Consider the following 118138-nt stretch of genomic DNA (forward strand, 5'->3'; position numbering starts at 1 on the left):
AGCATAGTTCCTCTTTAATTATAGATCTAGATCATTAAAGTAGAATCAGCAGATGGGTCAAGTATTGTTTGGGTGAAACTCACTCTTGTTTTAAGGTTCACTGTAATATTTTCTTCGTTTGTACTTCTGTCATATGTGCAAGCTGTACACAAATAGCATTGGGCCGGGAAGACTTCAGTGCATGTGCCATAACGAAAGCTGTTCGCACTACTAGTCAAACGACTATGTACGTATAATCACTGTTACATCGAGTAGCGGAAGACGTAGTATTTGTAATGACAATAGTAGTAGTAGTAGTAGCAGTAGCAGCGCAGTAGTAGTAGTAGTAGTAGTAGTATCAGTTGTAGTAGTCGTAGTAGTCGTAGTAGTAGTAGTAGTAGCAGCAGCAGTAGTAGAAGTAGCAGTAGTAGTATCAGTTGTAGGAGTAGTCGTAGTAGTAGTAGTAGCAGTAGTAGTAGTATCAGTTATAGTAGTAGTAGTCGTAGTAGTAGTAGCAGTAGTAGTAGTAGTTGAAGTAGCAGTTGTAGTAGTAGTAGCAGTAGTAGTAGTAGCAGTTGAAGTAGTAGTCGTAGTAGTGGTAGTAGTATCAGTTGTAGTAGTCGTAGTAGTAGTAGTAGTAGAAGTAGTAGTAGATGCAGTTGTAGTAGTAGTCGTAGTAGTAGTCGTCGTAGTAGTAGTAGCAGTAGAAGTAGTAGTAGAAGCAGTTGTAGTAGTAGTCGTAGTAGTAGTAGTAGTAGTAGTAGCAGCAGTAGTAGAAGTAGCAGTAGTAGTATTAGTTGTAGTAGTAGTCGTAGTAGTAGCAGTAGCAGTAGTAGTAGTAGCAGCTGTAGTAGTAGTAGTAGTAGTAGTAGTCGTAGTAGTAGCAGTAGAAGTAGTAGTAGTAGCAGTTGTAGTCGTAGTAGTAGTAGTAGCAGCAGCAGTAGTAGTAGCAGTAGTAGTATTAGTATCAGTTGTAGTAGTAGTAGTAGCAGTAGCAGTGATGTTGGTAGTAGTAGTAGTAGTAGTAGTAGCAGTAGTGGTAGTAGTAGTACTAGTAGTAGTAGTAGTAGTAGTAGTGGTGGTGGTAGTAGTAGTAGTAGTAGTAGTAGTAGTAGTAGTAGTGGATTATTTACTTCCTTTCATTCTGTCTTCCAACCCTGTTCAAGGCAAAGTAAGGTGACACTGGGCGAAACAACTCTTGCCTTTATTAGCAGCATTAGAGGCTTTTTGTTTATCCGTAAAACATGTGAATCACATGTATTCTATTTATTAGGAGGTTGAATGGTGAACCTTAAAGCTATAGTTACGGTGAAATCGGTTATTTTCCTCTAAGATAGCATTATCCTATTTCATGAATGGTACCTATATATACCTATATACCATAATTTGTTATCAGGTGTGACTTGTTTCTGGTATGTTTATCCAGTAAAAGAAAATAATAAAATAATAAATCATAGTAATAAATTGCATTTTTTGAGTGTTACAATTTCCGAAAATTCTGATTTGTCACGACGGAAGCTTTCTGATTCATGAATTACTGTTTTGATGATCAAAATATAGGGTGAGTGAATGTTGTTTTACACCGATACCAGCATTATATAATGGCGCATGTAGAGCCTGGGTGACACACACCAGCACGAGAACACATTATGATAATTATAGGCCATTTATATTGCGCATATTTCACACCACACAGGTAATATGCTCCAAGCGCTATTATTACCCCGGTCAATGGATCAGTGTGTACTCAACAATCATTCTCAGCTCCCTTGGGAGTATACAACCCTATCTTCCCGTGAGGCGCTAGAAGGTTAATTACCGGGTACCCATTCACCACTGACTGAACAGAGTCACATTTAAAAGAAAAATAACTTGCCCGAGGAGAGTGAGTGAGTTAACGCCGCTTTCTCGGACGTGAGTTGGGTTTAACGCCGCTTTCTCGGACGTTTACCACTTCGGTGAAACCTACGAGCACGGGTATGGTGCTGGCAAACCTAGAAACATAATCGGGGAGAACCGGAATTCGAACTCTCAATCATAGGTTTCTGGCGTGCATAAAAGGGACGCAACTCTGCACAGCGAATCGCGGCGCCTTAGACGACTGAGCCATCCGTGCCCCCTGTCCAACGCCGCACTCAGCAATATTCCAGATATATGACGGCGTTCTGTAAATAATCGAATCTAGACCTGACAATCCAGTGATTGATATTATGAGCATCGATCGACGAAATTGGGATACGATGACATGCATCAACAAAGTCAGCGAGCCTGACAACCCGATCCCGTTAGTCGCTTTTTAGGACAAGCATAGTCGCCTTTTACGGCAAGCATGGGTTGCTGAAGACGTATTCTACCCCGGATCTTCACGGGTCAGGTTGATGTGGAGTGGGGCATGTTATTTAAACTGGGCGGCAAAAGAAAGTATAGGTCGAGTTCCATGATCGATAAAAAAAATAACAAGGAGAGGTTTTGTTGTGAATTATAATATATTCTAGGGAGGGGTAACAAATGATTGACCAACCACAGTTTGAATGAAATTGTGCAATCACAGGTTATGTAAGCTCAAGGTAAACAATGGTAGAGTAAGAAATTTCATTTTCAAAAGTTGTCTAAAATGTCACCAAAAAAATGTCAGACACACTACAAGTTCATTGTCGACACAGTTGCCTCAATAGCGTGTATGACCTCCAGCTGCCTCAATGCATGCTGTGATACGCCGCCTCATCGATGACGTCAGTCTTCTGATGACGTGGACTGGAATCCGTTGCCACTCGTCTCTCAGGGCCTGCTGCAATTCTTGTCTGTTGACGGGGGGCTGATGGCGTGCTCTAATCTGTCTGTCAAGATGGTCCAACAGATGCTCAATAGGATTCATATCGGGTGAGTGGGCAGGCCAGGGCAAAACGTCAACGTTCTGCTGGTTTAGAAAGTTCCGAGTCAGTCTTGCAGTATTGGGCCTGGCATTGTCGTGTTGAAACAATGTCCCCTGCTGTTGGTTTTGTAAGAACGGAAGCACAACTGCCTGCAACACTTGGTCTCTGTACTGCACAACGTTCAGGTTTCCCTGTATAATCACCAAATCAGTTTTCTGATCTCCACAAAAACCGCCCAACACCATGACACCTCCCCCGCCGAATGGATGGACCTCTCGAATACACGCCGGAGCTAAACGTTCCCCTCTGCGTCGATAAACTCGTTCTCTGCCGTCATTTCGAAACAACATTAAACCGATTTCATCAGTAAACAGCACTCGACGCCAATTTCTCACTTGCCAGCGTCGAACCTGCCTCAACCATCGCAGTCTCAGGCGTCGATGTTGAGCAATCAGTACCATTCCTCGGAAAGGACGATACGCTCGGATTCCAGCAGCACGAAGTCGTCGTAGTATTGTACGTTGGCTAATGGGATGTCCCAACGCTGTTGCTGCCGTCGCCGTCGCCGTTACGAATCTGTTTCACAGGTGAATGAGCCGTATCTCATGAGCCGTCTTCCAGTGGTGTTGTCACTCGGGGTCGTCCGGTTCTAGACCTGTCCTGTGTCCTACCTGTCTGCCTGTACCGTTGAATCAGCCTGGCTACTGTCAATGGTGTACAACCAAACCTTCTGGCAATTTGGACTTGTGTTGCCCCCATTTCGGCCATACCGATGGCTCTCTCTCTCTCTCTCTCTGCTCCTGTGACAGTCGTAGCATTTCTTTTGTGTGCTTTCATCACATGCGGTTATACCCTGCAGACGAACGCATTTATACAGCTAACATGCACGTGCACTTTATGCCCGCACGTACGCACACGCACGCACTCGTACGCACACATACACACACGCATATAAGCCCAAAGACTGAATACCATATGAAACCAAAAGAATCCTCTTATAATTGGAATATTCGTGTATAATGTCATTCCCCCGTCAACATTTAAATTCCAACGTGAAGCATAATAAATAACACAATGTAATCAAACAATTTTAATTAACTGTCGTTTTACCTACCAAAGACTTTTTCTTCCAAAGAGAAAAAAATGCATGGACATGGAACACTGAAAAAAAATTAAGAATGTTGAAATTTAACAGTTGGATGTGACCAAACAATTACACACGTCATCAAAACGTTACAAGACTGAAAACAGTCGCTGAAAACACTGCCAACGTAAGTTCCAAAATGCAACTATGATACCCGTATCAAATACATCACCATGGGAGAACCATTTCTTGTTTGTTTCATGTTTAGAAACTTCAAACATATGGGTGTTTACTTTTTTTTAGCCCGGCAGTTAAGTCATGATCGATATTAGAAATTCATGATAAACTAACTGTCAATTTATATCACGCGAGTGGCTGCACGATTGCCGACAAACAATATTCTTTCATTCTCTCAACTTTCGACTCGTTCCATGTATGGCTACATCACTAATTGTTTCAATATTAATCCTGCTTTTTTTAAATCTGAAATAAAAAAGGTTGAAAAGAAAGGAGTGCTCAGGACTACAAGCCAGATGAAGTATTTGGTGTTTCAAAACTGTTTTAACATGCCACAGAGGTATTGCATTCTTAGCTTCTGTTAAAAACGACACCATGTTGAACGTTTAGTTTTCTATGGCAAACATTTAAGTCGTTATCCATCAGCTGTGTTGCCATGTCAGCTAATTCATCACAAGCCTCAACAGAGGGGTTTGATTGTCAACACAATTTCTTTGACTTCGGAACACTCCGAGTCATCACCTTTACCGCAGCAGATTTCAGAGGCAATTTCCAAACATTCTATTGCCATGGATACCTCCCCCTGTTCATGTGTATCCATCACCTTCAAAAACATTTTCAGAAACCCGGCAAAGGGTAGAGTAATGCACGTGCAGATCGTTTCATGTCAGCTGCGCAGTAACGAACATAAACAACCAGCACGTGGTTTAGGTTGCCACGGAGCAACACCCTTCTCCGTATCTGTCCGGATCATATCATTGTAATAAGACAACATAAACAAACAAAAGATGGCGTTTCCTAGGAAGAGAGCAAGCCCTTATGGCGGCCGCGGACAGGGAGATATTTCGAATTGGGCTGTTTGCATAACCCGTTAAATATGTTGGCAAGTGCCATCGGTGTTACAAGACGGTTACTTGGCAAGGGGTGGAACGCATACAAGCTTATTTGAATAAACCGATGGAATCGAAGATAACAGATCCCACAACATGCGCCACAGGGCTTCTATGTAAACCACTTTACCAGTTATCGTCTGCAAACAGTTGCAATATGATGATCAGTCCAATATGGCGGCCGTTGAGCAGACGACTCTTTGAGTCGTCGTACCCGGATGTTGGGGCAAGATGGCGGCGATAAGACCTTGTTTTGCTTGCTTCGGAAAACATTGTGATTGCGAGAAAAGATCTTGATTAATGTTATGCATCCTTTGAAAACACGGAATAAGTATGTGATCTCCCTTTTGTCTGAGTTATGTGATGCCGATCTACTGGAGAGGAGTGATTCTCGTCATCTCTCGAGCTTTGTGGGACATCTATCTGAGTTTCACTTCTTTGGGAGGCGTACAGCCCTATCGGGTGAAAATCTAAGAAAACAACATCTCCTCGGAAACAACAATGATGTTGTTCCCCAAGAAAACATTTACGGACCGCGTATCTTCTCTCTGGAAGCACAAATGGATTCCGTCTCCCGGAGTTCTTTCACACAGGCTGTCATTCTGCTGAAGGGTGAACGCCTAGTCCCGCATGTGAGTTGGAGCTCATTGGAAGCAGAAACAATATTTTATAAACATTACCATTGCAGTCAATGTTGCAATAATCGTTATCAGATATTCTGAAAAAACACCGACTTAGAAGATCAGTTCATGTATTAGACGGGGATGGTAAATATAACATGCAGCTTTTTTCAGGAGGACAATAGCGTAACTCATATCAGCGGGTTTTTTTAATTTCAGACAACGATATTTGAACTGAATTTCAAAGGAGCATTCAGCCAATCTTTGTCAGAACATACATGGTGCCGATCCTGGAAATAAAATAAAAACAAATTTCGTAAGTTGGTTTTTCATTTGAATGAAATATAAACCGTCAACGCCAGAGAATAACCTGTCTCGGTTATCTGCACAATCAGATATACAGATATAAATGGGTCACTTATCAGTGAGTGAGTGAGTGAGTGAGTGAGTGAGTTGGCTTTAACGCCGCTTTGAACAGTATTCAAGTCATATCACGTCGTGTCAGCTTAATGTAGGTATAGGAGGAAAGCCCGAAGTGATGCAGGTCTCAGACGTTTACCACTTTGGTGTAACCCACGAGCACGGGTATGGTGCTGACAAACCTAGAAACATACTGGGGGCGAACCGGGATTCGAATCCACGATAATAAGTTTCTGGCGTGCCAAAGGGATGCAACTCTGTACAGCGAATCGAGGCGCCTTAGACGACTGAGCCATCCGTGCCCCCTTACCACCAGTGATGTGTCTGGGGACACTAGGCGTCCGCGAAAAGGGTCAGCTTGTACCGGTAGCACAAGCACTCGCATTGTTGCATAAAAAGAAAGATAAGTCAATCATCCACGAGAATGGTTATGGTGCTGGTAGACAAAGCACCAAACGATAGTCTTCGATGCTAGATGCGGTTATAAAACGATACATATAACAAAAAATAAATAAATAAAAAATAATAATATTCTATATGGAATGCGATTGAACTGGGAAAACTGCTGCCTAGTGGTCTCATGGACCCTAAACCCCTAATAAGTGTTGCTTCCCTCAGCTGGTCTGATCCGCTTCGTTACTTTCTTGTGACCGATTATGTAGCGTAGAAATATGCACAATGGGTCTGGGCGTTGATGGCGACAACTCCAACTCCAACGTGGCCGGGTAATGACACGAACAAATCTGGCATTGCTGAGTTCTACATCCAGACATTAAATCGATAACTTTCTTTTAAATGAAAGGAGACCGATTGACTTAATTCAAAGCGATTATACAGCTTCATCTAACAGAATGTGCCCTGTGGTAGATACAGACTGATTTATAAAAAACTGCATTTATTCCCGTTTTCATAACAACTGAAACTGTATACAGTGAAACTTGGTAAGTCGTGATTCGTTAATCCGGATTAACGAGGTTTCACTGTATTTGAATATGAACACATTAATCGTATACTAATACTAAGCTTGACATAAGTACAATTCCATGTACATAATTATCATAATAATTGTCTTAATTCGCATTTTAGAAAAAGGGATTTGGCCAAATAAGAGAATTTTTTAAAAATCAGTCAAAATATATAATGTACTGTAACATGTTAAAAATATGGTTCACCACAAATGTCATATTTCTGGATTTTCTTCTCAGTCACGCAGCTCATGTCTACAAGCTAACCAAAATAAGAGGTCCCCAAAACACATCTATCTTACGTCAGCAAAGTGGCTCTAGATCATACAATTACTCTTTGTTTTCACAACCCTGTCAGCGCATGCTGTAGAAATATGTCTTAAAAGCCAACAGCCGAAGACATCTGCAAGATACAGCGGCCATTTTGTATTCGGAACACCTGCCACGTTCATTTGTAAACATTGCGGGAAATGTGAAAACGTTTAACAACCAAATATGATTATTAACATACATATCTTCCTGTTTCGCTGTCCATACTTTAAACACACCCCATGTGGTCCGTTCACTAAAAATCATATTTGCAAATATCCGTTCCGTTTCCATTGATCCGTGTTCACCAACATCTGAGATTCCACGGCTTAGTCAAAGAGAGGCATATGAAAAAAACTCGTTATTGTTTATGAAACGCCCCCAAAAATTGTACCGGAAGCGGAAGGTCGAGGCAGGTGAGGCAAATGGGCTTCCACGTGCATCACACGTGCACAAGTCGAGGCGAGGCCAAGATTTTCGGCGAGTGTGTTTTACATTATAGTAATTTCCTAGAAGCGTGTATCAAAAGAAAAGAGGATCATTTTCGGCCTCTTACAATACATCGGCCACATCCTTGCTTTGACTACAATGCTAAACGCTTTGGGGTGTTTGTTCCAAATGGCCGAACCAGATTCCGGTGAAGGCTGCCCTGCCCATCTTTGTCCATTGCCTCGAGGGAACTAGTATCCCCTTCTCTTTGATTTCGACACCATAAGAGGGTTGGTAAATTGAAAATTGAGGTCGGAATTCAAACGATGAAAAGATAAAATATGACCTGATCAACTATGAATAGTTGAACGTCTTAAATCAATATGTTGTGTATCTAAATATTAAGTCAACTATACATATTTAAATTGTACTTGGAAAGACGAGGCTGTGATTTATTACTGGTTTTACGTTGAAACTTAAAATGTATAAACTATATAAGACCTTTCCTCGACAAATGAACTAAAATACAGAATGTCCTAATAGAAAGAAAATAGCATGAAAATGTATAATCGCGTCCTCTAAATATTGATTAATATAAATAAGAAGTTAAGAAATAACGAGGTACATATTTAAAAACAAACCGGGAAAGAGACATCAATCATTATGAAATATTGTATGAAAGAACTGGACACGGTCAAACGTTATCCTTTTTTTGTTGAAAAATTGATTGTTGAATATACATGTTTCTAAAGTAGCGGTGGATAGCGTCAATATCGGTACACGCAATGTCAGTACTGAACACCTTCACTAAAACCACCAACCATGGACCTTACCTCGACTTAGCCGAAGTTCGAGACAATACTGTCGATTTTTCACCATAGCGCCGATAGTGTTACAGAGCTGAGTAGTTCGACTTAACGAAGTTAGACTTTAAAGTGAAATATATATATACAGATTTACCCTATTCAGGGACCAACCATTTAATATCATTGATGGGGAGATATGGAAAAAAATTAAGAAAAAGCTGGAAAAAAATAATTATGCTTGAGACTGTTGAAAGAAAACAAACTTTCAGGCAAATGTTGTTGTTATAAATAAGAAGCAATTAGACTCATAGTTTGTTTTTGTATTTTTGTGGTTTTTTAAAATTTTATTTTGCAGCTTCAGGTGAAAAGTATATCTAATCTCCATACAAAACCCCCCTACACACAACCTTTCCCCCCACCCCACCCATCCCCAGAAACTGAGGAAATGGTCGGTCTCTAATATGAAAGAATCGAATGTTTTAACTTCTTTTGAACGTGCACCATATAAAACCTCCACGAAAGTAATATCCCTTCTCTCGAAGCCAAACGGAAATAATGTTGAGTTTGTATCCGTCTAGTAATATACTGTAATGGTGTATTACCAGAACTTTGAAGTCGAAATAGTTCCATCGGTTTGGTCTCCAACTGTAGAAATATCCTTCATTCAAAGGAAGATATTAGTACCGAGAATTCAATTGTTTAAATACTTCATATTCGAGGGTTTCGTCTCTGTTTGTAGACGGTTGTGGTTAGGGTGGCCCACAATGAAGTCATTAGATTAAACGCTTAGCTCCTTACAGAACACATCAAACGTAGGCAACGCTCATGGTGTGTGGAGTTCCTTTGTACTCAGCGTCTAGATTAGAAACTCATTTCTTTCGCGTTATTCTAATTTATTTCATTTCCTCCTGACGAGAGCCGTATATGAGGTGGGGAGAAAACAACACTACTGTTGTGTTAAAAAACGTAAACTGTCGTGGGTTTAACCATAACTCTAAGTGCAAATCGTGCTCTTGAATCCAGGAGCTCTATTAGCTATCGCGCATGCTCGAAATCCGATAAACTATATGCCTGACAAAAGCTTTCATGTGAGGTTTCGTAAATATTCTGATCAGTACTTATGATGTATATATATATTCCTTGGTATATATGTGAAATCCTAATTATATAAAAATATATTGTTGATTTGCAAGCTCGTATAGTGATTAAGTTACACGCCACCAATATCGTCATCGTCAGTACCAACTGTTGTCAGTGAAAGCAAGCAGCAGTAGATGTAGTAGTCTTTATGACAATAGTAGTCGATAAGAAGTAGAAGTAGAAGCAGAACCGCGACAGAGGTGACAGTCGCAGTAGCAGTAGTGGCGAAAGTGCAAGTAGTAGCTGTGATAGTAGACGAACATTTAGTTCTTGAAAACATTTGTCTACTCGTAAATTTAATTTACTTTATTACAGCAGTGTAGTTTTCACCACAGTAGCAGAAGAAGTAGTCATGGCGACAGTAGCAGAAGAAGTAGTCATGAAGACAGTAGAGCAGTAGTAGTAGTCATGGCAACAGTAGAGCAATAGTAGTCATAACAATAGGAGCAGTAGTATTAGTCATGGCAACAGTGGAGCAGTTCAAGTCATGACGATAGTAGCAGCAGCAGTAGTCATGACGACAGTGTCAGAAGTAGTCATGACGACAGTAGAGCAGTAGTAGTAGTCATGGCAACAGTAGAGCAATAGTAGTCATAACAACAGGAGCAGCAGTAGTAGTCATGAAGACAGTAGCAGAAGTAGTAGTCATGACGACAGTAGAGCAGTAGTAGTAGTCATGACGACAGTAGCAGTTGTAGGGATCTTGGCGATAGAAGCAGAAGCAGAATTAGTAGTAGTCTTGACAGTAGCAGACTTAGCAGTCATGATGACAGTAGCAGAGGTTGTACTCACAGCGACAGTAGTAATAGTAGTTGTCACGGCGACAGCGGCAGAAGTAGTTGACATGACAACAGTATCAGAAGTAGGAGTCTTGACTACAGTAGCAGAAGCAGTAGTCATGACGAGAACAGTAGAACAAGTTGTCATGACGACACAAGCAGCAGTAGGAGTCTTGACTACAGTAGCAGAAGAAGTAGTCATGACGACAGAAGCAGAAATAGTAGTCATGATTACATAAGCAGCAGTAGTCATGACGTCATGACGACTGTAGCGGAAGTCGTGACAACAATAGTTGTAATCGTGACAATACTTGTAGTCGTGACAACAGTATCTGTAGTCCTGACAACAATAGTTGTAGTCATGACAACAGTAGTTGCAGTCGTGACAATAGTAGCTGTAGTCATGTCACCAGTAGACTTAGTCGTGACAACAATAGTTGTAGTCGTGACAACAGTAGTTGTAGTCGTGACAACAGTAGTTGTAGTCATGACAACAGCAGTTGTAACCGTGACACCAGTTGTAGTCGTGACAGCAGTAGCTGTAGTCGTGACAATAGTAGCTGCAGTCGTGACAATAGTAGCTGCAGTGACAACAGTAGCATTGGTCAAGACAACAGTAGCTGTAGTTGTGATAACATTAGTAGTAGTCGTGACAGTAGCTGTAGTAGTGACAATAGTAGCCGTAGTCGTGACAACAGTAGTGGTAGTCATGACAACAGAAGCTGTAGTCGTGACAAAGGTAGCAGCAGTAATAGGGAAAATGTCGTGATGTGCACGTGGTAGGAGAAGTGAAAGTTTGAGTTGCCTTGTCAGTAGTAGCAATGCAGTTGTAGTGACTTTATCTATGCTAATAATAATACACAGATAATACAAATCTTGCAATACCGGTGATAGTGGGAGTTTTATGTCATTATATTTGTGACAGTAGTACAGTTGTATTTTAGATTATAGGAGTGTTCCCCAAGCTTCTATAAATCAGCTTGCATCAGTATGAAACAAAACCCTTTCCCATCGTCCCAGAACCAGTCTGCCCTCGAAGATACATATCTTAAACAGTTCTACTGCTTTATAAACAATACTTAATGGGCGTTTAGAGAGTCGAAAAGTTCATACAAATAATGAAGCAGTAAGTCAAATCAAAGAAAACAGGCGCCGTTTTTGAGTCGCTTTTGAGAGCATTTTCACAGTCTCGAAAAATAACGTTGTCAACGAGATCATAACGCAACTGACGGATAGACGTGCTATGGCAGAAGGGCCAAAAGTGAATCGAGAAAAATCGGAGAGAAAGTACACCCATCGCTACGTGTGCACACGTGTTTTGTCAATTTCAGAAGGCGATTTACACAATTACCTATCAGGCCTCGTTTATAACTGTCAATATTTTTCAGATGCTACGCGGGAAATGATGTTTCGCTAATTGCTACTGCAAACATCGCTGGGTTGCTGACGACAGATAGGTCGCGCAGTGTAAACAGAGCCGTTTCCCGTTCCAAGATGTTTTACCGTAATGGTTCCCGACTTCGCTTTCAAACATTTGTGCTTGTTTCAGACATTTCTACACCCATTTCTCTTTCCTCTCCGGTTTTATCTAAATTCCAAAATTGTATCTAAAAAAGTATGACTCGTGCGAAAACGTAAAATGGCTACAGATTTCATGATGTCTACATTGTGTTAACGTTTAGGAAACAACTTTTCGAAAGCTTTTTTGGTGCAAGTTGTATATGTTATAGTTTCAAGGGGTAAAACTAACAGTTCATTTTCTAAAAGAATAGTTTGGTATATATTCCACATAAAAAACATGACAAGGAAAACCTAATAAATACGTTCCTCTGGGAGATACGTTTAGATTCAGTTACATGTATATGTACGTGTAGCCATTTTTTCTTAAATATAATTCTATTATAAAGTAAAATTAAAATGAAGAGTGTCTACAATACTACTACAGTCACGAACGTATGTTTTCAGTCATTGTAAACTATGAAGTTTCAATTAAAGTGATTATATTGTGGAAACGTTGAAAGAAATAGGTAAACTTGACATCTAGACCCGTGTTTGAACCGGCACTCATACAACGGTAAACAACATTCACTCCCGACGTGAACTAGTGACAGAACAGACCCCCGTCCCCCCCATGTTGTGAATTCAGACAGAATATAGATAGATAGATAGATAGAAAGATACATCTATGTGGAGTTTCCAGGGACATGAAATACGTCCTCCGTGGAAACCCTTTCTAATTTTGATCAGGATCCCGCTCCACGAAGTGAGCCTAGCGCTACGATTGTCATCTTTGTGATGCCGACCATGCTGTGACATGGGCTTCCGACTGTAAGATCGCTTTGTGCAACACGACCCTGGCTTACGAACTGACGTGTCCAAGGTTTGTGCAACACGACCCTTGATAATGTGTTATGGTGTCCAGGGTTTGTGCAACACGACCCTGGCTGACGTACTGACGTGTCCAGGGTTTGTGCAACACGACCCTGGCTGATGTACTGACGTGTCCAGGGTTTGTGCAACACGACCCTGGCTGATGTACTGACGTGTCCAGGGTTTGTGCAACACGACCCTGGTAGACGTACTGACGTGTGCAGGGTTTGTGCAACACGACCCTGGTAGACGTACTGACGTGTAAAACGTTTGTGCAACACGACCCTGGCTGATGTACTGACGTGTCCAGGGTTTGTGCAACACGACCCTGGTAGACGTACTGACGTGTCCAGGGTTTGTGCAACACGACCCTGGCTGATGTACTGACGTGTCCAGGGTTTGTGCAACACGACCCTGGTAGACGTACTGACGTGTCCAGGGTTTGTGCAACACGACCCTGGCTGATGTACTGACGTGTCCAGGGTTTGTGCAACACGACCCTGGCTGGTGTACTGACGTGTCCAGGGTTTGTGCAACACCACCCTGGTAGACGTACTGACGTGTCCAGGGTTTGTGCAACACGACCCTGGCTGATGTACTGACGTGTCCAGGGTTTGTGCAACACGACCCTGGCTGATGTACTGACGTGTCCAGGGTTTGTGCAACACGACCCTGGTAGACGTACTGACGTGTCCAGGGTTTGTGCAACACGACCCTGGCTGATGTACTGACGTGTCCAGGGTTTGTGCAATACGACCCTGGTAGACGTACTGACGTGTCCAGGGTTTGTGCAACACGACCCTGGCTGATGTACTGACGTGTCCAGGGTTTGTGCAACACGACCCTGGTAGACGTACTGACGTGTTAAACGTTTGTGCAACACGACCCTGGCTGATGTGTTATCATGTCCAAGGTTTGTGAACTGATTGCCACTGAACAACTTATTTGTCTACAAATTCCGTAAACATTTTTGCTTGAAATCACCATCCGAGCTAACAAAGGCTTACAACCCGTTCAGACACTTTACCCTTCCATCGCCACCAAAAAATTAAATTCGGTCTCGAAGGGAGATAACTGATGTACGCATTCAACTTGTCCTTGAAAAAGCGTGTAATTTGCACCAGCGAGGCGGGTAATTAGAGATGAAATTACCCCTGCGTGGGTCTCAGGTCCAACCATTCTACAGTTGAGAAACATTTTGACGAGTTACGCTAATGTTGTCGATTACATATGTGTCTAATTGGTAACGGCATCTCCAGGGACGGACGCCTCCCGCTACAGACCCTGGGGGACAGCTCCGCGTCAATCAGCTGTCGTTGTATATTGCAAGGAAGTAAGTTTCTTCACCCAACGCTAATTAACGTTAATCGTGCTATTGCATTTCCCCGTCAACATTGTGTAACAAAATTGGAATGATGTCTATTTCCTAGCAACGCGTTTGTAGTTGGCCGTTGCTTAATTATCTATGTAAATGCTATTTGCAGATGGTTAAGGTTAGAGTAAATTAACGGTTTCTCAACATGACATCCGTAGCGAAATAACAGTAACTCTCAAGTGGGGACATAGGATGTGATGTTAAGTTAGGAGTTGCCTTTGTTTACATCTCTTTGAGAAAACGATCAAATATGGTGATGTCTGATTTAATTTAACGCTTTGTTACGTATCAGTTATATGTCAACATCAGAGTGATGTAACAATAATAGTTCAAACGTATAATTGTAGCCATTATGTATGGATGCATGCGCACGCACGCACGCACGCACGCACGCACGCACGCACGCACGCACGCACGCACGCACATACATACATACACACACACACACACATACATACATACATACACACACACACACATACATACATACACACATACATACATACACACACATACATACATACATACATACATACATACATACATACACACACACACACACACACACACACACACATACATTACATGCATTACATTGGGTCGAGGTGAATAAGAAGCATGCATTAATGTATGCATGACTACTTCTGACGAAATCTATGCATTGTCATCAACTGAATGCATGCATCATGCATGCACATGTAGAAATACACATTTATGTTGCGACATGCATTTGATGCAACTCAATAAACGGCAAGTACAAGACCATGCATTTTGGTCAGTTTGTCACGTGCATGCATCTGTGTCAAGATAAACATGATGTTTGTCGCTAGAGGCCACTAACGGGCCAATGATCGGGTGGACATTGTTCGTGACTTGGTTGATTCATGTCATCGTATCCCAATTTCGTAGACCGGTGCTCTTGGTGTCAGTCACTAGGTTGTCCAGACGCGATTATTTACAGACCGCCGTCATATAGCTGGAATACTTCTGAGTGCGGCGTTAAACAACAAACAAACAAGATTAATATGATATGTGAATTTCACCCAAAACATATTATGCATGTACATATATATGTAAGTACAATACGACTATTTGGGACATATATGCATGCAAGCATTTTTCAAACTGAATATGACACATGTATTTAAGTATACTGTCTGTATAAGAATGCATCACAAGGTGACTATTATGCATACATGTAGCTATGGTAACAATGATGACTGTTCAACTATGAATGCATTGTTAATATCACAAAGTACAGGATTCAACTGCATGTATATCCCTGTATGGCGTGTTAACTCTGGCTTCAGGTATGGTTTGAAGGCTGTAAAGAACATACAATGGAACCCCATTAATCCACACAGTAGTGTTTCATGTAAACTCGTCCGGGTTAACGAATGTCCAGATTAAGGAGTCATGGAAACAAAGGAATGTATCTTTGTTCATGTGTAACGGCTCCCACAAGTCATCGCCCGGAAGTAGGGGGTTCCAGATTAACAGATTCCGGACTAATGAGGTTTCACGCATAAGCACACTCATCAGATATTCAAGGGAAGATGTACATATCACAGGTCAGCCGAAATTGCTAAGGTAGAAGGCGACCTCTTAAACACTTAAAGCAACAACAACAACAACAACGTACATATCATTGAGACTCGTGAAGATCCGGGGTAGAATAGGTCTTCAGCAACCCATGCTTGCCGTAAAAGGCGACTATGCTTGTCGTTAGAGGCGTCTAACGGGATCGGGTGGTCAGGCTCGCTGACTTGGTTGTTGATGTCATCGTATCCTAGTTGCGTGGTCTGATGCTCTTGGTGTCAATCACTAATTTGTCTGGGCCAGACTCGATTATTTACAGACCGCCGTCATATCCCTGGAATTATGCTGAGTGCGGCGTTAAACAACAAGCAAAAGAAAAAGAAAAACCATCATTGAAAACGTATATGAGGTGAGGTGAGGTGAAATGGCGTTCAACTTCGCGTGCAGGATTGTTGCACTAATATAGCACGTGTGTGTGTGTGTGTGTGTGTGTGTGTGTGTGTGTGTGTGTGGCTGTGGCTGTGGCTGTGGCTGTGGCTGCTTGTACTAGTACTGTACTGATGCCGATTTATAGTGCTAGCCCACTGAGATACCATATAATTGTTTTGTTTTTATAAATAAAGTTGATTTATTAAATATTCAGTTTTATTAAGTTGTTTTAATAAGTGTACACAATACGTTAAAAAATGTCTAAGTGGTACCATGATACCTACGTGAAAACGTAACCAATACAAATTGCAATGAGGTACATTGTACATGATAGTACGTATCGCATCAATGCCTTTTATTATGAAAACAGCGCCCCTAAATTCATAATTGGTATACGCAAAATAAAAGAATAAGTTTATCAGTGAAATGAGCTGCTAAAAAATGTGTGTATAAATCCATCACAATCATGCCATTATATGAGTCTGAAATCTACATAATCCCTTTACTCAGATAATTCATAAAGATAACATGAATTATTTTAGCATATACAATAAAACACTAAGTCACTTTCATATTTCAAGTCATATTTCCCCATTGCCGCCTCTCTATGCCACAGTGAGCTGCTCTTTGCCGCTCCCTGCCCGTCTCACCGGCACGTGCCCGACGTAAAGGCCGCAATTACTCCTAGAAACATATTTCCCTCAATAATCCATCGAGTTTACATTCCACCTGTTTACTGATTTTAAAGCTCCAAAATTCAGTTTAAACCTTATAAAAAGGGTTAAACGGAAGTTGACCTCGCATAATTAAATAATTTTCTTAGTTGAAGTTAATAACTGTCGAATTCCGCCAAAGCAAAGGATTAAGACAGATTCTTACAAGTTTTAGCGGTTCCTCGTTTTTCATAAAGCGGCCATGGCTGATTGTTAACTAGCTTGATTTAGACCCTCCGGGGCGTGTGGCGGGACCTCCCTGGTCAATTAAAACGGGAATGGATCAACCAATAAAACATTGACATCTCCATCAGTCACGAGTAGTCGCCATATTTGCATTAAGGGGCGTGTTTCGACCTGATGTAAATGCTGGAGTAACGTTGATGTACCCGGGGAAGTAAATTTAAGGAAAAAACACGATTTCGACACTGCATGATAATGTTCGATGCTAATGGGTAAGATGCTCTTGTCCGACACAACTCTGAACACAAACCTTACACATCTCATAAACAATTAAAGAAAGAAATATTTCTCAAAGATCACGTGTAAAAGCAATACAATGAGATCTGTTGAAATGCCGGTTGGTAATGGTAGGCTTATACATATCATAATTATTATTTCATTTGCGGATCGTAGAATCTTGAGCGCTTCTACAAAGGTTTAAAACACAACATAATTCAAGACGGTATACGTGATTGCTATAGAAGTACTCGGCTTCATGTGGCTTACAGTATGGACGGTGTGTATGGTTATTTATTTAGAAATAGCTATGTTGAGGCTTGTTTATAACTGTGTTCAAGAAATAGTCTAAAGTTTCTATCGTGTGACGTATACACAAGGTGAGACTTAAATAAACAACCTGCAGGCCACTCTGCTTGCTCTCAATACCCCTGTGTGCAGCTGAGGCTAAATCTGTAGACAGAGTGTATTCGAATGATTTTATCACCAATTCACTTGATCTTCACAAAAGTAAAAAACTCCTTTTTATCTGGAACCATTGTCGAGACAGAAAATATTTTCTTTTCATACTGAAATCAGTTTGTAAGGATTCTTTAAATACAGATGTCAGCGCTATTATTTTTACTTGATTGTGCTTTTAGCGTATTGCTTTTTCCATTTCAAAAACAACTTATTTGAAGTATATACATTAAGCTGTCGTCTTTGTTTGATGTAAGTCAATCATGAAAGATGTAAGTTTCGGAATACGCATAATTTGTTTGGAAAATAATTGTGATGAAATATGCCATCTATCATATTATTCATAATCTGATTGAAGTAGATTCGTAAAGAACTTGATTAGAACTTGAAAATCTTGGATAATGCTGAGAATTCAACCAGCTTTGGATATTTATATATCACGTGTGAAATGATTTTTGAAGAAGATACCTTGGCGTATGTCCGAAATAGCTGCAAGATATATTGACATTTTTCGTTTTAGAGCTTCAAAGTCTTCGTCAGTTGCCATGGAAACGAAACTGATTTGTGTCTTTTTCTCGCTGTATTGCATCTTTGTCCACACACCCTTTCAAACACAGCACTTGGATATCAAAATTAATGTGTGTTCCATTAATTTGTTTACTTTCTACTTTGCACTTTCTTGGTGAGAGCTAATAGAATACACACATAAAATGTTGTCGATTTTATATTCATTAGATTTAACACAATTGCAAGTCAAATAATTTGTATGGGTTTGCTTCAAAAACTAACATTAACACCATGTTGTTACATTAAAGGTTAAAAGATTTTTCCATGTATTGTTAAATTAAAGAAAATGATTGCTACAAAAAAGGCTCGTTTTCATAGAAAGCCGGCCCCTCGTTCGTATAACTGACAAATGTAATCCGTTTCCTAAACTTTTTATCGAACGTTGTCAATTTCGTCATTGATTTCATAGTCAATTACATTCCTGTGATGGGCAGATGTAACAACGTATTTCCGTGCAGAGTAAACACATTCTAGTCGGCAACCTAGGACGAGTTAACGGTCCTAGTTCATGGCCCTACTTGCTTGACAAGGAGGCATCGTTCATCGGGCTTATGTCGTCGGCTTCACTTAGGTAAACAGCTTCACCCTGGCTTGTCAAATCTTTAGGAAAATTAAAAATAATCTAATTAATTCCTATGTCGATATTTTCTCATGGGAAGCTCTCTGTCCCCCTCTTAAAATCACTCATCTTTCGCCGAAGTTAAAACCTTGAGAGCATCTTCAGAATATTGATATTGATCAGGGGACGTAACCCTGCGCAGCTGTCGAAGATCGATACCGCTAAAGAACACATTTGTCCAATGAGCTGATACACATTTCGGATAGCAATCCTCACCAGCAGTTATCCCCCTTTGACCAAACATTCACATCTATAATAAACCATTTCCTGGCTTTTTTCTTCGGGTTGTGTCTCTGATTTTGGTCAATAGGGGTTGAAAAATCTTCACCCCTATGTTCAAAGGCGATAAACTCTAGTTTGTCAACATCTGCATCCTTATAGAGACTGTTTTGCGGAGACCAAGGGGTTCGATGCCAATATTTTGAGAATTTAAAGCTTAGAACTGTCAATAATCGTAAAGATTTGCAGACAGGTGTAACTGCGAGGAGTACAAGAGCGATGAGAATACCCTCGCTTCCTTTTGATGTTGCGTATCAAATTTCACAGAGTTTTTGTGAAATAATTTGTTAATGTGCTTGAGTATTCTTAGAGGTTATATCGAGGCAAGAGACAGTAACGATCGCACATAGATGAAACTATTCTCATAACACTTGGCTGGGCTTTAATCTCTGCTAAGATCTCAAAGTTGGGTTTGTAAACATTGGTGGAGACTTGTAAATTGTAGAAATGTTTGAAATGGGCTATTTAGTCGATGGCATTGATTACTGTGGCACAGATCTCGCTGGTCCCCTGTTGTCAATTTCACCCGGATATTTGACAGCAAACATTGGTATTACACATCAACTGACCTGTCAAAACAATTTCAAAATCACTTCCAATATTTAACATTTTACTACATCATCGCTTAATATCGTAATGGTTTACATTTATAACACTTCCTCGTAAAATAAATTTTGTTTCGTTTTATTCATCATTACTTTAAAAAAATTTCCGATTCATAATTGAATAAAAAGTATTCATTTTTTAGAATTCAAAACAAAAGAATTGAAATGTCATATTTTCGGTTCAACTTTATTATAAAAAAAACAAATGTTATATTTTCGCTTCAACTTCCTATATAATGTGGGTTTTGTAAAATATAATTATTGCATTAAGGGATTTTTATATCAATATTAAGTAGTGATTATTCTTTCCAAGCGCTGCTAAGTAATGCTCGTCATACTAGCATTTTCAATACTTTACAAGCGAATAACTCAAAACTGTTTTCATGTTGTTGAGTAATATTTTTAAAATCCTCTCTCGCTCACTCACTCACACAGCCTGAGATCATTCTAATTTCAAAGGAAATACCTGTAACGTGATCATTTCCAAAAAATATTCAAAACAGTCAACAAACCTCCAGATGTTTGATCCTATATGTGGTTCTCTACAAATGTGATTATTTAGCCAGTATCATCGAGTTGTGGGCGGTCTGCGGAGTAAGGGTTTGTTAGGAGTAAAACTAACAAACAAGGGCTAGAATTTCTGTCAACTGGAGTGTCTACTTGTGGCTAATAAAACCTAAGTAGCTCGCATCTTTAAACCGTGTTTATTTGACCCTGAAGCAATGTCAGTATCAGACTTGGATGTTACAATACAGAAGCGAGCGATGCGCCAACAATTCCCAGACTGTGTAGATTTCGGGTTTCGCCTCAGGGGAGGCAACTCTTGCGAGCTCGCGAACACGTGCAACCGTATTTGCGTATTTTCTCAGGGGTTGATACACTGAGAAATTAGGTTTACTGTATGCCTCCCGCTTAAGAGAATACAGGAAGCAGAGTCTGAAATAATAAACTTGAAGGGTATTGTTTTATCTGTTGTCGCTGTTCCTTAGGATCGCTAAAATGACAAAAGCTGATTCATTTCATGTTGATTTCTTTAGATGTCAATTTCACTTGTAGATTTCACGTGTTGTTTGCTGGTTTGGGCGTGTAGATTTGACGTTGACAAAATATCGCACAAGAGGAGAATTTCCTGTTGATGGCACCCACAAGTGTTAAATTTACAAAATATCTTTGACTTAGCATATTTTAGGCAATTGTTCACGCCGCATTTTGGTTGCATAGAGTGCGATTTGTGTATTCCATTAATGCAACCATCACTTTCGACAAGGCCCGTATATTATTTACAAAGCGCACGTGATGCATGCTGCACGTGCAAACCGAAGCATGCGACTCAAAGAAAAGCTCGTGTGATTTTTACACACGAGGGGTATGGGAGAAACAGATTTCCAGATGATATCCGGCAAGACTGGAATATATGTCTAACAGTTAATTGGACTCAACTAGGTACTTGTCCTTTAAGACAACACTCTTCTCTGGGGACATTTATACTTTTGATCGTTTGTCCCGGGCAAAAGTTCTCCGTATACAGGTTTATAAGGAAATGTCTCGTATATGCAAGAGAGGGGTTTTGCCTTGCGCATTAAAGTAAACATCTCCGAAGATTGAGCGTATATCAATAAATAATGCCAATGGCAGATTTATTTATGTATATACATAAAATCAGGCATAGACTTTTCTTTATTTTCATTGTTTTTAATTAAGGGTAAATATTTTCTCATAATTGAACATGTCTCTCCATATTTTTGGTAACTAATACGAAATTCGTGCAACGTTTCAAACCCACTTGCCATTTATACGATCACTGTCTGTTTTATTTGACCTAATTGCATAACATTCTTTTATATTGCTCTCCCGACTAGGGGATTTTATTGTAATTCTATCATATTCATATAGTATCTTAATATTCAATCGAAACTTCTTTATGATAAAGTTCGTGATTCGTTTCAGAAAAAAAGTAAAATCAATTTTGAAATACCTGTATCACGATTTGGATAAGTCGAAAAAACATGATTAAACAGACAGATATACAGATACACCAGTGTTTTTGAATGATAAAGAAAGATTATGCCAATTGAAAAGTGAGCTTAATTGGTCATTGAAGCAGAATTATTTGTTTTTCAGATACATGATCTGTCAAAATGAAAGCACCCGCCTGTCAATTTAACTGAAAGCGATGATTGACACCAGCTTCGTGCTAATCACACGCACGCGCAGGCCCAAAAGGGTGACTATGGCTGTATAGCCCGCTTGTCATCAAACTGTTCAGCAGAACTCGGAATCGGATAACAAAAGCCAGTGTTGAGAAAGCCAAGGACTTGACAAGGCAGCTGGAATAAAAGGTATTTGGTCTCTACTTTGGATTCTAAGAACTTTTTCAACACACGGGACTGGCGATTTGATAACATTGAAACATCTTTAGCCCGAACACCTCACCTCCGGAACGGAAACAATATATAACATTGTACACATTCCTCGGTATTCCGGACGATTTCACTGAAATCGGTACGGTACGGATCAACGATGCGGCAACAATTAAAACTTATGCGTATGAATCCTGTACATGCATACATCAACTTCATTAACAATTCATGTCATCATTAGTCCACCTACATATACATCGTGTGCTGTTTACTTTATTAAATATGTTCAAACGTTCCCCTTTACATGACGTCAGGCCTCAGAAGCATCTTCGACATTCATCAAATTGTAACGATGTCATTCCACATATTTCCAAAAGGTACATGGTACTTAAGAATACATGTACATGCAAATATAGAACTTGTGCTTAACCTATAAATTGTATACATAACAAGCTTCATCAATCGTGGAAATTTCATATTTCAGATTGAATAACACTTCTGGCATACGCAGGAAAATACACACACGTAAACAAAACGTGAAAACGACCTGCGCCGCCCTTATATTAACTTTAACTTTGAAAAAAGGTGTCCTCAATACATCGTACTGGTGTTTCCAAAAAAAATGGTCAAAAGCACGTCAGCCGCCCGGGAATCAAACCCGGGTCGCAAGAATGGGAATCTTGCATGATACCACTACACCAGCGGCGCTCCCTGATATCATCCTCTCACTCTATTCTTCTTGCTGTCCACATATCAACGAAAATAAACACTGTCGACCACTCACTTTTCTCCCGTGGTAGTCAGTTTAATTCTATATGCAACTCGAAATGCTCCTTAAATGAATTTGTTGCAGACCATATATAGACGTAAATTTTACTTCAACTAACACCTTTCCTCAAGACATGGCACTGATGTCTCAAACACTCCTAAATATATTTGTCACTCCCATCTTCATTTAAAGACAAGTCCGTATGCATGCACATTTTCCACATGCAAAATGAAACAAACGTCAATTGAACTAGTTTCAGTTCAGTAGAGTGGCCTAAATCACTTCAGTTTTCAGTCCGCACCCCACTCGATTTGAAACTACGTACAATGAACTAGAAATCGTCAAAAGGACGTACGCCGCCCGGGAATCGAACCCGGGTCGCAAGAATGGGAATCTTGCATGATACCACTACACCAGCGGCGCTCCCTGATATCCTCCCCTCACTCTATTCTTCTTGCTGTCCACAGATCAACGAAAATAAACACTCTCGACCACTCACTTTTCTCCCGTGGTAGTCAGTTTAATTCTATATGCAACTCGAAATGCTCCTTAAATGAATTTGTTGCAGACCATATATATACCTAAACTTTACTTCAGCCAACACCTTTCCTCAATACATTGCACTGATGTTTTAAAGACTCATTAATATATTTGTCACTCCGATCTTCATTTAAAGACATGTCCTTATGCATGCACATTTTCCACATGCAAAATGAAACAAACGTCAATTCAACTAGATTCAGTTCAGTAGAGTGGCCTAAATCACTTCAGTTTTCAGTCTGCACCCCACTCGATTTGCAACTACATACAATGAACTAGAAATCGTCAAAAGGACGTGCGCCGCCCGGGAATCGAACCCGGGTCGCAAGAATGGGAATCTTGCATGATACCACTACACCAGCGGCGCTCCCTCCTATCGTCCTCTCACTCTATTCTTCTTGCTGTCCACAGATCAACGAATATAAACACTCTCGGCCACTCACTTTTCTCCCGTGGTAGTCAGTTTAATTCTATATGCAACTCGAAATGCTCCTTAAATGAATTCGTTGCAGACCATTATATATACGTAAACTTTACTTCAGCTAACACCTTTCCTCAATACATGGCACTGATGTTTCAAACACTCCTAAATATATTTGTCACTCCCATCTTCATTTAAAGACATGTCCGTATGCATGTACATTTTCCACATGCAAAATAACACAAACGTCAATTGAATAAAGTTTCAGTTCAGTAGAGTGGCCTAAATCACTTCAGTTTTCAGTCTGCTCCCCACTCGATTGTTACTACATACAATGAACTAGAAATCGTCAAAAGGACGTGCGCCGCCCGGGAATCAAACCCGGGTCGCAAGAATGGGAATCTTGCATGATACCACTACACCAGCGGCGCTCCCTGATATCATCCTCTCACTCTATTCTTCTTGCTGTCCACAGATCAACGAAAATAAACACTCTCGACCACTCACTTTTCTCCCGTGGTAGTCAGTTTAATTCTATATGCAACTCGAAATGCTACTAAAATGAATTTTTCAGTCTGCACCCCGCTCGATTGCAACTACATACAATGAACTAGAAATCGTCAAAAGGACGTGCGCCGCCCGGGAATCGAACCCGGGTCGCAAGAATGGGAATCTTGCATGATACCACTACACCAGCGGCGCTCCCTGATATAATCCCCTCACTCTATCTTTCTTGCTGTCCACAGATCAACGAAAATAAACACTCTCGACCACTCACTTTTTTCTCCCGTGGTAGTCAGTTTAATTCTATATGCAACTCGAAATGCTCCTTAAATGAATTCGTTGTAGACCATATATAGACGTAAATTTTACTTCAGCTAACACCTTTCCTCAAGACATGGCACTGATGTTTCAAACACTCCTAAATATATTTGTCACTCCCAACTTCAGTTAAAGACAAGTCCGTATGCATGCACATTTTCCAAATGCAAAATGAAACAAACGTCAATTCAACTAGTTTCAGTTCAGTAGAGTGGCCCAAATCACTTCAGTTTTCAGTCTGCACCCCACTCGATTTGCAACTACATACAATGACCCCGATTATGTTTCTAGGTTTGTCAGCACCATACCCGTGCTCGTGGGTTTCACCAAAGTGGTAAACGTCTGAGACCTGCATCACTTCGGTCTTTCCTCCCACATTAAGCTGACACGCCGCGATATGACTGGAATACTGTTAAAAGCGGCCTTAAACCCAACTCACACACATACAATGAACTAGAAATCGTCAAAAGGACGTGCGCCGCCCGGGAATCGAACCCGGGTCGCAAGAATTGGAATCTTGCATGATACCACTACACCAGCGGCGCTCCCTGATATCATCCTCTCACTCTATTCTTCTTGCTGTCCACAGATCAACGAAAATAAACACTCTCGACCACTCACTTTTTTCTCCCGTGGTAGTCAGTTTAATTCTATATGCAACTCGAAATGCTCCTTTAATGAATTTGTTGCAGACCATTATATCTTTTATATATACGTAAACTTTACTTCAGCTAACACCTTTCCTCAAGACATGGCACTGATGTTTCAAACACTCCTAAATATATTTGTCACTCCCATCTTCATTTAAAGACATGTCCGTATGCATGCACATTTTCCACATGCAAAATAACACAAACGTCAATTGAATAAAGTTTCAGTTCAGTAGAGTGGCCTAAATCACTTCAGTTTTCAGTCTGCACCCCACTCGATTGCAACTACATACAATGAACTAGAAATCGTCAAAAGGACGTGCGCCGCCCGGGAATCGAACCCGGGTCGCAAGAATGGGAATCTTGCATGATACCACTACACCAGCGGCGCTCCCTGATATCATCCTCTCACTCTATCTTTCTTGCTGTCCACAGATCAACGAAAATAAACACTGTCGACCACTCACTTTTCTCCCGTGGTAGTCAGTTTAATTCTATATGCAACTCGAAATGCTCCTTAAATGAATTCGTTGCAGACCATATATAGACGTAAATTTGACTTCAGCTAACGCCTTTCCTCAAGACATGGCACTGATGTTTCAAACACTCCTAAATATATTTGTCACTCCCATCTTCATTTAAAGACAAGTCCGTATGCATGCACATTTTCCACATGCAAAATGAAACAAACGTCAATTGAATAAAGTTTCAGTTCAGTAGAGTGGCCTAAATCACTTCAGTTTTCAGTCTGCACCCCACTCGATTTGCAACTACATACAATGACCCCGATTATGTTTCTAGGTTTGTCAGCACCATACCCGTGCTCGTGGGTTTCACCAAAGTGGTAAACGTCTGAGACCTGCATCACTTCGGTCTTTCCTCCCACATTAAGCTGACACGCCGCGATATGACTGGAATACTGTTAAAAGCGGCCTTAAACCCAACTCACACACATACAATGAACTAGAAATCGTCAAAAGGACGTGCGCCGCCCGGGAATCGAACCCGGGTCGCAAGAATGGGAATCTTGCATGATACCACTACACCAGCGGCGCTCCCTGATATCATCCTCTCACTCTATTCTTCTTGCTGTCCACAGATCAACGAAAATAAACACTCTCGACCACTCACTTTTTTCTCCCGTGGTAGTCAGTTTAATTCTATATGCAACTCGAAATGCTCCTTAAATGAATTTGTTGCAGACCATTATATCCATTATATATACGTAAACTTTACTTCAGCTAACACCTTTCCTCAAGACATGGCACTGATGTTTCAAACACTCCTAAATATATTTGTCACTCCCATCTTCATTTAAAGACATGTCCGTATGCATGCACATTTTCCACATGCAAAATAACACAAACGTCAATTGAATAAAGTTTCAGTTCAGTAGAGTGGCCTAAATCACTTCAGTTTTCAGTCTGCACCCCACTCGATTGCAACTACATACAATGAACTAGAAATCGTCAAAAGGACGTGCGCCGCCCGGGAATCGAACCCGGGTCGCAAGAATGGGAATCTTGCATGATACCACTACACCAGCGGCGCTCCCTGATATCATCCTCTCACTCTATTCTTCTTGCTGTCCACAGATCAACGAAAATAAACACTCTCGACCACTCACTTTTCTCCCGTGGTAGTCAGTTTAATTCTATATGCAACTCGAAATGCTCCTTAAATGAATTTGTTGCAGACCATATATATACCTTAACTTTACTTCAGCCAACACCTTTCCTCAATACATTGCACTGATGTTTCAAACACTCCTAAATATATTTGTCACTTCCCATCTTCATTTAAAGACAAGTCCGTATGCATGCACATTTTCCACATGCAAAATGAAACAAACGTCAATTCAACTAGTTTCAGTTCAGTAGAGTGGCCCAAATCACTTCAGTTTTCAGTCTGCACCCCACTCGATTGCAACTACATACAATGAACTAGAAATCGTCAAAAGGACGTGCGCCGCCCGGGAATCGAACCCGGGTCGCAAGAATGGGAATCTTGCATGATACCACTACACCAGCGGCGCTCCCTGATATCACCCTCTCACTCTATTCTTCTTGCTGTCCACAGATCAACGAAAATAAACACTCTCGACCACTTACTTTTCTCCCGTGGTAGTCAGTTTAATTCTATATGCAACTCGAAATGCTCCTTAAATGAATTTGTTGCAGACCATATATAGACGTAAATTTTACTTCAGCTAACACCTTTCCTCAAGACATGGCACTGATGTTTCAAACACTCCTAAATATATTTGTCACTCCCAACTTCAGTTAAAGACAAGTCCGTATGCATGCACATTTTCCAAATGCAAAATGAAACAAACGTCAATTGAATAAAGTTTCAGTTCAGTAGAGTGGCCTAAATCACTTCAGTTTTCAGTCTGCACCCCACTCGATTTGCAACTACATACAATGACCCCGATTATGTTTCTAGGTTTGTCAGCACCATACCCGTGCTCGTGGGTTTCACCAAAGTGGTAAACGTCTGAGACCTGCATCACTTCGGTCTTTCCTCCCACATTAAGCTGACACGCCGCGATATGACTGGAATACTGTTAAAAGCGGCCTTAAACCCAACTCACACACATACAATGAACTAGAAATCGTCAAAAGGACGTGCGCCGCCCGGGAATCGAACCCGGGTCGCAAGAATGGGAATCTTGCATGATACCACTACACCAGCGGCGCTCCCTGATATCATCCTCTCACTCTATTCTTCTTGCTGTCCACAGATCAACGAAAATAAACACTCTCGACCACTCACTTTTTTCTCCCGTGGTAGTCAGTTTAATTCTATATGCAACTCGAAATGCTCCTTAAATGAATTTGTTGCAGACCATTATATCCATTATATATACGTAAACTTTACTTCAGCTAACACCTTTCCTCAAGACATGGCACTGATGTTTCAAACACTCCTAAATATATTTGTCACTCCCATCTTCATTTAAAGACATGTCCGTATGCATGCACATTTTCCACATGCAAAATAACACAAACGTCAATTGAATAAAGTTTCAGTTCAGTAGAGTGGCCTAAATCACTTCAGTTTTCAGTCTGCACCCCGCTCGATTGCAACTACATACAATGAACTAGAAATCGTCAAAAGGACGTGCGCCGCCCGGGAATCGAACCCGGGTCGCAAGAATGGGAATATTGCATGATACCACTACACCAGCGGCGCTCCCTGATATCATCCTCTCACTCTATTCTTCTTGCTGTCCACAGATCAACGAAAATAAACACTCTCGACCACTCACTTTTCTCCCGTGGTAGTCAGTTTAATTCTATATGCAACTCGAAATGCTCCTTAAATGAATTTGTTGCAGACCATATATATACCTTAACTTTACTTCAGCCAACACCTTTCCTCAATACATTGCACTGATGTTTCAAACACTCCTAAATATATTTGTCACTTCCCATCTTCATTTAAAGACAAGTCCGTATGCATGCACATTTTCCACATGCAAAATGAAACAAACGTCAATTCAACTAGTTTCAGTTCAGTAGAGTGGCCCAAATCACTTCAGTTTTCAGTCTGCACCCCACTCGATTGCAACTACATACAATGAACTAGAAATCGTCAAAAGGACGTGCGCCGCCCGGGAATCGAACCCGGGTCGCAAGAATGGGAATCTTGCATGATACCACTACACCAGCGGCGCTCCCTGATATCATCCTCTCACTCTATTCTTCTTGCTGTCCACAGATCAACGAAAATAAACACTGTCGACCACTTACTTTTCTCCCGTGGTAGTCAGTTTAATTCTATATGCAACTCGAAATGCTCCTTAAATGAATTTGTTGCAGACCATATATAGACGTAAATTTTACTTCAGCTAACACCTTTCCTCAAGACATGGCACTGATGTTTCAAACACTTCTAAATATATTTGTCACTCCCATCTTCATTTAAAGACATGTCCGTATGCATGCACATTTTCCACATGCAAAATGAAACAAACGTCAATTGAATAAAGTTTCAGTTCAGTAGAGTGGCCTAAATCACTTCAGTTTTCAGTCTGCACCCCGCTCGATTGCAACTACATACAATGAACTAGAAATCGTCAAAAGGACGTGCGCCGCCCGGGAATCGAACCCGGGTCGCAAGAATGGGAATCTTGCATGATACCACTACACCAGCGGCGCTCCCTGATATCATCCTCTCACTCTATTCTTCTTGCTGTCCACAGATAAACGAAAATAAACACTCTCGACCACTCACTTTTCTCCCGTGGTAGTCAGTTTAATTCTATATGCAACTCGAAATGCTCCTAAAATGAATTCGTTGCAGACCCCATATAGACGTAAATTTTACTTCAGCTAACGCCTTTCCTCAAGACATGGCACTGATGTTTCAAACACTCCTAAATATATTTGTCACTCCCATCTTCATTTAAAGACATGTCCGTATGCATGCACATTTTCCACATGCAAAATGAAACAAACGTCAATTGAATAAAGTTTCAGTTCAGTAGAGTGGCCTTAATCACTTCAGTTTTCAGTCTGCACCCCACTCGATTTGCAACTACATACAATGACCCTGATTATGTTTCTAGGTTTGTCAGCACCATACCCGTGCTCGTGGGTTTCACCAAAGTGGTAAACGTCTGAGACCTGCATCACTTCGGTCTTTCCTCCCACATTAAGCTGACACGCCGCGATATGACTGGAATACTGTTAAAAGCGGCCTTAAACCCAACTCACACACATACAATGAACTAGAAATCGTCAAAAGGACGTGCGCCGCCCGGGAATCGAACCCGGGTCGCAAGAATGGGAATCTTGCATGATACCACTACACCAGCGGCGCTCCCTGATATCATCCTCTCACTCTATTCTTCTTGCTGTCCACAGATCAACGAAAATAAACACTCTCGACCACTCACTTTTCTCCCGTGGTAGTCAGTTTAATTCTATATGCAACTCGAAATGCTCCTTGAATGAATTCGTTGCAGACCATTATATAGACGTAAATGTTACTTCAGCCAACACCTTTCCTCAATACATTGCACTGATGTTTCAAACACTCCTAAATATATTTGTCACTCCCATCTTCATTTAAAGACAAGTCCGTATGCATGCACATTTTCCACATGCAAAATGAAACAAACGTCAATTGAATAAAGTTTCAGTTCAGTAGAGTGGCCTAAATCACTTCAGTTTTCAGTCTGCACCCCACTCGATTGCAACTACATACAATGAACTAGAAATCGTCAAAAGGACGTGCGCCGCCCGGGAATCGAACCCGGGTCGCAAGAATGGGAATCTTGCATGATACCACTACACCAGCGGCGCTCCCTGATATCATCCTCTCACTCTATTCTTCTTGCTGTCCACAGATCAACGAAAATAAACACTCTCGACCACTCACTTTTCTCCCGTGGTAGTCAGTTTAATTCTATATGCAACTCGAAATGCTCCTTGAATGAATTCGTTGCAGACCATTATATAGACGTAAATGTTACTTCAGCCAACACCTTTCCTCAATACATTGCACTGATGTTTCAAACACTCCTAAATATATTTGTCACTCCCATCTTCATTTAAAGACAAGTCCGTATGCATGCACATTTTCCACATGCAAAATGAAACAAACGTCAATTGAATAAAGTTTCAGTTCAGTAGAGTGGCCTAAATCACTTCAGTTTTCAGTCTGCACCCCACTCGATTGCAACTACATACAATGAACTAGAAATCGTCAAAAGGACGTGCGCCGCCCGGGAATCGAACCCGGGTCGCAAGAATGGGAATATTGCATGATACCACTACACCAGCGGCGCTCCCTGATATCATCCTCTCACTCTATTCTTCTTGCTGTCCACAGATCAACGAAAATAAACACTCTCGACCACTCACTTTTCTCCCGTGGTAGTCAGTTTAATTCTATATGCAACTCGAAATGCTCCTTAAATGAATTCGTTGCAGACCATTATATAGACGTAAATGTTACTTCAGCCAACACCTTTCCTCAATACATTGCACTGATGTTTCAAACACTCCTAAATATATTTGTCACTCCCATCTTCATTTAAAGACAAGTCCGTATGCATGCACATTTTCCACATGCAAAATGAAACAAACGTCAATTGAATAAAGTTTCAGTTCAGTAGAGTGGCCTAAATCACTTCAGTTTTCAGTCTGCACCCCACTCGATTGCAACTACATACAATGAACTAGAAATCGTCAAAAGGACGTGCGCCGCCCGGGAATCGAACCCGGGTCGCAAGAATGGGAATCTTGCATGATACCACTACACCAGCGGCGCTCCCTGATATCATCCTCTCACTCTATTCTTCTTGCTGTCCACAGATCAACGAAAATAAACACTCTCGACCACTCACTTTTCTCCCGTGGTAGTCAGTTTAATTCTATATGCAACTCGAAATGCTCCTTAAATGAATTCGTTGCAGACCATTATATAGACGTAAATGTTACTTCAGCCAACACCTTTCCTCAATACATTGCACTGATGTTTCAAACACTCCTAAATATATTTGTCACTCCCATCTTCATTTAAAGACAAGTCCGTATGCATGCACATTTTCCACATGCAAAATGAAACAAACGTCAATTGAATAAAGTTTCAGTTCAGTAGAGTGGCCTAAATCACTTCAGTTTTCAGTCTGCACCCCGCTTGATTGCAACTACATACAATGAACTAGAAATCGTCAAAAGGACGTGCGCCGCCCGGGAATCGAACCCGGGTCGCAAGAATGGGAATCTTGCATGATACCACTACACCAGCGGCGCTCCCTGATATCATCCTCTCACTCTATTCTTCTTGCTGTCCACAGATCAACGAAAATAAACACTCTCGACCACTCACTTTTCTCCCGTGGTAGTCAGTTTAATTCTATATGCAACTCGAAATGCTCCTTGAATGAATTCGTTGCAGACCATTATATAGACGTAAATGTTACTTCAGCCAACACCTTTCCTCAATACATTGCACTGATGTTTCAAACACTCCTAAATATATTTGTCACTCCCATCTTCATTTAAAGACAAGTCCGTATGCATGCACATTTTCCACATGCAAAATGAAACAAACGTCAATTGAATAAAGTTTCAGTTCAGTAGAGTGGCCTAAATCACTTCAGTTTTCAGTCTGCACCCCACTCGATTGCAACTACATACAATGAACTAGAAATCGTCAAAAGGACGTGCGCCGCCCGGGAATCGAACCCGGGTCGCAAGAATGGGAATCTTGCATGATACCACTACACCAGCGGCGCTCCCTGATATCATCCTCTCACTCTATTCTTCTTGCTGTCCACAGATCAACGAAAATAAACACTCTCGACCACTCACTTTTCTCCCGTGGTAGTCAGTTTAATTCTATATGCAACTCGAAATGCTCCTTAAATGAATTCGTTGCAGACCATTATATAGACGTAAATGTTACTTCAGCCAACACCTTTCCTCAATACATTGCACTGATGTTTCAAACACTCCTAAATATATTTGTCACTCCCATCTTCATTTAAAGACAAGTCCGTATGCATGCACATTTTCCACATGCAAAATGAAACAAACGTCAATTGAATAAAGTTTCAGTTCAGTAGAGTGGCCTAAATCACTTCAGTTTTCAGTCTGCACCCCACTCGATTGCAACTACATACAATGAACTAGAAATCGTCAAAAGGACGTGCGCCGCCCGGGAATCGAACCCGGGTCGCAAGAATGGGAATCTTGCATGATACCACTACACCAGCGGCGCTCCCTGATATCATCCTCTCACTCTATTCTTCTTGCTGTCCACAGATCAACGAAAATAAACACTCTCGACCACTCACTTTTCTCCCGTGGTAGTCAGTTTAATTCTATATGCAACTCGAAATGCTCCTTGAATGAATTCGTTGCAGACCATTATATAGACGTAAATGTTACTTCAGCCAACACCTTTCCTCAATACATTGCACTGATGTTTCAAACACTCCTAAATATATTTGTCACTCCCATCTTCATTTAAAGACAAGTCCGTATGCATGCACATTTTCCACATGCAAAATGAAACAAACGTCAATTGAATAAAGTTTCAGTTCAGTAGAGTGGCCTAAATCACTTCAGTTTTCAGTCTGCACCCCACTCGATTGCAACTACATACAATGAACTAGAAATCGTCAAAAGGACGTGCGCCGCCCGGGAATCGAACCCGGGTCGCAAGAATGGGAATCTTGCATGATACCACTACACCAGCGGCGCTCCCTGATATCATCCTCTCACTCTATTCTTCTTGCTGTCCACAGATCAACGAAAATAAACACTCTCGACCACTCACTTTTCTCCCGTGGTAGTCAGTTTAATTCTATATGCAACTCGAAATGCTCCTTAAATGAATTCGTTGCAGACCATTATATAGACGTAAATGTTACTTCAGCCAACACCTTTCCTCAATACATTGCACTGATGTTTCAAACACTCCTAAATATATTTGTCACTCCCATCTTCATTTAAAGACAAGTCCGTATGCATGCACATTTTCCACATGCAAAATGAAACAAACGTCAATTGAATAAAGTTTCAGTTCAGTAGAGTGGCCTAAATCACTTCAGTTTTCAGTCTGCACCCCACTCGATTGCAACTACATACAATGAACTAGAAATCGTCAAAAGGACGTGCGCCGCCCGGGAATCGAACCCGGGTCGCAAGAATGGGAATCTTGCATGATACCACTACACCAGCGGCGCTCCCTGATATCATCCTCTCACTCTATTCTTCTTGCTGTCCACAGATCAACGAAAATAAACACTGTCGACCACTCACTTTTCTCCCGTGGTAGTCAGTTTAATTCTATATGCAACTCGAAATGCTCCTTAAATGAATTTGTTGCAGACCATTATATCTTTTATATATACGTAAACTTTACTTCAGCTAACACCTTTCCTCAAGACATGGCACTGATGTTTCAAACACTCCTAAATATATTTGTCACTCCCATCTTCATTTAAAGACAAGTCCGTATGCATGCACATTTTCCACATGCAAAATGAAACAAACGTCAATTGAATAAAGTTTCAGTTCAGTAGAGTGGCCTAAATCACTTCAGTTTTCAGTCTGCACCCCGCTCGATTTGCAACTACATACAATGAACTAGAAATCGTCAAAAGGACGTGCGCCGCCCGGGAATCGAACCCGGGTCGCAAGAATGGGAATCTTGCATGATACCACTACACCAGCGGCGCTCCCTGATATCATCCTCCCCTCACTCTATTCTTCTTGCTGTCCACAGATCAACGAAAATAAACACTCTCGACCACTCACTTTTCTCCCGTGGTAGTCAGTTTAATTCTATATGCAACTCGAAATGCTCCTTAAATGAATTCGTTGCAGACCATATATAGACGTAAATTTTACTTCAGCTAACGCCTTTCCTCAAGACATGGCACTGATGTTTCAAATACTCCTAAATATATTTGTCACTCCCATCTTCATTTAAAGACAAGTCCGTATGCATGCACATTTTCCACATGCAAAATGAAACAAACGTCAATTGAATAAAGTTTCAGTTCAGTAGAGTGGCCTAAATCACTTCAGTTTTCAGTCTGCACCCCGCTTGATTGCAACTACATACAATGAACTAGAAATCGTCAAAAGGACGTGCGCCGCCCGGGAATCGAACCCGGGTCGCAAGAATGGGAATCTTGCATGATACCACTACACCAGCGGCGCTCCCTGATATCATCCTCTCACTCTATTCTTCTTGCTGTCCACAGATCAACGAAAATAAACACTCTCGACCACTCACTTTTCTCCCGTGGTAGTCAGTTTAATTCTATATGCAACTCGAAATGCTCCTTGAATGAATTCGTTGCAGACCATTATATAGACGTAAATGTTACTTCAGCCAACACCTTTCCTCAATACATTGCACTGATGTTTCAAACACTCCTAAATATATTTGTCACTCCCATCTTCATTTAAAGACAAGTCCGTATGCATGCACATTTTCCACATGCAAAATGAAACAAACGTCAATTGAATAAAGTTTCAGTTCAGTAGAGTGGCCTAAATCACTTCAGTTTTCAGTCTGCACCCCACTCGATTGCAACTACATACAATGAACTAGAAATCGTCAAAAGGACATGCGCCGCCCGGGAATCGAACCCGGGTCGCAAGAATGGGAATCTTGCATGATACCACTACACCAGCGGCGCTCCCTGATATCATCCTCTCACTCTATTCTTCTTGCTGTCCACAGATCAACGAAAATAAACACTCTCGACCACTCACTTTTCTCCCGTGGTAGTCAGTTTAATTCTATATGCAACTCGAAATGCTCCTTAAATGAATTCGTTGCAGACCATTATATAGACGTAAATGTTACTTCAGCCAACACCTTTCCTCAATACATTGCACTGATGTTTCAAACACTCCTAAATATATTTGTCACTCCCATCTTCATTTAAAGACAAGTCCGTATGCATGCACATTTTCCACATGCAAAATGAAACAAACGTCAATTGAATAAAGTTTCAGTTCAGTAGAGTGGCCTAAATCACTTCAGTTTTCAGTCTGCACCCCACTCGATTGCAACTACATACAATGAACTAGAAATCGTCAAAAGGACATGCGCCGCCCGGGAATCGAACCCGGGTCGCAAGAATGGGAATCTTGCATGATACCACTACACCAGCGGCGCTCCCTGATATCATCCTCTCACTCTATTCTTCTTGCTGTCCACAGATCAACGAAAATAAACACTCTCGACCACTCACTTTTCTCCCGTGGTAGTCAGTTTAATTCTATATGCAACTCGAAATGCTCCTTAAATGAATTCGTTGCAGACCATTATATAGACGTAAATGTTACTTCAGCCAACACCTTTCCTCAATACATTGCACTGATGTTTCAAACACTCCTAAATATATTTGTCACTCCCATCTTCATTTAAAGACAAGTCCGTATGCATGCACATTTTCCACATGCAAAATGAAACAAACGTCAATTGAATAAAGTTTCAGTTCAGTAGAGTGGCCTAAATCACTTCAGTTTTCAGTCTGCACCCCGCTCGATTTGCAACTACATACAATGAACTAGAAATCGTCAAAAGGACGTGCGCCGCCCGGGAATCGAACCCGGGTCGCAAGAATGGGAATCTTGCATGATACCACTACACCAGCGGCGCTCCCTGATATCATCCTCCCCTCACTCTATTCTTCTTGCTGTCCACAGATCAACGAAAATAAACACTCTCGACCACTCACTTTTCTCCCGTGGTAGTCAGTTTAATTCTATATGCAACTCGAAATGCTCCTTAAATGAATTCGTTGCAGACCATATATAGACGTAAATTTTACTTCAGCTAACGCCTTTCCTCAAGACATGGCACTGATGTTTCAAACACTCCTAAATATATTTGTCACTCCCATCTTCATTTAAAGACAAGTCCGTATGCATGCACATTTTCCACATGCAAAATGAAACAAACGTCAATTGAATAAAGTTTCAGTTCAGTAGAGTGGCCTAAATCACTTCAGTTTTCAGTCTGCACCCCGCTTGATTGCAACTACATACAATGAACTAGAAATCGTCAAAAGGACATGCGCCGCCCGGGAATCGAACCCGGGTCGCAAGAATGGGAATCTTGCATGATACCACTACACCAGCGGCGCTCCCTGATATCATCCTCTCACTCTATTCTTCTTGCTGTCCACAGATCAACGAAAATAAACACTCTCGACCACTCACTTTTCTCCCGTGGTAGTCAGTTTAATTCTATATGCAACTCGAAATGCTCCTTAAATGAATTCGTTGCAGACCATTATATAGACGTAAATGTTACTTCAGCCAACACCTTTCCTCAATACATTGCACTGATGTTTCAAACACTCCTAAATATATTTGTCACTCCCATCTTCATTTAAAGACAAGTCCGTATGCATGCACATTTTCCACATGCAAAATGAAACAAACGTCAATTGAATAAAGTTTCAGTTCAGTAGAGTGGCCTAAATCACTTCAGTTTTCAGTCTGCACCCCACTCGATTGCAACTACATACAATGAACTAGAAATCGTCAAAAGGACGTGCGCCGCCCGGGAATCGAACCCGGGTCGCAAGAATGGGAATCTTGCATGATACCACTACACCAGCGGCGCTCCCTGATATCATCCTCTCACTCTATTCTTCTTGCTGTCCACAGATCAACGAAAATAAACACTCTCGACCACTCACTTTTCTCCCGTGGTAGTCAGTTTAATTCTATATGCAACTCGAAATGCTCCTTAAATGAATTCGTTGCAGACCATTATATAGACGTAAATGTTACTTCAGCCAACACCTTTCCTCAATACATTGCACTGATGTTTCAAACACTCCTAAATATATTTGTCACTCCCATCTTCATTTAAAGACAAGTCCGTATGCATGCACATTTTCCACATGCAAAATGAAACAAACGTCAATTGAATAAAGTTTCAGTTCAGTAGAGTGGCCTAAATCACTTCAGTTTTCAGTCTGCACCCCACTCGATTGCAACTACATACAATGAACTAGAAATCGTCAAAAGGACGTGCGCCGCCCGGGAATCGAACCCGGGTCGCAAGAATGGGAATCTTGCATGATACCACTACACCAGCGGCGCTCCCTGATATCATCCTCTCACTCTATTCTTCTTGCTGTCCACATATCAACGAAAATAAACACTGTCGACCACTCACTTTTCTCCCGTTGTAGTCAGTTTTATTCTATATGCAACTCGAAATGCTCCTTAAATGAATTCGTTGCAGACCATATATATACGTAAACTTTGCTTCAGCCAACACCTTTCCTCAATACATTGCACTGATGTTTCAAACACTCCTAAATATATTTGTCACTCCCATCTTCATTTAAAGACAAGTCCGTATGCATGCACATTTTCCACATGCAAAATGAAACAAACGTCAATTCAACTAGTTTCAGTTCAGTAGAGTGGCCTAAATCACTTCAGTTTTCAGTCTGCACCCCACTCGATTTGCAACTACATACAATGAACTAGAAATCGTCAAAAGGACGTGCGCCGCCCGGGAATCGAACCCGGGTCGCAAGAATGGGAATCTTGCATGATACCACTACACCAGCGGCGCTCCCTGATATCATCCTCTCACTCTATTCTTCTTGCTGTCCACAGATCAACGAAAATAAACACTGTCGACCACTCACTTTTCTCCCGTGATAGTCAGTTTAATTCTATATGCAACTCGAAATGCTCCTTAAATGAATTCGTTGCAGACCATTATATATACGTAAACTTTACTTCAGCCAACACCTTTCCTCAATTAATGTCACTGATGTTTCAAACACTCCTAAATATATTTGTCACTCCCATCTTCATTTAAAGACAAGTCCGTATGCATGCACATTTTCCACATGCAAAATAACACAAACGTCAATTGAATAAAGTTTCAGTTCAGTAGAGTGGCCTAAATCACTTCAGTTTTCAGTCTGCACCCCGCTCGATTGCAACTACATACAATGAACTAGAAATCGTCAAAAGGACATGCGCCGCCCGGGAATCGAACCCGGGTCGCAAGAATGGGAATCTTGCATGATACCACTACACCAGCGGCGCTCCCTGATATCATCCTCTCACTCTATTCTTCTTGCTGTCCACATATCAACGAAAATAAACACTCTCGACCACTCACTTTTCTCCCGTGGTAGTCAGTTTAATTCTATATGCAACTCGAAATGCTCCTTAAATGAATTCGTTGCAGACCATTATATAGACGTAAATTTTACTTCAGCCAACACCTTTCCTCAATACATTGCACTGATGTTTCAAACACTCCTAAATATATTTGTCACTCCCATCTTCATTTAAAGACAAGTCCGTATGCATGCACATTTTCCACATGCAAAATGAAACAAACGTCAATTGAATAAAGTTTCAGTTCAGTAGAGTGGCCTAAATCACTTCAGTTTTCAGTCTGCACCTCGCTCGATTGCAACTACATACAATGAACTAGAAATCGTCAAAAGGACGTGCGCCGCCCGGGAATCGAACCCGGGTCGCAAGAATGGGAATCTTGCATGATACCACTACGCCAGCGGCGCTCCCTGATATCCTCCCCTCACTCTATTCTTCTTGCTGTCCACAGATCAACGAAAATAAACACTCTCGACCACTCACTTTTCTCCCGTGGTAGTCAGTTTAATTCTATATGCAACTCGAAATGCTCCTTAAATGAATTTGTTGCAGACCATATATATACCTAAACTTTACTTCAGCCAACACCTTTCCTCAATACATTGCACTGATGTTTCAAACACTCCTAAATATATTTGTCACTCCCATCTTCATTTAAAGACAAGTCCGTATGCATGCACATTTTCCACATGCAAAATGAAACAAACGTCAATTCAACTAGTTTCAGTTCAGTAGAGTGGCCTAAATCACTTCAGTTTTCAGTCTGCACCCCACTCGATTTGCAACTACATACAATGAACTAGAAATCGTCAAAAGGACGTGCGCCGCCCGGGAATCGAACCCGGGTCGCAAGAATGGGAATCTTGCATGATACCACTACACCAGCGGCGCTCCCTGATATCATCCTCTCACTCTATTCTTCTTGCTGTCCACAGATCAACGAAAATAAACACTGTCGACCACTCACTTTTCTCCCGTGGTAGTCAGTTTAATTCTATATGCAACTCGAAATGCTCCTTAAATGAATTCGTTGCAGACCATTATATAGACGTAAATTTTACTTCAGCCAACACCTTTCCTCAATACATTGCACTGATGTTTCAAACACTCCTAAATATATTTGTCACTCCCATCTTCATTTAAAGACAAGTCCGTATGCATGCACATTTTCCACATGCAAAATGAAACAAACGTCAATTCAACAAGTTTCAGTTCAGTAGAGTGGCCTAAATCACTTCAGTTTTCAGTCTGCACCTCGCTCGATTGCAACTACATACAATGAACTAGAAATCGTCAAAAGGACGTGCGCCGCCCGGGAATCGAACCCGGGTCGCAAGAATGGGAATCTTGCATGATACCACTACACCAGCGGCGCTCCCTGATATCCCCCCCTCACTCTATTCTTCTTGGTGTCCACAGATCAACGAAAATAAACACTCTCGACCACTCACTTTTCTCCCGTTGTAGTCAGTTTTATTCTATATGCAACTCGAAATTCTCCTTAAATGAATTCGTTGCAGACCATATATAGACGTAAATTTTACTTCAGCTAACGCCTTTCCTCAAGACATGGCACTGATGTTTCAAACACTCCTAAATATATTTGTCACTCCCATCTTCATTTAAAGACAAGTCCGTATGCATGCACATTTTCCACATGCAAAATAACATAAACGTCAATTGAACTAAGTTTCAGTTCAGTAGAGTGGCCTAAATCACTTCAGTTTTCAGTCTGCAGATTTGCAACTACATACAATGAACTAGAAATCGTCAAAAGGACGTGCGCCGCCCGGGAATCGAACCCGGGTCGCAAGAATGGGAATCTTGCATGATACCACTACACCAGCGGCGCTCCCTGATATCATCCTCTCACTCTATTCTTCTTGCTGTCCACAGATCAACGAAAATAAACACTGTCGACCACTCACTTTTCTCCCGTGGTAGTCAGTTTAATTCTATATGCAACTCGAAATGCTCCTTAAATGAATTTGTTGCAGACCATATATATACCTAAACTTTACTTCAGCTAACACCTTTCCTCAATTAATGTCACTGATGTTTCAAACACTCCTAAATATATTTGTCACTCCCATCTTCATTTAAAGACAAGTCCGTATGCATGCACATTTTCCACATGCAAAATGAAACAAACGTCAATTGAATAAAGTTTCAGTTCAGTAGAGTGGCCTAAATCACTTCAGTTTTCAGTCTGCACCCTGCTCTAAACTAGGTCAAAAGGACGTGCGCCGCCCGGGAATCGAACCCGGGTCGCAAGAATGGGAATCTTGCATGATACCACTACACCAGCGGCGCTCCCTGATATCATCCTCTCACTCTATTCTTCTTGCTGTCCACAGATCAACGAAAATAAACACTGTCGACCACTCACTTTTCTCCCGTTGTAGTCAGTTTTATTCTATATGCAACTCGAAATGCTCCTTAAATGAATTCGTTGCAGACCATATATATACGTAAACTTTGCTTCAGCCAACACCTTTCCTCAATACATTGCACTGATGTTTCAAACACTCCTAAATATATTTGTCACTCCCATCTTCATTTAAAGACAAGTCCGTATGCATGCACATTTTCCACATGCAAAATGAAACAAACGTCAATTCAACTAGTTTCAGTTCAGTAGAGTGGCCTAAATCACTTCAGTTTTCAGTCTGCACCCCACTCGATTGCAACTACATACAATGAACTAGAAATCGTCAAAAGGACGTGCGCCGCCCGGGAATCGAACCCGGGTCGCAAGAATGGGAATCTTGCATGATATCACTACACCAGCGGCGCTCCCTGATATCATCCTCTCACTCTATTCTTCTTGCTGTCCACAGATCAACGAAAATAAACACTCTCGACCACTCACTTTTCTCCCGTGGTAGTCAGTTTTATTCTATATGCAACTCGAAATTCTCCTTAAATGAATTCGTTGCAGACCATATATATACCTAAATTTTACTTCAGCTAACGCCTTTCCTCAAGACATGGCACTGATGTTTCAAACACTCCTAAATATATTTGTCACTCCCATCTTCATTTAAAGACAAGTCCGTATGCATGCACATTTTCCACATGCAAAATAACATAAACGTCAATTGAACTAAGTTTCAGTTCAGTAGAGTGGCCTAAATCACTTCAGTTTTCAGTCTGCACCCCACTCGATTGCAACTATATATACAATGAACTAGAAATCGTCAAAAGGACGTGCGCCGCCCGGGAATCGAACCCGGGTCGCAAGAATGGGAATCTTGCATGATACCACTACACCAGCGGCGATCCCTGATATCATCCTCTCACTCTATTCTTCTTGCTGTCCACAGATCAACGAAAATAAACACTGTCGACCACTCACTTTTCTCCCGTGGTAGTCAGTTTAATTCTATATGCAACTCGAAATGCTCCTTAAATGAATTCGTTGCAGACCATATATATACCTAAACTTTACTTCAGCTAACACCTTTCCTCAATTAATGTCACTGATGTTTCAAACACTCCTAAATATATTTGTCACTCCCATCTTCATTTAAAGACAAGTCCGTATGCATGCACATTTTCCACATGCAAAATAACACAAACGTCAATTGAATAAAGTTTCAGTTCAGTAGAGTGGCCTAAATCACTTCAGTTTTCAGTCTGCACCCCGCTCGATTGCAACTACATACAATGAACTAGAAATCGTCAAAAGGACGTGCGCCGCCCGGGAATCGAACCCGGGTCGCAAGAATGGGAATCTTGCATGATATCACTACACCAGCGGCGCTCCCTGATATCATCCTCTCACTCTATTCTTCTTGCTGTCCACAGATCAACGAAAATAAACACTCTCGACCACTCACTTTTCTCCCGTGGTAGTCAGTTTTATTCTATATGCAACTCGAAATTCTCCTTAAATGAATTCGTTGCAGACCATATATATACCTAAATTTTACTTCAGCTAACGCCTTTCCTCAAGACATGGCACTGATGTTTCAAACACTCCTAAATATATTTGTCACTCCCATCTTCATTTAAAGACAAGTCCGTATGCATGCACATTTTCCACATGCAAAATAACATAAACGTCAATTGAACTAAGTTTCAGTTCAGTAGAGTGGCCTAAATCACTTCAGTTTTCAGTCTGCACCCCACTCGATTGCAACTATATATACAATGAACTAGAAATCGTCAAAAGGACGTGCGCCGCCCGGGAATCGAACCCGGGTCGCAAGAATGGGAATCTTGCATGATACCACTACACCAGCGGCGATCCCTGATATCATCCTCTCACTCTATTCTTCTTGCTGTCCACAGATCAACGAAAATAAACACTGTCGACCACTCACTTTTCTCCCGTGGTAGTCAGTTTAATTCTATATGCAACTCGAAATGCTCCTTAAATGAATTCGTTGCAGACCATATATATACCTAAACTTTACTTCAGCTAACACCTTTCCTCAATTAATGTCACTGATGTTTCAAACACTCCTAAATATATTTGTCACTCCCATCTTCATTTAAAGACAAGTCCGTATGCATGCACATTTTCCACATGCAAAATAACACAAACGTCAATTGAATAAAGTTTCAGTTCAGTAGAGTGGCCTAAATCACTTCAGTTTTCAGTCTGCACCCCGCTCGATTGCAACTACATACAATGAACTAGAAATCGTCAAAAGGACGTGCGCCGCCCGGGAATCGAACCCGGGTCGCAAGAATGGGAATCTTGCATGATACCACTACACCAGCGGCGCTCCCTGATATCATCCTCTCACTCTATTCTTCTTGCTGTCCACATATCAACGAAAATAAACACTCTCGACCACTCACTTTTCTCCCGTGGTAGTCAGTTTAATTCTATATGCAACTCGAAATGCTCCTTAAATGAATTCGTTGCAGACCATTATATAGACGTAAATTTTACTTCAGCCAACACCTTTCCTCAATACATTGCACTGATGTTTCAAACACTTCTAAATATATTTGTCACTCCCATCTTCATTTAAAGACAAGTCCGTATGCATGCACATTTTCCACATGCAAAATGAAACAAACGTCAATTGAATAAAGTTTCAGTTCAGTAGAGTGGCCTAAATCACTTCAGTTTTCAGTCTGCACCTCGCTCGATTGCAACTACATACAATGAACTAGAAATCGTCAAAAGGACGTGCGCCGCCCGGGAATCGAACCCGGGTCGCAAGAATGGGAATCTTGCATGATACCACTACGCCAGCGGCGCTCCCTGATATCCTCCCCTCACTCTATTCTTCTTGCTGTCCACAGATCAACGAAAATAAACACTCTCGACCACTCACTTTTCTCCCGTGGTAGTCAGTTTAATTCTATATGCAACTCGAAATGCTCCTTAAATGAATTTGTTGCAGACCATATATATACCTAAACTTTACTTCAGCCAACACCTTTCCTCAATACATTGCACTGATGTTTCAAACACTCCTAAATATATTTGTCACTCCCATCTTCATTTAAAGACAAGTCCGTATGCATGCACATTTTCCACATGCAAAATGAAACAAACGTCAATTCAACTAGTTTCAGTTCAGTAGAGTGGCCTAAATCACTTCAGTTTTCAGTCTGCACCCCACTCGATTTGCAACTACATACAATGAACTAGAAATCGTCAAAAGGACGTGCGCCGCCCGGGAATCGAACCCGGGTCGCAAGAATGGGAATCTTGCATGATACCACTACACCAGCGGCGCTCCCTGATATCATCCTCTCACTCTATTCTTCTTGCTGTCCACAGATCAACGAAAATAAACACTGTCGACCACTCACTTTTCTCCCGTGGTAGTCAGTTTAATTCTATATGCAACTCGAAATGCTCCTTAAATGAATTCGTTGCAGACCATTATATAGACGTAAATTTTACTTCAGCCAACACCTTTCCTCAATACATTGCACTGATGTTTCAAACACTCCTAAATATATTTGTCACTCCCATCTTCATTTAAAGACAAGTCCGTATGCATGCACATTTTCCACATGCAAAATGAAACAAACGTCAATTCAACAAGTTTCAGTTCAGTAGAGTGGCCTAAATCACTTCAGTTTTCAGTCTGCACCTCGCTCGATTGCAACTACATACAATGAACTAGAAATCGTCAAAAGGACGTGCGCCGCCCGGGAATCGAACCCGGGTCGCAAGAATGGGAATCTTGCATGATACCACTACACCAGCGGCGCTCCCTGATATCCTCCCCTCACTCTATTCTTCTTGCTGTCCACAGATCAACGAAAATAAACACTCTCGACCACTCACTTTTCTCCCGTTGTAGTCAGTTTTATTCTATATGCAACTCGAAATTCTCCTTAAATGAATTCGTTGCAGACCATATATAGACGTAAATTTTACTTCAGCTAACGCCTTTCCTCAAGACATGGCACTGATGTTTCAAACACTCCTAAATATATTTGTCACTCCCATCTTCATTTAAAGACAAGTCCGTATGCATGCACATTTTCCACATGCAAAATAACATAAACGTCAATTGAATAAAGTTTCAGTTCAGTAGAGTGGCCTAAATCACTTCAGTTTTCAGTCTGCACCCTGCTCTAAACTAGGTCAAAAGGACGTGCGCCGCCCGGGAATCGAACCCGGGTCGCAAGAATGGGAATCTTGCATGATACCACTACACCAGCGGCGCTCCCTGATATCATCCTCTCACTCTATTCTTCTTGCTGTCCACAGATCAACGAAAATAAACACTGTCGACCACTCACTTTTCTCCCGTGGTAGTCAGTTTTATTCTATATGCAACTCGAAATGCTCCTTAAATGAATTCGTTGCAGACCATATATATACGTAAACTTTGCTTCAGCCAACACCTTTCCTCAATACATTGCACTGATGTTTCAAACACTCCTAAATATATTTGTCACTCCCATCTTCATTTAAAGACAAGTCCGTATGCATGCACATTTTCCACATGCAAAATGAAACAAACGTCAATTCAACTAGTTTCAGTTCAGTAGAGTGGCCTAAATCACTTCAGTTTTCAGTCTGCACCCCACTCGATTGCAACTACATACAATGAACTAGAAATCGTCAAAAGGACGTGCGCCGCCCGGGAATCGAACCCGGGTCGCAAGAATGGGAATCTTGCATGATATCACTACACCAGCGGCGCTCCCTGATATCATCCTCTCACTCTATTCTTCTTGCTGTCCACAGATCAACGAAAATAAACACTCTCGACCACTCACTTTTCTCCCGTGGTAGTCAGTTTTATTCTATATGCAACTCGAAATTCTCCTTAAATGAATTCGTTGCAGACCATATATATACCTAAATTTTACTTCAGCTAACGCCTTTCCTCAAGACATGGCACTGATGTTTCAAACACTCCTAAATATATTTGTCACTCCCATCTTCATTTAAAGACAAGTCCGTATGCATGCACATTTTCCACATGCAAAATAACATAAACGTCAATTGAACTAAGTTTCAGTTCAGTAGAGTGGCCTAAATCACTTCAGTTTTCAGTCTGCACCCCACTCGATTGCAACTATATATACAATGAACTAGAAATCGTCAAAAGGACGTGCGCCGCCCGGGAATCGAACCCGGGTCGCAAGAATGGGAATCTTGCATGATACCACTACACCAGCGGCGATCCCTGATATCATCCTCTCACTCTATTCTTCTTGCTGTCCACAGATCAACGAAAATAAACACTGTCGACCACTCACTTTTCTCCCGTGGTAGTCAGTTTAATTCTATATGCAACTCGAAATGCTCCTTAAATGAATTCGTTGCAGACCATATATATACCTAAACTTTACTTCAGCTAACACCTTTCCTCAATTAATGTCACTGATGTTTCAAACACTCCTAAATATATTTGTCACTCCCATCTTCATTTAAAGACAAGTCCGTATGCATGCACATTTTCCACATGCAAAATGAAACAAACGTCAATTGAATAAAGTTTCAGTTCAGTAGAGTGGCCTAAATCACTTCAGTTTTCAGTGTGCTCCCTGCTCTAAACTAGGTCAAAAGGACGTGCGCCGCCCGGGAATCGAACCCGGGTCGCAAGAATGGGAATCTTGCATGATACCACTACACCAGCGGCGCTTAATGTTATCGATGCCCTTCTCTTTACTGCTCCCATTTAGTTGTGAATAAAGTTTGAAATTTATCTGGTACATTCTTTGTCGTGTGATAATTTGTTTTCAATATAACAGGCTAGGTCTGTAATTGCAATGGTAGAAATCTACCCGACAAGTTCGTCATATCCTCAGTATACACAGCAGATCTGGGTCACAGTAAGTCCAATGTCCAATGTTCTTGTGTCGTTATATTATCGGGTTAAAATGAGTAAATCCGCACATGCCGCGGTAGACTAACATCTAGTCTCTGAAGTGAACATATCGTACAGAAAAAACAGTTGTTCAGTTATCTCAATACAAATATAATAAAAGGGAGCCCAGTGACTCTCTTCATTTCCTGATACTGCAGTATTCTAGACTTGCCAAACATTATAGACTTGCATGGGTTGTATTTGATATGTATTTGTATCAGGGTCTGTAAGACAGACTAATGCCGCGGCTACTCAGTCTGGGCTAATGATGGACACGGTCCCCATGAACAGTTAGATATGTCGTGTTGGCACCGCGGTTCTCAGGCACACTGAGACAGGACCTGGGGAGGACACACATGTTTGCTCCGATTAGGAACCTTGGTCTGACGTGACCCTACACGTGCTCTTCACTTTCAATAAGGGTGTAACGCAACGACCTGAGTCATCTCTTGCCGGATTTGCTGACTCGCCGTTATATTACTGAAATAATCTTCACAGCGGCGTTAAAGGGGCACTTATCTCTGGCTTCTTCCCGGCTGTCTGACTCGGCCGCTATCTGCCGTGAGGTGATTGAATGGCTCACGCAACTGAGCGTGACAAGAGACAGGACTACCGTCTGTAAAAGCAGCTTAAATGAAGCAATATCTGTGCGCATTTCTGAACACTGGTAACCCGTGATCTATGAAGATTTCAAAATTACAAAGGGCACATTTTAATTAATTTCTTTAGCCTAAACAAACAGACAAAAAGAACGGTGAAAGCTTATCGTATGTCGTTATTTAGAAATATCCCTGATGGTTATAGTTAAAAAAAAATTAAATGTATCCCCGCAGTGAAACTATTTTCGGATTGCGTGGATAATACGATGACTGAGGTTGATTTGGATTAACCCATTGTCCATTTCCCGGTACACGTTTTCGGTTTGGGATGAAGCCATCACCCGAGGTTGATGTTGGTGCGGGGTCCAATATTTCCATATTGATTCCACGTGCGCCCTTGGAACCTGGCGTCATGGTCAACCCTGACGTCATGTAGTCATTGAAGAATCTGATCTAGGGGTCAGGGCCTCCCTCCATCACCGCGATCCAGGCGTCTTGAACTTGGCAAAAATGGCAGTAGGGCAACAGTGCAAAGACAACTGGGTACATCTTAGCATTCAGCATACAGTGAACTGCATAAAACTGGGACACTCACAGAACCTGCCATCCATGCACCACGTCTCAGTCTCCTGGAGCATCTTCAGCATATCATCAGTGGCAAACACAAGCAGCTTGTCATCGTCACCATCATTCACACACACAATCGCTGAATATTTGCCATGATGTGATACCGTGACTTGCCAACATCTAGTTTTATACTTTTCAATGTGATGGGATTAAAATAAAGGAAGTGTATACATTAGACTGAGTGAAATGTGTCAATACGGTAATAAGCATATACTCAGTCTAATGTTAACTGCATTGATCTCTAAAAGAAAATATTGTTTATACAGTCATAATATGTATTAACATCTCTGCTCAGCTTAAGAACTGTTGGAACAGAAATGAGTAATTGATTCCTCTACTCAGTTTTTTCAGTTACTAACATTTTACACAGGAAGCTGCAACAGTACAAGCCTGGCCTGATTGGGTAACAGATATTAAAAAAAAAATAAGTCAAACAATAGTGGTTCATTATTTAAATGAATAGGGATGCAACTGAGTTCCTATGGTGCCTACATTATTTTCTGTAGGCAAATTGGGATGCAGAATCGGATGTAGGCACACTGGGAACCTGTTAAACTGCCGGTCAAAAGTGAGTATACACCCATGTTTGATGGTGCTAAAATGAATAACAAGAGATCTTATTCCATGGTGATGTATTTGATAAGGGTATCATAGTTGTGTTTTGCAGCTTGCAGTTTTTCGGCTAGTCTGTCTTACAGACCCTGATACAAATATATATCAAAAATAGCCCATGCAAGTCTATAATGTTTGGCAAGTCTAGATCACTGCAGCATCTGAAAATGAAGAGAGTCACTGGGCTCCTTTTTATTATATTTTTATTAAGATAACTGAACAACTGTTTTTTTATGTACGATATGTTCATTTCAGAGACTAAATGTTAGTCTATTTTTCGGCGATTTTCATCTTTTCGCGGATATACTTTCTTTTGTCCGGCAGATTCGTTCCATCTGTATCATCATTACTTAATAATTAATAATTATTTAATAATCCGTCTATTTATTTAATAATGCTCCCGACAGAGGCACAACAGAAATGCAGCCCATCCACATGTTCCCTAGTTTGGCAATACATTTTGCGTCACTATTTTTCACAGTGCGCGAGACATACACTAAAGTACATGACAAGAGTACCCCTCCCCAGCAGTACAACTAGAATTGTTTAGTAGTGCGTTGGTCTCTGATGGCGTACGTTTCTGTAGAACATGTGCCGACAGCTTAAATAATACAATAAGTTGTAGCGGATCGTTTTATGAAACTTAGCATATAACCACATATACACCGAGGGATTCTGCTGCAAGGAATTTATCTTGCCGATATGTTTCAACCTGCCATTGTAAACGAATTAAATCAAATTGAAAAGTGAAAGAAAATATCTGTTGAGCTGAGGTTAACTTTTGCTGTGTCACGTGACTTTCATTGACTCGTAAGCAACGTGCAGCTTTTTTCTTCGTGGCGGGGTGTAAAGGATTTATTCTTCCCACTCAGAAATGTATGCCCCTCCCAAGCTCGATACATAGTATTTTATCAAGATCACGTGAATCAATGAGATCTCAATATTCTGACATGGGGGTAAGATAAAATTATTATTAACCTACATACATGTATATGTTTTTCACGAAACCATGTCCCTATTGAGTTTTTAAAGTTCCCTAGCATACATGGAAAACGTTTTACAAATAGTTTACAAATATTGTCATTTCCCAAAACCACAAATGAAACACGTCCCATACTTGTGCACATATATTCAACAAGAGATGACTGAAAAGTTCTGAACCTAACTATGAAGGACCGCGTTGTAGGACGTGGTTGCAACACAATGGCGATGGATGCTCTCCACGGTCCACACACTTCGGTCAACAACGCTGGAGTGCCTGGATCACGCTGGTGTAGTAGGCCCCCTTCCGGTGCTGTAGAAAGTCTTCCATTTTTTAAATGACGTCATCAACATTTGCATAATGCTTGTCAGACAGTTCTTTGTTCACGTTTTGGAAGAGTTGTAAATCTCATGGTGTCAAGGCTTGTGCATACAGAGGATGTTCAATGAGTTCAAAGCCACGTTTATACATTGCAGCCATGGGTACAAACAGACTTGTTTACAGATGCATGGTCCTGATGGGACAACACACCTTTAGTAAGTGTTCTACGATGTTTAGTCTTGATATTCTAAGCAGATTAGCATAATACTGTCCAGTCAGTGTCTGACCTTTCCAGAGGTAGTCCAGAAAAACGAAGCCATCACCTTGCCAGCCGATGGAACAGATTTTGCCTCCTTCTTCTGAGGAGACGTTAGAAGTCTCAACTGCCTCGACTCTGGCTGATGGCGGTGAACCCAAGACCCAAGACTCAACTATTGTTACACATTCGCTCGAGTCAAAACGTCGTAAAACAAATTTCACGAGAGATGATGGCCCAAGAGCGTTTCTGATCAGTCAGAAGCCTTGTAAGCCACACTGCTGAAACCTTAGTCATGCCAAGTTCATCTCTCAGGATGCCCTCATCTCTCATGAGAGATGCCTGCTGTATCAGCTGTGTGGCGTGTGTTGTCGATCATCCATAATCATAATCATGTCTTGTATCAACATTGTCTTTGGTGGTGGCAGTTGAGATCCCCCTGATCTTGGATCATCTACGAGGCTCCCTCGTGGCAGTAAGGAGCATCCTCCCCTATAGCCGACAAGATGTCCGCACTGGCTGTTGGGGATACTTGATGAAAACGCGGTAGCCAATTTTGTCCTTTTTCATTACCACAGAATATCTATTGAAATATCCTGCCTGGTTGTGTACAGTCAAGTCCAGTTAATCCGACTTGGTTGGTTACATATGATTATGTCGAATTAACGAGTATGTATTTGGTTCAAATGAAGCCTGTAATTATGGAACGCTATACGCAATGTTCATAATACATGCAAACTGGTATGGCTGTACTGTATTGGTGGTGGTGGGGGGGGGGGGGGGGGGGGGGGGGGGGGGGGGGTTGTATCTACAGAAGCCCATTACGGCCATAATCAAGACAACATGAAAATTCAAGATACTGTGTTGAAACTGCAAGATATTAAATTGAAAGTTCAGGATAAAGCATTCATTAATAATCTTATAATTTCAAGTTTCAAGAAATAAATACAAATGATATGGCCCTCATTGGCTTCCGTTCCCTGATGTGTTTACCATGATGTTCCATTCCTATTGAGACAGATTGGTAGTTTTCCCTCAAGAAACAAAGCTATCCAAACGTTGTACTTGATAGAAGAGAAGTCAAATGCAATCTGCTGAACTCCCTACAGCGCTGATTAGTAACAACAATGGGTAGAGTGTATCGAGTATTCGCCGCTCGTTAACAACCGTCAAATATTTCGCTAATGTCACCTTATGGGGCCCATCAGCGTTCAGATCTTATGAAACTTTCATGGATGTTTTAATCAACACCAAATTAATCTAAACATCGACACGGGCTCTCAAAATCTGTATTGTAAATGTTTCCACTGATGTGGCTTGTAGTAAAGTGGCTCCGCAGGAGGTCGTCCACGTGACCATCTCGCACAAATCTCGCGAGATCCTAGTCCGAGCGTGTGAACAGATGCGCAGGAGCGTGCGCCGCTGATGTCATCGTCTGTCTAAGATTTGATGATTGTCTACTGTAACCCTGCTTCCCACATGGCTTGTTATTTCAAAATAGCTCATTTTCTGTTTTCGTAATTGCATTTTGAAGAATTTGAAAAGCGAAATGCATGATTCAAGCAGTATAACATTTTCATTTGTAATTTACATACGTCAATGACTTTTCGTCTTAATGTGGTGCACGATAGAAGCAACGCGGTCGCTGTTATTCCTGCTGAATATCCATATATCTGATGAATGTTATTGCTTAAAGTGTTGGAGAGGTCGCCTTCTGCCTTAGCAATTTCATCTGACCCGTCCCTCTTTGGGACATGTGTGTGTGAGTAGGGTACACATATCTATTGTGAGTTTCAGTATTGATACAATTCATATACGTTCAATAGAGTTCATTTGGCCTTCGCTATTGCATCTCTTGGCTTAAGGAGATCTACGACAGATATCGTATCAAGTTGCAATTCTTGTTTTAACTGAGACGCGCTGGGGCGTGGTCTTGCCTTTTCAGTAACAAGTGAGCAATGGATTCAGGCTGATTGCATGATGGATGTTGATAATGATGGGCTGTATAGGTAGTTATCGTAAATCCATTTATTGAACGGCGTGGATGCAAGGCTTCTGTGAAAACACACAGGTTACTATACAAATTTACTGAATGATTTCTTCGTTTTTCGAGATATGTTTTTATCAAGATGTTTACAGAAACTGCGTTCACAAATGGACTACTGTTGTGGCGTATCAGTATATGTCGATGACTATCTTGGGTAACTATTTCCCTGTCAACTGTCTTACAAAAGTGGGGGTACGGGTGGACCTGTCGTCTAAGGCGCCGCGATTCGCTTTGCACAGTTGCGTCCCTTGGGCACGCAAGAAACTTATGATTGTGGGTTCGAATCCTGGTTCGCCACGATTATGTTTCTAGGTTTGTCAGCACCATACCCGCACTCATGGGTTTCACCAAAGTGGTACACATCTAAGACCTGCATCACTTCGGGCTTCTCTCCCACATTAAGCTGACACGCCGTGATATAACTTGAATGCTGTCAAAAGCGGGGTTAAACCCGACTCACTCACCAAGTGATATATCGTGGGTCTGTTTACCGTAGGAGATTAAACTCAACTGCTAATAGTCCTGCTATTACAACTACCACTGCTACTGTCATTTAAATTATGACTATTATCGCCACCATCATAATCATAAGTATTGAGGTGGTATTTTGGGTAGCACAGAACAATAGAGGTGAGGTGAGGTGAAATGGGGTTTAACGTCGCGTCCAAGATTATTGCACTTATATAGCGACGTGCATGTACGTGTGTGTGTTTGTGTGGCTGCTTGTACTAGTCCGGACTGATGCCGATTTATAGTGCTAGCTCACTGAGATACAATGCCGCAGTTTAACATGAATACCCCACACAGACACAGTATACTGACTCCGAGCCGACCAGTCCTTGTTTTAGCCCCCTAATGCCGAGCGCCAGACAGGGTAACAACAAGTACCATCTTTTAACCAAATAATCAGCGTCATTGTCAATCAATCGCTGCTGTAACTAAAACTGTAGATACAGATTGTAAGGCTTAAGGGAGTCGATAAACCTGCAGCTTGGCTTCAGAATATCCTCATTGAATTTTATGAAGGAACAGTTTGGATAATATCAATCGGCAAAAAAAATCCACAATCACCATTAGAATAAACTGAAATAGATATTTATTCTGCAATAAACGATTTCATAGACTTTATGTTAGTCAATGGAGTCGACAGACATAGATGTTGCTGAAACAGTCTCTTGAACTATCCTTTATCAGCGCCAGTCCGAGGATGGTGTGCCGTGTGGTCGTGTCAGACAGACAGCGTTTGACCACAAGTCGCCACAATAGGAGAACGTCCATCAATCAGATCCGAGTTTTACACGGACAAAACGCGGTACTCGAGTCTACGTGGGCCACGTGCACCTCAGATGGCTATGCTTTGACAGTGATATTGACAAATTAGTTTGGCGGGTGACATGTCACTGGCTCTGATATTTGCCGTAGGTTCAGTGCCATATCGGAGAGGCGGCAGATTGGGGCCTTACTGACAGGTTGGAGGAGATGGTCGGCTTGTGAGTTACTACACAATGCCGTGTCATTTCTTTTCTTTTTTTACCATAAAATACCCATCTAGTTTCTTTGTTGGTTAATTGGAAAAGTAGTACTCTCATATTGACTTGTCGGATTTGGAGACAAAAAATCCTGTGAAATATGTACGGATGCCTAAGTGTCTGCTGTTCGTAAGGATGTGTTGATGTTTAAGAGTATTCCGATGCGTACGTGTTTGTCGGTGTAACTCTAAATGTTTGTGAATGTTTAAATATGTGTGGATGTGTAAGTGTGTCATACTTATCACACTTATCAATCTGTATTAAGGAGTGGCATCCTACAGTTACATCATTACTTGAAAGAATAACATCATATATACATTGGTAATTTGATATACATTGTTCACATAAACGATTGTCTTAGTTGCATTGATTTATATACACACGTTGCAAGATGTTTCTCAGTTTCTGATTTTTTTAAGACATTAGTAAGTACAAGTTATGTAATGGTGGATATAAGTAGTATTTTGGGGGTATATGCACACTCCTGAGATTGCCATAAGCATAACACACAAGTACAAGATGGTATTCATCCTCTATGTATCTTAGTTTGCATACATGACATATTCTATCTGATTTTACTTCTTTAACATATCCACCAGTTTCAGTTTGGAGCTGGTGAGAAGAACATCTAAGCTTAACTAATGCAGCAGTTTTCTATCCGAGTGTGTATATAGACTGAAATCATCCTATGAACAAGATTGGCATGGATAATTTTTTCTAGTTCTCAGTTGGTAACCTTAGCCTCCTTCTAAATGTCCATTGGCCTCGAATTTTATATTAAAGAAATGTCAATGTGTCGTTCAACGTGTCGAACACGCAACTGTGTGCAGTGGTTTTATGTTTATGACGTAAAGTCTATGTTTGTTGTTATTTTGAAGTGTGCAAAAATATTAACGAAAACGGATAATAAAAAATGCATCTGTAATAAGTCTTTATTCATCGGTTAGTCAGACCCAAACGATATATAGTTTGCCAATAAGAAAATGCTTACATAATATATTTCAGACAAATGGAAATAATATTATTAACTGAAATTTATCTGTTCAAATATATACATTATCCATCCGGTTGATTAATGAATTTAGAACACTCTAACACTGAACTATATGAAAGTACATTTTTATTTTTTTTATTTCTTTTAAAAAGCGAACACGCAACCACAGATAGAATATCTCAATTTCCGTCTTTTTCCATGTAAATGATCATTCCACTTGGCCAAAATATCGGCTATCACTTTTCATTGGGTCTGTCAAACAACTATTAAAATTCCATGTGAAAAACGTGACAGGAGACAGATAACATTGAACGAGTCCCGGGTTTTAATTAAAACACATCAAGTGTTGGACTCTACAAGTTGAAGATGCTGCGATATAATATAAATGTCATTTTACCCAATAGTTGTCAATAGGCCGCCATTTGATCTCACTACTTGGGGCCCCTCCTGAAATTTACCCCGGTTTTCGGATTACTTGACAAAAATGGCAGATTGCTCCTTATAGCTCGGAGATCATGTATTGTGAGTGACAGTACATTTTCATACTATTGTTGCCTTGAGTAATTTCTGTGACAATTCTGCATCTTTTGTTTAGAAAACATTTGACCTCGCGAGCAGTCGATCAATGAAGAGACCGCTTTATTGGCTCAGACAACCAATATCGCTAAAGGCGTCTCGGCCGAGTCTTGAAATTCTTTGACAAAATATTACAGTTTCTGGAGCGCTCTTTTTAGAGGCAATCTCATTCGGTGAGTTAAGAAGGTCCAGCCACGTCGCCCCTAGCTTTCACGTGACGTCAAAAAACTCGTATCGACGTTGGATAACATTTTCAAAATGGCGTCGTGTCTTGAATTGGTTCTTCAATAACTGCCCGTATGTCCCTATACATAACAACTCCCCAAGGCCAAGGATGCTCAGACTTTTAAAATTATCAGTAAATATTTGACATTGGGTACAAGGGCACCCCACTGCGAGGCGTGTAATGGGGACTTGGGGTCGATAACGTTGCAACGAGATTTCGCGAGATCAAGGTGCCATCTTCTTGTTCTTTGACAACCAGATTTGGGCCCCCTGATTACATGCTGTGGACAGAGCTTTCGGATAATCACCGAGAGTCGGAGGTGAATGTAATACATTTTTATTGTGTATAAAAATATCATGTTTGATCACAAAAAGTTCTGTAACATTTCCACATTCTTTTAAAAAATCCAAAGAAATATATCGACGTTTGCTACTTAGATAACAGTTAAATAAAGTAAAAAAGTATCGTTTTCTTAAATAAGTGGTATTTGTAATTGACAGCGAATTTGAAAATATACATTATCCCTATAAAATAGATTTGGTGGTGAAAAATAAAACGGAAAAGAGCAAGAAAGATTACTTTTTGATGATGAACGTTAAAACTAAGTTGAATTATTTGAGTTTTTCTGTAAATGTGTATGATTTACCAAGAACACAAAATACATGGTACATTATCGAAAGGATAGTGTTTTATCATTATCATTATTATCAATATAATTATGAGCATGTCAGTATCCAGTGAAACATATGATACATTTTATATGTACCACATCAGCTTATTTGATCCCAGTTAATTGACACTTTGATCCTTATCACAACAATGTCAAGTGTATACATATCTTATCCTCCTTGATCGATTTGGCTCTTAATATTCATTATCGTCAGGAGAGTGCACATGCATTTAATATGCATAGTGCTAAATAGAAGACCCCGTTATGCATATATACATTTCTATAAAACCATGTTTCGAAAGATTGTATTAAAAGAGTGATCTATTTTTTATGTTCAATATTGCAGCTATGGAAATATTTACTAAGTCCAGCTTTAAAATTAGACGTGTACACCTTCTTGTAATATAATGCGTTGACTGCGTCTCCTGTTGTTGACGCGCTGTCCAATTTCCACCAGTCCCCTGTGAATGAAATAAACATGAAATGAACAAAGTCATCAATTTCACACACGTCGCTCTTAATCATCCCTCCGAATCCGTAAAATCTCGAGCCACGCGCACACCCTCTGTTTTCACGAGCACCGGCAATGCTTCAAATATTAGGATATGTACAACGGTCCGCGCGCGACTAGTGCACGTGCCGTGAGCACGCGAGCTGAAATGAACAAGCTATTCGTCAGCAGTTGTATATTGCAACGCATGGCATCAATAAACATGATCATCTGCCGGGGATCAAACAATTTAACAGATGCAAAAACGCCATCGCGTGTCTATTGTGACACGAAACATTGTATTCATTAGTTTTTTACAAGAGTTAACTTGAGATTTATACTTTATTCGCGGAAGAACGGGGCACCACATTTCCAGGGAAATGTGAACCTCGGTTTAATTTGATTGAGCTTAAATTAAGCGACAAGTTGGGTGGTTGGAAATGAGAAATCAATTTTGACTAATTTTTCATGGTCTTTTTACGACGTTATGAAACAATATTTTTTTAGTTAAAGTTCATTTTTTTTATATCGCAAATTTAATATTTGAAATTAACTGTTTAATTTTGTAATTTTATCGAAGTAATGAAGCATCATTTCCGTTTAAATTTATGTACATTTTGAATTATTTCATAATGACGGTGTGTATGTAGCATGTGGCTCACATTGTGAAGTGTTTGAATAAAATATATTAAAAAATGCCACTAAACCTCGAATTTCAATGAAACAAATTATCCATGAAAGTACTTGATTGAAGAGGATAGCTGATTTGTTAAGAATCTCACAAGACTTCGGCCTCTTACCATTCGAGTGGGTGGATGGTAGTTTAGTTTAATCGCAATTAATAGAAATGCGGCAATATAACGGTCGGGGTACCGAACAATAGGCTTATACGAAACAACCACCCTCCCTCTTGCCTTAGACGTGCGTGATATCAAAACTGATGGGCAGGTTCAGTTTATAAGATTTCAGTATTAAAGTACGCCATAAATTTGATTAGAAAATATATTTAGAAAGCATATTAAGAGGAAGTAAACACCGAAATATTAAGTAAGGTTGGAACAAAAAACCCAAACATTCAAGTTAATTATTCCCATGGTACACTTTGGAGACTGAATTGAGTTTATGGGTGGTGAAACTGATGGGTGTAAATGCTATAACTCAAAAGCCGCACAGCAGTGGTGCGATTCGTAGACGTTGGTCTAATGATGATTGTGATGATGATGATCATCATCATCAAAAGCCTCATAGCAGTGGTGTGATTCGTAGACGTTGGTCTAATGATGATTGTGATGATGATGATGATGATGATGATGATCAAAAGCTTCATAGCAGTGGTGTGATTCGTAGTCGTTGGTCTAATGATGATGATGATGATGATGATGATGATGATGATGATACGTCACACACATTTAATAAAAATGTTTAGGAAAAGCAAAAGTACAACCGCCTGGCTGTTGAATGGTTTAAGTAGGGTTAAGGCGGATCAAGGATTTTCCTAGACGGCTGGGCGCTTTTGAAATGTTTAACTTCAGTGGGGATCGTATGTGGGGATTATGTTCAGTGGGTTCACTTGTCAATATACATGTGTATTTCAATAAACTGAAGGTATATTGGTGGGCCATGGGGTTTTCTTTATTTGGGCCCAGAAATATATTGTTATTTGCTTGTCGTAAGAATCGGCTAAAGAGCATCGGGTGGTCAGTCTCGGTAACTTGGTAAATTCTGTGTCACCGTACCCCGACGGCGTGGAATTTTGATCATAATATCAAGCACTGGTTTGTCTGGTCCAGAATCCAGTATTACAGGCCGGCGTGACCCAGCTGCACTATTGCGGACTGCCGGATGAGACAATAAACGACGAAACAAATCTCCGTCTTCTACATTTCAGATCATAGTATCCTACACTTGTGTGTTGGGTTCAACGCCGCAGTGTAGTTGAAGCACAGTACGTCAGTTTAATGAAGAATGAAAGCCCGAAGTGACACGTTTAGCACTTGAACCCACAGCGTTGATAGAGCAAGGGCGATAATCTGGGATTCAAACCCACAATAAACAGAACTTTGGCACGGCCATTGCAATGACACAGACCACTGGGTTGCCGGCCCAGACTCCCCGTCAGAGGAGAGCCAACTCCTGAACACTTGCTGTATCCGTCGCGACTGACATCTGTCTGCCTTTCGACGACAGTGTTTAATCTGCTGCGTCACATTAGCAATAGTGTAATTGTATTAATAACGTTAACGTTTCATGTCACAAACCACTCTAAGTTGTATCACATTTGTTTCAATCATTCAATGACCCGTGAAGATCCGGGGTAGGATAGGTCTTCAGCAACCCCTTCTTGCCGTAACAGGCGACTATGCTTGTCGTAAGAGGCGATCGTAACGGGATCGGGTGGTCAGGCTCGCTGACTTGATTGATGCATGTCATCGAGCCCAATTGCGTGGATCGATGCTCAATCACTGGATTGTCTGGTCCAGACTGGATTATTTACCGACCGCCGTCATATAGCTGGAAATATTGATGAGTGCGGCGTTCAACAAGAAACCATCCAACCAATCAATACTTTAAGATTAAAACGGTCTTTATCTAGAATTCGTTTATTTGTTGTCATTTCAAATACTGTTCTTTTCTTAAAGCAAGATAACAATACTTTGAAAATAATTCAAGATTATTTCGCACATGAATGCTCAAACAATCTTTTAACATAATTACTCTGTTGTAATATATCTTTATTTTTCTTTGGTACTCCAAATATAGGGTACTCAGGCGTTTTTTCGCCTTTGTATAACGAACTTTCAAGATGGATGGATTTCCTGATGAGCGTCCAAAGATTCACCAGCACCGCCTGAGCGAGAACAGCAATGTATTCTCCACTTCTGCTTCGAAGCACCATATTGATTGTGAGTGACGCTACGGCCTAAGGGAGATCACTCATGATCACTAACATTTCCAATGTCGGGTGGCGGTTCGAGTTGGCTCGCCTCTCAGCATAGTTCGAGCCTCCATCTGTGATGGGGCTCATATTTTGCCAAAAGCAACATAATACTCCATTCATTCACTCATTCATTTCAAATCCCTTTTGAACCATTTGTAATACAAATCTGTAGTATAAGATTTACGTTTTTATACACGAAGTTTAAGCTTGTTTTATCTCTTTACACTTTCCTTTGACAGCAAACTATAGGTGGGAGACAGTTTGGTTTAACCCTCCTTTAAACAATATTTCCGTTATATCACGTCTCAGCTTGATGCGGGAGGAAAACTTGAACTGATGCAGGCCTTAAGCCCCCGTTACACTATCAAAAACTTTGTTCAAAAACTTGGTCAAAGAAATTATGTTAAAAAACAAGTTTTCTTGGTCCAAGTTGGACTGTTTACACTCATCAAAGTTTTTGGCAGGCCGTCAAAGTGTTGGTGGGAATTATCTTGCCAAGGTGGATGCTACTGACGAAGAATTGTTTGCTGTTGTCATATGTATTTTGTGTATTGCCATGTTGAAAAGGCGGCGGCGGGGTAGGCAAAGGCATATTTGGTCCCGTGAATGGCCGCTCGTTGTTGAAACAAATCAATTAATTCTTCCAACATCTCGTCAGTCCAAAATAGTTGACTCATTTTGACTTGACTCTATGCACTTCCGGTTTAAAAGGGGTAAATGTTCCTTGCAGTCACTAAGCATGGCTATGGTGCAGACAAACCTGGAAACATAATCAGGACGAACTGGGATTCGAACCCCCGATCAAAGGTCTCTGACATGCCCAAAAGACGCAACTCTCCAGAGTATTGTGGCACCTAAGATGACTTGGCCACCCATGCCTACTACAGCAGTGAGGCAAACGCCATCACAAAATTGTTTGTTCACCAAAGGGGAATAACTTACAATAATTAATACAGACAGACAAATATATCCCTAAGGCTGATTTGTGTTTAACTTCGATAAATAATTTAAGTATCATAATGTCATGAATCTTCTCTCCCTCTGGGGGGCACGGGTGCCCCTGTCGTCTAAGAGTTGCGTCCCTTTGGCACGCCAGAAACCTATGAATGTGGGTTCGAATCCTGTTTCGCCCTGATTATGTTTCTAGGTTTGTCAGCACCATACCCGTGCTCATGGGTTTCACCGAAGTGGTAAACATCCGAGACCTGCATCACTTTGGGCTTTCCTCCCACATTAAGCTGACACATCGTGTTATAACCGGAATACTGTTAAAAGCAGCGTTAAACCCAACTCACTCACTCAATCACTCATTCTCTCTTCTTCAATTTCATCTAACAATATTGACTGTATGTGACATTCCTTTACAGATGAATAAAACTCCTATAAATATTTCATCACCAATTTTTAACAGATTACATCAGTCAACAAATATTATGACCATATCACGTCAGACAAACCAGTGGTTGATAGCATGAATATAATTCACACATTGTAACCTGGATCTTCACTGTATTTGCTCAAGGCCAAGCATCGTGCAGCAGGATCTTTGCCTTCACTGACATCCCCTTGTCTCCGGCTCTAGTGTCACATTTGTCCATAGCCTTGTCACTGATACATGTAGCACTGGGATCGTCAGAGATTTCAGTGATAGTAACAGTTGACTTGCTTGCTTGTTGCTTGACTGTTTCAGCTGCCTGTCTGCGCTGTCGCACCAGGGAGTCGGCCCACATCAGATCCTCCTCCCACAATTCCCGGTCAGCCGGGTTGAGGTGAACTGCCATGGAGAAGCTGTGCAGAGCCTGAAGGAGGAAACACAAACTGCGGATGGGGAATTTGTTGATGAGGAAGTTGTTGTTTGGGAATTTGTTGATGCGAAAATTTGTGGATGAGGAATTTGTTAATGAGGAAATTGGGGGGAGGATTTGTTTATGGGGAATTTGTTGATGAGGAATTTGTTGACAGGGAAAGTGTTTATGAGGAATTTGATCAGTAATCCATTGAGGAAGAATTTGATGTTGAAGAATTTGTTGATGATAAATTTGTCGAGAATTTTGTTAGGAGGATTTGTTGATAGGGAATTTGATGATGAGAAATTTGATGTGGAATTACAGATTAATTATCCCTACCTTACAAGACAAATGAGATTGTATAAAATATATGAAGCACATTGAATAAAGATTTCATGACATAAATTATAAAGACATAGTTAAATTCATGTTTGTATCAAGGGGATCCAGGGTGTTTGTAGGTGTTTGTGTGTGAGTACAAATTAGTACGAAGGTATCATGTTTTTTCTTACTATAGGGATCCATATGTGAACCCCGTTTTTTAAAGAAATGACATGCTTCATGCTGAAGCCATAATTAATTTTTGCACATCACAAAGTAACTGTGAAATACATGTGTAAGTCAATACATCACATCAACACTATTTCAGATGTATGGATACAAAAACTACATGTGATAGTGGCAGAGTGAAAAGTCTAATAGAACCCTCTTGAAAGATTATTTCAAGTTCAGTTACATTCCATTTTCATGTTGAAGAATCAGTTTATGAAAAATTACACTAACCCAGTTTCTCAATTTAGCCACTTATAGATCAGGGTCCACTTGCACAAAGCGATCTTAGCTCTAAGACTATTATAAGCCTATGTTAAAGTATGGGAGTTACGATCATCTTAGCGCTAAGATCGCTTTGTGCAATTGGGCCCTGGTTGATGCTGTAAACAACTTAAAGGGGCACTGATCTAACGCAATTCCCCGGGACTGGTTGTTGCCTTTGTTATTGTTTTTTCCCATTGAGTACCCGGATGTATAACAGAAATCTAGACTAGTTCGCGACCTCTGCTGCGCCATTCGTAAGCGCATTAGTCACTTTTATGGGTAGTAATAAGGGCGTATGGTCACATTGATCAACAAAATGAAATACAGTTTTCGAGATAATAAGGAAATGTAGGTATCTCTGTGAGTAGCATCGGTAATGGTGACGAAGTTTTGATAAGTCACTTGCTTGGTAATTTTCGTTTACACTATTTTGACTTGCAACACAAAGTAAATATTTCACCTGAGCATATGCTTTTTTTATAGTGTGTATATCTTTTTACTGTCAAATGTGTAACGAATTTATTAAACGTCTAAATATTCAGTTATTTTACAAAGTGACTGAAAAACATTTCCATCTGTATTATTATGACAACGAATTCCAAACATTTTGATGTTTAATGTCATCACCAAGAGACTGAAAATGTTGCGTTGAAAAGTACATTTCTAAGTTGTTTGGCTTTTAATCCTACATAATAATCTGTTGTGATGTTTGTAGGCCCTTTTGATCGTCTTGATCAATCTGGACAGATTTTTTAGTCAAAATGACTGAAATATTTACACATTTTATAAATTGCCTGAGAGAATCACATTTTACAAATTGACGGTAATATATACACGCTTACAAAGGAAAAGACCTGTGACAACGACGTCTATCGCGCATTGAAGAATTTCCCAACCAAGACTTAGAGAAACAAGAACGAATCGGTTCAAATGGAGGAAAACAAAAAATGCAAATATCATAATTACAACCTACCAAATTTATGTGTATAAGTTTTAGGCAGCTTCCTTGTTCGAGGAATGTATCCGTGAATATCCACACAAAGGAACAATATCCCACTCGTGTGCAGCTGTACAAAGAAACTTATTCGATGTCACGTGTCTCAGTAACAATCAAATATTTTAAAAGATATATATCGTTTCGGGATATTATAACCCGTGTTCGTTTCTCAACTGATCGCTTGGATTGTTTCAGGTGTTTTACATAGGTGTCAAGTCTCAATGGTCAGCTGAGAAAGCCCACGTGACAACTATTTTCTTAACGTCCACGGTTTCTAAACATTCCATTGAGTGATAGATAACAATGATCAATCAATCAACGTATTATCAGTTAACCCTTTGAACAAAGTATGTTGTTTTTACATCGGCACTTCGCGCCATGATATGAGTGTATTCCCTTTGTTTTAGTAAACCTAGACATGTAGACACTCACTCTTGACATATCCACTGTGCAAGATAACAGTGATTAATCAATCAACGTATTTTCTGTTAATCCTTTGATGACTAGGAACGATCCGTTGATTTACAAAAAAAAGTAAATCAACTGATCATTCATCTCTTGCTGGGCTGCCACGTGCATATTACATAACACACATTTCACCTCACTTCAAACCTGGATTTAGATTGAATAATTACCCCAGACACAATAAATGCCAAATGGGAACCTTTGTCAGGTAATCTAAGTGGTGCTACCACTAATTGTACCTGTAATAAATTCATTAACTGAGCATCAAGTGAATGATGTCAAATACACAAGTGTAGGGTTATAAGAGAAAACGTGGATGAAAACAAGGGAGTAGTAATCGTATTATCGACGCAAGCCGAAATCCAAAAAATGCTTTCACTGCATGGATACTTTTTTTAGTATTAAACTATAACCATCTGGGGTATTTCCAAATGACCACATCCGATGAGCTCCCTTGTTCTTTATGTCTGTTTGTTTAGGCTGAAGAAATTAATTAACAAGCGCCCTTTGTCGAAATCTTTATAGATCACAGTTAACCAATCAGTGTTCAAAAATGCGTAAAACAAATATTGCCTCCAGCCTCCAAGTTTATTTAGCTGTCCTTGCAGACGGTACCCTAGTCTCTGGTCACGCTCAGTTGCGTTGCGTATCATCCGGGTACTCACGGGGGAAAAACAATAACAAAGGCAACAACCAGTCCGTTAGATCAGTGCCCCTTTAAAGACTATGGTCAAGGGGAGGTAATCCACGAACGAGTTATCTCCCCTTCATTAGGGGCAAATGAAGGCAATTTGACTCTGGTATGCCATAAAAGCATCGAACTACAGCCAGACAGTTAATTATACATTATATATTCATAAAACACAGGTGCATGGTAAGACATATTTCCTATGGCAGATAGTATGGTATAATGAGCTGACCCCTTGAGGATGTCGCACATGGTGCCTACAAGAGCTCACCAGTCTCACTTCTCCCAGGTTGAGTTGTGCTCGCCCCAGGGTCTGGTGACCCACCCACCAGGTGGGACAGACTTCAACAGCCTTCCGCGCCGCCGACACCGCCGGGTACAACTCATTCAGCGCCATCAGCGCCTAGACAAACAAAATTAATAACTGTAATAAAATAGGAGTATGGGATACAATTTTGTATTTTGCTCAAGTGGTTTTCTAGAGGAATTTAACTTTGGTGTGAACTCCTATGGAGGTATCCTCAGGTCTTCATGCAGAAAGTATTGTCTCAGAGTAGATCTTAAAGATTTTTAGGAGATTGTCCAGTGGCTAACATTAAAAACCTTGACCAGGCGGGGTGAGGTAAGGTGAGGTGAGGTGAGGTGGGGTTTAAGATTATAGCTGTGCGTGCGTCCCTCCGTGCTCTTGTACTAGTCCGGGCTAATGCTGAGTTTATAGTGCTAGCCCACTGAGATACCATACTGCAGTTTAACATGCATACCACCCAAACACACACAGTATACTGACTCGGAGCCGACCAGTCCTTGTTTTAGCCCCTTAATGCCGAGCCCCAGACAGGGTAACAACAAGTACCATCTTTTAACATCTTTTGGTATGATGCTGCGAGGGATTGAACCCCAGACCTTCCGCTCCCCAGGTGGACGCTCTACCACTAGACCACGGAGGCGGTCTTTCAACAGGTCGAAGGAAAGAAGACAAAAACTAGTTCAGATGCTTTTTCATAAACACTTTGCCCAGACACTTAAGGGAAGAAAGATCATGCAATGATCTGCCAGCAGACCCTAATATAATAGGTTGATGGCTACCTTAAAGATGGATAAGATTGAGTGAATGTTGTTTTACACCACAGTCAGCAATGTTCCAGCCATAGTATCTGTGCATAATTCTAGAACTGAGTCTGGGTAGGTGACCCAGGTGTTGAGAGCATGAACAAGAAACATCACTTAAACTGTAACCACCAGATCCTCCCCACTCAGCTGCCTGTGACAAGAACTGGGAACCTGCCCACGAGTCCCTCGAGGGACGCGTGTAACAATGTGCATGAAGGAAGTTGGGTGAGAAGGGTGTGCTTCCTGTGTCGCTAGAAGCACCACTCACCTGGGCCTTCATCTCATAGACCTTACAATTGAGTGGGTTAAAGTGGAGAGCTTCATCCCATTTCTTGATGGCCTCCCAGTATCTGCAGCACGTTACAAGTGGGTAAACAAAAACAAGAAATTGAGTAATGTGGTATACTGTACCCTGGCCTACACTTTGTTGGGTGAAGAAATCATTGACATGAAATTTCAATGACACTGACACATTTGATGCCAATATATGAACATATGAAAATTTAACCTTTTTTTCAAGTTTTTAATGAAATTTCTTGTCACTGTGTACTCTTTCTCAAATGTTGTTGTTTGTTTGTTTTTTTGTTGTTTAACGCCACACTCAGCAATATTCCAGCTATATGACGGCCATCTGTAAATAATCGAGTCTGGACCAGACAATCCAGTGATTAATATCATGAGCATCGATCCACGCAATTGGGATCGATGACATGCATCAACCAAGTCAGCTAGCCTGACCACCAGATCCCGTTAGTTGCCTTTTACGACAAGCATAGTCACCTTTTACGGCAAGCATGGGTTGCTGAAGACCTATTCTACCCCAGAATCTTCACGAGTCTTCCTCAAATGAATGGAAGCATGTGCTGAATTGCTAAATACGGTTCGAAGGTGGATAATTGTCTGGATTTATCACAGCATATGCACACTTTCCTTGATAAGGCATTTGTTACCATAGTCCAAAATTTAAAAAAAACACATTTGGAATGGTGAAACGAATACAGGATTCATTATATATCAAATTGATATTTTTAGAACTTTTAGAATATTATTGAAGAGTTGTCATACATATTGTACTGTGAGCATACAGTGACATTCCTAGTATGTTTGCACTAAATATTCAACAACACTCATGTATATCTGAAAGCACATCATGTTATAGCCATCTTCCCTAGTGCCATAAACTGCAGAGATTTTGGAAGAGAATGTAGGTCTTAGGCAACCTATGCTTGTTGGAAGAGGCAACTAAATGGATCAGGTAGTCAGGCTCGGTGACTTGGTTGATGGCATGTCATTGTATCCAAATTGCTCCTTGATGCTCATGATGTCAATCACTGCACTATGTGGTCCAGACTTGATTATTTACAGACTGCTGTGACATAGCTGGAATATTCTGAGTGCGGCTTTAAACAACAAAGAAACCGTACATCCTAAAAGTGTCAATGTTACCTGTCAGACTCTGCCAGGACACAACCCTCGTTCTTCAGTCTCTCGCTCTTGCCGACAGCATCTTCAAGGGAGATAATTCTTCTCTTTGGGGCCAGAGAAATCCAATCTATATCACCATTACGAACCTCTTCATCATCATCCTTGGTGTTCCCTTCAAATGACGCGGAGGTTGATTTGGAAACGTTTGTACCGGTTTTCCTTTTCCATCCAAAACTTGTCATTATATGTATTCAAATTTGGGATCAATAACCTTTAAATGGTCTGAAAAATAAATAACCGTCATATTATGTGATCCTTATTTATTTAAGGTGAGACTTTATTCATTTTACAGATTCTACTAACCCCAAATAATTCTGGTATTCGGTGTGGGGAGTCATTTATATTGTATACAAATAAACGTTGTACCTGATCAGTAACTAAATTTCACACACAAAAATCTTAAAACTTGGCACATTTGAAGAACTTTATCGTGATCGAAAACTGAACAGAACAATATAAACTTATGCCAGGGTCCTCAAATGAGTCAGCGTTAGCACCAACAAGACAGACACATCCATGAATGTGTTTCCAAGTAAACGTAAACGTACCCACTCTCTGTGTTATTAGTAGATACAGCAATTAGCATATGTTTTGTGTTCTTGTTTATCAGCTGGTCAAAGGTTCACTTCCGTAAATAATGAATAACATGTAATGTATGTTTTGATTGGTTGTATTTTACAACAGATGATTTCATTGGCCACATGGTCACGTGATTCTTGACGCATTGTCGCACATGTTTCAAATGGCCTTCGCAGCTGAATGAACTTCTTCTTAGAATGTGTACAGAGAAGAAAGCTGTATAAACTTCGAACCGGTGTTTTCTAGGACCCGATCAGGTTTTAGTAATCTTTGATTACATGTTCTTGTTGACATTACAATTATAGAAATTACATTGCAGCTTTTTTCAAGTGATCTTAATCTTACACCACACCCGAAACTCGTAAATGGCTTTGTTTATAAAATCCAGTTCAACTATCAGCAGATTATTGAATTAGAATATAGGCTGTCTCCCTACGAAACAGTGGATAATTACTTACTTTGTTCATATTAATGACAAGTTTTGCTGATACTAAAACACGTTGTCTTTCAAATAAATATTATTATTATTATGAATAATTTTGACAGATGATGAGGAAAATACCATTGGCTTGCTTATGATCAGCTGTGAGGTGATCTATTGATTTTAGATTACTTGCTATATGAATTTAAAAAGGCATGTATCCCTCGTGATCCTGCTGCAACTTTAAGTATAAGAGGGTGGATTATTAGTCGGGCAGCAATTAAAAAAATAATCATTATCACCTGATTCTGCCTTAACCATGTTAAAACATTTTGAGGGAAAGTTTATTGGAAAAGTTTGGGTTTTTTTCAGTTAATCATTATGGAGTCTGGGTGTATCACTTGTACTGTCACAATAGAGGAGCTGACAGCCACTGGTGATGTCATCAAGAAAACTCAACACAGAAACCTCATGCTTGTCCTCGGGCGAGACCAGTTCTCCGAAATGATTCTCAAAGTCAGTTACAGCAAGAAAGAAGTCAAATACCCAATTCGTGAATTAGTAATCCACAAGAAGTTTGTGAAAGATGGCAAAGCTACCATCAAACTTCCAGATCATAAACTTCAATTCCTTTTGAGTAACTGCCCACCGGACAAACTCATCATGTTCCTGAAAACAATGCATACGAAATTAGAATGTCTACGTCAAAAGGGATTTCTTAGTATGCGCAAGAAATTTTTATCTGATGTTCCAAAATCATTCCAAGACATCAGCCCATTGACGATTAAAGATCTGCAGACAGTTCACACTGCAAAAACTAAACTGGAACAGAGCAAACTCGCAGCACCAACACAGAAGTCCACAGTGACAGGGAAGAGGAAACGTACTGATGAGAAGGAAAATGTGACAGAGTCTCAGATGTCTGTGCAAGCTAAGAGGGCTAAGAGCTTAGCGATGATGTCTCCATCTAGAGTCGTGAACCCGCTGAAACTTAGCAAGGAACAGAACACTGTTCTTGAAGCTGTTCTCAGAAAGAGGAATGTGTTCTTTACTGGAAGTGCTGGGACAGGCAAATCTTTCTTGTTGAAGAGAATCATAGGTAATGATGCTGACATATTACCTAGTATAAACATCACAAATATCCCATGATTTGTGGATGCCCTTCAGTAGTGGGGAGTGATCAGCTTTATGTGTAGCCTGTTATTATCATCATTAATGTTAGCTATGTTTATTGACATTGATTTGAATTACGTTAAGTTCAGCTGAACGTGTGATGTTTAGTTTGACCTTAATTTTCAGGAGCTCTACCACCTCATCACACATTCGCCACAGCCAGTACTGGGGTCGCGGCCTGTCACATAGGAGGGACAACACTACACGCCTTCGCAGGTACATCTTCGAGGCTAAACAGTATCTAGTCTCAGTGTCTGGGCCCAGTGACTTGTTTGTTGCTCATACTGGAATTCCGATATGTGAAGATCCATGATAGAAGAGGTCTTCAGCAACCCTGCTTGCCATAAAAGGTGACAATGCTTGTCGTAAGAGATGACTAACAGGATCTGGTGGTCAGGCTCGCTGACGACTTGGTTGATGCATGTCATCGTATCTTAATTGTGTTGATCAATGCTCATGTCAATCACTGGATTGTCTGGTCCAGACTTGATTATTTACAGACCGTCTTCACATTGCTGGAATATTGCTGAGTGTGGCATTAAACAACAAACAAACCAACTGTAATTCCAGTCTCAATGATATGTATACAACACTTCACAGACCCCTCCCATTTGTAACATGTTGCCAGGTATTGGTTCAGGAAGGGCCCCCCTACAACAGTGCGTGGAGCTTGCATCTCGCCCCCAGGTGGCGCAACAGTGGAAGAAATGCCACCATCTGATTATTGATGAAATATCTATGGTGGATGGAGACTTCTTTGACAAGCTGGAGACAGTTGCTAGGTAACCTAATATTGAGAAATTGCTGAATTGAAATATTGATGAGATTTTGTCTTCTCTTAGTAGATCGAACATCTTCACGGACGTTAATGTTAATTTCTCATTACAAAGTAAAGTCCATACAACCACAGTGGGGATTCCTGGTTAAAATATGTGCTTGTTGTACGGCCCGGTGATTAGTTTGACTGCGTGTCATCCTCCTCCAACAGTGTGGGACAGTGGTCATACATTCAAACACATTTTTCTGATCTAGACTTAATCATCTACCTGCCGTCATTAACCCGTGATGATCTGGGTAGAGAATAGGTCTTTAGAAACCCGTGCTTGACATAAGAGGCGACAAACAGGATCAGGTGGTCAGACTCCCTGACTTGGTTGATGCATGTCATCTTTTCCCAATTGCATAGATCGATGCTTATGATGTCGATCACTGGAATGTCTGTTCCGGACGTAATTATTTACAGAACACTGTCATATAGATAGAATATTGCTGAGTGCAGCATTAGACAACAAACGTCAGCATATTTATAGCCGGAATATTGTAATTATTGCTGAGAGCGGCGTAAACAGCAAGCAAACAAACAACTTCTTCATATATTAATTTTGACAAAATATGAAAATAAGAAAATAAACCTCAAAATAACTTAAACTTCATTTTTTTGATATTTAAATCTTTTTGCCTTGTGCAACTTTGCATTTTGACCAAGAGATCTGTATTACCTCAAACATGTTAAACCATGCCATAGTATGTCAGATAGCGTGAATCTGAGAAGCATTTGTTTGAATGTGATTTGTGTGTAACTGTTAACATGCTCCGGAACATCCTAATGAATCCGTTGAACATGTATCGACACTCCATTGTGATTAGCATATCGATTCACCGCTGGGGATTCTGGGTAAGAAAATAGATCCCCAGCAACCTGTGCTTGTCATAAGAGGCAAAGAAATGATCCAGGTCAGTGAGTTCATTGATGGCATGTTGTCTTATCTCACATTGCGGGGATTAATGTTCAATGATCATTGATCGATCACTGGATTTTCTGGTCAAGGCTTGATCATTTACAGACCGCTGTTCTATAGCTGGAATATTGCCGAGTGCAGTGTTAAACAACAAACAAAGAAATAAGTTTGATATGTACTGTATTTCCAGAGTCGTGCGTCAGACAGACGAGCCGTTCGGCGGCATCCAGCTGATTGTCTGTGGAGACTTCCTGCAACTGCCGCCAGTCATCAAGGATCAGGCGGTCAAGAGGAAGTTCTGTTTTCAGGTTAGTCTGACACAGTAACATCTAAAATAAACCCACATTATTTCATGGTAATCTTGGCTATGTTCCTCTTCAACCTTTTCTTTTCACTAAATAATTTATTTGGTACAGAAATCTTTTACACATTTCATGCACTAGTTCATTAAAGTTGCTCAGTCTGAGAATATACGGGTGTTGCCTAACTAATTTCCATGTAGATACTTTGAGAGATTGTGTCATACATTGAGAGATTGTGTTATACATTGAGAGATTGTGTCATACATTGAGAGATTGTGTTATACATTGAGAGATTGTGTCATACATTGAGAGATTGTGTCATACATTGAGAGATTGTGTCATACATTGAGAGATTGTGTTATACATTGAGAGATTGTGTCATACATTGAGAGATTGTGTCATACATTGAGAGATTGTGTTATACATTGAGAGATTGAGTCATACATTGAGAGATTGTGTTATACATTGAGAGATTGTGTCATACATTGAGAGATTGTGTTATACATTGAGAGATTGTGTCATACATTGAGAGATTGTGTTATACATTGAGAGATTGTTTTATACATTGAGAAATTGTGTTATACATTGAGAGATTGTGTTATACATTGAGAGATTGTGTTATACATTGAGAGATTGTCTAAGTTGTATGAAAGGATGAGTTTTACACTCAGTAAGGTAGTGTCACATAGTGATTGAGATTGTTTTACACAGGGATATTGTGCTATAAAAATGGAATTTGTGTTCCACAGAAGGTGATTGTGTTAGACTCAGATGTAGGGACAGTGTCAGGTGTGATGTGATTGTTTCATTTTATTTCTTTTAGCATGTGTATATGTATGTGCAGGCCTCAAAGTTTGAATTTTTACCAAGTAGCCATATGGCTAATAGCATTTTCTTGCACATAGCCAGTGGTAAAATCAAGAAGTCAAGCCAATACTGTAGGTAGCCAAAAGCATTTGAAATTATCTTTTATCAACTATCATAATATGTACAAGTCATAGCACTATTCTGAAGCTGTCATATAGCTGGAATATTGCTGAGTGCGGCGTTTAACAACAAACCAACCAACCAACAAGTCTTGAAATTGTATATTAGTGGAAACTGTACTTCTTCTTTTTTGTTATTTGTGACTCAAACAATGATGCAATTTATGCCACTAGATTATTTAGGTATATCCTTGCTTATCCAATGAGCATTGTCAACTGAAATAAAATACTAATTACATTAACATTTTTGTATTTCTGTTCATTGTTGACTTCAGGAGAACTTATACGCAAGTACAATTATTGGCAGACATGTTTTCCACAATCACCTGTTATTTTTTTTTGTGAAGCAATAGAATTTAGTTGCCACAAAATATTTTCAAGGTAGTCATTTGGCTACCTCTGAGTTTTAGACAGTAGACAAATTGAAATTTAGGGCGAATTGGCGACTGTTTTAGTCACAACTTTGAGGCCTGACTGTGTCCTGTATGTACATATATATATTCAACATGTGATTGTGAAACAATTATAAGCCTGTTAGTGTTGACCAGAATGATTGTTTGTCACTGTTGTGAGGTGTATGTGTTGGTTACAGTCGCGGGCGTGGCAGAAGTGCATGCATGTCAACCTGGAACTGAGCGAGGTCCGGAGACAGTCGGACAGACACTTCATCAACGTGCTGCAAGACATTCGGGTGGGCAGGTACGTAGATAATGCAAGATGCAGCTATGTCAAAGTGCCTGTGGATCAGTCAGACATTGTGACCACCCAGTACTCATTATTTAAGAAATAAACGAGTGGGAGTTGTTTATTGTACAATTAAACACACCTGGGTGAATAAACCACACAGGGCTGCACCTTTATGATTTATTCTATTATACATGTATAAGATAGCTATGCGATAAATCACAAAGAAAAATGAAGAACGAAACGTGGTTTATTTCACGATAAAACATTGTTGTATCATGACGTCATTTGTGGAGATTTGAATATGCACTCGCAACTTGATGACATCATATATTGAGCGACATTATTTTTGAGAGGGAAGTGTCCAGTGAATTGTTCCCCATAGATGAAGCTGGGCTATACAGATAATCGCATCCAAAAGTGGGAGAAATACCTGTGGGTATTTCCCACATATTCTTACAATCCTAACATCGATTACCTGTACCTTTTCTCCCAATACCGATTGTCATGCCTCTCCCACTTTTTGCCATTGCTTTTATCTGCGTTGCCCAGCTACATCTATGGGGCACCCGTGAAGTTCTGGGGTAGAAAAGGTCTTCAGCAACCCATGCTTGTCATAAAGAGGCGACTAACGGGATCGGGTGGTCAGACTCTTTGACTTGGTTGATGCATGTCATCAAACCCAATTGTGTGGATCGTTGCTCATGATGTCATCCACTGGATTGTCTGGTCCAGACTCGATTATTTACAGACTGCCGTCATATAGCTGGAATATTGCTGAGTGCGGCGTTAAACAACAACAACAAAAACATCTATGGGGAACAACTCAATAGACACTTCCCTCTAAAAAATAACGTTGTCCAATTTACAACATTATCAAGATGCGAGCACATGGTCAAATCTCCAGAAATGACGTCATGATAGAGCAATGTTTTATCGTGAAATAAATCACACTTTTTTCTTCATTGCTCTTTGTGATTTATCACACAGCTTTCTTTTATATGGGCTTAAAGACGAGCCTGGAACCTGTGTTGTCCTGGAAGGGGGAAAACATCAGTACTCCATAATGTCTTTTAGAATTTAGACACTGTCCACTTTTCTGTATAATTGAGACGCTATAATCATGATAATGAGTCTTAAACTTCAACTGTCTACAATTCCAAAGTGAAGATTGTACAACAGTCAGTGCTATAAGCTTGATGAACTTTGCAGTGATTTTTATAGTTCAAGTTTTAACAGTTTCATTTGCCAAAGCTTTGAAATGTTACATGCTTTTCTTATATAACCCATGGCAGATGTTCAGATGATGTTCAGAACACCCTGAAGGCAACAGCCCGCCACAATATCCAGAAAGACGGTATCCTAGCAACCAGACTGTGTACACACAAGGAGGATGTGGAACAGCTCAACAACCATCACCTGCAGAAACTGACTGGTAGGGACACACCAGACAAATTAGCACTAGTCCTGTAGTCCTTGCCAAAGTGCCCAATAGTTAAGGTATCTATGGACTAGTGGAAATTTGCCATTTTTAAGGGTTTTGCTAAGGACTAGTGGACTACGAATGTTGGTTTCTATCACTGTTTTGGGAGTTGTCGAGTGATAGTGAGTCCAGGTACAATGAGTTTGTGTATGTACTACATGGCATGGTGGGACAATTGTGAAATATATGGTTATTGATTTCAGGTGAAAGTCGTATGTTTCACGCAACAGACACAGATCCTGTGTACAACAAGCAGATCAACAACCTGTGTCCGGTGCCAGACAAACTGCTGCTGAAACTTGGGGCACAGGTGAGTCGTGGTCTCAGTGTTTGTTATATAGCACCATGAACCATTGAAGCTGTGTCCACTAGCCCATGCATGTTTCTCTGGTGATTCCAGGACAGAATAGTTCCCAGTATCCCATGCATGTCTCTCTGGTGATTCCAGGACAGAATAGTTCCCAGTATCCCATGCATGTCTCTCTGGTGATTCCAGGACAGAATAGTTCCCAGTATCCCATGCGTGTCTCTCTGGTGATTCCAGGACAGAATAGTTCCCAGTATCCCATGCATGTCTCTCTGGTGATTCCAGGACAGAATAGTACCCAGTATCCCATGCATGTCTCTCTGGTGATTCCAGGACAGAATAGTTCCCAGTATCCCATGCATGTCTCTCTGGAGATTCCAGGACAGAATAGTTCCCAGTATCCCATGCATGTCTCTCTGGTGATTCCAGGACAGAATAGTACCCACTATCCCATGCATGTCTCTCTGGTGATTCCAGGACAGAATAGTTCCCAGTATCCCATGAGTGTCTCTCTGGTGATTCCAGGACAGAATAGTTCCCAGTATCCCATGCATGTCTCTCTGGTGATTCCAGGACAGAATAGTTCCCAGTATCCCATGCATGTCTCTCTGGTGATTCCAGGACAGAATAGTTCCCAGTATCCCATGCATGTCTCTCTGGTGATTCCAGGACAGAATAGTACCCACTATCCCATGCATGTCTCTCTGGTGATTCCAGGACAGAATAGTACCCAGTATCCCATGCATGTCTCTCTGGTGATTCCAGGACAGAATAGTACCCAGTATCCCATGCATGTCTCTCTGGTGATTCCAGGACAGAATAGTTCCCAGTATCCCATGCATGTCTCTCTGGTGATTCCAGGACAGAATAGTTCCCAGTATCCCATGCATGTCTCTCTGGTGATTCCAGGACAGAATAGTTCCCAGTATCCCATACATGTCTCTCTGGTGATTCCAGGACAGAATAGTTCCCAGTATCCCATGCATGTCTCTCTGGTGATTCCAGGACAGAATAGTTCCCAGTATCCCATGCATGTCTCTCTGGTGATTCCAGGACAGAATAGTTCTCAGTATCCCATGAATGTCTCTTCAGGAATTCACGTTTCTCTCCCTTTGGAGATTCTGTTACAGTCCCCAGGTGACCATTAATCAACCACAAACTCCCTTATGGGCAGGTTCCGGAGATACAGCGAAAAGATTTGCCCAGAAAATACTCTCACTGTCACCCACCCTTCCATCCACTCACTACCATTTGCATTATTATTTTAAGTAATTACTTAAACATTATCATGTTACAATCAGCACTGACAGTCACTGTCGCTATGGTTACAGGTGATGCTGGCAAAGAACATGGACGTGCAGAGAGGGTTGGTGAACGGAGCTCGTGGAGTCATCACAGGCTTTGAAAACACTAGTGATGGTGTGTTGAATGCTGTTTTCAATTCTGCTTGACATGAAAGATCTCGGTTTGATTTCATGTTAGGACTGTCTTTTGTGTCCAGTGTTATTCAGACATAACCATATGTGTGCCATATTACATCCGCTTTTCTGTATCAAGTGGCATCACTTCAAATTGTGTTTGTTGCACTTGTTCAGCCCAGACCAATGTACTACAGATTTCGGATTTGTTTTAGGATTCATAAATTTAAACTTCAATCTTAATTTCAATGTCTACCCAAGACTTAAATAAGCTTCTTGCCAAACAATAGGATCATTTGTTAACCTTGGTTAGGATCATTGGTTAGGATCATTGGTTAACCTTGGTTAGGATCATTGGTTAGGATCATTGGTTAACCTCAGTTAGGATCATTTGTTAACCTTGGTTAGGATCATTGGTTAACCTTTGTTAGGATCATTGGTTAACCTTGGTTAGGATCATGGGTTAACCTTGGTTTAGGTCATTGGTTAACCTTGGTTAGGATCATTGGTTAACCTTGGTTAGGATAATTGGTTAACCTTGGTTTGGGTCATTGGTTAACCTTGGTTAGGATCATTGGTTAACCTTGGTTTGGGTCATTGGTTAACCTTGGTTAGGATCATTGGTTAACCTTGGTTTGGATCATTGGTTAACCTTGGTTTAGGTCATTGGTTAACCTTGGTTAGGATCATTGGTTAACCTTGGTTTAGGTCATTGGTTAACCTTGGTTAGGATCATTGGTTAACCTTGGTTTGGGTCATTGGTTAACCTTGGTTAGGATCATTGGTTAGTCTTGGTTAATTTCATTATTTAGTCTTGGTTAGGATCATTGGTAAACTGTGGTTAAGATCATCTACCGTATTTCGGAGAGTCCAAGTGGAAGGTTAATGTGCCTTCCAGGTGTCATGGTTTACTGAAACAACTGTGTTTTTGCAGGATTCCCGCGTGTGAAGTTCGCCTGCGGCCTAGAGGAAGTGATCAAGCCCGTGCGCTGGGCCATGAAGGTTGGCAGTGGGGTGTGTCTCATGCGCAAACAGGTGCCCCTCAAGCTGGCCTGGGCCATCTCCATACACAAGAGTCAGGTCAGTGGCGCCTACAGTTGGTGACCAGTGTTGCTGTTAGGGAGGTAGCCTAGTTGTTAGAGCAGTCACTTGTCAAGGCAAAGGCTTGGGTTCGATTCCCCTCCTGGGTGTGATGTCTGAAGCTCATGCCATGGCTGAAATAGTGCCTTGGAAAACGTGGTGTAAATCAAATTCCTCATGCTCATTCACTACTTGAATCAAAGATCTGCCAACCAACTATTTGACACATTAGCTTAAAAAGTCCTTTATCCCTTCTTCCTATATCTATTGAAATATTTCAATAATAGAATAAATACCAAAGTAGCTCAATTTTGGAAGGCAAGGGAAGTAATTAAAAACTTAATTCATAAATTGTCTTCTACTTCATTGCTTTTGTTGACCGACGATATCATTGTATGTTTACTGTTAAAGGACGTTTCTTTATTTGTTCTAATTTCCGCGATGGAAGAAGATATCAAGTTTTATAACACTACCAGTATTTGTTGGTGCAGACATTTTATCGTCATTTTTCATCAATGCATCATTGTACAGCTCACGCGACTTTTCAATGCACTTCTGATGAATTTCCAAATCTAAATGCCTTGGAACTACACCACTGAGATGAGGTCTGCCAGTGTAGTGTGTATGAATATGATACAGTTAGTGTGTAGTGTTTCTCATGTGTCTGTCTGTGCAGGGCATGACGCTGGACTGTGTGGAGATCTCGCTGGCCCGGGTGTTCGAGGCAGGCCAGGCGTACGTAGCGTTGTCCCGGGCCAAGAGCCTGGAGGGCCTGCGAGTGCTGGACTTTGAACGCAGCTGTGTGCGGGCCAACACAGAGGTGCTGCGCTTCTACCACAAGCTGCAGCTGTCACAGAAGATGCTGCAGACAGGCATGGGGGACTATGTTGCTGCAGATGCCCCCCTCCCACCCAGTCACTGGTAGAGAGGGGCAGTATTGATACTTAGGCCAGTAGTTCAAAATTCAGAAGTCGGAGGAAATTATTATTTTTAAAATTACATAAGCTTCAACTTTGGTACCTTTTTTTCTGTACGACAGTATCTCTATGAAGAAGGTGCTTAATTTTGTCAAAGTCTGTATCAAGAACAAGGGTCCTAGATATATTATGCAAGGAATCAGCAACAATCTTGACTTGACAAAAACACAGTATTTGCCTAACATTTTTGCTGTATTGACCTGTGAGGAAAAGTAAGTTTTGATATTTTTTTTAATATTCTGTGATCCTACAAATAAAACATACTGACCTCATTCTTGTCGCAAGGGATGAAGCAAGAGATTACAGGAATGTCCAGTTGACTATTAATATGTCTTCAGACACTATTTAACACTAGTGGTCAAAAATATCAAATGAATAAGCTACAGTATCTAAGATTTACATTGATGTTTACAAATCTTCGTTTGACGATTGTACAATCTTATTAAGCAATCTCTGTTCAGTGACAGCGAGAACTAAGATCTGATTTTAATTAGATTGAAACTTGAACATTCCTTGGGATGCAAGGATCATGGATCATTCAACACTTTTATGATAACTGTCCTTTTAGCTTTGTTCCCACACAGAACTGTTGAATGTAGTGTCACACTCACTCACTCATTCACTTTTAATAAGGCTAAACTAAGTCATGTTTCACTTGGGTTGAACTGTAGGATCAGAACACTCCCACTGTTATGTTGGATTCCTGCTGGGTAATAGGAAATAAGGTAGCATTGAGGTTACGGCAGCAGGGAAAACACTTCAGTCTTTCACATGCTACAAATGCTTGGTGTCAATATGATCTTAACCTGTGTATTTATTCTTGTGATGTCCTTGTACTGTGTATAATCTGTATTAAACAAAATATTTGTGGGAATAGACTTCTTAAAAATATCACATCAGAAACAATGTTTCACTTTGTTGTAAAATTAGTCTCCATTGAAAAGTTAAATATTGGTAGTTCTACATGGATAGTAAAATATTGGTAGTTTTACACGAATAGTAAAATATTGGTAGTTCTACATGAATAGTAACATATTGGTAGTTCTACATGAATAGTAACATATTGGTAGTTTTACATGAATAGTAACATATTGGTAGTTCTACATGAATAGTAAAATATTGGTAGTTCTACATGAATAGTAACATATTGGTAGTTCTACATGAATAGTAAAATATTGGTATTCTTACATGAATTGTAACATATTGGTAGTTTTACACGAATAGTAACATATTGGTAGTTTTACACGAATAGTAACATATTGGTAGTTTTACATGGATGATATAATGATGGTAGTTTTGCTCAGGAGGGCCTCCATGATGGTGTTAATGTGTGTTTCCCAGGGTGTCTACAGTATTAAATATCAGTTTGTATATACACTTCTTAATGTTATTAACTCAAGGATTGTATTGTTGTTTATATATGTATGTTTTATATGTACACCAACTCTTGTTTGTTTATGGAATGAAAATAAATATGTTGTGTCACTAGGCCTAGCTATTTCCTCTATCAATCAACAGATGTGCATCGAATGGTTACTATGTTACCGGTACTACATTTTTTATAGGGGCATTTTTTATCTTTCTTATATATATATGTAAGATGTCAATGGTGATAATCATGCAATTTGTCTACTGACTGGTGCACTCAGGCAATGTGCATATTGCCTGGAAAATGAGACTGGATTTTAGACAGATTGAATGAAATGAATTAAGACTCCTTAATTTAAACTTCTCATTTTAACTTGGATCTATTTTGATGTTATGATGAGATGGCCTGGAGATCCTAAGTCCGTGGACAGGTTGGGTTTGACAACTACTCCATTTGTTGTGGTTCGTTTACCCTTCCAGTGACACTCTAAGTGATTTCTACTTTTCTACTCCCTCACTTGTGATATTAGCATATTTTGTCAATGCTTTCAACATTTTGTCACGACCACCATGACAAGTTGAAATGTGACCTATCTCAAAGATATCCTCGATATGGGTTCTTGAGCTCTGTCATTGCATTTACAAATGAACTTTTCAATATGACCACACTCAAGTATTTTATACCAACCCAGTCCAAGGATGTGATACTGTTGAGGGGACTTAGTATTAGGAAAACATGATTCTTTGAGTTACTCAAGTAGCGAAAAATATTGTTCATGGTCAATAATAAGGACTTGTTAACAGACTCTTTCTTCTCAACAACTGTTCATGAAAAGCCGCTTCCAGTGAAGTTGTCATTGCAGGAGTTGATAGAGCAAAGTTTATAGTATTACAGTCCACTTTATCTTTAACGTCCCCGTCACCTATTGTTTTGATATGTAACCATTATAATTATCTAGCTTCTAATCAGGGTATTTTCTGAGATGAGGAGACTGCTTCAGGTCCCTGCTCCCTATTATTTGACTAATTAACTACAGGGCGTCTGATCTGTTTTCTTCTTATTTATTAAAAGAACAAAAACAAATAGTGATGTATTGACATGTGTTAACATCAGACATCTTTCCGGGGGCAGAGACTGTTACACAATTTTAAGAATTTGCTTCAGGTAAGGGGAGATAATCGTATTCAATTGGATGTATGTTATGGAAACAGATTATGTCAAATTATTCAGTCACCTCAGGCTTGGCTGCGGCGAACAAAGATCAATGTGATAGATATATTTTGGATACAAAGATTTGTTCCTGTGGATATCATACCGAAGATTCTTTACATTTCTCTTTTGTGTGTACACATTACTATGTTCTTCGAAATGAAATGTATTTTTACCAAAATGGTTATTCTGTACAAACAGTGCTATGCGGAAATTCGTATTTGAGTAAGGAAGAGCAAATCCAAACATTAGATTTTATTCAAAACATCATATTAAAAACTGGCAGATGTTTAATTAAATGAATTGTTTAACATAAACTGCAAATAAATTTATCATATAACTTCTGATTTGAATTTTGACTGGCCTAACTAGTCTATGCAGTATGCATTGTCCAATCAAAATTGCGTCACGAAATTGACATCCGGTTCGTAAACAACATGGCAACTGCCGTCAAATTTCAGTCGATTGCAGGATTCGCAAAGCATGGGTGCCATCAACTGGGCGTCGACGGATACTTTCCAAATCTTTTCGTGCAAGATGGAATCTGATTGGTCAACAGGTGTGACAAAGGTGGGAAATAGCTCGCAATAGAAATTGATGGTGCTACAATTGAGCCACGAAATCCAGTCTAGTTTGACTGTTATAGTCAGCTTACTCCTTTGCATGGTGAGGATATGCTTCCAGTCTATTGTGTAAACTGCATACTTTAATCATCATAAGATCAAAACAGATCTAACTATAAATGAGTCTAATTCATATCAGTCTGTCAAAAATCCAGTCTCATTTTTCAGGCTCTATTGACTGAAAATGTTAGCTGGAATATTGCTGAGAGTGAGAAAACCTTACTCACTTATTGCTTGTTGTTTAAGGCTGCGGTCAGCAATATTCCAGCTATATGATGCCGGCCTGTAAATAATCATGTCTAGATCAGACAATCCAGTGATTGACATCAGCATCGATCCACCTTATATGCGATACGATGACACGCAGCCAACCAAGTCACCGAGCCTGACCACCTGATCCATTTAGTGGCCTCAGATAAGCGTAGATTGCGGGGGACCTATGTTCTTACTCAATCAGACACTTGTCTAGTTCCAGATCAGTGTCAGATATGGCACGATATTTTGAGTTAAGATATGTCAAACCCTCAATTGAATGAACTTCAAACTTCTCAGAGCAGCAAATCTCATTTCTGTATATAAAAAGGAGCGTAAAAAGGCAGTTCCGACGGGGCAGTCATTCTGACCGCACTGTGCCATGGATCGTTTACACTGTCTTATCTGAGCGCCATGGAATCCACAAAAGGAATAATTGTATAAAAAATGCATGTGAGATCGAAAACTCCGAATCAGGAACCGAGATGGTGAAGAATTGAAGCCAAATGAGTTCGAAAACACCCGGTTGATTTAAAACCCAATTGTTTCCCCCGCTTTGATTGGGTGGTAAAAGTTTGCCCGGAGTTCTCATGGTGTGACCTGGATGCAGAGGTTTCGTACCAGAGCAAATGATATGATATTAATTAGCTGTACATCATCATCAGCACATATTAAACTGTAGAGCTGTCACGAAATACAACAAAAAAGCTTGAATGAACTCGATTTCAAGTAATTTAATTAAATTCTGAATTTATTTCTCGTCAAAGGGGATATATTTCTCCAAAGACGACAGTAACAAGTATCCGATAGCGCAGTGCACAGATCATAAGGTTACTCACCCATGTGTGTGCTGGCATAATAGAGTCTGCTACAATGGTCAACAAGAAGGAACGGCACAATCAAAGGGCAATATTTACACGTACATTTATTTAATATCGCAAAAACTGTGACCTAATACTGACATGTGTCGGGTATCAAACACGATGGCATTCCCGGCCCTTGTATTAGTTTAAAATAGACTCTGTAGAATCTGTCTCAACCTATCAAAGCTGTTTCCCCGAGAAAGCACCCGGGAACCAGTCGTCATGACCATAGGTTCAATTGCAGCAAGTGACCCATTCGCTCACGGACAACTCGACATACTGCCTCGTGCAACCCTGACCTTGCATCTTTACGTGCATGTCATACACAAATGAAATGTCTCTAAAATCAATGAAACAAGAATGTACAATAAGACCATAAATAAATACCAAATGATGAGTAAATGCACGCACAAATACATGGAGGAAGCATATCTGGCCATGCATGTGTCGAGGTTATCGTTGAACAGCCAGGGAAGAGTTCACTGTGTACGGGGTGGCATAGGAGGTTGATGCAACAAGAGTAACATCTGTTCAGACCATCAATGCATCACCTATAGACCTTACTGTCTTCAAATCCATGGACCAGCAGGATATCCGATATTCAAGATCAGGTACAGAGAAGTCCTACAGGTTAAGGTAGAATAAGACCACACCAACATACAACCTAAAGCTATGCTACCCTAAGAATGTTATCAGAACGCTGTACCCCAAGTTGTAACTGATTCTGGCGCACAAATATAGCCATAGCAACGCAGTTGAGTTAGGTCATGGTCCTCGCTTGTTACAAGTTTTTGAATGTTGGTATGTCAACACCAAGTAATATGGTTCAACGAGAATGCGGGACATTCCCATTGTACATTATATCTTACACTCGTTGCATGAAGTATTGGTGTAAAATAAAAAATGCCTGAACACCGTTTACCTAAGAAAGCCTACAAAATGCTTGCACACCTCGATAGTCTTGGAAAGAACACATTGGCTTCTTGTACACGTACATTGCCTTTTACATATGTCTTTGGTTTCATTTGGCTGTCATTACTTGAATCTTATTAATCAACTTACGGTACAGGAATTTTCCTTTAAACTTGGCCTGAATGATCTAAAACACAGGGAGATTTCCATCTGTTGAGAAATCCCTAAGGTTATGCTCATTTTGTGACAGTGTTGTCGAAGATGAGTACCATTTAATGTTTATTTGCCCTGTATACGAAAATCTAAGAAACAAGTACTTGCCGCAGTGGTCTTCATCTCATGTTAATGCTATAACATTGTCTTCATTACTGTCCTGCAAGGATCTTCTAACACAACATCAACTGGCTTTGCACATACATCGGGCGTTTTTGTTACGAAGTGAATTGTTACCTTGACTTTGTATCTTATAAATCCGTTGTGTATGGGCCTGTGGCCTTTCAAACAATAAAGAGTAGAATTGAAAAATATATATTGTGTCAGTCTTCAAACACTTTATACTGCACATCCTGGTACGCTTATATCTATGGATAGCTGGTAAGAAACAAAACGTGGTCGGTGAAATAATACACCCCTCTGTGTATTTTGATATAACCATCCTAGGGGTATGTTAGTTTACCGCCATGTCTCTTCCAAGCTATTCGAACCCCGTGGGGATTAGCTTGGACTATGTTCAGTTGATGTGATCAAACTTCGCGTTCAAAGAGGATATCGTCGTCGATAATGGAGGACGAGTCGTCATTCGTCGGGAAGTCCAGGGATATCCCCGAGAGGTCCAGGCCTTGAGGCTTCTTCTTCTGTATCCGTCTGACGATGGTAGATGGCCGCCATTTTTCGGGTACGCTGACCTTGCCCTTGCACCTGTCACTGAACCACCTCGCTATTCGTTTCCGCATGGCTTTGATTGACAACAGGAACAGCAGACAGTTGGCCAGCCCGATCGAGTTGTCGCCTATGGCCTGGGTGTAGGGTGATAAAGGCATATATTTAAATATATGGAAATACACGCTATCACTGAGTTCCTGTGTTTTCAGTGCCAGGAGGTGGGATAGCCTAGTGGTTAAAGGTTCCCCCATGGGTATATGAAGCCCATGTGTTAAGCCCATGCAGTGAATTTGTTGAAATATTGCTCAAAGCGGGATAAAACCTTACGTTACTCACTCAAAGACTCTCAGTGTCAGGTCAAAGCGTTGTCGGGACTCGGGCTCTAATAATTGTTTTAAATATTGCTTGACCGATCGGTTACTGTCTGGCGAACGGAGTCTGTATAAGCTGGTTTATGACCCTACCAAAATGCTGTAAACTACGTTTATAACAAACTGTTTATCCCGTCCATTTGCTGTTTATATGCTTATAACAAACCACGGTTATAACGAACTAAAATGAGTGGTCCCTGTTACTGTATGTGTATTATTTTGGGGACTCTCCCGTGATTCCCACTGACCCACCCTTCCCAACAATACATGACCGGCCTCTAATGTATCTGAGAGGGATGTCCATGTTAAAATACGGCTTGCTATCTCCGTGGATTAGCACTAAAAACCCGCTATAAGTCCGGACTTCAGTCACACACACAGTCACGCACGCACGCACACACACGCGCGCACACACACACATTCGTGAATGTACGTTGCTATATAAGTGCAGTAGTCTTGAACGCGACGTCAAACCCCATTTCAGTTCACCTTGACTGATCGAGACAATAAAACGTGTTATGTCAGACGAGTAAAGTTGGTTCTGTGTGGGGTTCTTTTGAACGAATCGAAATTTCCGAATCAAGGGGGTACAAACATGAAGACGAATCGTTGTAGAAAGCTGACAGATGACTGATTCGCCGAAGAACCCGACCCGCTGTCTGTGACGCGACCTTCTATGGATGTGTTCTCAGATTGTTTTGTTTGTTTGTATTTAACGCCGCACTCAACAATATTCCAGCCCTATGACGGAAGTCTGTAAATAACAGAATTTGGACCAGACGACCCTGTGATTGACATCGTGAGCATCGATCCACGTAATTGGGATACCATGACATGCACTAACCAAGTCAGTGAGCCTGACCACCCGATCCCGTTAATCGTCTTAAGACAAGCATGGGTCGCTGAAGATCAATTCAAATCCGGGTCTTCATGGTTTTTTCTCAGATCACAACGCAGAGTGGTATCGTATCGATCAGAGCAAAAGATCTGATTTTAATGGGTTTGATCTGATCCTACTCCTTTATTGTCCAAGTACACACAAACGAAGTTAATAGCTACATGTATTCCCTCTGTACTTCGTGTGATAAAAGTAACTACATCTACACATTACTACAAAACATTCTTGCCTCACATGCGTTACAGTTACTGTACACACATGCTTTGAACAGTTTGTTTTTGTCCTCTCCTAACAATCATTTCTTTAAAAATTGGATGAAGACGTAATAATTTCTTTATTATTGGAGCAGTTTTCAGAAGCTGTTTTATTTCCAAAGAACCTTATGTTACAGTAAATATCCTGGAAACCGTTTCTCATCGCAGAGCACAATGACCAAGTAGTGTGACCACGTATCAGTCGCAGACGTAAAGCAGCTTTGTGGAACGGGCTCTCAGATACAGTTTACTTGGTTTGAGGTCAGCCAATCACATACTTTAGTATTTGTTGAGATATGATCTACCGACCAATCAGAAAGTTTATTTTGTTTCGACTACTACAGCACAGCTCACCTTCATAATAAGTAACGAATCACCAAACATGTCCCTTCCCTTGGCCGGACCGTACTGGACAAACAGGAAGTAGAATGTTCCCCAGATGCGCAGACATATGAAGATGAGGGGGATGTAACGGAGTTGTTTATTGGCTGTCTGAATCGCCATGTCCTCTATGACGTAGTTCCGGTCAATCTTTTTGACTGCCTAGTAATAAAAGGCAAACGGTTTGACAAGGCCAGTGTGAGTTAAAATACCAATCTGCACACCAATCACTTCCTTAATCACTGACATTAAATTACGTTTACAATATGTCATCGAAAGTGAATTGATACCAGATCTGAACAAAACGGTTGTGTTTTCCGCCTTCTTGTATTCAAAAACCCGTAACTGGAATAATAAGCCATCAGGTTTCTTGTCTATTTCCGAGTAAGCAATGTGCTTGGTTTGACCTAATCTAAGCTTTTGCATTCAGCATATTTCAGCTATATGACGACATCAGTAAATAAAGGATTCTGAGCCAGGTGAACGAGTGGCTGACAGCATCAGCAACGATCCAATCTGTTAGACACCTCGACACAAAACTACGCCATTGTATCTATGTATTTGATCCTCATTAGCCCTTTTTCACAAGCGTATGTGCTGGGGACCTGTTCTGCCCTAGAGTTCACTTCAAATAAATGGAGGAGGAGGCTGTTGATGAAAGTGTTTGTTTGTTTGTTTGTTTGTTTCGCACTCAGCATTCCAGCTATATGACGGCGGTCTGTAATTAATCGAGTCTGGACCAGACAATCCAGTGATTGACATCATAAGCATCGATCCACGCAATTGGGATACAATGACATGCATCAACCAAGTCAGCGAACCTGACCACCCGACCCCGTTAGTCGCCTCTTACGTCAAGTATAGTCGCCTTTTACGGCAAGCATGGGTTGCTGAAGACCTATTCTACCCCGAATCTTCACGGGTCTACCTTTAACGACAACGACGTTGATGACGTACCTGACACTTGACGCTGCACGAGATGACCGTATAGAGCAGGATAGACGCCAGGTAGGACGCGAGCATCCAGCCTTCGATAGTGACAAAGTACCAGTCCATCTTGTTGGAGACTCTGTCGCTGATCCAACATGGCGCTGGGCGACGGTGCTTACGCAGAAACGTGTCATCGTAACCGTACACGTCGGAGGCGCCGGCCGAGAAGGCAACGACGGCTGAAACAAAAGATGCCATAGCATCACGATGGCGGTTTGAGGGAATGGTTGGGGTGAACGCAACAAATTATATGCTGGTTTTCAAAGTGAAGCCACATCACGCCCGTCAAGCGGATAAGCGTAAGGGTTAAGACAGTCGTAATGTTAAAGGCAGTTTCTTTCAAGTCACGGCGGCACGTGCGTCCCTGTCCTCTAAGGCGCTGCAGTTCGTTGACAGCAACCTATCATTGTGGTTCGCCCCGATATTGCTTCTAGGTTTGTCAGCAAGATACCCGTGCTCGTGGAGATCTGCATCACTTCGGGCCTCCACTCACATTAAGCGTCGTGATGTAAATAGAATACTACTCAAAGCGGCGTTAAACTCAACTCACTCACTCTCAAGTCATTCCTCTTTGTCCGCTCACTAAAATGTTATACCAGACAACACAACGTCTAAACCTACACTGAACATGGACAACAGACCGTGGAGCATCGCCCCTCATCAAGATGGACTCGTGTCACTTTAAATCCTGCGCAAGTTATTTTAATGGCAATAAAAACATACTTTTCAAATTCCATGCGGTAAATGAAATCGACTCTTGAATACATTGTCAGTTATCAAGCAATGTTTCCGAGGCAAGGGTGTTAACTGATTATAATTATATTCGACAAGGGTGGCAACTGGACTAGACAGTTAACTCCCTTGCCTCGGAAACATTGCTTGATAACTGACATTGTATTCAAGAGTCGATTTCAATGTGTGCCAGGTGTGTATATGTGGATATTCTTGGTGGTGATTATTTTTTAACTCAGTTTCATCATGGCCAATTATCACAACCCGACTGAGTTAAGTTCACAAGCAAATATTTAATTATCGTTAACACTACTAACAGGTCAGTGATGTTAGGTCAGTTCAAGTACCGAAATGAAGCACGATGTGCCATTCTCGACTATCTTGTATATTACATCGCCATGCTACTTGATAAATACCCTGGACCCGTTCGCCACCATAACTTCGTTTCGGAAGTAACCACCACCAGTAATTTAGCACTGGATTTCTCGAGCTTATGACAGCGACTTATTTGGACAGCCACTTTAGCGTCGTGACAACAAAAGAGGATTTCTTTGTCTTCTTATTTTCTGTTGACAAATGTTATCGCGATTTCAACGATTTCGATAAAAGTATCGGAAAGTTACATCTTGGTCACGTGACATTTCCCCTCGGAAATAATTAATAAAATTTAAAACAATAATAATCGCTTTTCAGCCTTGTTTACCTCAAACTAAAATAGTAATTCCGAAATAAGGGAGCAGAAATATCAATAAACATCATGATGAATGCTGCGTTTTAAAGGGGTTGCAGTATACACTTTATTTATTTGTTTGTTTTTTTAACGCCGCACTCAGAAATATTCCAGCTATATGACGGCGGTCTGTAAATATTCGAATCAGGACAAGATAACTGAGTGATTGACAGCATGAACATCGATCTTCGCAATTGGTTACGATGACATGCATAAACCAAGCCTGACCACCCGATCCTGTTGGTCGCCTCTTATGACAAGCATAGTCGCCTCTTACGACAAGCATGGGTTGCTGAAGATCTAACCCAGATCTTCAAGGGTCGTATACACTTTGGACAAACAGATTTGGTCACTTTCATAATTTCTAACATCATACTCTTGTTTCAAATGTATAATCATAATAACAAGGAAATGTATTTGTCATACCAAGTACCTGGCATAACCCATGAAAAGATATGGAACAGCCACGTCACCCTATTGGCCACCACGATGAAGCGTAACGTCACACAGAGGAACAGATAGAAGCCGATGGCGTCCGTCCACAGACACGTCGCCGTGTTCGAGTACACTGTGAACAACGCTGCTGTCTCACACAACACACTACGTTCCTGCGGCACCCGCTCCGTGCTCTTGTAGAACGTCGCCGCTTGCAGCAATGCCCCTACACACATGATGAAGTTTGCGATGCTGAGGGAGACGAAAAGTTTGCGACCAGTTGTTCTGATGTCGTTGTACAAATAGTAGCACCCGATGATGACGAGGTTGCCGACAATGGACATGACGGACAGGCCGTTGGTTATGATGACGTAAGCGGCGTCGACTGAGGTGAAGGTCGCGTTGGGGCTCGGACTGACCGGAGCCTCGGTCTGGGTTTCGTGAACCATGGTCTCTCGGTGTTGAGTTGATCACAGTGCTGAAATCACAAGTTCTACATGTATTATATTGTGGTGCAATAGTGTCCATGTTTTGTACATACAAATATATGATTATTTGCGCTACGACGATCGTAACTCTCACACATCAGAATAGACGTATGACAGTCGTTGCGCTAAGGTCGCGTTGAGCAACTGGGACCTGAATTAGCAACACATAAGAGCGGGTGTGATTTAACGTTGCTTGTAGTAATATTCCATCAAGTAAAAAACTCGTTCACCCTCGATTATCCAGTGTATTGTGTTTCCTTTCTACTACTTTGAAAAGTCTGAAACCTACAGGAAATGACGCTAAATACAGTCACCCAAATAGATGGAGCGAAGCCTTGTGCTACGTTCGTAATAAGAGAGTTTGAGATGGTGACGTCAATTCAGAAACGAAGCTTTGACGGTGAATGGACCCAGGGTATGTATCATAATAGGATGGAGACATGATGAACTGGATAATTGGGGGACACCAAGACCTTGTTTCCATCCATAAGGGGAATCCAACCCGTCTTCGACGTAACGAGCGAACACACCAACAACAAGACAACAAGACAAAACATTGAAATCGTGTCCATACGGCGTTAGGAGACCGGCCGTTTAGGGAAGTGTTTGTTTCTGTGTTTTTTACCGCCGTACTTGGCAATATTCCAGCAATATGATGGCGGTTTGTAAGTAATTGAGTCTGAACCAGACAATCCAGTGATTGATATGAGCATCGATCCATGCAGCTGGGACACGATGACATGCATCAACCAAGTCAGCGAGCCTGACCATCCGATCCCGTTAGTCGCCTCTTACGACAAGCATAGTCGCCTCTTACAGCAAGCATGGGTTGCTGAAGACCTTTTCTTCCCCGGATCTTCACGGGTGAGAGTGTTGTTCGCCGTAGTATGTTCCAGATATGTACTAGTACATCACGGCGGTCTGTAAATAATTGTGTATTGGACAGACAAGGTGAGGTGAAATTGGGTTTCACAGATGATTGAGCTAATACAGCGACGTGCATGAACGTGTGTGTGTGTGGCTGCTTGCACTTTTCCAGACTCACGCCAGGGTCATAGACGGGTCTGTCAAAACACGCCGGGCTCCAAGAGTTTTAAAACAATGTTTCAAGAGAAGTGAAAAATTACCAGTAAAAACCTGCAGTCATCCTCTTTATCTCCATGGCTGGCATGTCGGTTAACCTAAGCTAACCCTGGATCGATTCCCGCTGTTCTCTTGATCTTAAGCATGATACGAACTTAGAGGTTACTAAAACATGACATACAGTTTGAAGTATGACATTGTTGGGGTTTTTTCGTCCCAATTGTTATATATAACGTTGAACATAGGTATATAATTTCCCCACTTTGCCAGATGCCCGTGTGGCTCTACACAGCGATTTGCCCGTAATTAAATATAGACATGATTTCACTCGCTTCTGTGTGTATTAATAATATCTGATCCACCATGACCTCACTGACGGTGGCATATCTCCACCGAGAGTCAATTAACCCTGTTGTACTCTGACAATATGTAGTACCATACACTATCTCAGCTTAAGCTGTTCACAGATAAGATTTTCACATAGTGAACCTTATTTATATTTTCAATGTAAAGATGTATACATATGGCAGAATGGCAATGGATAGCGAGTGAGTGGATATCGTTCTACATCACTGGGGAATATTATGATCGAGTCTGAACCAGCCAAACCTGTGGTGAACAACCATCTACTTTTTGGTGCTGGGAAACTATTGGAGGACGAAGGAGGCATCAGTAATCGGTTCTTATTGTGTATAGTATTCAACATTTGTTATCACTGCCACCCAATAGGGTACTAAGTGCCCTTGGCAGGGAAATTGGGGGAAATCGCTATTTTGTTATTGTAAAGTTCTTATTTTCCTAATTTCAAAGGTATTTTCACATAACATGAGCAAGTCTAGATAAATCCCAAGCAAGGAAGCAGTCATAACCCTGAACTTGGTCGTAAAAGGCGCATTTTGTTATTCATATTTAAGCACCACTTAGAATCTCGAATACGAGGCGGCAGGAGTAAAAAGTTTTGTCCTCTTTTATCCCCGAAGAGCATGCATACAAAATAAATCTGACTCAAGAATATAAAAACTCACCACCCTTTTCAAAAACAATAAACTTATATATGTATATGACTCCAATTCGATACCTTATAATCTAATTTATTTGACATCATTTTAAAACTCGTTTTCCACCAATTTAATACCATGAACAACATTCTAACATATTTTGGGTTTGTTATGAAATGTGGATTTGTGATAAGAATCGGATTGAGAATCGAAATAATAATGTAAACAGATTTGGCAAGACTTTTAATCCAGGCGGTATGACGAAACAATAGTTTTGCAAACGACGCAATAGAAAATACAATGTAACTCGTTTACCCGGACAGTTTTCATCCCGTCTTATGGATTATAGATTTCCACACCAATACATCGAGGTCTTAGTGAAGAGAGAAATTCCTCACACGTAGGATTGTACAGCGGTCTGGGTTAATGAGAGTATACATAACACTGGAATACTTGTATCTGATCATGCTGTAAGGTACTGTGTAGGTTATAAATAGAGCCGGACAGTGCGGATGGATTTCCTACCTTAGTTTCTTGTACTTTTCATCCAAGCATGTTCATGTCACTTTCAGCAGCTATCACGGAGCATGTCGATTTCATCCTTAATTTGTGGGATCTGATGCCAATGAGCTGATCTCTGAATATACGCGTTTATGTCATCACAATGACGGCTTTGACCTTTCACCTCCACGTCGACTCCCTCTGCAGCAGATAACGTCGATATAGGTTGTTCATAGCATGTTGATATCATCCTATTCGCACTTACCGATGGGGCGTTATCTTGTATATTGCATGTCGATAACAGGGGTGAACGTACATGCGCGACAGTACTGTTATGATCCTTCATTCCAGTGAGAGGTTACCTTGACTTTACAAGAATAAACGGCTAAAATACCTCAAAGATATGAAATAAGCATCATGTTGATACTGTATAAGATATTTTACAAAGTCCCTTCCCAACTGACTGCGCAGAGTTGCGTCCCTTTAGTCATGCCAGGATCTGCTGATTGTGCGATCGAATCCCGCATCCTCCCGATTATGACCCTTGGTCTGTCAGCACCATTTAGTTATCATCCTGGATATTTAAATCGATAAACAGAGCTCTCGAAATAATAAAATAGAAATTGCGTTTTTTCTCCTCACGCAGAAATGAAGAACTTGCCGGTGGGTTTTACAAAAGGTGTGGATATTTTGCCTGGGGATTATATATTTTTTCAGCTGCAGCTGCAAAAACAGATTGATTTTTTTCATTAAAACTATGCGCAGAATCATTTATTTTTTTTAAAGAAGAACACCTTGCAACAATGTAATTTTTTGCCAGAGAATATCCTTTTTATTGAACAGTATGAAGCATATTTTTTTCAAGAATATAAGAGGACAACATATCTATTTCGATGAAATCCCAGCCCCGTGAGATGCGGTTTTTATTTCAACGTAGGTAACGAGCGAAAGCGAAATGCACGAGTTGCAATAAACTGCCGGGCAAACGAAAGTAGACACCCATGTTTAATGGTGGTTTGAAATGAACAAACAAGACATGGTTATTCAGTGGTGATGTATTTGATACGGGCATCACATATGTATTTTGGGACCATACGTTTGCAGTGTCTCGGCGACGGTTTTCCTCCTAGTAATGTTTTGGTGACGCTTGTACCTCGGGGGTCGTATCCAGTTTGTTTACTCTCTTTTGTCCAGAAGTTGTGTTGTAACAGTATCTACGTTGGACAAAGAGAGTCACGGGTAGCAAGTTGGCGTATGAATACAGCATTCGAAGCTGATGATTCCACCATAGACATTATTCAATGCGCGACCAATAAAGTGCAAACTCCCTCCGAGATCGAGTATAAGAAAAGATGAGATGCAGATTCTAATTTCGCTCTTTAGATACCTTTTGAAAAACATCTGTATTAAAAATAACAGAAGGAAACGGGGACCTCGTCGTTCTTTGAACCGCGCATAAAATATAACATACAATTAGCGAAGCGTTCGTACAATTTTTCCAAAGGTTCATATGTTTATTTCACAATTCACTATCAGTATTGTTGGAAAACATGCTGCCAATAAAACTACATTGTAACTCTTCACAGGTACCACGCAGAATGATCACCAGGAGCATTAGTTATGTTTGTTTGTTGTTTAACGCCGCAATCAGCAATAGTCCAGCTATATGGCGGCGGTCTGTAAATAATCGAGTCTGGACCAGACAATCCAGTGATTGACATTATGAGCATCGATCCACACAATTGGGATACGATGACATGCATCAACCAAGTTAGCGAGCCTGAAGACCCGATCCCATTAGTCGCCTCTTACGACAAGCATAGTCACTTGTTACGGCAAACATGGGTTGCTGAGGACCTATTCTACCCTGGATCTTCACGGGCCCAAGAATATTAGTCGTACCATCAGCAGTTGTCATAGTTAGGTCTTACATTATTACACTTATAGAATTACGTTTCAGTTTCTTGGGGTTTTTAAAAGGAGGCCTGAAGCGAAGTTTATGAAACCAACGAGATGGAATCTGGGATCCGAATCAATGACCAGCGGATTCTAGCAGGGGAAGGAGATGGAGGAGAAATTATAGCCCTGGGCCACCCGTACGTCCTTCGTTCTGGTATAGTGGGTGGACGTTGACACCCGCCCAGCCAGCTGACAAATTACCACCTGATCCTCATTGATCATCTTTTACTACAAGCAGGGGATACCGGAGAGCTTGTCTACTACTACGCCAGCGCTTTCGCAGTTGTAGTAGTAATTTTAGTTGTAGCAGTCGTATTAGTAGTGGTTGTAGTATCAGTCGAAGTAGTAGTTATTTTAGTTGTAGCAGTCCTAGTAGTAGTAGTAGTAGTAGTAGTAGTAGTAGCAGCAGTAGTTGAAGTAGTATCTCTAGTAGTAGTAGTAGTAGTAGCAGCAGCAGTAGTTGAAGTAGTATCTCTAGTAGTAGTAGTAGTAGTAGTAGTAGTAGTAGTGATGTCAACGTAGAGTTGAGTTTGTCTTATTGACCTAAACGCGCCTACACGCAGCTACAAAAGCTCTCTCAAACAACAACGATATCAACACATACACACAGCTACAAACGCTCTCTCAAACAACAACGATAACAACTCATACACACAGCTACAAACGCTCTCTCAAACAACAACGATATCAACTCATACACACAGCTACAAACGCTCTCTCAAACAACAACGATATCAACACATACACACAGATACAAACGCTCTCTCAAACAACAACGATATCAACACATACACACAGCTACAAACGCTCTCTCAAACAACAACCATATCAACACATACACACAGATACAAACGCTCTCTCAAACAACAACGATAACAACTCATACACACAGCTACAAACGCTCTCTCAAACAACAACGATATCAACACATACACACAGCTACAAACGCTCTCTCAAACAACAACGATATCAACACATACACACAGATACAAACGCTCTCTCAAACAACAACCATATCAACACATACACGCAGCTACAAAAGCTCTCTCAAACAACAACGATATCAACACATACACACAGCTACAAACGCTCTCTCAAACAACAACCATATCAACACATACACACAGCTACAAACGCTCTCCCAAACAACAACCATATCAACACATACACACAGCTACAAACGCTCTCTCAAACAACAACGATAACAACACATACACACAGCTACAAACGCTCTCTCAAACAACAACCATATCAACACATACACACAGCTACAAACGCTCTCCCAAACAACAACCATATCAACACATACACACAGCTACAAACGCTCTCTCAAACAACAACCATATCAACACATACACGCAGCTACAAAAGCTCTCTCAAACAACAACCATATCAACACATACACACAGCTACAAACGCTCTCCCAAACAACAACCATATCAACACATACACACAGCTACAAACGCTCTCTCAAACAACAACGATAACAACACATACACACAGCTACAAACGCTCTCTCAAACAACAACCATATCAACACATACACACAGCTACAAACGCTCTCTCAAACAACAACCATATCAACACATACATTGACGAACAGAGTCAAGCCACACTATTGAAGTGTCTACTGCACATTTATCAGAGTACACTGTTTTGTCCGCCGATTACTAAACAAACATACATGTACCTACCACGGTGTGAAATGGTGATTTCATGTTGGAGTTTCACTGACATGGTAAAACAAACGTGTTTGGTGCGTGGATTTCCCCTGTAAATGCCCCCAGCAGTCAATACTGTGCACACTGCGCGCCACAGATTACAGGAGTACGGGATAAAGCGGTTGAGTCACGGTATCAGTTAAGTGCGAGCGGAAATTACATATTTGATTCAAGAAGCGAAAATGGCATTAATAAATCAAAGTGTGAAATTACAAGTCGATGTTTATTGCGTTGCCACGGTAACGTGTAAACAAATCATTACGTGAAGAGTGCGTGTTTAATGTCAAGCAACTGATCAAGATGTGTCAAGGGTCAAAGCAGTAAAATATGACAATATAACAGGCGAAATGTATTGACGAAGCAAGCATTTCATAGATATATCAGATGATATTGATATTTATTTATTTTTAAAACCATTAATGGTAAAGGGCATATAGTATACACTGCACCTATACTACTCAGCTTTTGAAAAGGATACTGAAATATTTCCTTCTTATGGAATATACTAACTATAAGAAATCACACCTTTGCATTCTGCTGAAGACTCGTAAAGATCCAGGCAGTGAATAGGTCATCAGCAACCCATGCTTGTCGGAAGAGGCGACTAACGGGATCGGGTGGTCAGGCTCGTTGACTTGGTTCATGCATGTCATCATATCCCAATTGCGTAGAATGTTGCTCATGATGTCAATCACTGGATTATCTGGTCCAGACTCGAGTATTTACAGACCGCCGTTTCAGAGGATTGAGCCGGGGTCAGGGATGGGTCTGTCCAAATATGCCGTGCTCAAAGAGTTTTAAAGCAATGTTTCAAGAGAAGTGAAAAATAACCAGTAAAAACCTTTTACGGCAAGCATGGGTTGCTGATGACCTAATCTACCCCGGATCTTCACGGGTCTGGACTGGATTTTTTACTATATCCTATATGTATCATAGCATCTGAGGTTGTGCAAAGTCATTGCGCACTGACCGCCTCCGTGGTCTAGTGGTAGAGCATCCGCCAGAAGAGCGCGTGGTCCCCGGTTGCGTCATACCAAAAGATGTTAAAAGATGGTACTTCTTGTTTCCTTGCTGCCAGTCACACATTCGGGATTTTTACTGCCGTCTTTGATAGGACCATTTAAGATAAAAAAATTTTGTCAAAAGTCTGATCAAGATCCTTTGATTCGTGGCGGGAAATTAACAGACAATCAGATATTGTTCAGGAAGCCCGATTCAGCCGTTTCCAGCCGAATTCGTCCCGATTCTCCCGTTCTCAATCCGACTCTGACCCGATTTGTATCTTCTGCATGGTAAAAAACGACCGATTCTGTCCACACAATGTCCCGATTCTCCCGCATACGATCCGACAGAGATCAGACAGTGACCGGACAGTGAACCGAAAAAGACGGTTCGCATTCGGCAAGATCTGGACGCAATCTGGACTCAAGCGACAAGAAACGGCAATGAACAATTCAAGCCCGTTCATCACAACATCGTCCCGATCCACAATCCACCGTCCAGACAACACAGGACATTGTTACGATTTTGATCCGATACAGCAGAATCTGTCACGACATAGTCACGATTGTAATCCGACTAGACAAAATAGGCTGAGATTCCCGAATGTTACGGGACGCACCATAGTGTCGGGAGTGCTTTGCCGACCTATCTGGACATTTCCCGATCCGAACCTTTACGACTGCGTTGAGACAATAATAGGACATTCCAGATCATTGAGAATAGTAATCCGACTTTTTTCACTTTTCGTGTCGTAGCGCTGTCTGATCTCAATCGGGAGCCATAATCGGCACTGTGTGAACCTGGCCTAAGGGACGAAAACAGCGACTGGTCGGCTCGGAGTCAGTATACTTTGTTTGTGTTGGGCATTCATGCACGTCGCTCTGCAAGTGCAGTAATCTTGAACGCGACGTTAAACCCCATTTCACCTCACCTCACCTCATTGCCCACTGCCTGTTCCTTTCTGGATTGCACCAAGGAATCTGAGTCAGCAGTGTTTGTATTGGGGTTTTTAAAACTGACTTGAACGTTATTTGCCGGGACTGCCAAGTACCCCGAGCCAAACTCCCCTTTTTTTTTAAAAGCTGTTCAGTGTCTAAGTCCTTATAATAGTTCTTGTGAAGTGTCGCTTTCTGTACATTTGAACATATTTTGAACTGTTCAGTATAGTCTTTTTGGAGAGAAATCATTAGTTTGTTTCAAATGTATTCCCGAGGATTAACCTTTGCCCACAAAACGTAACATTGTGTTTTCAAAGCTTCCTGGGTTAATACAAAATGACGTACATTTTAAACGAAATCGCATCGGGACGCTAGTGTCATTCCGAAGTAGAGTCAACAGTGGTTCGTGGTAGGTTGTGTATTTGTGAAGACCATTACTTCTCCTGCAGAATCCTGCCCTTGTAAGCGAGGAGGTTTGCTTTGACGGTAAGAGTGTTGATTTGTATTGACTTTTCCCTTTTTCTGTAGGAAGGGTGTCAACCTGGGCCACGGAGAGTATGTGGCCGTCTTTTTAATTGAAACACAGTCTCCAGAATCTCTTTGGAACGTTATAAATCAAATACAGTTTGCGATGATTTGGAGTAAATGAGGTTACGTGGGCTGTTTTCAAGGTGGAAATAATGTAGTTTTTGGTCTGTACTTGAGAGAACATTGGTAAAAATGTGCTCTGTGTCATTTTAAACTGTTAAACAATGTCTATTACATTCGATTATTTTAGTTAGCTATTAGAGCGAGGATCAGTAATCTTCCAGATAACTAATTCCAACTTCAGTATAACGCGTACAATGTTACATTTAGAACACATCATTGGGAAAGTTGATCTCTCTCTTAAAGACGTGTGATTATATATTATATGGTACTATAATCGCAAATACCGCATTCTATAGGACGGTAGATTCAAAACACGGAGTTCGATCCTTCGGTAAATTTTAAACACGGAATTCTTTATATCGGTACATTCTAGGTACCGAATTCGATATATCAATACATTCCAGATACCAAATTCAACATCGGTACAGTCCAAATATCTCTGTCGATATATCGGTTCATTCGAGGTACCGAGGTCGATATATCGGTATATTTCAGATAATGTGGTCGATATATCGGTTTATTCGAGCAGAGACCATATAATAGATTCGAGGTACCGAGGTCGATCTATCGGTATATTTGAGAAAATGTCGATATATATAAATCGATTGATTTGACAAGGACAAGTAGCAAATTATGCCTAATTTGCTCTTTAGAGACAAAGTATTTAGTTTGCGCTACGTTCAAGACAAAAATAGAAAACAATAAATGGTTATTATTTATTTTCCTACTTTTATATTCGTGTTAAAACAGAAACAATTATTTCTGGAATTAAAAAATCGCAAAATGTAAGCAACGTGTACTATGCTAGACGGAGTAGAACCTGACATGACTGGTTGCTCATACTATCAACCACTGGTTCAAATGACCCTGTCTCAGATACTTACAGGCCGTCGTTATACAGCTGGAATGTTGTTCACTGCGAAAAAATAGATCTTTCACTCACCCAGTGTATTTAGAGACAGCAGTTATACGCACCCATGACTATTAATGGATTCGTCCGAGTGTGTCCTTGCCCTAGTTAGCTGTTCTACATCCTGACATTTGACTCCGTAGAAGAAACATTAGGTTTTTGCTTGTTAAATATCTCACCGTAGTGACTCCCAGGATACAATCTTATACAAAGTGCTTATGTTCCTTTTTTTCGTTGGTCAGTGAATGTTGCTTAACACTGCATTCAGATCTTTTAGCCTTTAGGACGCAACTTCAATCTATATTTAGTAAAATTATTAATTCATTTATTTTCTATTTTGTATTATTACCAGATCAAAATAAATTAGTAACATTACTTCGTAATTTGGTAACAAAAAATTCATCGATAGTTTTTGTCGATAGTCATTGAATTAGTTATATTACTAAATAGCAATTTTGCACCCCAGAATAGTCAAGATGTATCACGAAGGCCTGTATGTAGATTATGTGACCGAAAAAACTATGATTGATGTTACGATTAACGTTATCAGAGGCCACGATGACACAGCCAGCCAAGTCAGGGAGTGGCAACCTGTTTACCCCGGCGATCCATAAGAGCCGGCTAAGAAATTGTGTGTTTGTTGTTCACGCCGCACTCAGCAATATTCCAGCTAAATGACGGCGGCCTGTAAATAACCAAGTCTGGACCTGATAATGCAGTGATTGATATCATGAGCACCGATCTACAACGTCGGGGTACGATGACACTCAACCAAGTCACCGAGCCTGACCACCTGCTCCAGTGAGTCGCTCTGACGTCCAACATTGGTTACTAAGACCTAGTCTACCCCTAAAGCCCAACGCATTAAAAACTTGGAACCTGTTCTTTACCGAATCCCGCTGCACGTGTTTTATAAATTTTGACTAACGATTTCAAAAAAATAACAACTCCTAAATAAAAGCGAACCCATGCCTTTATTTCATAGATTTAAAACGATATAATGACTAAATAGGTAAATTGTACACGATTTTGATAGAAACAGGATCATGACAGATTGGTAGTACCATATTCATATTATCGTTCAATCGCATGCTCCACACAATATCGCCACGCCACAACAAAAACACACACCATAAAACCATCCTCAAACATCTATGATCAATATCAATGCTGAATAATATTTTTTCCTTTTTAAAAAATTCTCAAAGGTCCCAGTGGAGATTATGTTTTATTTATCAAGCGTTATCTTAAAAGTTTATGTTTCAAGGTCACATTGGTGAAAATGCGCCACGCATTTATATCACAGGCGTGATACCTAGCGTGTGCGGCTGGCGTTGTTAGGTTGGGTCTAGCGAGACCAGCTCCAACCTCAGAAATGAATACAGCCAGAGGAAGCAATGTGTATCTGAAGACATAATTTTTTTCTATGACGTCATAATGGAGATGATGTCATGACGACGTAATGTCGAACTCGGACTTGGTTTCCTTTTCACAAATTTTCTTAAAGTTACCGTTATCTTGGGTGATTTGTGAAACGGCCGAAGTAACACTGTAGGTTGTCATGATGTTTATAACCCTATTGGGGGCGGTCGGGTAGCCCAGTGGTTAAAGCGTTAGCTCGTCACGCCGAAGACCCGGGTTCGATTCCCGACATGGGTACAATGTGTGAAGCCCATTTCTGGTGTCCCCCGCCGTGATATTGCTGGAATATTGCTAAAATCGGCGTAAAACCTCACTAACTCACTCACTCACTATAACCCTATTGAGTTTGTAATAACCGTGTTCATAAAACTTGCATGTGCACTAGTGCAAATATCACTTAACGCTCACCGGAGCATTGTTTACGTCATCCGGAATGACGTCACACTGAATGACGTCATTGCTGAAGATTGTTGTCGTCATTTGACAATTTTTGGTGATGGCGGTCGTGATCAGCGCATTTTTGTAAAGGGAGAGCTCAAAAACATTAAAAATAAAAGCAGTATTACACACACACTCGTATAATAATCTATGTTTATGGTATTATGACGTCATAGACAATCGTGATTATTTTATCTGTTTGAGTCGCTCATATCAACAGTTTATATATATTAGTATGTAGTGACGTGGATAACAGGTACAGTTTCTGAAACCAGTCATATTTTATTCGTAAACATAACTTTTCAGGCCTGAATTAAAATGAAAAGAAAAAGGGAAGTGGTCAACGAAATAACTACGTGTAAGGAACCTCACTTTGGAATCGCATTTCTGAACAATTGTCCACAGTGTCCAGTTGGCCGCGCGTATGGGAAGGATGGTGTTTAGGTCGGACCTGAATTTTCATTTAGTACATTCGGATCCAGCTGTTCCCGAAGCATGCTCTAACCATGTGGACTTAACAATGTCCGAATAGATATAAATCAACATTTTGCCCACATTTGTCTTCATTTCCTTTGCTAGCCTCAATTCGCCGTAGCCCAGGTTAGTTTAACCAAATACTACATTGTTATTAAAACTTAGGAACCGTCGAATGTTTATATTCTTTTTGGCATCGGGACCGTCTTTGGATATGACACAAATTCAATCTTATAAATATCAGATCTTGTGATCCCATGCGATTGACCTCTCTTATATTGTATTTGAGTAAAATATCTAATATTAATTAAAATGATTTTGTAACTTGAATTACTCATGAAAGTAAAACACTGAATGTGGAAAAGACTATCATAGACAAATTATTTGATTTTTATCTCCGCCCACCCACCTTACATGTTATTATCCATAAATACCTACATATGAAGGAAATCACTGTTTTCCCCTTTTCTCTGTATGATGAAATACACATAATAAACCTAGTCCTAGCAAACACCCATGGGACTCATATCTGTCGACAGATGGTGTACAAAGTTGCCTCAAGCAGTTTGGTTTAAAACAATAAAAAATAAAATGCCTCCTGAACAGATAAATCTATATAATATAATTTCTCCGGCGCAAGAGTGATATTAACATTGCCATAGATGTTATTTCCAGACATCAGACTCGTCAGTCACTAGTGACTGATAACTTGATCTATTTGATTCATATGTATATAATAAAACTTTATGACATCATTTATGAAGTTACACGGGTTACTTATACCTTGTATCAGATTTAGACCAGCATGAGATGCTCTACCCGCCTGGTGCCACCTACCCTGCCTTGTCCAAATGCGGAGCCGGGCCGGGGTCATTGAGTACAAACTACTGGAAGCAGAGTGACTGAGGCAGATGCGGGAGAGAACTGACGAATGGCAGGAGACCATTCGACAAGGAGAAACATGCCAGCTGTGAGAGGAAGCAAGAGGAAAAGGAATCACGGAATTCTAACTAGAAATATGGTGAGTTCAGAATGTTTATGTTATGAATGTGTGATATGAATAGATTAAGCTGTTGTAGATGTACATCTGTGATGAGAATAGAAAGAGTTTCTCGCCATTGGATGTTGAATCGAATCGTTATGGAGGCGGTCAGAAAAAGGGAGATAACTTTACCTCAACTGAAAAAGACCGAGGGGAAATATTTTGCATCCATATTTAGTTAGTTCCAACACGGTCCGATCATTTCAATGACGTCAGTCGGTTGTTACGACAGCCATGGACACTGGGGATCTTTTGTGCCACGGGATCCCACGTGGGGCATAGTTTAATTCCCAAACAGACATTTATTGGAATCAGCAAAAAAGTGTTGCCTATGCGTTGTGCCATGTGGGTGGTCATGACATGTTATATTGTCTGGGTAGACATGGAAATCTTCAACGCGTACAGCACTTACTCTTAGTACTCTTTAGACAACAGCACATACCTTGTACACAATGGGACAGGCGACAGTCAGTGATCCACCATCCTCACTAGACTCACGGAGAGATCTCTGAAACGTCGCCATTAGGTGGGAGACCAAGGGGAATAACTCTAATTAAGCTATTCATGCACATTTGAGAGTTACGGTACTCACTCCTCAGTTCATGTTTCGTCACACCACTTAGGGCCCGACCATGGGGGTGGTGTGTGTGTGTGTGTGTGGGGGGGGGGGGGGGGGGGGGGGGGGGAGCTGGGATTTTATTGAAAAAAATAAATTGCTACCGAAAATTCCTAAAAAACATAATTTTGCATCAGTTGAAGACACATCGCCTGCCATATATAGATTAAATCTTGTTACAGTTTGCTCGTGTCTTTAATTTTTCTGATTTCAATATGAGACCATAGACTACACCTTTTTATATTATCACTCGAACACCTGAACACCATGATCTGGATGTAGTAAACATATGTAATCTGGATCTGACAAACCAATGTGACCCGGATCTGACAAACAACGTGACCCGGATCTGACAAACCAATGTGAGCCAGATCTGAGAACCAACGTGACCCGGATCTGACAAACCAATGTGACCCGGATCTGACAAACCAATGTGACCCAGATCTGACAAACCAATGTGACCCGGATCTGACAAACCAACGTGACGCGGATCTGACATACCAATGTGAGCCGGATCTGACAAACCAATGTGACGCGGATCCGACAAACCAACGTGACCCGGATCTGACAAACCAACGTGACGCGGATCTGACAAACCAATGTGACCTGGATCTGACAAACCAATGTGACCCGGATCTGACAAACCAATGTGATCCAGGTACGGGAAACCAATGTGATCCAGATCTGACAAACCAATATGACCCGGATCTGACAAACCAATGTGACCCGGATCTGACAAACCAACGTGACCCGGATCTAGCGAACCAATGTAACACGAATCTTGTGAATCAACGTGCCCCGCATCTGTCAAACTAATGTGAACCGAATCTGGCAAAGGGAAGATGGCCAGGTATTGATTGTTGTTTTTATCACAACGGATCGGGTAGGAAGGACCTTTTTTAAAGAAACATGAAGAACGTAATGTCCTTTCTCCACCAACCGACCATACGTTTCCACAACAAAATCCTTTAAACCAAATACAAATAATCTGTCCTTATTTGACGTAAAATGCCTCCCGTCCTATACATTTCCTCCCTCTAAATCTCTCAATTCACGACGTTCCCATTCTCTCTCTCTCTCTCTCTCTCTCTCTCTCTCTCTCTCTCTCTGACACAGCCCTTATGTCAGGCTCCCACCATCCTCTCCTCCGCCGAATAAGCCAGCCCATATCACCCCACCCCCTAAGTCTGCGCCCCCTCGCGAGTCCCCATCCCCGGCCTTCATCGCATATTAGCTTACACCTTGAACAAGAGTACCACACTCCAGATCGTGTTAGCTAGCTGTCACAAAGTCGTGTCTCCAACCCTTTTTCGCAACTACAGGAACTTTCTGCCCTACCACATACCGGCGCTGAACTCTCCAAACGACAACCTGGTGCCTTATGCACCGTCGGGAAAAACGACGAAGACGTCGCCCAACCCCACATCCGATTGTTTAAAATAGGTACGAGTCAAAGTGGGGCTTGAATGTATGTTAGGCTGCTACAGCCGAGAAAATCCGAGATACAAGCCAACTCCCATGTCCCTTCCGATGCCGGAATGTCAGTCACGTGATGTTAATAACTGTCACGTGATGATGAAGAAAGCGTGACTTAATTATCCAATTTGGACATCTTGGAAATATCGTGGCTTTACACAAGCAAGGTAAGAGATTTATCGTTTTCGCCCACCTAGCTTAATTTGCATCGTTAGTTTGTGTTACCATTTAGAGGAATCTGTTATAAATGTGTCCAATTAAAAGCAGAAAAAAGGCGACTTATTTACAAGAAACCGTTTCACACGCTACAATTTTATTTTTATTTGAAAATAATGCCTCAAACCCTGACATATTATGCAATATCAAATTATATTTCTATTTGCAAAGTCGTCCTCTTTGTATGCATTTGCAATTCAGTATTTATCCAGTGGGCGGAACAAAGACACAAGGGCGGGCTATCTTTAATTGTGAAAATCAGAGTATGAGATGGTCGTGTGTGTTTAGAAGTCCCACGGCCTTATCTACCGTGTAATTCCCTTTAACGACTGTGTGAATGATGTCATCTCATCTGTGGAGGGGGAGTCGGGACACGTAAAGACAGAATCCTGACGACTGCTTCTTTTATAAATTGACGTTAGGGCGATGGATGAGTCTAGTGGTTCTTGTTCGCTCGTAACGGCGAAAGCTCGGGTTCGAATCCCCACATGCGTGAAGCCCATTCATGGTGTCCCACACCATGATAATGCTAAAGGCGGCGTAAAACCCAACACCTTCACTCACTACACATTGCCGTAACTGCAAGGCTGATGGCTGCATACACCGGAACCTCGATGATGAGGTCGTGTACCCAGCGATATCGTCCTGATTAACAAATTAACCACTGTGACGATGTTATGTATGTACAGTGCATTCTATCTTAACCGGACTTTTGTGGGACCGAAAGTTTAATCCGGTTTAGACAGTGGCTTGATTACTTCATAAACTAAAATAGTCAATTCAGGACCGAAATTGTAATCCGATCCGATTTAGAATTGATCTTCAGCAACCCACCCTTGTAGTAAGAGCCGACTGACGGGATCGGGTGTTAAGGCTCGGTGACTCGATGCTCATGATGTCAATCACTGGATTGTCTGGTCCGGACTCGATTATTTACAGGAAACATCATTAACAAAACGTTTTCATCTTTCTTAAGAAAGAATCAAGTTCTTTATGTCTCATGGACTCAGCGAGAGCATGCTGCGGTTTCTATACACAGTGACATCTACGTGTCCTTATCACCTGATGACCCCGCCCTGCTTATAGCCCTTGGGCATACACCCGTGCTCCTGGTTGACGTCAGGAGTTAACCGCTTTGGGCTGCACTTCATTACCGTGATCCGCACAACGGAGACCCTGGTAGCCCCTTTATTATGTTTAACGAGAGAATTTAGTAGGGATCTATGGCATTGACAAATACCCTAGTAAGAGACCCTGGTATCAATTTATTTTTTTGACAACAAGAGACCCTGAGACGAATCTATGTCATTGACAACAAGAGACACTGGTATGAATCTATGTCATTGACAACAAGAGACCCTGGTATGAATCTATGTCATTGACAACAAGAGACCCTGGTATGAATCTATGTCATTGACAACAAGAGACCCTGGTATGAATCTATGTCACTGACAACAAGAGACCCTGGTATGAATCTATGTTATTGACAACAAGAGATCCTGGGACGAATCTATGTCACTGACAACAAGAGACTCTGGTATGAATCTATGTCATTGACAACAAGAGACCCTGGTACGAATCTATGTCATTGACAACAAGAGAGCCTGGTATGAATCTATGTCATTGACAACAAGAGACCCTGGTATGAATCTATGTCAATGACAACAAGAGACCCTGGTATGAATCTTTGTAATTGACAACAAGAGACCCTGGGACGAATCTATGTAATTGACAACAAGAGACCCTGGTATGAATCTATGTCATTGACAACAAGAGACCCTGGGACGAATCTATGTCATTGACAACAAGAGACCCTGGTATGAATCTATGTCATTGACAACAAGAGACCCTGGTATGAATATATGTCATTGACAACAAGAGACCCTGGGACGAATCTATGTCATTGACAACAAGAGACCCTGGGACGAATCTATGTCACTGACAACAAGAGACCCTGGTATGAATCTATGTCATTGACAACAAGAGACCCTGGGACGAATCTATGTCATTGACAACAAGAGACACTGGGACGAATCTATGTCACTGACAACAAGAGACCCTGGGACGAATCTATGTCATTGACAACAATAGACCCTGGTATGAATCTATGTCATTGACAACAAGAGACCCTGGTACGAATCTATGTCATTGACAACAAGAGATCCTGGGACGAATCTATGTCATTGACAACAAGAGACCCTGGTATGAATCTATGTCATTGACAACAAGAGACCCTGGGACGAATCTATGTCATTGACAACAAGAGACCCTGGGACGAATCTATGTCATTGACAACGAGAGACCCTGGGATGAATCTATGTCACTGACAACAAAAGACCCTGGTATGAATCTATGTCATTGACAACAAGAGACCCTGGTATGAATCTATGTCATTGACAACAAGAGAGCCTGGTATGAATCTATGTCATTGACAACAAGAGACCCTGGTATGAATCTATGTCATTGACAACAAGAGACCCTGGTATGAATCTATGTTATTGACAACAAGAGATCCTGGGACGAATCTATGTCACTGACAACAAGAGACCCTGGGACGAATCTATGTCATTGACAACAAGAGACCCTGGGACGAATCTATGTCATTGACAACAAGAGACCCTGGGACGAATCTATGTCATTGACAACAAGCGAACCTGGGACGAATCTATGTCACTGACAACAAAAGACCCTGGTATGAATCTATGTCATTGACAACAAGAGACCCTGGTACGAATCTTTGTCATTGACAACAAAAGAGGCTGGTATGAATCTATGTCATTGATAACAAGAGACCCTGGTATGAATCTATGTCATTGACAACAAGAGACCCTGGTATGAATCTATGTCATTGACAACAAGAGACCCTGGTATGAATCTATGTCATTGACAACAAGAGACCCTGGTACGAATCTTTGTCACTGACAACAAAAGAGCCTGGTATGAATCTATGTCATTGATAACAAGAGACCCTGGTATGAATCTATGTCATTGGCAACAAGAGACCCTGGTATGAATCTATGTCATTGACAACAAGAGACCCTGGGACGAATCTATGTCACTGACAACAAGAGACCCTGGTATGAATCTATGTCATTGACAACAAGAGACCCTGGTAGGAATCTATGTCATTGACAACAAAAGACCCTGGTAGGAATCTATGTCACTGACAACAAGAGAGCCTGGTATGAATCTATGTCATTGACAACAAGAGACCCTGGTATGAATCTATGTCATTGACAACAAGAGACCCTGGTATGAATCTATGTCACTGACAACAAGAGACCCTGGGACGAATCTATGTCACTGACAACAATAGACCCTGGGACGAATCTATGTCATTGACAACAAGAGATCCTGGGACGAATCTATGTCACTGACAACAAAAGACCTTGGTATGAATCTATGTCATTGACAACAAGAGACCCTGGTATGAATCTATGGCATTGACAACAAGAGACCCTGGTATGAATCTATGTCATTGACAACAAGAGACCCTGGTATGAATCTATGTCATTGACAACAAGAGACCCTGGTATGAATCTATGTCATTGACAACAAGAGACCCTGGGACGAATCTATGTCATTGACAACAAGAGACCCTAGGACGAATCTATGTCACTGACAACAAGAGACCCTGGTATGAATCTATGTCATTGACAACAAGAGACCCTGGGACGAATCTATGTCATTGACAACAAGAGACCCTTGGACGAATCTATGTCATTGACAACAAGAGACCCTGGGACGAATCTATGTCACTGACAACAAGAGACCCTGGGACGAATCTATGTCATTGACAACAATAGAGCCTGGTATGAATCTATGTCACTGACAACAAGAGACCCTGGTATGAATCTAAGTCATTGACAACAAGAGATCCTGGGACGAATCTATGTCACTGACAACAAAAGACCTTGGTATGAATATATGTCATTGACAACAAGAGACCCTGGTATGAATCTATGGCATTGACAACAAGAGACCCTGGTATGAATATATGTCATTGACAACAAGAGACCCTGGTATGAATCTATGTCATTGACAACAAGAGACCCTGGTATGAATCTATGTCATTGACAACAAGAGACCCTGGGACGAATCTATGTCATTGACAACAAGAGACCCTAGGACGAATCTATGTCACTGACAACAAGAGACCCTGGGACGAATCTATGTCATTGACAACAAGAGATCCTGGGACGAATCTATGTCATTGACAACAAGAGACCCTGGTAGGAATCTATGTCATTGACAAAAAGAGACCCTGGGACGAATCTATGTCATTGGCAACAAGAGACCCTGGTACGAATCTATGTCATTGACAACAAGAGACCCTGGTAGGAATCTGTGTCACTGACACCAAGAGACCCTGGTATGAATCTATGTCATTGACAACAAGAGACCCTAGGACGAATCTATGTCATTGACAACAAGAGACCCTGGTATGAATCTATGTCATTGACAACAAGAGACCCTTGTAGGAATCTATGTCATTGACAACAAGAGACCCTGGTATGAATCTATGTCATTGACAACAAGAGACCCTGGGACGAATCTATGTCATTGACAACAAGAGACCCTGGTATGAATCTATGTCATTGACAACAAGAGACCCTGGTATGAATCTATGTCATTGACAACAAGAGACCCTGGTATGAATCTATGTCATTGACAACAAGAGACCCTGGTATTGGAAACTAAACACAAAATCAGAATCAGGTGAATGGTGGAAACATGAAGATATAGTCTCCTAATTAATAGCAATGTTTAAATGGAAGGAATTCTCAAATGAATACACCCCATGGAGTTGATAATGCAATTTTAAAGAACACTTTCACAAAACCATAAGTTGTTTTGAGTATAGGCATTGATATGTAACATATAAGTATTATATTTATATTTTTTAAGCATTATCAATGTTTGCTATTATTATTATTATTATTATTATTCGCTGTTAATTCACTGATGGTGCCTGGCAATGTCCGCGGTGACCTCTGATTACACGGTGTACGCTGTCGTCTCGGTATCTGGTGGAGGCAGGGAGGTATGCGTCCCCCAGTTGCCCCGCGACTACACGTGTCTGCTTCCAGCTGATATGTCCACGCGGGAAGAGCTACAGTTGTTACAGATGATGACGTTAGTCAAACCGGTTCAGAAAATGTCTTAGACACAGACGATTATACGCACTGACGTGTGTTACAGCTATTTAATACAAACTGACATTCTCAGGCAACAACACAGACGTGGCACTGTAGCCCGACATACTACAGAGTACATTGTGGGTCACAGTCGTATCATACGTTTCCTGTCATCGGTTTTATTATCACAGTTGACACAAAATCACCCAACCAACGAGAACTATACTACCTAGAGAACATGTTAGTCCACTGTTAACAGCCCAGTGGAGGTGTTAAGGGGACAGGACGACATTGTCTTCGTGGTTGCTCCCTGGAAGTTTCAGTAGACAATATTTTATCCGTGATTCAGTGTAAGAGTGCTCGTTTACTTGTTTTAAGACTCATGAACCTTCGACACATCCCCATTGACTCTTCAACAGGAGCCAGTAACCTACATTTTTTTAAGCTGTCTCCCCATTGGCTTCAACCAATTCGTCATCACTCGCGTCATTCCGTGGCATGTTATGGCAGAGCTTGGGAAATGGGAAGACAACTCTCGAATAGTAACCCCAAAGGGCCCTTCTGGGTTATCGATCCTGATGCCCTGCATAAAAAGGCATCCCTGGCTAAGAATCAGAGCGGAAATAATTAATTTGATTTTATTACAATTATTCCATCGGTGGATAATATACTTATCTGTCGAAAGGCATTATTCATTTGGCGTGTGCCTATGATTACGTCATGACAGAGGTGTCCATGGGTGAGGGATGAGGAGGGGGTGAGGGAAGGGTGATGCGTGACTCACTCAGACTCACGTGACACACTCAGCATCGTGACGTGACGTGGGATACTATAAGACAGCCCGGGGGTGTCACGTGGCGCGTGATATCGTGGTCCTCAATCAAACAGAATAACTCCCAAAGTTTGAAAAATGAGGAGAAAGCGATTTGAAAAAAGTGTAAAGTGATTATCAGATGGAGATTACAGTCAACTGTGCGGACAATGTCACGTGCACCATAGATTTGGGAATGCTCGATTTTGATTGGTCAATCAGAGGTTGCATGTCATCGTATCCCAATTGCGTGGATCGATGTTCATGATGTAAATCACTAGGTTGTCTGGTCCAGACTCGATTATTTACAGACCGCCGTCATATAGCTGAAATATTGTTAAGTGCGGCTTTAAACAACGAACAAACAAAACAAATCACAATTACCACCTCTAAAACAGCTAATTGACTTGTTCGTATCCAAGTAAGCGTGGTTAAATCAACAGGTATCCTGGCTCTATATTGAAAATACCGTATGTTTGTCTACTAATTATTAAACATTCGACCATATTAAATATACATACAGTAAAATGTTCTTACTTCGAACAATGGCCGTGTAGCTCTCCTTGAGAAGTATTTCAGTCGTATCATGACATAGCGTCATGTGGGAGGAAAGCCCGAAGTTGTTCAGATACTACGAGCACAGCTATGGTGCTGGTAAACCCATAACCATAATCAGGGCGGCTCTAGGATTCGAACCCACGATCAGAAGATCATGGCGGAGTGTGGGTGGAAATCTCAAAGTGACACTACCACTTTATGACACCAACCAGCATAATATGTCGAAGACCGGCTCGGGATGATGAATCCGGTAATATGGGAACTTTCCACCAGTTGATTCTGTCAGCTAAGAAAAGCAAATCTGTAGAGCGAACTGTGAGAACTTAGGCTAGTGGACAACCCAGGCAGCGATAGGTAGACAGACAGACAGACAGACAGACAGACACCTGCAAGGTATTTGTAGCCACTTGGGACACTAAACGGATGACTACAGGAACACTATGCAGGTGGTCATCGGATGTACCCCACCCAACACGCAATGATACGACCCCAAGGGACCTAGTGTCGTGTGCAAACGTCTTTTTGTGTTCACAGAACACTAATGAATCTATAATGAATATGTCCATGTCATTATAATTATCAATAATTTAAGTTATCAAATTGATAGGTAGATGGATAAGGGCCAGATAGACAGACAGGCAGGCGGAAACGGACCTATGAATTGTCAAGCTTACATTGAAAATAGGAAAGTATCAGTGAGTTATTAGATTCGTTCTTCCAATAACATTAATTATTTAGCGAACACCGATGACTCAAAACAAATTAATGTCACATGATATAATTATTCCACGCCATAAATGGATTTGTTGTGGCGTTACAAGCAGGAATAAACTGTTATCCGTGCTCGTGTAAGCACGGGCTGGCTCGGGGGTTACATCCGCTGCCTCGTGACTTGTTCAACAAGATTCCTACGCTTATGAGTCGTGTTTTTAATGGTTTGACACTGGTTCATTACAATAATCAGGTTAATTGCCTCTCGTGTCACGTTCGACCCAGCATGTCAAGGATACAAGGACACTGTGAGAGAAAGAATTTAAGTTCGGGGGATCAAGAGTGGTATGCGTCTGGCAATAGGTTTTAACACGTATCATTGATAAAATATGGCTTCTTATCCCTTATATGTGTTAATTTTGGTTTGTGTGTACACAATGAACGTCGCTGCCTCAAAGTGTGTGCATTATTAGAATTTAACAAGGGACAAACCCCTCCAATATGAAAAGCTGAAAAATGCATGATTGATACAGGCACACATGAAAGTGATATTTCTCTAAGTATATTGTTGTTTTGGGTTTTTTTGTTTAACGCCGCACAGTTTCGACATGCAACATATCGTCTGTCTGGAGAGTGGAAGATCGTGGGTTCGATCCCCGGCCGCGTCATAACAAAAGACGTTAAAAGATGGTACTTGTTGTTACCCTACCTGGCGCTCGGTACTAAGTTATGGGACTAAAACAAGAACTAGTCGGCTTGGAGTCTGTATACCGTGTCTGAGTGGGGTATCTATGTTATAATTAAACTGCGGCATGGTATCGAAGATGGCTTGTTTGTGTATTTGCTTGATGTATAACTCAGCAATATTCCGGCTATATGACGGCGGTCTGTAAATAATTGAGTTTTGACCAGACAATCCAGTGATTGACATCATGAGCATCGATCCACGGAATTGGTATACGATGACATGCATCAACCAAGTCAGAGAGCCTTACCACCCGATCCCTTTTATCGCCTCTTACGATAAGCTTAGTTGCCTTTTACGGCAAGAATGGGTTGCTGAGGACCTATTCTACCCCGGATCTTCACGGGTCTTACTAAGAATAATCCGCGAATTTAAGATGTGGGTCGGTCCTAGTGTGAAGTTCCCGTTACACTTGAAATAATCTCAACACTAACATTGGCTTACCCTGAGAAACAAGAACTTCGTTTTAATTAGCCTAACTGTGAGGAAATCATCCATCGTAACGTTTACCACTGTACCTGAATCCACGGGTATGGTCCAAGATGACACATCAAATTTCATAACATGAGATTCGAACCCACGACCAGCTATCCCGACACGGCTAAGGGGCACAACTCTCGACAGCACCGTACACTAATTGGCACAATTAAGCATTATCTCCATAAACAATCCCAGAAGACTCGGGTAATGTCCTTTTCAGATTAACAAGCGAGACACTGTAAACTTACTTTTGTAAATTACGATGTCAAATTTCGGCTATTTGATATTCTGTCTTCTCGGTTGACGAATGACCCTCCGAATATAAGTTGAAGTCACGAGAACGCACGAAAGTCAATATAGCGTTAGAGAGGTCAAATATTCGGACTTTAGAGAAAAATACTGACTTGCAATCGTCCCTGTGTTATATTTCAGGTGCATGTGAGAGTTGGCACTGGGCAGAATGTGTTAACCGTTCTCAAACAAGAGACTGCACACCGCACAATGTGACATACTCGCTTCTGAAAGACTCAGGAGTGCAACGCGTGTCTTAAAGACGCTCGTCGGGGAGAGATAATCTGTGTACCTGTATATTGCGGACAGTTGAAATATGTCGGCTACAAGCAGTCTGCGACCGTGGAGCGAGTTACCTCACTGCTCCGAAATGTCGATATGCTGTAATAAACAACGCTGAAGATTCCATACTTAAAAGGTGTTCGAAAAAACCTGAAGTATTTGTCTCAAAATACTCAGCAGCTTTTTGTAAGTAATCTGCATGGGACATGCAGGCAATGCGGTCGTATCTTGGGATGTGTTCCATGTGTCAGGAGTGCTCCCATGTTCGATTCTCACATTGTCGGCCCCTGGTCTGTCTGGTCCAGACTCGATGTCTGTAGTATCTAACAACAACATTCACCGAACCATCCATTCCCCGTGTTCAATAACCCAGCAATATCACACCCAGGCGGTGTCGGTACCATTCAAACAATGTTTGGGGCGAGGTGAAATGGGGTTTATCGTCCCGTTCAAGATTGTTGCACATGTACGTGTGTGTGTGTGCGTGTGTGCGTGTGCTTGTACCTTATGCTGGTTTTACAGCGCTGTGTAGAGTCCACTGAGATACCATGCCACAGTCTAACAGGGATACCCCATTCAAAAACAGTATACTCACTCCGAGCCATTCCGTCCTTAGTTTAGTCCTTTAATGCCGAGGTCCAGGCAGGGTAATGTTAAGTACCATTTGTGAAGCGTCTTTTGTTTTGACGCGGCAATGGGCATCGAACCACCGACCTTCGGATCTCCGGGCAGACGCTCTGATCACTAGCTGCGGTCCAGTATTGTGTGAAATATTAATACCTATCGGACAAGTGATCATCGGAAACCCATATCCTGCCCGGTGACATACTTCATACGTATTGCACATGGTTGATTACCCATCTATCATCGATTCTAATATTATTATCACATATGATTTTCATGATGACTGGACCAGATCACTTTGGCTAGTGTCCTTTGTCGGGATGCTAGACGTGCAGGGATCAGTTGATCGTGGGTTCGAATCCCTGAATATTTGGTTATTGGTTTGACGGCACCATTTCATTGGTTAGTATCTACCACACGGACCACCTTGAACATTTCTCCCACATCAAGCGGACACACTGTCATAATACTGAAATACTGTTCAAAGCGGCGTTAAACCAACTCACTCACTCAGTCACTCACCGAGGAGCTACTGAGCTAACGTCTTTTGTTATGACGCGGCCGGGGATCGAACCCACGATCTTCCACTCTCCAGACAGACGATATGTTGTATGTCGAAACTGTTTTCATCGTGCATTCATTCTCATCGTTACACAGTTGTATATGTTTATATTTCTACTATTAAGATTACAATATGTCATGTGTTTCTGTTTGTGTTGTTTGTCACATTTACTATTAATGTATGCGACTTCTCATATCCTGTGGTCTAGAAGTCACTCTGTAGGTATATTACACTGGTCTTAGAATGAAGCCAGCCTTATCGGGATGCAATGATAGCAATTACCAGGCTCCACGCTGTCACAACCCAATCCCAAATTCATTCGGTTCATGGAGAGGTAGGTTAGCCTAGTGGTTAAAGCGTTCGGGTACAATGTGTAAAGCCCATTTCTGGTGTCCAACGCCGTGATATTGGTGGAATATTGCTAAAAGTGGCGTAAAACCACACTCACTCACTCACTCATTCGGTTCGACATAAGGGTACCCAAGACCTATACCGTGTACCGGACGTCCACAGGGCCCCCGTGAAAGTATGTTGTGTAACGAAATAAAGTTGCATATTATTGATAAAGTTTCAAGTTTCAAACTAAATCCTTTCAGAGTCAATTTCAAGTAAATATAATTCACAAATAATGCAAGACCAGTTAGTTGATATAACGTATCCATTGAACATGCTTTCTTTTTCTGGAATCGAATTATCCCGGAATGTGTGTAAATATCACGCAAGCACGGTTTTACCTTTCTAAGCACGTGTGCGTGTTGACAGAGTCAAGTTTGTGTTTCAGATGTCAGTCATGGCACTGCAATTGACCAGCTATTTCAGTCGTTCGCTTTCGTCACGCACTGTTCACTATATTCAGTCTGGGACAGCTCGACATGGCGGCCAAGGGTTATAGACATTTTTTTTCTTGATATTTTTTTTTTTATCTTAAAACCTTTATTGACCGAAGACCTGTGTCAAGTATTCGCCATGTTTGGTTCCTTCTCAGTGTTTTCCGCGCTGCGGGCGATATTGGCTGACAAAACAAAAGTTTGCATCTGAGCATCGAGATTCTGGAATGGGCTGAATACCTGCTTTCAGACATTTCAAAAAATAAACAAGACTGAAATGTTTATCCTACTTGTCGTGTTGCTCGAGAACAACGTGTTATTGTGGTATTACAAAATACGAATGTGCAACGAATGAAAATCGGTCAGCCAGTCAATATGAGAAATGTTAATGCATATTGTTGCGTCTCGGAGTATGACGGGCACGCATGAGAGTTTCTAGCATGTCTATTTCACCGTGGAGGGATCTATCAATGCTGTGTGTAGCCGGTAACAGATGGGAAACTGTTGTACATTTCACATCTATTTCATCAGGTCGGCAGTAGGTTTACATTGTCAATTTAATGCCAGTACGAACATCCAACCCACGTTTTCTTCTTGTGGCGTATGTTTAATTAACCTAATAGCAAATAGTTTTGATGATTGGGTTGTGTGGGGTCGTGGTTGGGTTATTTTTACAACATTAATAATCACTATCAATGTACACCTTTTACTTTCGCGGATAGGGTATTCGTAAACACGCGCAAATCTGGGATTCTGGAACTCCGTTTTGTAGTGCCTTAGATCTGTAAATTAAAAGTGTTGTAAAACACTACGTGTAATATAGGCCATTCCCAACCCGCCTCGCACCACCACCTCTACATGCAACCCGTCCCCCTGCCTCAACAGCCAGCCACCCGGGGACCAACGTACCCCTACGACCAACCCAACCCGCACCCTGCCTCCAAAGCCCAGCCCCGCCTCGCCCCTACCTCAAAAGCCATCCGCTCAACCACTACCATCAAACTAGCCCCGCACCCTACCTCGAAATCCCTTCCTGGCCATTCAACAGTTAACATTACATATGATAAAGCAATAGCCTAGCGAGAGGTTAGCAACTAGCAGCGTGTTTGACAGCTGAAACCAGTCACCGGGAGTACCAATATTAGATACAAACAGATCAACACCAGCACGGAAACCGCTCATTTCCATTCATTAAGACACATCGTAATAACATTTATATTTTCTAAAAAGCTACTTTGCAGAAATCCTATGTCTTTATAAAAAATGGAATTATCAAGTTCATTTTGTGTCTGTTTAAGAATAATTTCATATTGGATTTTAGAAATCAAACTTAATCTCAATCTTCAATATCCGATTTTGTAAACAGGTTAAAAATAGTCGAAATGATTAATATCCCAAAATAATATAGTACCCTTAGCTGCGTTTTAAACGTTGCTACAAATATTGA

At 41.0% G+C, this 118138-nt stretch overlaps 3 protein-coding genes and 50 non-coding genes across 56 annotated transcripts; 1 reads left to right on the top strand and 52 right to left on the bottom strand.

Moving 5' to 3' along the window:
* Nucleotides 1–22936: 22936 nt before the first annotated feature.
* Trnag-ccc lies at nucleotides 22937–23013 on the bottom strand. Its single transcript has one exon. It is a non-coding gene; the product is annotated as a tRNA-Gly (tRNA).
* Nucleotides 23014–23426: 413 nt separating this feature from the next.
* On the bottom strand, nucleotides 23427–23497 carry Trnag-ccc. The gene has a single exon. It is a non-coding gene; the product is annotated as a tRNA-Gly (tRNA).
* A 413-nt stretch (nucleotides 23498–23910) lies between these two features.
* Nucleotides 23911–23981, bottom strand: Trnag-ccc. The gene has a single exon. It is a non-coding gene; the product is annotated as a tRNA-Gly (tRNA).
* Nucleotides 23982–24395: 414 nt separating this feature from the next.
* Nucleotides 24396–24466, bottom strand: Trnag-ccc. Its single transcript has one exon. It is a non-coding gene; the product is annotated as a tRNA-Gly (tRNA).
* Nucleotides 24467–24666: 200 nt separating this feature from the next.
* Trnag-ccc lies at nucleotides 24667–24737 on the bottom strand. Its single transcript has one exon. It is a non-coding gene; the product is annotated as a tRNA-Gly (tRNA).
* A 594-nt stretch (nucleotides 24738–25331) lies between these two features.
* On the bottom strand, nucleotides 25332–25402 carry Trnaw-cca. The gene has a single exon. It is a non-coding gene; the product is annotated as a tRNA-Trp (tRNA).
* A 425-nt stretch (nucleotides 25403–25827) lies between these two features.
* On the bottom strand, nucleotides 25828–25898 carry Trnag-ccc. Its single transcript has one exon. It is a non-coding gene; the product is annotated as a tRNA-Gly (tRNA).
* A 593-nt stretch (nucleotides 25899–26491) lies between these two features.
* On the bottom strand, nucleotides 26492–26562 carry Trnag-ccc. Its single transcript has one exon. It is a non-coding gene; the product is annotated as a tRNA-Gly (tRNA).
* A 425-nt stretch (nucleotides 26563–26987) lies between these two features.
* Trnag-ccc lies at nucleotides 26988–27058 on the bottom strand. The gene has a single exon. It is a non-coding gene; the product is annotated as a tRNA-Gly (tRNA).
* A 413-nt stretch (nucleotides 27059–27471) lies between these two features.
* Nucleotides 27472–27542, bottom strand: Trnag-ccc. Its single transcript has one exon. It is a non-coding gene; the product is annotated as a tRNA-Gly (tRNA).
* Nucleotides 27543–28135: 593 nt separating this feature from the next.
* On the bottom strand, nucleotides 28136–28206 carry Trnag-ccc. Its single transcript has one exon. It is a non-coding gene; the product is annotated as a tRNA-Gly (tRNA).
* Nucleotides 28207–28631: 425 nt separating this feature from the next.
* On the bottom strand, nucleotides 28632–28702 carry Trnag-ccc. Its single transcript has one exon. It is a non-coding gene; the product is annotated as a tRNA-Gly (tRNA).
* A 413-nt stretch (nucleotides 28703–29115) lies between these two features.
* Trnag-ccc lies at nucleotides 29116–29186 on the bottom strand. The gene has a single exon. It is a non-coding gene; the product is annotated as a tRNA-Gly (tRNA).
* Nucleotides 29187–29599: 413 nt separating this feature from the next.
* On the bottom strand, nucleotides 29600–29670 carry Trnag-ccc. Its single transcript has one exon. It is a non-coding gene; the product is annotated as a tRNA-Gly (tRNA).
* A 593-nt stretch (nucleotides 29671–30263) lies between these two features.
* Nucleotides 30264–30334, bottom strand: Trnag-ccc. Its single transcript has one exon. It is a non-coding gene; the product is annotated as a tRNA-Gly (tRNA).
* A 414-nt stretch (nucleotides 30335–30748) lies between these two features.
* Trnag-ccc lies at nucleotides 30749–30819 on the bottom strand. Its single transcript has one exon. It is a non-coding gene; the product is annotated as a tRNA-Gly (tRNA).
* Nucleotides 30820–31233: 414 nt separating this feature from the next.
* Trnag-ccc lies at nucleotides 31234–31304 on the bottom strand. The gene has a single exon. It is a non-coding gene; the product is annotated as a tRNA-Gly (tRNA).
* A 414-nt stretch (nucleotides 31305–31718) lies between these two features.
* Nucleotides 31719–31789, bottom strand: Trnag-ccc. Its single transcript has one exon. It is a non-coding gene; the product is annotated as a tRNA-Gly (tRNA).
* A 414-nt stretch (nucleotides 31790–32203) lies between these two features.
* Nucleotides 32204–32274, bottom strand: Trnag-ccc. Its single transcript has one exon. It is a non-coding gene; the product is annotated as a tRNA-Gly (tRNA).
* Nucleotides 32275–32688: 414 nt separating this feature from the next.
* Trnag-ccc lies at nucleotides 32689–32759 on the bottom strand. The gene has a single exon. It is a non-coding gene; the product is annotated as a tRNA-Gly (tRNA).
* Nucleotides 32760–33173: 414 nt separating this feature from the next.
* Nucleotides 33174–33244, bottom strand: Trnag-ccc. The gene has a single exon. It is a non-coding gene; the product is annotated as a tRNA-Gly (tRNA).
* A 414-nt stretch (nucleotides 33245–33658) lies between these two features.
* On the bottom strand, nucleotides 33659–33729 carry Trnag-ccc. Its single transcript has one exon. It is a non-coding gene; the product is annotated as a tRNA-Gly (tRNA).
* Nucleotides 33730–34143: 414 nt separating this feature from the next.
* Nucleotides 34144–34214, bottom strand: Trnag-ccc. Its single transcript has one exon. It is a non-coding gene; the product is annotated as a tRNA-Gly (tRNA).
* Nucleotides 34215–34638: 424 nt separating this feature from the next.
* Nucleotides 34639–34709, bottom strand: Trnag-ccc. Its single transcript has one exon. It is a non-coding gene; the product is annotated as a tRNA-Gly (tRNA).
* A 416-nt stretch (nucleotides 34710–35125) lies between these two features.
* On the bottom strand, nucleotides 35126–35196 carry Trnag-ccc. The gene has a single exon. It is a non-coding gene; the product is annotated as a tRNA-Gly (tRNA).
* A 414-nt stretch (nucleotides 35197–35610) lies between these two features.
* Trnag-ccc lies at nucleotides 35611–35681 on the bottom strand. The gene has a single exon. It is a non-coding gene; the product is annotated as a tRNA-Gly (tRNA).
* A 414-nt stretch (nucleotides 35682–36095) lies between these two features.
* Nucleotides 36096–36166, bottom strand: Trnag-ccc. Its single transcript has one exon. It is a non-coding gene; the product is annotated as a tRNA-Gly (tRNA).
* Nucleotides 36167–36581: 415 nt separating this feature from the next.
* On the bottom strand, nucleotides 36582–36652 carry Trnag-ccc. Its single transcript has one exon. It is a non-coding gene; the product is annotated as a tRNA-Gly (tRNA).
* A 416-nt stretch (nucleotides 36653–37068) lies between these two features.
* Nucleotides 37069–37139, bottom strand: Trnag-ccc. Its single transcript has one exon. It is a non-coding gene; the product is annotated as a tRNA-Gly (tRNA).
* A 414-nt stretch (nucleotides 37140–37553) lies between these two features.
* Nucleotides 37554–37624, bottom strand: Trnag-ccc. Its single transcript has one exon. It is a non-coding gene; the product is annotated as a tRNA-Gly (tRNA).
* Nucleotides 37625–38038: 414 nt separating this feature from the next.
* Nucleotides 38039–38109, bottom strand: Trnag-ccc. Its single transcript has one exon. It is a non-coding gene; the product is annotated as a tRNA-Gly (tRNA).
* A 413-nt stretch (nucleotides 38110–38522) lies between these two features.
* Nucleotides 38523–38593, bottom strand: Trnag-ccc. Its single transcript has one exon. It is a non-coding gene; the product is annotated as a tRNA-Gly (tRNA).
* A 414-nt stretch (nucleotides 38594–39007) lies between these two features.
* Trnag-ccc lies at nucleotides 39008–39078 on the bottom strand. The gene has a single exon. It is a non-coding gene; the product is annotated as a tRNA-Gly (tRNA).
* A 414-nt stretch (nucleotides 39079–39492) lies between these two features.
* Nucleotides 39493–39563, bottom strand: Trnag-ccc. Its single transcript has one exon. It is a non-coding gene; the product is annotated as a tRNA-Gly (tRNA).
* A 413-nt stretch (nucleotides 39564–39976) lies between these two features.
* Nucleotides 39977–40047, bottom strand: Trnag-ccc. Its single transcript has one exon. It is a non-coding gene; the product is annotated as a tRNA-Gly (tRNA).
* Nucleotides 40048–40460: 413 nt separating this feature from the next.
* Nucleotides 40461–40531, bottom strand: Trnag-ccc. Its single transcript has one exon. It is a non-coding gene; the product is annotated as a tRNA-Gly (tRNA).
* Nucleotides 40532–40937: 406 nt separating this feature from the next.
* On the bottom strand, nucleotides 40938–41008 carry Trnag-ccc. The gene has a single exon. It is a non-coding gene; the product is annotated as a tRNA-Gly (tRNA).
* Nucleotides 41009–41398: 390 nt separating this feature from the next.
* On the bottom strand, nucleotides 41399–41469 carry Trnag-ccc. Its single transcript has one exon. It is a non-coding gene; the product is annotated as a tRNA-Gly (tRNA).
* A 412-nt stretch (nucleotides 41470–41881) lies between these two features.
* On the bottom strand, nucleotides 41882–41952 carry Trnag-ccc. The gene has a single exon. It is a non-coding gene; the product is annotated as a tRNA-Gly (tRNA).
* Nucleotides 41953–42367: 415 nt separating this feature from the next.
* On the bottom strand, nucleotides 42368–42438 carry Trnag-ccc. The gene has a single exon. It is a non-coding gene; the product is annotated as a tRNA-Gly (tRNA).
* Nucleotides 42439–42851: 413 nt separating this feature from the next.
* On the bottom strand, nucleotides 42852–42922 carry Trnag-ccc. The gene has a single exon. It is a non-coding gene; the product is annotated as a tRNA-Gly (tRNA).
* Nucleotides 42923–43337: 415 nt separating this feature from the next.
* Trnag-ccc lies at nucleotides 43338–43408 on the bottom strand. Its single transcript has one exon. It is a non-coding gene; the product is annotated as a tRNA-Gly (tRNA).
* A 413-nt stretch (nucleotides 43409–43821) lies between these two features.
* On the bottom strand, nucleotides 43822–43892 carry Trnag-ccc. Its single transcript has one exon. It is a non-coding gene; the product is annotated as a tRNA-Gly (tRNA).
* Nucleotides 43893–44306: 414 nt separating this feature from the next.
* Nucleotides 44307–44377, bottom strand: Trnag-ccc. The gene has a single exon. It is a non-coding gene; the product is annotated as a tRNA-Gly (tRNA).
* Nucleotides 44378–44790: 413 nt separating this feature from the next.
* Nucleotides 44791–44861, bottom strand: Trnag-ccc. The gene has a single exon. It is a non-coding gene; the product is annotated as a tRNA-Gly (tRNA).
* Nucleotides 44862–45274: 413 nt separating this feature from the next.
* Nucleotides 45275–45345, bottom strand: Trnag-ccc. Its single transcript has one exon. It is a non-coding gene; the product is annotated as a tRNA-Gly (tRNA).
* A 390-nt stretch (nucleotides 45346–45735) lies between these two features.
* On the bottom strand, nucleotides 45736–45806 carry Trnag-ccc. The gene has a single exon. It is a non-coding gene; the product is annotated as a tRNA-Gly (tRNA).
* Nucleotides 45807–46218: 412 nt separating this feature from the next.
* Nucleotides 46219–46289, bottom strand: Trnag-ccc. The gene has a single exon. It is a non-coding gene; the product is annotated as a tRNA-Gly (tRNA).
* A 415-nt stretch (nucleotides 46290–46704) lies between these two features.
* On the bottom strand, nucleotides 46705–46775 carry Trnag-ccc. The gene has a single exon. It is a non-coding gene; the product is annotated as a tRNA-Gly (tRNA).
* A 390-nt stretch (nucleotides 46776–47165) lies between these two features.
* On the bottom strand, nucleotides 47166–47236 carry Trnag-ccc. The gene has a single exon. It is a non-coding gene; the product is annotated as a tRNA-Gly (tRNA).
* A 14345-nt stretch (nucleotides 47237–61581) lies between these two features.
* On the bottom strand, nucleotides 61582–68318 carry LOC124113084 (tetratricopeptide repeat protein 33-like). 2 transcript variants are annotated; one of them, XM_046473335.2, is made up of 5 exons: nucleotides 68230–68310; nucleotides 67639–67899; nucleotides 66461–66542; nucleotides 65354–65485; nucleotides 61582–62128 (listed from the first exon to the last, which is right to left on the bottom strand). In XM_046473335.2, exons 2-5 carry the CDS (start codon nucleotides 67857–67859, stop codon nucleotides 61847–61849), a joined length of 717 nt encoding a protein of 238 aa, XP_046329291.2. In that variant the 5' UTR covers nucleotides 67860–67899; nucleotides 68230–68310; the 3' UTR covers nucleotides 61582–61846. The 2 variants fall into 2 exon arrangements, with proteins under 2 accessions (XP_046329291.2, XP_046329292.2); XM_046473336.2 differs by having other exon boundaries at nucleotides 61585–62128; nucleotides 68226–68318.
* A 75-nt stretch (nucleotides 68319–68393) lies between these two features.
* LOC124113085 (ATP-dependent DNA helicase PIF1-like) lies at nucleotides 68394–80315 on the top strand. The gene is made up of 11 exons (XM_046473337.2): nucleotides 68394–68513; nucleotides 69050–69776; nucleotides 69977–70066; nucleotides 70479–70632; nucleotides 71780–71897; nucleotides 73470–73576; nucleotides 74857–74996; nucleotides 75248–75354; nucleotides 76683–76770; nucleotides 77704–77849; nucleotides 78526–80315. Exons 2-11 carry the CDS (start codon nucleotides 69059–69061, stop codon nucleotides 78772–78774), a joined length of 1917 nt encoding a protein of 638 aa, XP_046329293.2. The 5' UTR covers nucleotides 68394–68513; nucleotides 69050–69058; the 3' UTR covers nucleotides 78775–80315.
* A 2678-nt stretch (nucleotides 80316–82993) lies between these two features.
* Nucleotides 82994–103895, bottom strand: LOC124113086 (G-protein coupled receptor 157-like). 3 transcript variants are annotated; one of them, XM_046473340.2, is made up of 5 exons: nucleotides 103797–103895; nucleotides 89726–90205; nucleotides 87798–88009; nucleotides 86814–87002; nucleotides 82994–85070 (listed from the first exon to the last, which is right to left on the bottom strand). In XM_046473340.2, exons 2-5 carry the CDS (start codon nucleotides 90174–90176, stop codon nucleotides 84798–84800), a joined length of 1125 nt encoding a protein of 374 aa, XP_046329296.1. In that variant the 5' UTR covers nucleotides 90177–90205; nucleotides 103797–103895; the 3' UTR covers nucleotides 82994–84797. The 3 variants fall into 3 exon arrangements, with proteins under 3 accessions (XP_046329296.1, XP_046329294.1, XP_046329295.1); XM_046473338.2 differs by lacking the exon at nucleotides 103797–103895 and adding an exon at nucleotides 92822–93033; XM_046473339.2 differs by lacking the exon at nucleotides 103797–103895 and adding an exon at nucleotides 92612–92742.
* Between the last annotated feature and the right edge of the window lie 14243 nt (nucleotides 103896–118138).

This window comes from Haliotis rufescens, unplaced genomic scaffold, assembly GCF_023055435.1.
Source record: "Haliotis rufescens isolate VD_foot unplaced genomic scaffold, xgHalRufe1.0.p SCAF_2, whole genome shotgun sequence".
Taxonomy (NCBI): Eukaryota; Metazoa; Mollusca; class Gastropoda; order Lepetellida; family Haliotidae; genus Haliotis; species Haliotis rufescens.

Bases quoted from the DNA above. Each gene is read 5' to 3' on its own strand.
- LOC124113084 (XM_046473335.2), bottom strand. From the start codon at position 67,859: ATGACAAGTTTTGGATGGAAAAGGAAAACCGGTACAAACGTTTCCAAA. The intron at 66,543-67,638 runs GTAACATTGACA...AACGTGCTGCAG, and splicing joins GTCCTGGCAGAGTCTGACAG to ATACTGGGAGGCCATCAAGA. The intron at 65,486-66,460 runs GTGAGTGGTGCT...TTGTTTGTCTAG, and splicing joins TCTATGAGATGAAGGCCCAG to GCGCTGATGGCGCTGAATGA.
- LOC124113085 (XM_046473337.2), top strand. From the start codon at position 69,059: ATGGAGTCTGGGTGTATCACTTGTACTGTCACAATAGAGGAGCTGACA. The intron at 73,577-74,856 runs GTACGTAGATAA...AACCCATGGCAG, and splicing joins CAAGACATTCGGGTGGGCAG to ATGTTCAGATGATGTTCAGA. The intron at 75,355-76,682 runs GTGAGTCGTGGT...CTATGGTTACAG, and splicing joins TGCTGAAACTTGGGGCACAG to GTGATGCTGGCAAAGAACAT.
- LOC124113086 (XM_046473340.2), bottom strand. From the start codon at position 90,176: ATGGTTCACGAAACCCAGACCGAGGCTCCGGTCAGTCCGAGCCCCAAC. The intron at 87,003-87,797 runs GTACGTCATCAA...TTTTATTACTAG, and splicing joins CGTGCAGCGTCAAGTGTCAG to GCAGTCAAAAAGATTGACCG. The intron at 85,071-86,813 runs GTGAGCTGTGCT...CCCTACACCCAG, and splicing joins ATTCGTTACTTATTATGAAG to GCCATAGGCGACAACTCGAT.